Source organism: Juglans regia, chromosome 7 (genome assembly GCF_001411555.2).
Source record: "Juglans regia cultivar Chandler chromosome 7, Walnut 2.0, whole genome shotgun sequence".
In the NCBI taxonomy this organism is placed as follows: domain Eukaryota; kingdom Viridiplantae; phylum Streptophyta; class Magnoliopsida; order Fagales; family Juglandaceae; genus Juglans; species Juglans regia.
This window is the reverse complement of record NC_049907.1, coordinates 968,160-1,109,762: the sequence shown is the minus strand read 5'-3', so window position 1 is coordinate 1,109,762 and position 141,603 is coordinate 968,160. Positions and strand designations below refer to the sequence as shown.

The 141,603-nt window shown below is 36.2% G+C and overlaps 16 protein-coding genes and 2 long non-coding RNA genes across 22 annotated transcripts in view; 7 read left to right on the top strand and 11 right to left on the bottom strand.

The window, feature by feature from the left end:
• The window catches only part of LOC109013884 (metal transporter Nramp3-like), a 3,716-nt gene extending 2,910 nt beyond the window's left edge, over nt 1-806 (top strand). Inside the window, exon 4 of the mRNA XM_018996124.2 lies at nt 260-806. Within this exon, the coding sequence (XP_018851669.2) occupies nt 260-475 (216 nt within the window). The 3' untranslated portion in view covers nt 476-806. The remainder of the gene's footprint in view (nt 1-259) is intronic.
• A 3,093-nt stretch (nt 807-3,899) lies between these two features.
• On the top strand, nt 3,900-16,828 carry LOC109013883 (FRIGIDA-like protein 3). Its single transcript, XM_018996122.2, has 4 exons — nt 3,900-4,100; nt 14,441-15,516; nt 15,740-15,915; nt 16,009-16,828. Exons 2-4 carry the CDS (start codon nt 14,478-14,480, stop codon nt 16,513-16,515), a joined length of 1,722 nt encoding a protein of 573 aa, XP_018851667.1. The 5' UTR covers nt 3,900-4,100; nt 14,441-14,477; the 3' UTR covers nt 16,516-16,828.
• An 834-nt stretch (nt 16,829-17,662) lies between these two features.
• On the top strand, nt 17,663-22,935 carry LOC109013882 (aspartic proteinase-like protein 2). 2 transcript variants are annotated; one of them, XM_018996120.2, is made up of 12 exons: nt 17,663-18,032; nt 18,141-18,261; nt 18,697-19,116; nt 19,215-19,388; nt 19,933-20,015; nt 20,104-20,200; nt 20,366-20,438; nt 20,530-20,736; nt 21,323-21,447; nt 21,590-21,691; nt 21,770-21,867; nt 22,455-22,935. In XM_018996120.2, exons 1-12 carry the CDS (start codon nt 17,791-17,793, stop codon nt 22,624-22,626), a joined length of 1,914 nt encoding a protein of 637 aa, XP_018851665.1. In that variant the 5' UTR covers nt 17,663-17,790; the 3' UTR covers nt 22,627-22,935. The 2 variants fall into 2 exon arrangements, with proteins under 2 accessions (XP_018851665.1, XP_018851666.1); XM_018996121.2 differs by having other exon boundaries at nt 18,697-19,124; nt 19,232-19,388.
• Nucleotides 22,936-24,243: 1,308 nt separating this feature from the next.
• LOC109013880 (U-box domain-containing protein 4-like) lies at nt 24,244-34,418 on the top strand. Of its 2 annotated transcripts, none has more exons than XM_018996115.2 (6): nt 24,244-24,424; nt 26,681-26,877; nt 30,328-30,608; nt 31,637-31,753; nt 31,927-33,987; nt 34,066-34,418. In XM_018996115.2, the coding sequence occupies exons 3-6, from the start codon at nt 30,333-30,335 to the stop codon at nt 34,123-34,125; spliced, it is 2,514 nt and encodes an 837-aa protein (XP_018851660.1). In that variant the 5' UTR covers nt 24,244-24,424; nt 26,681-26,877; nt 30,328-30,332; the 3' UTR covers nt 34,126-34,418. The 2 variants fall into 2 exon arrangements, with proteins under 2 accessions (XP_018851660.1, XP_018851663.1); XM_018996118.2 differs by having other exon boundaries at nt 26,665-26,877.
• Nucleotides 34,419-36,768: 2,350 nt separating this feature from the next.
• LOC109013879 lies at nt 36,769-42,121 on the bottom strand. The gene is made up of 10 exons (XM_018996114.2): nt 41,715-42,121; nt 41,162-41,228; nt 40,739-40,992; nt 39,952-40,558; nt 39,185-39,829; nt 38,205-38,645; nt 37,751-37,945; nt 37,585-37,641; nt 37,204-37,266; nt 36,769-37,130 (listed from the first exon to the last, which is right to left on the bottom strand). Exons 1-10 carry the CDS (start codon nt 41,738-41,740, stop codon nt 37,047-37,049), a joined length of 2,439 nt encoding a protein of 812 aa, XP_018851659.1. The 5' UTR covers nt 41,741-42,121; the 3' UTR covers nt 36,769-37,046.
• A 3,277-nt stretch (nt 42,122-45,398) lies between these two features.
• LOC109013878 (lysine-rich arabinogalactan protein 18-like) lies at nt 45,399-46,978 on the bottom strand. Its single transcript, XM_018996113.2, has 2 exons — nt 46,253-46,978; nt 45,399-45,833 (listed from the first exon to the last, which is right to left on the bottom strand). The coding sequence occupies exons 1-2, from the start codon at nt 46,913-46,915 to the stop codon at nt 45,750-45,752; spliced, it is 747 nt and encodes a 248-aa protein (XP_018851658.1). The 5' UTR covers nt 46,916-46,978; the 3' UTR covers nt 45,399-45,749.
• Nucleotides 46,979-58,978: 12,000 nt separating this feature from the next.
• LOC109013877 lies at nt 58,979-61,138 on the top strand. Its single transcript, XM_018996112.2, has one exon. The coding sequence runs from the start codon at nt 59,224-59,226 to the stop codon at nt 60,961-60,963; it is 1,740 nt and encodes a 579-aa protein (XP_018851657.1). The 5' UTR covers nt 58,979-59,223; the 3' UTR covers nt 60,964-61,138.
• Nucleotides 61,139-62,498: 1,360 nt separating this feature from the next.
• On the bottom strand, nt 62,499-79,658 carry LOC109013876 (suppressor of RPS4-RLD 1). Its single transcript, XM_018996111.2, has 24 exons — nt 79,314-79,658; nt 79,077-79,186; nt 77,482-78,140; nt 77,311-77,355; nt 77,067-77,168; nt 76,902-76,982; nt 76,059-76,125; nt 75,592-75,692; nt 75,374-75,481; nt 73,661-73,731; nt 73,463-73,519; nt 71,959-72,067; nt 71,783-71,863; nt 71,614-71,700; nt 69,730-69,936; nt 68,591-68,925; nt 67,845-67,931; nt 67,675-67,774; nt 65,766-65,857; nt 65,639-65,677; nt 65,410-65,500; nt 63,792-63,889; nt 63,405-63,708; nt 62,499-62,927 (listed from the first exon to the last, which is right to left on the bottom strand). Exons 1-23 carry the CDS (start codon nt 79,433-79,435, stop codon nt 63,423-63,425), a joined length of 3,135 nt encoding a protein of 1,044 aa, XP_018851656.1. The 5' UTR covers nt 79,436-79,658; the 3' UTR covers nt 62,499-62,927; nt 63,405-63,422.
• A 2,851-nt stretch (nt 79,659-82,509) lies between these two features.
• On the bottom strand, nt 82,510-84,660 carry LOC118348933. The gene is made up of 2 exons (XR_004801874.1): nt 84,345-84,660; nt 82,510-83,139 (listed from the first exon to the last, which is right to left on the bottom strand). It is a non-coding gene; the product is annotated as an uncharacterized LOC118348933 (long non-coding RNA).
• Nucleotides 84,661-85,280: 620 nt separating this feature from the next.
• On the bottom strand, nt 85,281-86,682 carry LOC109013875 (probable esterase D14L). The gene is made up of 2 exons (XM_018996109.2): nt 86,231-86,682; nt 85,281-85,974 (listed from the first exon to the last, which is right to left on the bottom strand). Exons 1-2 carry the CDS (start codon nt 86,602-86,604, stop codon nt 85,530-85,532), a joined length of 819 nt encoding a protein of 272 aa, XP_018851654.1. The 5' UTR covers nt 86,605-86,682; the 3' UTR covers nt 85,281-85,529.
• A 10,816-nt stretch (nt 86,683-97,498) lies between these two features.
• LOC109013874 (probable protein phosphatase 2C 63) lies at nt 97,499-101,386 on the bottom strand. The gene is made up of 4 exons (XM_018996108.2): nt 100,941-101,386; nt 100,150-100,523; nt 98,431-98,667; nt 97,499-98,247 (listed from the first exon to the last, which is right to left on the bottom strand). Exons 1-4 carry the CDS (start codon nt 101,197-101,199, stop codon nt 97,969-97,971), a joined length of 1,149 nt encoding a protein of 382 aa, XP_018851653.2. The 5' UTR covers nt 101,200-101,386; the 3' UTR covers nt 97,499-97,968.
• Nucleotides 101,387-105,852: 4,466 nt separating this feature from the next.
• On the bottom strand, nt 105,853-107,230 carry LOC109013873. The gene has a single exon (XM_018996107.2). It carries the CDS (start codon nt 107,114-107,116, stop codon nt 106,076-106,078), a length of 1,041 nt encoding a protein of 346 aa, XP_018851652.2. The 5' UTR covers nt 107,117-107,230; the 3' UTR covers nt 105,853-106,075.
• An 8,493-nt stretch (nt 107,231-115,723) lies between these two features.
• Nucleotides 115,724-116,535, bottom strand: LOC109013892. The gene has a single exon (XM_018996137.2). The coding sequence runs from the start codon at nt 116,257-116,259 to the stop codon at nt 115,993-115,995; it is 267 nt and encodes an 88-aa protein (XP_018851682.1). The 5' UTR covers nt 116,260-116,535; the 3' UTR covers nt 115,724-115,992.
• Nucleotides 116,536-116,926: 391 nt separating this feature from the next.
• Nucleotides 116,927-120,115, bottom strand: LOC108981048 (subtilisin-like protease SBT1.7). Its single transcript, XM_018952119.2, has one exon. It carries the CDS (start codon nt 119,529-119,531, stop codon nt 117,228-117,230), a length of 2,304 nt encoding a protein of 767 aa, XP_018807664.2. The 5' UTR covers nt 119,532-120,115; the 3' UTR covers nt 116,927-117,227.
• Nucleotides 120,116-124,998: 4,883 nt separating this feature from the next.
• Nucleotides 124,999-128,815, top strand: LOC109013872. Its single transcript, XR_001999647.2, has 3 exons — nt 124,999-125,141; nt 125,266-125,432; nt 128,712-128,815. It is a non-coding gene; the product is annotated as an uncharacterized LOC109013872 (long non-coding RNA).
• LOC109013871 (protein CONSERVED IN THE GREEN LINEAGE AND DIATOMS 27, chloroplastic) lies at nt 125,813-131,006 on the bottom strand. The gene is made up of 7 exons (XM_018996105.2): nt 130,602-131,006; nt 130,069-130,221; nt 129,601-129,678; nt 128,822-128,917; nt 127,914-127,949; nt 126,228-126,409; nt 125,813-126,139 (listed from the first exon to the last, which is right to left on the bottom strand). The coding sequence occupies exons 1-7, from the start codon at nt 130,824-130,826 to the stop codon at nt 125,977-125,979; spliced, it is 933 nt and encodes a 310-aa protein (XP_018851650.1). The 5' UTR covers nt 130,827-131,006; the 3' UTR covers nt 125,813-125,976.
• A 4,407-nt stretch (nt 131,007-135,413) lies between these two features.
• LOC108981046 (probable prolyl 4-hydroxylase 9) lies at nt 135,414-139,412 on the top strand. Of its 2 annotated transcripts, none has more exons than XM_018952117.2 (8): nt 135,414-135,821; nt 135,916-136,035; nt 136,192-136,349; nt 137,041-137,143; nt 138,043-138,138; nt 138,272-138,337; nt 138,500-138,619; nt 139,154-139,412. In XM_018952117.2, exons 1-8 carry the CDS (start codon nt 135,684-135,686, stop codon nt 139,238-139,240), a joined length of 888 nt encoding a protein of 295 aa, XP_018807662.1. In that variant the 5' UTR covers nt 135,414-135,683; the 3' UTR covers nt 139,241-139,412. The 2 variants fall into 2 exon arrangements, with proteins under 2 accessions (XP_018807662.1, XP_035547758.1); XM_035691865.1 differs by having other exon boundaries at nt 135,431-135,821; nt 138,043-138,157; nt 138,261-138,337; nt 139,154-139,382.
• Nucleotides 139,413-140,925: 1,513 nt separating this feature from the next.
• The window catches only part of LOC108981051 (molybdate-anion transporter), a 5,642-nt gene continuing 4,964 nt past the window's right edge, over nt 140,926-141,603 (bottom strand). For both annotated transcript variants that reach the window (XM_018952121.2, XM_018952122.2), the window contains exon 9: nt 140,926-141,603. This exon is cut by the window's right edge and continues 6 nt beyond it. In XM_018952121.2, the coding sequence (XP_018807666.2) occupies nt 141,475-141,603 (129 nt within the window). In that variant the 3' untranslated portion in view covers nt 140,926-141,474.

Below are 141,603 nucleotides of genomic sequence, written 5' to 3'. Positions count from 1 at the left end.
TCTGGTGGTAACTCATAACAAAGGGTTCGATTTGGGTTGGAGTTGTTAATGAGATGTCTGTAGGTTTGTTTGATACTGATTTGGTTGTTTTTTGGTAATTTACCTTGCAAGTGAATATGCTAAGAATACTCTCCACTCCTTATTTTTCTTCACTTGCTAGTCATGCTGCTTAGACTTTCTTTTTCTTGTACAGTGATCAGAATTAAGTTAGTAATGGTCTAAGGACTCGCCCGCTCTTAACTCTATCTTTTACTTACAGATGGCGGCATGGCTCGTGGCAGCACTGGTGATAGTGATTAATGGGTATCTTTTGGTTGACTTCTTCAACTCTGAAGTGAACGGGGTGTTGTTTGGCTCTGTTGTGGGTGTGTTTACAGCTGCATATGTTGCATTTATAATTTACCTTGTATCTCGGGGAGTCACCTTTTCAAGTTGGTGCCGCCAACCCAAGAGTGTTACAGAGGCAGAAAATTGAGTAACCAATCTCCATTGCCGGTTTCAATTGCAGGATATTTAAACATACAGTGTTAATAACTGCCAGATTGAGAAAGTGCTGTCAGACTGCATTTGCACAGAAGACTTGTCTGATAAAGCTTGACCCTCAATCTTTAAACATAGATGAGTTGTGTACAAATGTGAAATCAGTGGCATAATATTGTGTATGATAGAATTTGTTTATATATTGAAGAAATCAAGGCCGCAGGAGCCTGCTTTTGAGGCTATGTGGCATTTAGCTGTAGTTGCAACACAATTAACATTGGCTGCTCATTCTTCTTTGGAATAAAACCACCATCTTTGTACTTGGATGCAAATGGTATATATACACTCCGCTAATATTTTCCTAATTCCTTGAACTCATAACCGAAGAATTTAATCAAATTTTGGTGTACCGACATGATTGTCGGAGACCTCCGAAATCCTGTCAAGGTTGCTTCCTCAACTATTTTGCTAAACCCACCTTATCTGTATCATTCAAGAATTTGTAGACATGGTTAGATCCAAACTTTGGATCATTGTCCAAGAGCTCTTAGGATCACACCCATTATTTTTGCACTATGATTTATGCACATGAATGACATTACCATTTTTTTGTATGATTTCAAATTTTCGATGTTATTGGATGCTTGAAAGAGATTTATCCTCGATATAACTTTTCGAGAGATTTAAGTCTAGTTTGGGTATTGAGAATAACTCATTATTATTCATTATTTTATTATTACTTTTTACGAACTTTTTATTACTATTCACTACTATTCTATATTCAATCAGTACTTTTTATTATTATTTACAGAATATCTGAAAATACCTTATTACCAAAGCACAAAAATCATCTCTTTATATCGTGTGAGGAGCATTGCATCTAGGGTATAAAAAAGACTAGAAAAATCGGAAAACCAAACCGGACCGGCCCGAACCAGTCCGATTTTATAATAGATGTAATTATATATAATTATAATTTGTATTATTATATATATTATAAAATAATGCTCCTCACACGGTGTAGAGAGATGATTGTTGTGTTTGAGTAGTGAGGTATTCTCAAATATTCTGTAAATAATAATGAAAAATAATTATTGAATAGTAGTGAATAGTAATAAAAAGTTCATGAAAAATAATAATAAAATAATGAATAGTATTGAGTTATTTTCAGTACCCAAATTAGACCTTATCTCTCGAAAAGTTGTATCAAGGATCAATCTTGTTCAGACATCCCATAACATTGAAAATTTGAAAGAGATTTATCCTCGATACAACTTTTCGAGAGATTTAGGTCTAGTTTAGGTATTGAGAATAACTCATTACTATTCATTATTTTATTATTATTTTTTCATTACTATTCACAGAATATCTGAAAATACCTCACTACTCAAACACAATAAATCTCTCTCTACACCGTGTGAGGAGCATTGCATCTAGGGGTTTAAAAAAAAACTAGAATATCTAATTATATATTATAAATTTTATAATATATATAATTATATACAAATTATAATTATATATATATTATAAAATCGGACTGGTTCGAGCTGGTCCGGTTTGATTTTCCAATTTTTCTAGTTTTTTTACACCTCTAGATGCAATGCTCCTCACACGGTATAGAGAGATGAGTCTTGTTTGGGTAGTGAGGTATTCTCAGATATTTTGTAAATAGTAATAAAAAGTAATGATTGAATATTGAATAATAGTGAATAGTAATAAAAAATTCATGAAAAGTAATAATAAAATAATGAATAGTAATGAGTTATTCTCAGTATCTAAACTAGACCTAAATCTCTCGAAAAATTGTATCGAGGATAAATCTTGTTCAGGCATCCAATAACATTGAAAATTTGAAATCATATAGAAAAATGGTAATGTCATTCATGTGCATAAATCATAGTGCAAAAATAATGGGTTTGATCCTAAGAGCTCTTGGACAATGATCCAAAGTTTGGATCTAACCATGTCTACAAATTCTTGAATGATACAGATGAGGTGGGTTTAGCAAAATAGTTGAGGAGGCAACCTTGACAGGATTTTGGATGTCTGCGACAATCATGTCGGTACACACCAAAATTTGATTAAATTCTTCGGTTATGAGTTCAAGGAATTAGGAAAATATTAGTGGAGTGTATATATATTATACCATATACTATATAATGCCTACCTGATTTTGGTTGCATGTGCCACGTATCATGGTTGAGTCGGAGGACTATGGACTTCTAGGTGGTAATGGTATATACTTTTTGCTATAGTAGAATATTACTTCTCATTGGATCTATTCCTTCCTTTTTTTTTCGCTGCACATTAGACTTTTTTAGTATATGAGTAATTCTGCAAATTACATTCCGATTCGTTTGGTTACACAATTTAGATAACATATTTTATTAAAAATTAAATAAAATATTATTATAATATCATTTTTATTTTAAATTAAAAAAAATTAAATTATTTATTATATTTTATATAAAAATTTAAAAAAATTATAATGATTATATAAAATAAAATCAAAATGAGATAGTTTAGTTTTGTATAACCAAACTAGCCCTTATTCTATTTATAATTTATTGTGTAAAATGAAATATTTTCTATTATCTTTAGGTCATCATTTATATTTTTAAAATAAAGATTTATATGTTGATGTGATCTCTTCATAGTAAGATAAAAATAAGATCATTGTGTAATTTATAAAATGATTCTATGCATTATTATTGTGAATACACTCAATAACCATATTCCGTTTATCTTGTCGATTTGTTTCGTTTATTTTTACAGATGAGATGAGTTGAGATTAAAGTTAAAAATTGAATAAAATATTGTTATAATATTTTTTTTAATATTATTTTTATTTTAAGATTTGAAAAAATTGAATTGTTTATTTTATTTTGTGTAGAAATTTAAAAAAATTATAATAATTAGCTGAGATGAGTTGAGATAAATTATGAAAATAAGTGAGGCCTTAAGCAATAGGCTGTTGAAGTTGCCAAAAAGAATGAATATAATTATTCAGATTAATATAATTTATTTAATTTAATTTAATTAATATAATGAATCATTAAATTAAGAAAAATTATATTCATTATTCTCATATAATGCATTACACATAAATTTTTTATTTTTTCTCTTACGAAATGTGTGATTTATGAATAAAGATTAGATAAAATCAATTAATTATGAAGAATGCAACTAATTTTTTATTTTTTATTTTTAAATATAGTGTGTAATGTATAAAAATAATGAGTAGTAAAACTCTTAAATTAAAGTATAATGGACGCGGGAGATCTTACTGCTTTGCTAGTTTTGGACGCTGGAAGTTGAGACGACGGACAACCGTTTAGACAATAAACAAAAAAGAAAATGAAAAAAAGAAAAGAAAAAAAAAGGCCTACGGCTTGGATTATAGACCACAGTAGGTGTACAAAACGACATAAGAATCGACCCTCGTCACAACAACAGAGCGAGCGTTTTAGGGTTCATGCTGCTGCAGCTAAACTCGACCTCGAAATTGCTTCTATTTCGTAACCTGTGACTCACTGAGTGAGAGTTGAACTCGCTTCGACTTCGAGAGACAGTCTCTGTAACAGCCTCGCATTTGTGTTCTTTTTCTGGCATCTGTACAGGTACGGTATTCTCTTTCTTTCCCTACCTCTCCACCTTCTCTAATTCGATGCTATTTTTTTTTTCTATTTTAATAGTCTGACTTTACCCTATCTGTATTCCGCGCAATTGGTTTAGGGATTTGAAAATTTCATTTCCTCAGTCATAGGTTCCTTCTGTATTTGCTATCTTTTTTGGTGGCGAAGAATGGTGAGCTTCCGAGGGGGAAATTCGTGATTTTGGGTTTTCTCTTGTATACTTCCCTTCGTCTTTTATTCGTTACAAAAACTCATGTCACTTATCCAAAAGAAATCAGAAACTCTGGTATGCAACTGAAGTTTGTAGGAATTGAATTGAGCTACTAGGAAATGTAAAATAAGCAATAATGGAGTGTTTTTTTCCTAATTTTTTTATGGTACTAAAGGAAGAAGTCACTTCATTGAGTGACTAGTCCTTGAGGATACAGTAGCTTTGGAGATCTTCCTTTGTGTACTTGTTGGAAGGCACGAAGCCACTGGCAGACTAGGTTTGGAGATCTTCACTTATGCACAATGCATTCTTGTATTAATTTTAAGATTGAGGGAGAGTAAATCCCGGATACATAATCGTGCTCGTCAGAAATGTGTATTAGGTAATTCAGGCAAACCTAGAATGTCTGAGTTTACAGCTTATCCCAAGCTTGTCCTTTGAGCAATAGGCTGCACTTTAATGGGTAAGATTGAGAGATATTATTATGTGGGTATATTCACATGGGGTATGAGGTGAGGTTGATAGCAATGCCTCACCTAAACTTTGATTTTGAGCAATCGACCACAAAAAAAAGAAGTCATTTGCAATGTTGCCTTATCATTAAAGCTCTCCATTTGTTTGTTATAGTGATGGCTAGATTTATATGCTTGTGATGTCATGACGTGCACACATGCTTATTTTTATTTTATTTCTTCAGCGATCACATGGAAACTAGACCTAAAGATGACTGCAATTGAAATATTTTAAATACAGGGAGAAATTTGGTTTCTGAATATAAAGTGCAAAGGATGCTATTGCTTAGTGGGTGGGGCAATGGAATGTCCTAGAATTTAGGGTAAGATATGCAATTCACCCATTAGTTTGACATGGCTTTGAGGTGGATGACTATAGACATTTTCAACTTAGTTTCTTGAAAACAAATAACAATTAACATCGGTCCTCCACTTACGGAACAAATTCTTTATCTGAAAGCGTTTTCTATAGTCGTTCAGCCCCCTTACATTCCAAGATATGATCGTTGGTTTCATGGTTGACTATAGACAGCCCTTTCCTTGCCTTTATCTCTAAAGGCACTTCCGCCCTTTGAATTATAATTTATAGAGCATGATAATCTCTTCAATTCCCTCTCCTTCTTAGCAGCAGATCTAGCCAAAAGAGGTTGACCAGCCTCTATAGCTATTAAAAGTGCTCTAAATTGTTCCTCAAGTGCTTTATAATTTGTTTTTGTTATGGATGCGTTGAGTAGAATGATTGAAGTGGTGGTAGAAGGAAGGTTCTTGTCGGGTTTTGAGGTGGGAAATGAGGATTGGAATAGCATTAAATTATCTCATCTTCTCTTTGCTGATGATACGTTAATTTTCGTGAACCTAATCAAGAACAACTTCGATCTTTAAGAGCATTGTTGTTATGTTTTGAAGCTATCTCGGGTCTAAGGATTAATCTTAACAAGTCTGAAATTGTTCCAGTGGGTGCAGTAGCCAATTTCAGATTTGGCTAATATTTTGGAGTGTAAGATTTCTTCGCTGCCACTGAAGTATCTTGTTTTTCCGTTGGGTGCCTCTCACAAATTAGTTTTTATATGGGAAGGGGTGATTGAGAAGATCAAGAGAAGGTTGGTTGGAAGGAAAAAGCTATGCTTGTCTAAAGGGGGAACAAATTACTTTGATAAAGAGTACGCTGTCTAATCTTTCCACGTATTTTCTTTCACTTTTCCCTTTGTTAGCAGGGGTTGCAAAAAGAATTGAGAAAATTTGTCGCAATTTCTTATGGGGAGGTATAAGAGAGGAGAAAAAGCTTCATTTGGTTAGTTGGAACAACTTACAAGGTTTGTCAACCAATTTCTTGTGGAGGATTGGGGGTGAGAAATTTGAGGATGTTTAACAAAGTACTTTTTGGAAAATGACTTTGGAGATCATTTAGAGAGAGATGCTTTATGGAAGAATGTTGTTGCTGTAAAATATCAGAGTGGGTGGGGGGATTGGTGTTTTAATGAATTTAGAGGAACGTATGGGGGTGAGTTTATGGAAGTTCATTAGGAAAGGTTGGGGGGAGTTTTCGAAACATTACATTTAAGGTGGGGGAAGGGAAGATGATTCTTTTTTGACATGATATTTGGTGTGGGGAATCAGCTCCCAAATTTGATGATAGAAATGAGAAGAGAAGTGGGATAATAGCGGAAAGAAAAGAAGAGAAACCAGAAGAGTAGAGAGGGAGAAGAAAGCAAAGAGAAAGGGGTTGGAAGGAGGCGGCTGTAACAAGCGCTCAATTCTCAATTCAAAACCTACTATTCCAATGTTTCCTTACAAGTCTTTAAATAGTAGGGTAATACAAAATCTAAATAAAACATCAATAAAATAACAATAATAGAAGATGTTCTTAAATAGTAGGGTAATACAAACCCTAAATAAAATAAATAAAACATTAATAAAATAACAAGATAGATGTCCTCATCAACTCTCCCGGGGTGGAAGAAAACTCGACTCTGTCGAGTTGACAAGTCACACTGTGATATCCCATATGATATGGATAATGATAGGTGGTGTATGAGATCCCACATTGCTTGGGAAGGAGAAGTTCTTGCTCTTTATAAGGTTCCAATGGGGTTCCAATTGTATCATTGACTAATCCTTTTGGAGTATAGGCTATGTGGTTTGAGCTTTCTATTGGGCATTACACACACTAAGGCTGCAATTAATTACCCAACCATAAGCTAAGTGGTCGTGCTTCTTCTGACGACTATAAACACGTGTGAGTGGAGGCTTGAGTCTGTTGTCCCTACCAACTTCTCCGAAACAGGTGGCTGGTGGCCCGGGCAAAGTAAGATCCTGCTGGCTCCGATAAAATTCCAATAAATCTAGATCAAGCTGCTGGAGTGTCTCTCTGGGAAACCATGTACAGTCAGAATCTGGTCGATCTACCCAACGAACAAGGAAACGCTAAACCTCTCCATCATTGGTCAATACAATCTGTTCATCTAGAATAGTATCAATTTTATCTTTGTGTACTGTGACCTGTGATAAATGGTATTGGATTAAGAGTGACAAAAGGTTCAGGGTCAAGGTCCATAGATGGAGGTAGAAAAGGATCACTGGAGGGATTGAAATGGCATTTGTAAGCAACTAAGTCCTCAACATTGAAAGTATAGTAACCGAAATGTGATGGAAGATCAATGATATATGCATTTGGATCAACACGCTTTAAAATTTTAAAAGGACCAGCACTACGTGCCTGCAATTTGGAAGCGGATCTAGGTGGATGTCGTTCCGGTCTAATTCGGATCATAACATAATCCCCAACCATAAATTCAACATGTCATTTATGTAAATTAGCTCGAAGTTTATATGATGCATTACTGGTCTCAAGTTGTTTATTGATCTCAATATGCAAGTCATGAAGATGTTGAACAAATGTCTCAGCCAACACAGACACATTAGCATGTGGAGACATGGGAATAAGGTCTAAAGGCTTCCTAGGCTTGTAGTCATGAACAACTTCAAAGGGACTTATACCTATAGACCGATTCACAAAACTGTTATATGCAATCTGAGCTGTAGGGAGGATCAAATCCCAATTCCTAAGATTTTCCTGGACCAGGCATCTTAATAAGTTGCCAAGACTGCGGTTAACAAGTTCAGTTTGACCATCTGTCTAAGGGTGGTAAGCAGTGGAGAATTTCACTTTAGTGCCAACCATATGCTTTAGGGTTCTCCAAGAATGACTAGTGAAACGAACATCTCTATCTGAAACAATAGTCTTAGGAAGACCATACAACTTGATAATCTCATTAAAGTACAACCTAGCGACCTTAGACGCATTTGAAGTTTTGCTACAAGGGATAAAGTGAGCCATTTTCGAGAAACGGTCTACTACAACAAAAATAGAAACATATCTCTTTGGAGTGTGTGTAAGTCCCAACACAAAATTCATATTGACGTCTTGCCAAGGACAACTAGGGACAGGAAGGGGTGTGTAGAGATCAGTATTTTGTCGCTTTTGTTTGACCAATTGACAAGTGTTACAGGTGCTAACTATCTTAGCCATATCTCTTTTCAAGCTGGGCCAATAGAATTGATGCTCAATCTCTTTTATGGTCAATCTATTCTATGGTCTTGTCACATCCAAAATGTCCGGCCAAGCCTCCGGCATGAATTTCCCAAACTATAAAGTCTCTTACTGAAGTCCGAGGGATGCACGACTTATTGGTTTTAAAAAGATAACCAGCCTCTAGACGAAACCATCAGTGGTATCCGACTGTCTGCTTTGCAAATCAAGAAAAATATCCCTAAAATCAAGATAACACTCATACTCTTCCTTAAGTCTTTAAAAACCTATGACCTTTACATTCATGATAGACAAAAGGGAGATGCGGTGGCGCAAGGCATCAACTGCTTGGTTCTCAACACCTTCCTATGCTTCAAAGCAAAATAATAAGCTTGCAAATATTCAACCCAATGGCCGTGCCTAGAATTCAATCTTTTCTGGGAGTTAAGGTAGCAGAGGGCCTCATGGTTCGAATAAAGAACAAACTCCTGGAGCAACAAATGATGGCGCCAATAGCGCAAAGCTTGCACAACCGCGTACAATTCCTTATCATAAGTAGAGTACTGTTGTTTGACATCATTTAACTTCTCACTGAAATAAGCAATAGGGTGGCATTATTGGCTAAGGACCCCACCTATTCCTACCCCTGAGGCATCACACTTGACCTCAAAAACTTTGGAGAAGTCGGGAAGTCGCATGACAGGAGCTTCCGTCATTCGCTTATTGACTAACTTATAAGCCTTAGCCACTTCTGATGTCCACTGAAATTCACCTCTCTTCATGCACTCCGTGATAGGAGCCATGATTGTGCTAAACCCCTTAATGAAACGACGATAAAAGGTAGTTAGACCATGAAAACTCCTGACGTCATGTATAGTCTTGGGCTCAGGCCAACCAACAATGGCCTGAATCTTTGTGGGGTTAGCAGATACTCCTGTAGAAGGCACAATGAATCTTAGGAAGACAACTCGATTGGTGAAGAAAGAGCATTTTTTCACATTAGCATACAAATTTGTTTCACGAAGGGTGGAACAAACTTGTGTGAGATGATCTAGATATTGTTCCTTAGTGTTATTGTAAACGAGAATGTCATCAAAGTAGATGACGAGGAACTTATCCATGAAAGGCCGAAGAGCTTGTGTCATCACTCTCATAAAAGTACTCGAGGTATTGGTTAGTCTAAAAGGCATGACCAACCACTCATAAAGGCCATCATTCGTCTTGAAGGCAGTTTTCCACTTATCACCTTGGCGAATCCTAATTTGGTGATACCCACTCTTTAAATTAATCTTAGAAAATATTGTGGCACCAATCATCATATCCAACATATCATCAAGTCTAGGGATGAGAAATCGATACTTCACTGTGATCCTATTAATGGCACGACTATCAATGCACATCCTCCAAGAACCATCTTTCTTAGGAGTTAAAAGGGCAGGAACTGTACAAGGACTTAAACTCTCATGGATAAAGCCTTTGTGAAGGAGTTCACCCACTTGCCTCTGGAGCTCAGCATGTTCAGTGGGATTCATTCTATAATGAGGCAAGTTTGGAAGGGACGCTCCTGGGACAAGATCAATGGCATGTTGAATATATCGTAGAGGGGGTAAGTGGCCAGGGAGGTCCTCAGGGAAGACATCCCGAAACTCCTGAAAAAACGACTGAGCCTCATCAAGGGCCACTATTGGAGATTCCAACGGAACCTCTATAACAACCACAACAAACACAACATAATCACCCACGAGTGCACGCTCAGACTCCGTAGAGTTAATGATATTTAGCCCTTTTCGTTCCACAATTTTTTTTGCTTGCTGTGAGCCAACAGGTTTTGAGCGTAAAGGGTTAAGATGAATCTTCTTTCCATTAAACACAAAGAAACATGAATTGGATCGACCATGGATAGTCACATCTAAGTTGAATAACCAAGGCCTACCAAGAATGACATGACCGACATCTATAGGAATGACATCACACCATATGCGATCTTTATATTCTAAGAACTGGATAGGCACCAGACAATGCTCTTTCACAGTTATGGAAGAAGTATAAACCCAAGAGACACTATACGGCTGAGGGTGAGGCACTGGTTGCAACCCAAGATGGGACACAGTAGCCACATAAACCGCATTAATGCAACTCCTACTATCCACAATGATTTTACAACCCTTATCATTGATTTTGATATAAGTATGAAAAATGGCATGACGACGCCAATCATTAGCACCTTTGGGTTGGGTAAGGGTACAACGTACAATACTTAATCGGGGTGTGTCAGGAGCAAGGGGCACATAACCTAGATCCACAGGAAGGGTCTGGATACAACCTAAGAAGGTATCCTCATCATCACCTAAATCATCAAACTCCTCAAGCTTAGGCTCATAAACTTGATCTTCTAACGGTTCATCAACCACACCCTCATGTTCCTCAATGACTAGGGTTCGACTAGGACAATTGGAAGAAATGTGGCCAAAACCCTTACATTTGAAGCGCTTGCACATTTGAAGCACTGCAAGCGGGAGGAAGTCTTGGAAATTTCAGGACCTTTACCTTTATTTTTCCATACGGGGGAAACATTAGATGGTGGAGGCCCTAGGAGAGACTTAGGGAAAAGAGTAGGCGCTGGGGTGATGGGAGGGCGGTAGTCACCACGCCTTCCATACGGAGTCCTCATAATCGACTCATAGTCTCAGACTAAAGAGTAAGCGTGGTTAAGAGTAGTGACACCCTGAAGGACAAGCTTGCGCCTAAGATCATCTTTTAGGCCTTGTCTAAACCTACTCAAAGTCATGGCCTCATCCTTAACTATATGATATCTCATTCAGAATTTATCAAATTGAGTGACATACTCAGTCACTGGCCGATTGCCCTGTGTGAGGGCATTCCATTGGTCCAACAAATTACCCCTGTAAGATTGTGGCAGGTACTTCTCTTGAAGAAGAAGTTTAATTTCTTCCCAACTTCCAATAGGAGGCGCATGATGCCTCTCGAGGAGATCCTCTACACTTTCCTAAAAGAGTTGGTCAGTGCCAGTTAATTTTAGACTAGCAAATTGAATTCTCCGATCCTCAGGGACTTTATACCAAGTAAAGAAACGATCCATATCCCTAACCCATTGAGTAAAAAATCGAGGATCTAGACAACCATCAAAAGTAGGGGCCTCTAGCTTAATGTTTCTAAATAATCGCTCTTCATGGCGAGCAGGAGACTGAGTACCCTGACGGTAATGGTCTCGTTCTTGCTCACGATCATAATCCCTACTCCCACGATCACGTCTAACATGTTGTTGATCACCTCGTTGACGATGATAATGTCTATTTTGGGACGCTTCAGAGTTGTCAGACGAACGAGGGGTTTCCTCAAAATTGTTCAACCTAACAGCTAGGTCCCTATTCTCCTCATGAGTAGCGGCCATCTCAGTTTGGATAGCAGCTAATTGAGTCTGTACATGTTGTTGGTTATTGGCTAGTTGAGCTAATTGTTTGGTGAGGGCATCAAATTGGGAAGGATCCATGGTAAAGGTACTAGAACTAGAGGTGACAAGACGACCACTACGCAATTGCATGCAATGCAACACCAGCTAAATGAAGTGCAATGAAGAAATCAATGAACAATAAGTGCAAACAATGAAAAATCACCTGAACAATTTTTTTTTTTTTTGGGATTAAGTAAATCCAAAATACGGCAAACAAATAATGTTGATATTTAAAATAACAAAGCAATGGTCAAATGCTAATCGAACAAATCCAATCACATAGTAATGTTGATATATATATATATTTTTTGGAAGGGCAATTAATGCAAAGATGAAAAGTAAAGGTTCAGGCTATGGAAGTGAGAATGGGAACACAAGAAATAGGAAGTAAAACAAAATCTAAGTGTTGGATAAATTTGGTCGTAGCAAATATGGGTGTGGCTAAATTCACTACGGTAATAGCAGCGCATAGAAACAATTGATACACTTTTAAAATGAACTGATAGTGTAAAAACCAAAAGAGATAGCAAAACTCCCTTTGCTTGTTGAGAACTATGCACAGTCGGTGAAAGAAGTCACGCAAAAGGAAAAAACTTCTGATGGTGCACCCTTTCTTTCTTTCTTTCTTTCTTTCTTTCTTTCGTTCGTTTTGCCGCACCTTGTCTCTGGGTATTTCTGCATTGGGAGTCGCGTGAGAGGAGAGACCAAAAGAGAGAGAGACGTCTGCTAGAGGGAGAAGAATCAGAGCTGAGATTTTGTGTTTCCGGCATCGTCTGCCTTAGGTTTGGTGGTTTTGGCGAGGTCTGTGTTTTTTATTTTTTGGGCGGTGGGTAGTGGGGCTCGATGCAAGGGAAGAGAACGCCGAGAGAGGGAAACCAGAGGGGGAGAGAAGGCCGAGAGAGAGAAACCAGATTTAGAGGTGGAGGTAGCGTAGCTTACTAGTCAGTGGCGTGTGGCGGCGATGAAAGCAGGGGGCGAAATGGAGTTGGGCTTCGTGGGTTGTCGAAAATGATGAACAAAAACTGGGTACCGAAAATTACTCTACTGTTTGAGAAAACAATAGAATCGGCTTTTGATACCAAATATGATGTAGGATAGAAATGAGAAGAGAAGTGGGATAACAACGGAAAGAAAAGAAGAGAAACCAGAAGATAAGAGAGGGAGAAGAACATAAAGAGCAAGGGGTTGGAAGGAGGCGGCTGTAACAAGCGCTCAATTCTCAATTCAAAACCTATTGTTCCAATGTTTCCTTACAAGTCCTTATATAGTAGGGTAATACAAAACCTAAATAAAACATTAATAAAATAACAATAATAGAAGATGTCCTTAAATAGTAGGGTAATACAAACCCTAAATAAAATAAATAAAACATTAATAAAATAACAATAATAGATGTCCTCATCAAAATCTGATTTCCTCTCTTTTTAGGATTACAAGGGATCAAAATGCTGCTGCGGCACATTATTTCCAACACATGGATAATAATATTATGTGGAATGTTGACTCTATCAAAGAGGTAAATGATTGGGAAGTGAATGATGTTTCTAATTTTTTGGGAAGAATTTATAATTCAAAAGTGATGCAGGGAAAGAGAGGACAATTTACTGTGGGACCATACTGGAAAGCCCAGGTTTTCTGTTAGTTCTTTTTATAAGGTTCTGACTTGTCATTCTGGTTGTGTTTTCCCTTGGAAAACCATTTGGAGAGTGAAGGTTCCTACTAAGGTTGCTCTAGGGAAAGTTTTGACCACGGATAACCTTAGAAAATGTGGTATGTGCATTGCTGATTGGTGTGTCATGTGCAAGAAGGATGGTGAATCTATAAATCATCTCTTTCTTTATTGTGAGGTGGCAAAGTCTTTATGGTATGAGGTTGTGAGTCGGACATGTTTATATTGGGTGATGCCAAAGGAAGTTGTAGATCTTCTTGCATGTTGGAGAGATTTTGAGGAAAGGAAATGTGTAGCTGCCAGATGGAATATGATTCCTTTGTGTTTAATGTGGTGTATTTGGCTGGAAAGGAATGAGAGATGTTTTGAAGACAGAGTGTTCTCTTGGAGAACTTCGGAAATTTTTTCTTTTCTACTTTGTGTTTGTGGGCTAGGATTTTTGTAAGGGATGATGATAATGTACTGAATCTGTTTTAGTCTTTTTCCTGCTTCTAGAGTGCAGTAGGTTTTTCCTTTGTATACACTTCCTGTGTACTTGGGCTGTGCGGCTGTGCCTATTCTTGGTAATAAAATCTCTTTATTAATTATAAAAAAAACAAATTGACATGGCTTTCCCTTTCATTGGAGATTTTGATACTAATCAAATAAAAGGGAAATGCTAGTGCGTGTATGTATGTGTGTTTCTTTTTTTTGTTTTTTTCATGATAAAGCTATGGAATATGGAAGTTCATACAGGATGGGTTTCAGAATCCATATGGTGATTGAGAAGGAATAATAATCTTACCTCACTACTTATGCACGAGGGTTGTAAATTTTCTGTGTGAACTTGTATAGATACAGATATAGTAGGGGTTATATCCACAAGCTCATTAAATTACATTTTGTCTTGTATTGCTAATCTTTCTACTTCTTTTTTAAAATTATTTTTGTAGCATTTTCTTGAAGCTTTGTTGAGCACTTTGCGTGGCCATGGCTGATATAGAGCAAGCTGGGGCAAAAGATACAACATCCTCTCTGATAGATCAGCTTGGCTATGCATTTCTTGAGCTTGAAGCTCACAAAGATGCTTCTAAGGATAAGGTTCGATGGATGGAAGTTGAAGAACACTTCCGCAACCTTGAGACATTGTTGAAGAACAAATTTGAAGAGCTTCAAGCAAAGGAGAAGGAATTTGAGGAGAAAGAAGCTGAAACTCATTCATTGATTGCAGAGAAAGTGGCAGCTGTCAATGCGAAAGAGCAAGCCCTTTTGGACCGTGTGCAGGAGCTAAAAGATGCCGCTGTTACTGCAATTGCGGAGGCACGAGCAAATCACCTGCCAACATCTGTGGAGCCTGTTGATGATGGGGACAGCAAAGACAAGGTAAGCAGTTCTCAGGGTGATATGAATTCCCCTGAGGATGATTCTTCTCTTAAAACCGGTGAAAATGCTGAAGGCGTGGCTGTTGAGGTTAAGCCACGCCCAGAGCTGACACAATTTTGCCGGCAGATGGATGCAAAAGGGCTTCTGAATTATACTATGGAGAATAAAAAATATCTAAATGCCATCCGTGAGGAACTTTCTGTTGCACTAGAAAGTGCAACTGAACCAGCCCGTTTGGTGCTGGATTCACTGGAGGGGTTTTACCCCCCCGATGAGACTACCCTACCAATGGATAAGAGGGATGCTGCCCTTCAGGGCATGCGCAAATCCTGTGTGATGTTTTTGGAAGCCATGACTGCCTTATTGGCAAGGGTTGACCCAGGGGGTGATCACCTTCTGAACCCCGAGTCCAAGCACCAAGCCAAGGCAATCGCTGATGAGTGGAAGCCTAAGTTGGCTAATGCAGGCATAGATGCTGCCAATGGAAATTCATTGGAAGCAGAGGCATTCTTGCAGCTCCTCGCAACTTTTAGGATTGCTTCGGAGTTTGATGAAGAAGAACTCTGCAAGTTTGTTCTTGCAGTTGCTCACCGCAGGCAGGCACCTGAGCTCTGCCGCACTCTTGGGTTAACACATAAAATGCCAGGTTGGTGTTCTTTCAACTAACTGACCTGATGGGGTCTGGAGACTTCTGCCTTGTTTCGATGAGATGTCCCTTGCGCTTTGTTCCTTTAGGTCACGGTAGCTTGTCAAACAATTTGAGAAGCATGTGCGACTTGGCCAGCACTGCTTTGAGGATATTTTTCCATTACTAGAAGAAGTCTTTTGTTATTGGATATTGACTGACCTGTACTTTGCCATTTGTGCAGATGTTATTGAGTTATTGATCAGCAGTGGGAAACAGGTTAATGCGGTACGTTTGATTCATGCCTTTGAGCTTACTAGAAGCTTTCCTCCCGTGCCCCTCCTAAAGACATACTTGAAGGACTTGAGGAGAAACTCACAAGGAAAGGGTGCGAGTTCAGAAGGTGTTGCTGGTGTACAGGTGCGTTTTCGTCATTCAATAGAAACACCAAGTGATGGTTTGGGACTTATTTGTTTGTGGATTGCTTACTGGTGAATTCTTGTTTACTAGCAGATTGACGTAAATGCACAAGAACTTGCAGCACTGAAAGCTGTAATCAGGTGTGTTGAAGAGTTCAAGCTTGAAGCAGACTACCCACTTGATCCGCTTCTGAAAAGGGTTGCTCAACTGGAGAAATCCAAGACGGATAAAAGGAGGGGTGGAGACTTTGGCAAACGTCAACAATCAAAGAAGCCAAGAGGGCATGGAGGATTCCGTGGATTCCGTGCACCTGGTGTTACTGTTGCTGGAGCTGCCACTGCTGGTAGGCAGGGTCCTCCTGCTTTTGTTGACAGGGCAGCATATGCAGTAATTTCCGAGAGGTATCCTCATGCTGGTGTGGCAGCCTATGATTATCAAGCCCCTAGCCAGTCTGCATATGCTCAGCAAGCTCATGATCAAAGACTATACTACTATCCCCAAGATGACAGAGCTACTCCAACCTCGATTAATGCCGCTTCTACTAATTATGGAAGTTATATTGGTGGTGGATTGCAGTCTTCGCATCAGCCATATATGTGATTTGACACATGCAGGTACCGTAGGAGGCAAGTGTAGTAGAGATGCCGGAGCAAGACTAACTCATTTGATAATTTTTGTCCGATGCAAGCATGTTCCATTTTTCTTTTGCCGTTTAGGTCTCAAGGCTTCTCTTGTCAAATGCATTACAACCAAAACAGTACTTTGTGAGATAACCATGCAAGACGTAAGCATGTTGTTTTTGATGGTAAAGTAGAGTCTGCTTGCACTTTCTTTTCATCCCCCCCTCTCCCTCTTTCAAATTATGACTGGAACAGAAAGATGAGACTCAAATGATCCGATTTTGTCCCCCTGCGTTCGTATCTTCCAAGATGATGATTTCGGGATTTCAAACAATGAGAAGTGGTATTTTTTTAATCAACTAATAATAGGCATGTCATTGGCATTTTTCGTTATTTCTTTCTTGGCCAAAAGATATCGTGGACTTGTGTAAACTTCACGATTTCATAGTCAGCAATTGATGCCATCTCATCCTAATTCTTACTTTTTTTTTTTTAAGCTGACGGATACCTACTTTGATTGCGCAAATCCACCAACATTCCTCATAGCTAAAAAAATAATAATTAAAAGGAAAACATCCCAAGATCTCATCTTTTGGTTGGTTTGGATAGTGAGATGAGATATAATAATTTAGATGAGTTGAATAAAATATTATTTTTTAATATTATTATTATTTTAAGATTTAAAAATATTGAATTATTTATTATATTTTATGTGAGAATTTAAAAAAATTGTAATGATAAGATAAGATGAAATGTAATGGTTGCTATATCCAAATAAGCCCTTAATAACTTGGAAGAACAAATGAGAAATTACTACAAAAATCTGATCTCATGTTTCTTGACATGAATTAGAGGTGTAATTACTCAAGTTATTTTTTACTTATTAACATTTCTTCATTCTTGTTATACCATTAAATAATAAAATATTTATTTATTATTTTTTTAAATTATTTGATGTCACATAAAGAAAAAAAAATTATTATAATTAAATAACGAAAAATAAATATTTTTCCAAATTAACTACCTAACAGCATAAAATTAAATAAGTTAAAATAATGAAAGTAAAATAGATCAGGAAAAAAAAAAAAAAAACAACAACAAATATTACGTAATTTTCGGTTCGCCCTGACTTCCCTCCCTCCCGGCCTCATGCTCACACAAGGAGCTACCGTTTTGTTCACTCATCCCCCTGGCATTTCCTTTGCACTCTGGATCTCCATCATTTTCGAAGGAATCGCCCGAGCTGGCTACCCAAATGGCGAGAGCATTCAGCTACCTCCTTATCACCTTCAGCTTCTTTACCGTCGTCTCTCTCGCCCAATCATCTCCCTCTGCGTCACTCCTCCTCCCCCCGCCTCACGCTGGGTCCCTCCCCGCCATGCTCTTACCGCTCTTTCTTTCTCCTCCAAACGCTTCCAGAACCTCCTCCGGTCCCCGTCGCCTCCTCCAGCGATCCAATGCTCGGATGGGACTCTACGATGATCTCCTTCTCCGCGGGTATTTTTCTCCTTCCCATTTTCTTCGTTTTCCCTTTTTTTTTTTTCCCAGTGATCCTTGTGTTCTGTGGTTTTGATTGGTTGGTTTGGACCGAGAATGCGTTTGTAGGTACTACACGACACGGCTTTGGATCGGGACTCCACCTCAGAGATTTGCCCTTATCGTTGATACGGGGAGCACTGTCACCTATGTCCCCTGCTCTAGTTGCCAACAGTGTGGCACGCACCAGGTCTAAGACTTCTCAATCGTGATTTTATTCTCTTATTCTCCTTTTTTATTTGTTTAGACTTGTGGCTGTTTTGGAGCTGATGCAATTCAGATAATTTAGAAAAACAAACGCATTTGAAAACAGAGACAAAATACTTGGGTGTGGGCGTAGATTTGTGTTGAGCGAGACGGAGGATGCAATATGTTTAGTAAATAATTTAATTTATATCCGACTTGTTGGTGGAGAGATTTGATATAATATATTGGGACAAAAAGAAACTATTAGTTTGATCTGGCTATGTTAATATCAATCACTCAAGTTTGTTTCTTATTTATACTCTGCCATTTTCCATCACATTAACTCCCATCATTTGTTACTTTAAGCAATTTGGGTTACATTATCAACTGGAGAACTCATATGTGTACTGGTTTTGAGAGTAATATTTTGTCTCATCAGGATCCAAAGTTCCAGCCAGAATTGTCGAGCACCTACCAGCCTGTGAAATGCAATTTGGATTGCAACTGTGACAATGAGAAGGTGCAATGTGTGTACGAGAGACAATATGCTGAAATGAGTAGTAGCAGCGGTGTTCTTGGTGAGGATGTTGTATCCTTTGGCAGTTTAAGCAATCTTGAGCCGCAGCGTGCTGTTTTCGGCTGTGAGAATGAGGAAACTGGGGATCTTTTTAGTCAACGAGCTGATGGAATCATGGGCTTGGGCCGTGGTGATCTTAGTTTAGTGGACCAGCTTGTTGACAAGGGTGTGGTTAGTGATTCCTTCTCGTTATGCTATGGTGGAATGGATGTTGGTGGGGGTGCCATGGTTCTTGGCGGTATTTCTCCCCCAACAGACATGGTGTTTACCGACTCAGACCCTGTACGAAGGTGCTTTATGTGTATATTTTGTCTTATAAGACATCCTGCATCATTTTTTCCTAACAAATACATTTGATACATCTCATACATTTACTCTAGTTTCGGGATGGCAACAGTCCATACTACAATATCGATTTGAAGAACATACATGTTGCGGGGAAGCCATTGTTGCTAAATCCAAGGGTCTTTGATGGAAAACATGGAACCGTCTTGGATAGTGGTACAACATATGCCTACTTGCCTGAAGAAGTATTTTTAGCATTTAAGGATGCTGTAAGATCTTTGTCTTTAAGCCTCACAGTTACTCTTCTAGATGATCTCTTTTAAAGCACTTTTGCTTGGATTTTAAAGAAGATCTATGACTTATTCTTGTTTGACTCACCGTGATGAGTGGAACAGTGAAAGTAAAAGATTAAAATACCTTGCAGTTCAGTTCTTTCTGAATGAAATTCATAGAGAACTACCTGTACTTATAAAAATAGATTAAAAAGTAAACAAAGCTGTTCATTTTAGGTACCTCCAATTTGGCAAAATTGTGGTTGATTCATTTAGACAAAGGGTACAAAGACTACTCTGAATCTGATTGCAACATACGTCAAACCATGAATTGGTTGGCTGAGCAGGCTTTTTTAAAATTAGTTTTACTTTTTACCCCCTGTTAGTAGTTATTTTGCTGTAGTCATTTTACTTTGTGAGAAAAGTATGTATTTATGTTCGAGATCAAACTGTCCGTGGCTTTCATCTTTTATTTTACATATTAATTTTTGTCTTTCTAAGACCTTTAAATGTTTCTGATCTTGTTTATATGTGCATGTAGATTATGAAGGAACTTCATTCCTTGCAGAAGATTCGTGGTCCTGATCCAAATTATAATGATATATGCTTTTCTGGTGCTGGGAGGTATTGCCTTTAGCATAACTGAAGACTTTGATAACATAAATGAGTTACTTTCTGGTGCCACTGACCTTATATATCATTTTGTATTCAGTGATGTCTTGGAACTATCAAAAACCTTTCCAGCTGTTGACATGGTATTTAGCAACGGGCAAAAGCTGTCACTATCACCTGAAAATTACTTGTTTCGTGTAAGTAATGGACTTGTGTACGTCTTGTTGAAATAATTTCTGACAGAATGAATTCTTTTTAGATCAAGTTTTTAGATCAAGTAATGGACTTGTGTACGCCATTGGTTATTTTTCTATATACTGATTATTCTTTTTTCTGGTTTATGTGACATCAATTTTATGAAGCACTCAAAGGAACATGGTGCATATTGCCTGGGGGTTTTTCAGAATGGAAAGGATCCAACCACACTTTTAGGAGGTATATTATGCTTTAATAAGCTTCTTTTTTTTTTTTTTTTAAAGCCTTGCTAAGGGTTTTTTTTCATTCATTTTATTATCCGTTGTAATAGGTATCGTTGTCCGCAATACTCTTGTTACATATGATCGTGAACATTCAAAGATTGGTTTCTGGAAAACCAATTGTTCAGAGTTATGGGAAAGACTTCACAAATCTGGTGCCCCTCCACCAATGCCTTCAGCTCCAAATGGAAAGAATTCAACGGCAGAAATCCCACCTACATTAGCTCCCACTAAAGCACCACATTATGTGCTTCCAGGTACATTAATCTACAGGCTTTCAAAAGTTCAAGTATCTCTTAATGCTATACTATGCCATCACCTGTATCTTCAGATGGTGGGGTTTGACTTATGTTTTTTTCCTGCTGATATGACACGGATTTCATGTTCAAACAACCACATTGAAGAAATATTATGAGGAAACCATCTAAGATTAGCATTGCTGTACATGGCTTGATTGCTTTACAATCACATTCAGCATCGAGTGGCATAGCTTAACAGGTCCTTTCACTACAATCAAATAATTAAGTTGATGTTTAAGCTAGTAGAAAGTTCATAAAAGAGAGATTGATTGCAAGACTGGAATTTACTGTCTGCGGCAGATGGGGCTTCTAAGACTAAGATTTCTTGAATTCCATGGTAGTTACTATGTTTGCTTTTTGCTACCTGTAATGTTATTTCAAAATAATGTAACTTTTATATCCGAGCCTATGATCTATTTATGCAAGTCACTTTGCCTCCTTTTGACGTAAGTATTATTTTATTTTCATACTTATCAAATATATATTATATATTTGAGCTGCGTTGAGACACTCATTAGATTCTTTTGTTCTCTTTGATGACCAGGGGAACTCCAAATTGGAGAAATAACATTTGATATCATATTCAACGTCAGCTACTCAGATCTTGAGCATCATATTACAGAACTGGCTAAGTTCATAGCTGATGACTTGGAAGTTAATCCCTCTCAGGTTAGACAAATGCCACATTGGAATGAAGAAAAAAGTTTACTTCAATCTAGCTTTGTAATTAATAAATATTTCCGTTTATCAATTGATCTTTCTAAGTGAAAGCTCATCTAGGGTGCCAATAATCTTGAATACATGATGTCAGGTCCATTTATTGAATTTTACTCCCAATGGAAATGATTCCCTCATTAGATGGGCCATCTTTCCAGCAGACTCCAGTAACTACATTTCTAATGCCACAGCTATGGTAAGTTTGCAAATATAAATTGCAACTACTCTCAGTGCAAAAGATTGTGATCATTTTAAAATATTGTGCTTGTCACAGAATATGATTGCCCGATTTGCTGAACATCAAGTGGAGCTTCCTGGGACCTTTGGAAGTTATAAGTTGGTTCGATGGAGCATTGAACCTCTGGCAAAACGGTATATATATTATTCACTTATTGCTCAAGATAGCATTACGTTTTTACTTCTTGGGCTCCTTGGCTCAGCATTTGGATGAAGCTTAATATATGAGTATCGGCAATCTGAGTTAGTCTCTTTAAATTGGTTTTACTTTAACATGGTCACTTATAAAAAAAAACTTTAACATGGTCCCTAAATTCTCAAATATAACCACTTAAGAGTTCCTAAAATCTAAATATGGCCCTTTAAATAAAACTAAATAACTAAAAAACAAATTGTGACGAAAAAGCCAAAGTGATTATTATGTTATTTGAGTCTTGGAGCATGTGAGCACTGCCCCTGTATGAGGAAAAGTAGGGTGAGGTACCTGATTAAGACGAAAGGCCTCCACTCTGCGTGGTCCATGCATGGTGGAGTTTGGGTTTATTTTGCAATTTCAAGGCATATCAACACAGATATTCAGTGCACCCATCTTGCAAACCTTTTTATTTGTTAATGACAGTTACCTATCTTGGGTATATCCTCCCCTGCATACCAAAAGCTTTTCTGAGTTGGCATTATGCAGTCTTCTTTTTATTTATTAATTTTTAGTTTTTTTTATGCAGGACATGGTGGCAGCAAAACTATCCGATTGTACTTATAGCCATTATCGGTACATTACTGATCGGATTATCAGCCTCTGGAATGTGGTTTATTTATAGAAACAGACAACAAAAGCTTACTGCGTACAAGCCTGTCAATGCAGCAGTTCCAGAGCAAGAACTCCAGCCGATATAAACCATTAGGAGCTACATTTGGTGGTGATTTATGCTGAATTACATTGCTGTCAGGATCTTTGACTCACACAATGACTGAATTCTGCAACCATGGCATCTGGACTGACTGAGATTCTTGTTACCCTGGAAATTGTCATTCTTTTGTAATTCCTTGTTCACTAAATCTGGAACTAAATCTGGACAGGGAGGTATATGAACACAGGCATTGGATATGCTTGTAAACGTTTTTAATTGTTGATGCAGTGCTGTAAAATTCGAGCGAAACAAAAGGTTGCTTAATAAAGCAAAATTCCATGTGCTTCTTCTATCATTTTAGTTTCGTGAATCATGATTGCGGTTTACCTTTATGAATCAGATCATAGACTCTGGCTTTTACAGCCATTAAACCCTGTGTATGGTAAGAATGACTCCTTTCTTTCTTTATTCCTTCTATTTCCCTTGTTAAATGAGATAGATGCAGCCAAGTCAAACCCAGAAGACTGTACTTGCTGGGACTATGAAAATAAAAACAAGCACGAAAATTCTGCTGACAGTATAATTGTAAGCAGACCATGATGAATGGTGGCTCCTGAAGAGAGATTCCGAGAACTTCCTCACTTTCCACGTTTTGTTAGCATAGGGAAAGAATCCTTTTGGTTTTGGTCAAAGTGGATTTTCAAACGCATAAAGTCCGAAAGTGTTCGTTAGTGTATGAATTTTCCATTTTGAAATGTCTGAAGCCTGGATAGTTTTATCTCATCTCATCTTATTATTATAATCTTTTTAAATTATTATATAAAAAATAATAAATAAATTCAAAATTTTCAAATCTCAAAATAATAATAATATTAAAAATAATATTCTAATAATATTTTATTCAATTTATCTAAAATAATCTCATCTCACTATCCAAACGAGCCTTTAAAAATCCGGACTTTCTATTCCCTTTTCCAAAAAAAAAAAAAAAATCGTAAAATTAATAGCAATAAGACTTCAGTGTGACAATATGCTTAATTGAAAAAAAATTCCTGATCAAGATTTTGTTTGGGAATATTTAAGAAATTTGCTTAATTTTTAGTGGGTAGAGAATATTTAAGAAATTTGCTTAATTTTTAGTGGGTAGAGATTCTTGCTTATTGATAAAAAAAAAAAAAAAAAATAGTGGGTCGAGATTAATCTTAGAAATTCAAAAGGTACTATTCAATTGCGTTAGAAAGTCATGAAAATATATTATTCATATGAGACAAGACTAGGCTTTTACAATTATATATTTATTTAAAAATATATAAATATATAGTATGTATGTATAGAAAAATAGGTAAAAAAAAAAAAAAACGTATTTATCCAAGTCGTGGAAAGCGTAACGGGTCTAACGACCCCCCGTTCCAATCCCCACCAATAAAAGAAAAAGAAAAAATTGGGTAAACGGCCTCTCTGGCGGCTACCTAATGAAAATGAAAATACCCGAAATACCCAGTCAAATGTCAATCCGCGAGCTTGATTTTTTATTAAATACGTAATGACGAGAATGCCCCACTGCACCCCTAAAATGATGAGATTTATCATCTCATCATCATCATTATTAATATTATTGTATAAAATCATTTTTTTTATTCTTTTTACAAAAAATAAAGTAAGAGTCAGAAAGAAAGAATAAAAAAACCAGCTGAGAATTGGCGAAATCTGTGCTTTCCAGAAGAAAGAGAGAGATAGAAAGAGAAAGAGAGGGATTGAAGGAACGAACGAACGAACGAACGAACTAACAAATACAGCTCTCCTCTTCGGTTCCTCTCAGTTAACGCTATATTCGCTGTATCCAGGTCAGCCATTTTTCCCTTTTCTACCTCCTCGGCTTGATCCGCCTAGGGTTTTTATTTTTCTCGTTTAAATTTACCTGCTTCTGAAACCCTTGGTACCCTGCATTTGGGGCTCCCAATTTTATCAAAACTCTTTTGTTTTCTGTTTGAAGCATGTTTCAAGACTGCTTATGCAAAATTTGAATTTCTTGTGATGTATTGCGAAGGTTTTTGTTCTTCTTTTCCATTTAATTGGTATATTATGTACGCTTGTGTGCATAGCTCGATTTTATCTTCTCAATTGCTGTGATTTATTTTAAATTTTCTGTTGTAGCTAATGCGATCTGTGTTGATATCTGGGCTTTTTAATATTGGGGATTATGTTAATGATCGGTTATACAGTGTAATTAGTTTGATTGGGTCTTCGTATTAGTGTTTGTATCTCCAAGCTTATACTAATTGAGAGGGAAGGGACCAGAGATTTGGTTTTGAAACTGGAAAGTTAAGATGGGTATTCAAATAACTATCTTGGATATGGCTCTATGCCATGTTCATTCTCATTTTTCAGTTGTATTTTTGCATTTGGTAGCACTTTCCTGCTTTGAGGAGACAGATTGTTGCAATTGGGGTTCAAAATGTCAGAAGTAAGCTCTGACCTTGTAGAATAGAACTTTTATTCTTGATAGCTTGGTTTGTGCTTGCTAGAAGCTTGCGGAATTTTACTTATATAAAAAAAAAAAAAAAAAATTTCAAAGTTTTGAGAATTCAATTGGAGTGAGGGCACTCTTGTGAGAGATGGGTTAAAACATGTTAGCCCTCTTATGATGATATCTTTTATCATACCAAGTTTAATAATTTATGAAATTTTTTTTACAAGTACGTCAAATATTATATTCTGGCACTTAAGTTAGGTGAGAGGGCTTTATGTGAACACTTAAGGAATGGTTGATTATGGCTTTATAAAAAATTTAGCAAGAACCCTCATGAATTTTGTGCCATTTCCTTTATTTGTTTTTCAGTTCAAACTATTTAACACGAGTTGAAGTAAATTACTGAAGCATTAGAGTTATGAGGTCTCGCTTAGAGAAGAATATCTTATTGGTGACTAATAATGATAATGGAAATTCACACATCCTATTATAGGGTTCATTAAGTCTATAAACCGTTTTTCTTTTGATAAGTTCAGTAGCTCTATAAGTTGCCTTGCTCTATGGTTCCTAATTAGAAGACACGCAGTACCTTCCTGCAAAAATGGGAGTAAGTAGTTAGGTGAATATTTACAATAGAAATATAGATGAATTACAAGGAATTCCTACTTATTAAAATCAGATAATGATGGTGGACTTGAATTTTAAGATGTTAACATATAGGATACACCAACCAAAATTCATTTTAGATCCCTAGAACTCCTGGGCTTGAGTGCAGACCCAAGACTGCTGGAAGAAAATTCTTAGGTATTGGGATGAGACAGGTACTTTGGGGAAGCAGCAGGATGATTAGGAACTTTTTGTATTGCGTCATTTTCCTCCACTTGCATTTTCCTTTTTTATGATAAGTAATAAGAATTTCATTAAAAAGCACAAAAGGTGGAATCCAACTACACAGAATGTATGGGAGAGAGACACCTATCTATAAAGAGAAAGGGATACAAGAAAATAATCTAAACTGAGCCCATTAAAGTCTATAGAAGCTGTCCAAAGGAGGAGAGTATTGATAAAGAAAGTCTTGAGCTCCTCCATTGTCCGCTCAAGGTCCTTAAAACTTCTATCATTCTCTTTCCTCCAAATACACCATATGAAGCAAGTAGGAACCATTTTCCACACTGTTGCTTTTGTCCTAGCCAGATGCTCCCTTCTCTATTCCCTCATATGTAAATAATTCTTTGAGTGAGGGAGTGTGTAGTTTATGCATCATCAAATAGTTTCCTAGCTCTTGGATTGAGAAACTTTTGACTAATACCCAAATCTAAAAGGAAGAATTTGCCACATTAGCTTTTTGCTAGCTCTTGGAGAAAATATAGCTGTTACCTTACCGTGATAGGTCACTGTTTTTTTTTCATCCACTTCTGTGTTGTATTTTTAGAAGATACAATAGAAAATTGCGAGCACTATATTTTTTATGAAACTGTTTATGTAGTCAGTTTCTTTATTGAGGTGGGTGGTTAATGTTTGCATGTACATATGTATATTCAAAGTTATAAGTTTAGCAATCAGTAAGTTACCTTCTGTTTTTCAGGTTCTAATACTGAGAAGTTTTATTCGAAGTCTTGTTTCTGTACAGGTTTTGCTAGCTGGATAACCTTGCTTCCCAAGATTCTTTATATGGATTTGATCTCTCATTGGTGTGAATGCAATGGTTTCTGTCTATGGTGCTTGAAAGCATAATCTTCATTTTCATGGATTGATATGACTTCCTAAGGATCAGTGGTGTGAGAAAGATTATTTTGGATTTGAAATTACTAGTTTGTGGTGAGAAAGGTAAATTCCTTCCCTTCTTTTTACTATTTGTGGCTATTATTAATTACTCAGATAGGTGGCTGGTAGATCAAGTTTTGTCATTATGTCATGCCTTGTTCTAAAATAACTTTGATAGTGTGTCAGGTTTAAAGGCCTGTTAAGTATTGATCACTCCCTTGGTCTTGGGGTATCACTCCTTTCAAGGTCCAAGGTTCAACACCTCATGGGTGCAAACAATCCTTTGGGGCCACACTCCTTGGTGAAAAGTCAGCGATTTAACCAGTTCCATGTAGAGAAACTTCCATGGGTGCGGTGCACGGGATTGGGGTTTACTCTGCAGGGGTGGGTCTGAATGGCCCTGCCTTGGAGAGGTTCCCCGACATTAAAAGAAAAAAAAAGTACTGATCAAAAAAGGCCCTGTTAAGTGTGTCATGCTATATTTGTAAAGATTCAATTTTTTTTTTTAAATAAGTAAGAAGAAGTTTTATTAGAAACGAATATATAGGCGAAACCCATGTACATAGGAAGTATACAAAAGAAAATACCTAAGTACATTCTAGGAAACAGAAAGTGACATCAGAAATCATGATCAGAAGATTCGTTAATCACTAAAGCAGAAAACCAAAACAGCAAATAGTGCACAAAGAAATTCCAAAGTTGCTCCAAAGTACACTCCTTATCGTTAAAACACCGCTCATTCCTTTCCATCCAAATACATCACATGAGACACAAAGGGACCATTTCCAATCTGCATCCGCTTGAGTGCAACCATGAAGCCCTTTCCAGCATGCTAGAAGATCTACCACTCTCAAAGGCATCACCCAAGCCAAGCCAGTTCGACAAAAAATGCCATCCCATAAAGCCCTTGCCACCTCACAATGCAAGAGTAGATGATCCACGGTTTCCCCATTCTTTTTACACATGTAACACCAATCCATAACAATAACACCCCGCTTCCTCAAATTATCCAATGTCAAGATTTTTCCAAGAGAGGCAGTCCAAGTGAAGAAAGCAACTTTGGAAGGCACGTGAGACCTCCAAATACACTTCCAAGGAAAAAGGAGGACTATTATGAGAAGTCGACAGCTTATAGTACGAATGAACAGAAAACTTTTTACCCCCCTTAGACTTCCACAACATCTTGTCCTCATCATTACCACCAAGCCTCAAAAAGTATAAAAAACTGTAAAAGGCTGAAACTTCGTCAATCTCCCAATCATGCACAGCTCTAGTTAAACAAATATTCCACTGGATTGAGCCATTAGAACGACAAAGCAAATCAGAAACTGCAGCATACCGATCAGATGCCAATCGAATGTAGCATGTCTCCGGAGGCTCATAGAGAGAGAGTATACAAAAGATTCAATTTTGTGTCGAGGTTGAATTATCATATCTTACTCTAGTACTTTTCATTGTTTCTTTAAATGAATCATCTTATGCATAATTTTAAATTTAAGGTTTTTTGGGTGAATGGTAAAAAAACCTGAACCCCATGTATCCCTTGTGAATCCATTCACTGGGTGAGCCATCACTTAAAGTTCAAGGAGTGTTGATAGTTTAGATCTTTCACGAAATTCCAAAACATGTTTCACTTTTGGCACAAATTTTCACTTTTTTCTTTTGTCAAAGCATGTGAAAGATTCAAATTTTCCCTGATTTATGTCAAAACTGCCCACAGCCAGATTGTCATTAATCAAGATCTGTTTTTCATCCAAGCTCATTTCAAGTGCTAAAAAGTAATCCTCTCATATCTCAACCTCAATAATGCATACACACAATGAGCTTTTAAATATTTACTCAAAAGTTTTTGTACAATTACAGACAAAAAAATCTCCACATACAGCCATTGAACTTTTGCAATTATGGCCATCGTCGTCAAGAATAGAGCAATAGAGAGTGCACTTGAATATTGGAATCCCCAAGAGCCTAAGAAAATTAGACAAACTTCTTTCGTAGCTTTCAAGATAGCAAGAAAATGGAATGGCAGCGGGGCAAGGCAGGGTTTTGCCCGGGAGATTTCTGCACTTGACATGGAATAGATTGTTGGGGTGTGATTCAGTGGATTTGAGTGTTTTAAAAATCTAATGAGATGCCGATCTGTCAGTTTCTTATTAGAGGGTGTAAAACAGTGGTTAACTCCCTGTCTGGATGGAATGCTCTCTGGTTTTTACCATGGATGATATGAAATTTGAAAGTCTATCATTTCCTGTTTCTTTATACTTTTGCTCATGATTTATAGTCTGTGGTGTCCGTCCGAATAGAAGATGCTCATGATTTATGTACAAAGCAGTCGCTGAATTATCAGCTTTGTTGGGCCGTAAGTTGTAGGTAGGGCTGCCTGGTGGCATAGAGATCAGTCCTTTCATGTCTTATGTGGTGATTTGGTTGGAAAGAGAACGTGAGGGCCTTGGATGGTGTGAATAATCCATGGGGGAATATAAAGTGTTTTTTTTTTTCTTTATCTGATGGGATCTTGGTCCACTTTTGTTTTGTCCCTTTGATGTCTTTCTTCGATTGTATAGATGTTCTTAACTTTAGATCTTTCACTTTTTTTTCATTTGTATACTTTCATTACAATTCGTTTATGACCCTTTTGATTTTTTTTAGAAATCTTATTACTGATAAAAAAAAAAAAAAAAGGAAGTTCCAATCAAAATAGCCTATAAGAATTATTATTTTAGTGCTTTTGGCCTTTAGACCAAATGGCATCCTCTCCCATAATAAACAAGGGGTGAATGGTTTTATTCCCATATAGGTGATGAGTTGGATATGCTAAAAGTTTACAATATGTACCATTCATATTGTGCCCGTTTGAGGGGATCCATTCACTTGTATTCAACAATTATTTGGTGTACTTAGACATAAACATCCCCTCCCAAAAAAATAATAATAATAATAATAATAAAAACAAACAAAAGCTTGCACCACTTCACACATAGAAATGCAGATATCCATTGATAACTCTTTTTCTTCAATCAGATGCCTAAAAAGCTGGCATAAGGCTAGCATAATGACTTAGAAGAATTCATGCTCTAAATAAATGAATCAACTAGTGCTACCTCGTTCCCAGCCCAGTGTCTTTTATTTCATTTTAGTGCATTAGAATTATACTTGAAGCTTGAGTTCTATAACCACATGCCTCAAGATCAAAGGCAATAGAGCATGCCTCATATTGTCATTTTTTTTCATTTTGTGCTCTACACATTAACTAAACTAGGAGCTTTTGTTTCAAATTGAGCAGAACTATTCTCTCTCTGTTTTGGCATGTCATGCTGACAGGTGAAGGTGAAAATCTATTGTTGGTTGGATGAAATATATGTACTGTGTACCAGTCAATTACTTTTATTTTCAATACCTCGAGAACTAGCTGTATATTTTTTGAATGGCGTTGTTGGGGTGTACAAATTTTACAAAAATTATGTGAAGCAACTGCTATTGTTTTGACTATTTCTGATTCTGTTATTGATGCAGGTGTGATGGAGATATCACTGTTAAAAGTCTTTCTTAATAACATCTCCTCATTTTTCCGTTTATCATCTTGTGACAATTTAAACTCTGAGCCAGTTCTGAAGTATTACCAAAAGGCTGAAGAGATATTGAAGTTGTTGAAGCCGGTACTTGATGTGATTGTTGATTCTGAAATAGCTTCTGATGAAGTGCTCATCAAGGCATTTGAAGAACTAAGTCGATCTGTTGAAGAATCGAGAGAGCTTTTTGAGAACTGGCAATCATTATCAAGCAAAGTTTATTTTGTAAGTTATTTTCCACTTCTAATGAAAGTTTATTTTGTAGTTTGTAAATTAGATATCATAGTGTCTTAATCACTAATTTAAAATAAAACAAAACTGACCATTGTATGGCTTATCCTATTCATATGATTTTTAGGCAATATTCTGGTTATTTTACACTCATTAGTATTTAATAAAAGGGTAGATGGAAATTCCGGCCTGGAACCCATGTAAGTTTTGTCCTTTAATTAATCATTTTCACTCTCTCTTTCTCTCCCTTTGTCGGTCCTGTTTTGTATGTTCTATAAAAGCACTGGGTGTTGGGATTTGATGATCTTAGCAGAGGGTGTAGTAAATGAGTTGGATAAAGTGAACTGATCGCTCAGAAAAGTTTCAGAAGTTCGTGGTAGTAATGGTGGTAAAGGTTGTACATGATAGTGGTGTGGCATTAACAAATTGCTGGAGGTAGCTACACTGGCAGAAGTAATGAGAGCAGTACTGCTATAGGCATTTTTGTTTGTGGTAATGATGCTGACGACAATAGTGATGGTGGTGAGAGTTGTGAAGTTGATTTGGCAGTGGTGGATGTTGTGTTGCCGCTAGTGTGCATATATGTGCAACAAAGAGAGGAAACAAGGAATGTAGCACGCATGCATGTATTCTTTTAGTTTATTAAACTTTGTCTATTAATCTTCCATTTCTTGAGGCCTCGTTAGCCGGATCTTCTGATGTATCTTTCTCTTAAGAGTGATTTTTGGGGATTGTAAAGGAATTTTACTTAACTTACTTGTTGGAAAAAAAAAGACTTTTACTTTACTGGAAAGGTTCTTTCGCAAGAGGGCAATATTTGAAATGGTGGGCATCTAGCTTCATACTTAATTCCACAGTATGATTAAACATCAGAGAAATAAAAATAGAAGGATCCATAAAATGTGCACTTATGATCTGTTTATGTTGGCATTGACTGCTTCACACAAAGTTATAATATAGATTTTTTGGGTGCTTTGGGGAAACAAAGTTTCTAACCATCTTTTCCTTTGCATGATGTCTAGATTCTGCAAATTGAACCGTTGATATCAAAGATTCGGACTTCTGGTCTCGACATTTTCCAGCTTCTGAAGGCTTCACTTGAACATCTCCCTGATGAATTGAGTTCAGCATCTCTTGAGGTAGCATATGAGGGGAAAAGAGACTTACATTTTACCTGCTTTTCATTCTGTTACAGATTAGAGCATATCCCTCTCTTTGTCTGGGTGACCCACTAGGTTACATTTCTAGAATCGGGAAGATGCATGAATTAAATTCTTTTATGATGTCTAATACTCATTATGTTTAATTGCAGCACTGTATTCAGAAAATTAAGCACAAGGGATATGAACAAACATCATCTGTCATTAAAGAAGCTATAAGAGATCAAGCGGAGGGTGTTGGACCTAGCTCAGAGATCCTGGTGAAAATTGCCGAGAGCCTGAGCTTGAGGTCAAACCAGGAGATTCTCATTGAGGCTGTAGCCCTTGAAAAATTGAAGGAAAATGCTGAACAAGCCGAAAAGACAGGGGAAGCTGAATATATTGATCAGATTATCAGTGTTGTTACTCGCATGCATGATCGCCTTATTATGATAAAGCAATCCCAGAGCTGTAGCCCGGTACAGATACCTGCTGATTTCTGCTGTCCTCTCTCCCTTGAGCTGATGACCGATCCTGTCATTGTGTCTTCAGGGCAAACCTATGAGCGGGCTTTCATAAAAAAATGGATTGATCTTGGTCTCACAGTCTGTCCTAAGACGCGGCAGACTCTTGCTCACCCCAATCTAATACCTAATTACACTGTAAAGGCACTAATTGCAAACTGGTGCGAGTCAAACAATGTGAAGCTGCCTGATCCCCTGAAATCTATGAGCTTAAACTCACCATTGTCCCTTCTCGGGAACACAGAGTCTGGTGCAACCAGGGAGTCACCTGTCTTTCCTCATTCCAGGGGCAACCAACCAATATCACTTGAGTCAAGTCCATCTATGGATTCTCCCAGTAAAAACTTGATCTCGTCCGGTGGAGGCCATCGAGAGGGAACTTCTCCTTTGCATCCTCGATCTTCATCAGAGGGTTCCTTCACTGGTGTAGTCGGGAATGGGCAGGATATGGAAATTGCAAGAATATCACTTACAAGTTCTGAAGACAGGTCTGCTAACTCAGACGAAAGGACTATGGATTCAGTTTGCCAACCCACTACTTCGTTATCTGGAGAACAATTTTCTAATTCTATTGGGACTGAGCAGTCATCTCAGAGCCATAATAGAACTGCCTCTGCCTCCAGCGTGCTTTCTGGTGCAAATTTTTCTCAAAGAACATCAGGAGATGTGGATGAGGCTTCACATATATCTGCCAATCTCACTGGCTATAGCAGTGATGCATCAGGAGAGATGAAACCAGAGCCACAAGCTGCCACCTTGACCTTAACACATAGAGAACCTGAGTTCCCTTCTAGATTGGAGACCAGGTCTCGAAGCCAAACAATCTGGCGTCGACCATCAGAGAGGTTTGGTCCAAGATTGTTATCCTCTCCTGTTTCTGAAACAAGAGCTGATCTTTCTGGCATTGAAACCCAAGTGCGGAAGCTGGTTGATGACTTGAAGAGCACTTCGCTTGATACTCAAAGAGAGGCAACTGCTGGGCTCCGGTTACTTGCCAAGCACAACATGGATAATCGGATTGTAATTGCTAGCTGTGGGGCCATTAGTATGTTGGTCGACTTGCTGTGCTCAACAGACACCAAGATTCAGGAAAATGCAGTTACAGCACTTCTTAACTTATCAATCAATGATAACAACAAAACTGCGATTGCTAATGCTAATGCAATTGAACCTCTGATTTATGTTCTTGAGAGAGGGAGTCCTGAGGCACGGGAGAACTCAGCTGCCACTCTATTTAGCCTGTCGGTGATTGAGGATAACAAGGTCAGGATTGGACGGTCTGGCGCAATCGCTCCTCTGGTTGATTTATTAGGGAACGGAACTCCTAGAGGGAAGAAAGATGCAGCGACAGCTTTGTTTAATTTGTCAATATTTCATGAAAACAAGGCCCGAATTGTGCAAGCTGGTGCTGTAAAGTACCTTGTGGAGTTGATGGATCCAGCGGCTGGAATGGTTGACAAGGCAGTAGCTGTTTTGGCAAATCTTGCAACAATTCCTGAGGGACGAACTGCGATTGGTCAGGAGGGCGGGATCCCTGTCCTGGTAGAGGTTGTTGAGTTGGGTTCTGCTAGAGGGAAGGAGAATGCAGCTGCTGCTCTTTTACATCTTTGTACAACTAGTAGTAGATTTCACAGTATGGTGCTCCAAGAAGGAGCTGTCCCACCACTGGTGGCATTGTCACAGTCAGGCACCCCTAGGGCCAAAGAAAAGGTATACAGCTGCTGATGATGTTGCTATTTCTTCCTTGCATATATAGACTAATTTAACTGAGTGTTTGGTTACTTGCAGGCACAAGCGCTTCTTAGCCACTTTAGAAACCACAGACATGGTAATGCCGGGAGGGGCTGATTTTGGAAGCACAGCCTTTGGTTTCGTGCTAAGGTTTTAAGTCAAGTTGTAAGGATAGTGTGTAAATCTGACGATGCAAATAATGCATATGAAGGTGTTGTTGCTTGGATTTTACTTGATTGTAGAGGGAAAGAAACAAAGAAAAAAAAAAAAAGGATTTATGAAGGATTTGATTGAGTCCTCATGTGAAGTACATCAACTTATGAATGTGGGAAGAAAATTTCGTACATGCGAGAGTCTATTTTCAGTGACGATTAATGGGCAATGACACACAACTTATCGGTTTTATTTAATTGTTATAGTGACCTCATTTGCATTGCATTTTTGCATGTTTGTTAGCTTTCTTTAGTGTTTGATCATCATATCGGTTTTTGGATCTCAAGAAAAGAAAGCGTTGAAATTACCTTCTTTTTTTAAATTTATATCTTAGATCTCAGGAGGACATGGCCCATGGGTGCTAATTACAATGAAAGCTACAAATTAAGGCTGAAAATAAGAAATGATATTTCCGTATACCAATTGCAAGCTGCGCGGCAACCAGCAATCATAATCTAATAATATATATATATATATATATATATTTTTTTTTTCTTTCTTTAGAGAAAAAGACGGAACCCAATTTTAAAGAAGAGCATATAATCTAATAATACTTCCCCTTTATTTGCAACTTATTCTTGCTTGCAATACTCTTGTAGGTGCTTAACGCGAATGTGAATCACTCGGGAATCCTATGGTTAGCATTTTTTTCTTTTGTAAGTGCAGCATCTTACTTTGGTAGTGCAGAATTCTCTCAGAGCAGGAAAGGTACTTACATGACGTCGATCAAAATTACCAGGTATTATATAAATGATGAAGCAACTGATTGGCAAATGTAACATATGATGGCATCATCTTCATCAACATCATAAGAGGCATTTACGGCTCGCCCCCTTGGAGTTGCGTTTTCACTTTCAATTCATTTGATTATGTTTGGTGGTTGTTACCGTACGTTCCTGAAGGAACACAGCGGCACTTCAAGCATCGGTCTTCTTTCTTTTTTTGTTTTAAGAAAATAAAAGGATAATATGTACAAGACGATAGAAAATGAGAGAATGAGGAAACTTCCCATTGCTGCTAATACAATGTTTGAAAATAAAAAGTGTTAATGCCTAAAAACGGCACAATAGGTCGGAATGAGAGAAAGAGTCATTCTCAGTCCATTATGACTGTCTGGGCCTTGATCGGTGTCATGTGGAGCTCCCAGCAGTGGTCTAGTGCGGCTATATAGTGTTCATGCGTACATTCATGGCAGTGGGCAGTAAAAATTACAGAGAAAATAAATAAAGAGAAACACATATTTACATATTTTAACACTAGGCCTACGTCAAGGGGGTTTGGGGAGGAGATAGTCTACTATAACCTACTTGTTTTACAGTCTCTCATGGTCTCTCATCCTCGCTATACAATGGAGATTAGAGCCTTATTTTTTGGTGGAGCACTCGTCGCTAGAGTCCGTCTCGTCAGGTTGAAGGAGCTAAAGGAAAAGTCGAAGTCCCCTTAGTCTTATGGCAAAAGCTCCCTTTATCCTCTGCTCCCCCTTGCTTTATGTCAAATCTTTCTCTTTTACGTCTCCTCTCAACTTTTCCTCTTGACACCCTATCATTTCTCAGCCTTTGTCCCCTCATTCTCTCTTCTTCCTCTCTCATTCTATTGTCTTCTAGTGGGGACCCTTTGATGGATTCAGCTCTTTATCTGGGCTAGGATATTTTATCCCCTCCAAAAAGCATAAGATTTGGATTTTGATTCAATAAAATGGCATCTACTCATCTCCATTGATCTTGTAATCAACGGTGGTCTTTTACAATCCACAAGTCTTTAACTTTTTTTTTAACCATATTTCAAGGAGAAATTTGAGGGCAATTCAACCAAAAATTTAAGGTTTGTTAAGGTTACCATGTCAATGGGACGAGGAATGTAAATTGAAAGAAATTGATGATTTGTGATACCAAATATGATCTCATAACTATCCAAGGTATCGCTTAAACCCAGTTGGAAACACGAGTTCTAATTTGACCCCTCTCTACTAAAATCCAATCTTTTGCACCTATTTTCTTTTATCTTAACAATCATATATTGACGATGGTGTAAATTGCAACTTGTATCTTAATTTGGGAGAAAAATGACAAATGATCAAAGGTCATAATGCTTTGAAGGAATAAAATATAATTTTTATTTTTTTAATACCTTGTTTAATGTTGGTTTGTAGCATTTGACATTACCAGCTTCCTAGCAGTTCCAGGGAAGACAAGCTCTGTACTCGGTTGCTTCTTACCCATATGCACTCGAGAGTATTTTTAACTCATCGTTCCCTTTCCAGGTTGGCAAAAGAAGATTCTTTTAAACAAGAAACAAAAGCTACGAATATTTATTGGGACACAGAATTCAGATGTCTCTGGAGCATACAGCTTATCTATATAATATCACCCACTTTTGCTTTTGTTTGTTCGTCCGCACGTGGTTGCACGTGAGAGAGGGGGGGGACCTTTCATGCCCCTTGCATTTGCATTCTCAGAAAAAAAAAAAAAAAAAGAGGAAAAACTGTATCTAGATCTTGAAGTAAAAAAATATGGACTGATTTCTTTTCCAGTATGGTCTGTATAAAACTTGGAGAAAACCGTCAAACTTCATCAAATTTTTCATTTTCTAGCGTGAAACTTATGACTGAAACACGAGTTTAATGAGATTTACAACACTGAATTCAGCCGCCAAGTATGCTGGCTAGAGTAACAAGAACATACAAAAGCTCACAAGGAAGCACGGCCACATGACCAACAATTTTAGAGAAGCAGACTTCTTTCAAGTATATTTAACCCAAAACTCACAAGCATATAGGCATATGCACCTGCATTATGTACAAATACCGTGTGAGAAAGGTTGATACATCATCCTTCAAAACCGTAGGAAGGACCACAACGTTGTTTGGAAGAAGATTCTTCAGCACAGTGACTGGAAGCAAGCAAGTTGACCTGCAAAAATTCTCACTGGTTTAGCCAATCCAATTGGACTTTGACAACATTAACAACAGGAACATGGATTTACCTTTATGATCTCCCATTTTGAGCTCGTTCGCCTAGAGGCTGCTAAGACACTCATGTGAAATTCCTGTTTATGGGAAACACAAGGAAAGGAAACATGTTACGGATTTATTCAAACTGTTTATTCAGATTAAAGATGTAACTAAACTTAATGAAGCTCAAGATAAACTATTTTTATCTTCATTTTGTGGGAACCCGTAAGCCATATTAGTATGGAAATCAAGAAGAGGGAGCAAGTCAAGATGATATCATGAGGATCCGATTAACAACTATAAAATACATTTGAGAACTAAATCTGGTACTTTGAATATGCTAATGAAAACAACTGTTCGTAGAACACATTAAGTAGAGAAGTTATTATGTGTCATACTTGCAAAAGACTTACCCTAAACGGATCGCCCCTCAAGGACTGCACAAACATAGATTTTCCTGAGTCGTTATCCTGCAAAGGAAGAAGAAGCACCAGGTAGGTTCAACTCTTCAGACACAAAAGAGAGTTGACACAAAAGAGAGTTATGAAGCAGTTGTGAAGATTGAAGTTTCCAATGTACCTCTAAATGGACATCCCTGAGTCGTCTTCCAGTTTGAGCACAGCATATGCGGACAACATGTTCATCACAACTCCCACTGATAATATAGTCCCGTCCATTTATGTAATAGGAACGTGTATAATTATGAGCACTTCCGCTTGAAGCAATCTCAAAATTTATGCATAGCCTCCCGTCAGCTGCCAGAATTTGTTTAACCTGGCATCATTAAACAGTTTTTCATCATTGTCAATCCAAAAGAAACAACATAAATTGGTTATTGTGGAGGCAAGAAGACAGCCTAAATGCCAAAATAGCAGACCTTAAACTACAAGATGCTGCTAGGCAGAGGGTTGAGAACATCCTTACTCTCTAATGTCTTTATTAGTGAAACTAAAGAAGCACAACTAAACTTACCCACTAAATTTCTTATTATACAATACCAGAATAAAGCATATACCATCCAAGAAAGATGTACCTCATTGTCAACAGCCGAAACAAGCAAATAGAGGTCATCAGGAGAAAAGCAAAGCATCACATTTCCTCTAGAGCTTGAAGCTGTATAGCAAGGCCGCACTGGGTTCTGTCTCAAATCCCACATCTTGACATCACGGTCAAATGATGAAGTAGCAAATAGAAAGGGGGAATGGTGTGCAAACTTAACCACATTAATTGGTTCTCGATGCATGTCAGTGAACAATTGCAAACGTTTTCCACTGCATATATCATATAGAGCAACATTTTTTGTGTACCCGCTGGCAAGAAACTGATCATCCGTCGAGTTGACATGAAGGGAAGTCAATTGCTCAAAATCATCAAAAGTTACTGTAGCAGAACGGCAACAGGTATCTGTAACTTTTGGTGGCATATGATTGATGTCAAACAACCTCAAGGAACCATTGTCAGAACCGGCAACAAGCTGGTTGTTCATACAAGTGAAAAAGAAATCAGCAAAAAAAGACATGCTTTAAGTGACTGAAAAAAGTATCCACAGCCCTTGTACTCAAGTGTTTGTTATACTTCAATTATGCATATATGAGCAAGACCAATCACGTACAATGGTAGGCCATGGATTAACATCTGATTAGTCCCATTTCACAATCTTCCAGGAGTGAGATACCATTTGCTATTTGGATGCATTGACCTAGTACATATGTAAAACTCTACCAAGGTTCCATTAACAATAAACCATAGACAGCACGGTGCTTTTTAATATCTCAGTATCTCGAGTTAGCTCATCAAGTTAGCTCATAAAACTATAAACATCTTTTTGGCACATTCTATGAAAAATCTAGAGCAGAATTACCATGCATTCTTACGCATTAATATCTAATATCTACAAGACATTGTAAATTCCATGAAAAATAAATTATATTCGACAAGCAAGATGCTGGGTCTATAATATCACTAGTTCATGGTATGATTGAGGGCATTTGTTGTTGTGATAAAATCACATACCTTGGATGGATGCTTCTTGAGCCAACACAACCCCAATACGCTGCTCATTGCTCCAGTGGATGGGATATAACTAACAAGTTTTCCACTTTCATGGTTGATAACAACCACTTCGCCATCCAGAGTTCCAAAAGCCATAAGACTGGAGTTGGATGGATTATACTCAAACTGCCTTGGACGAAGCCTCTTGCTTTCTTCTTTAAGTATGTGGCTAAAGTTAGACACTGAATGTAACAGCGGCCAAGCAGAAGACCCAAGTTTGGCAGCACTAAGGGACCTCAAGAAAAAATGTTGACCGTTTCTGTAAGGATATAGAAGTTTTGGCCTGAAAGGTTTTTGGAAGTAAATGCCACTCGTTCTCATTTCACGATTATCCAAAACATGAACAACACTTTCCTTGTGTCGCCGTCTATAAGGTAACTGCTCATAGTATTTTGAAGAGATACTCTTGGCCAATTCCCTGTCCACCTTTCTGATAGGGACATTATCTAAAACTTCTAAATGAGGCAATGAAGAAATGATGTAGTCTCTATAATTTTTCTCAAAGCATATGGGGGACGGATGATGAGAATCATAGGTGGTTGTCATAGTGCCATTTGTCAGGTGCTGCTTTTGAAAACTCCTAGCAAACTCACCGTTGTCTTGAATCTACAATTTGCCAAGAGAAACCTGTTACATATGCTAATAAATTCATGAAGAATGAATATGTTTGTATACGTTTTCTTTCCTAATATTAATTATATCAATTAAAAAATATAGTCGTTTCTCACCTCACTCTCCACTTTGGCCTGTCCATTCAAATCAGGAAGGGTAGCAGATACTTCTAACAAACACATTTCTTTCAGGTAACTTGAAAGTTTTACTTCACTTTTCTCTGAAAAATTATCAGCCATGCTGTGGATCTCACAATTTATTTTTGAATCATCAAGACAGAGTAGGTCTCTGCCTGATTCTTTTGTGCACAAAACATGACATGCAGCATCTCCAGTATCAGTAGACGGTACCTCACTGTAATGACCCATATTCAAGGGAGTTCTCTCAGGAATATGAATCCTAGCTTTATCACCAGACAATGCAGGACATGGTCCAGTGTCCTTGCAACATAAACAATTTTGAAACCGTAGTTCCACCAAAGAAGGAAGTTTTGACAGGGCAGCAGCAGTTGTCCAGAGATTAGCAATTCTCGTTTCACACATTGAGAGGCGCATCAGATATGGCATGCAAGAAAAACAGTCCTTCTGTAAACCAGAGAGGGAAGTACAAAAATCCAGATTAAGGGTGTGTAACCGCATAAATACCCCAACCATGTCAAGTTTTTCGATATGGAGAGACCTCAAATTCAAGACTTCACAGGCCAAGCCATACTGGCAGACATCCCTGGAGAAGAGAGTAAATTGTTAAATAAGTTAAAAGACTTCACTTCAATATGTACAACCCCATCTATCTTTCAATGGATGGGGAGCTGCATTACCATAACTATTAAGCTTTCAAAGAGGGATTGGGGGATAAAATATGTACAGAATACAACTCAATTAGTGGAATATTATTGAAACAGACCATAAAACGTCCTTCCCCAATGATATATCCAGGAAATCGACGATACGGAGCTTTTGATCTATCACATTCATCAAAGCTGTAACGTTCTCTTTACTCAAGACACAATGTGATTCATGAAGTATGTCAACTGCATCAATCTCAGAGAAGTCGGTTGCCATAAAGGCATCAATCAGTGAGGATATATCAGCATCTTTTAGCTGATCTAATGAAATCACTATGCTACATTTTGCGTGGTTGGAGTTTTGGATCTTGGCCTGAATGACAATGAAACAAAAGGTTATTGATATGGTATACTGTGCTGCTGCAAGCTAAGAAATGGTTGCGCGCGCGTTATGTATAAAAGCAGAAGATTAAGATAAGAAAACCATGAATATTTACATTATGAATGACAATTTAAAGTAAGGAGTTTTATTTGGAGAGGACCTTAGAAAACCAGGACAACACTGCAGAGTTGGGCAGCACCTCATGCCTCTTGCAAGAATCAAGATACCTAGCGCCAAAAAAGAGAATAGGTAGTTAATAAAGCATTCAGATAATAAACAGCATCTGAGTGTAAAAAACTTATACGAACAAAATAGAGCATCAAGTCAACATTATCTAGCCACTAAATTCGGGTGAAAAGCTCTCATAGTATTTCATTGAATTTGCTCTCTGATATTTACTTCTCTGGAAAGTGGCCATGTATTCATTACACGAACTTTGGGTAATCTTCAAATTCATGGGAGGCTGAGAATTCTAAAAGAAAATATGCTCTGCCGTTAATTCAGGACAATAAATTGCAACCATATATCTTTTCGAAATGAAATAAAATACATATACTTTTTCTCCATGTGAATTGATATCGGTACCTTTAGATCCTTATGCTAAGGCGGACATCAATTGACTTAATTAACAGAGCTAAGGGAAAACAGAAGTTGTAAAATAGAACTAGACAGGGAACACAGAAAAAGGAATTCTCAGAGAGAGAGAGAGAGACCGAGCTTCGAAGCTGAAGATACCCATGGAAATGGATTGTTCTCTTCTTTCTCCAGTTGTAGGTCTTCCCTCTAGCAGCACAAATGGAGGAGCTACGGGGGCATAAACAAAGGAATTTGGGAAAGTAGGAAATATCTATGGAGATGTATGAGGTGGTGGGGGAATGATCCGTACTGCGTCGTAGACAGAAGGTATAAGCGGAGTGTCTTCTCAGAACCACATGTCAATTGCCATTTTCTACTCCAACCGTGCATTTACTTTTGTCAGTCAGCGATCTGCGCATTTGGCTCTGTGTCCAGCTCCTGGACAACGAAACTTTCGTACGTTGTTTCCATGTGAATACAATGTTGAAAAGACCATACAGACGACAAGGATGAAACCATACATCGAAGATTAACATGGTCCCCGATTCCTGGATAAGGATGAAAGATTCTGTCTATGGGAAACACTTGAATCATTATTCCCTTTTTTTCTTTTTCTTTTTTTTTGGGTTGCGCAGACTTGAATCATTATATTTTTTTAAGCAACCATTTCATTACTAAACAAAGTAAGATACATTGAAAAAGGAGCTTTAGTCCTAAAAATATATGAGTTTTGTTATTAAATTTCTACCACATTCTATATTTTATATATTTTTTTTAATTTTTTAATTTTAATTTTTTTTTAGTTAATTTTTTTAAAATTATTTATTCATTATTTATATAATAAATATTTGATAAAAGAAAAAAATAATAATAATTAAAAAAATATAAAATATAGAATATTAAGAGATTGTAAAGATTTTTTAAAAAAATATACCCTCTTGCAATTTGTATTGCATCTAGAAAACTAAAAATAAATAAATAAGCTATTAATATCAATAAATTGACCTCGATCACCTACTTCAAAATTTGAAGAGAGTCGTTTTAAATGATAGTTTTTTTTTTTTTAATCATTTATTGGATAGACTGTTGTGACACGGGGTTGAAGACCCGTGACAAATGAAATAGCATAGCGTTGCCAATAGTGTTGTAAAAAATGTTCTTCATTTGAGAAAGTAAGTATCATTGATAGTATTGGTGGTCTGAATTAACGGTGGCCAAAAGCACTCATTGCAGTTGTTTGTCCTAGAGCCTAGTGAGTTGCAACTTGCAACCACATGCCGATTAGAGGTTAGGGTGGGGTCAGATTTGAAATATTAGGTTGCTTTTAGATGTTTTGATTAGTTTAGTTGAATTGTAAATATTAATATTTTATGAGTCACATTGACATGAATTTAATTTTTTTAAATTGAGATGGATTTTAAATAATAAAAAATTTCATATACACTATGGAGTAGTAAATAGGTGATAAGAGGTAGTAAACCGATTATTATCTTTAACTATTTAGATTGAAATGTATGAAGTATGTTAAGATGTGTTTAACTTTTTTATGATAAATTGAAAAAAATAATAGGTCTTACCAATGATTAGTTTGAGATGAGTTGAGTTTGGTTCGACAATCAAACATAGCCTATTGTTTGGATGTCAAGATCACCTCAGCTCATCCCAGGGGCGGCTCAATACAAATTGAGGCCTAAGGCGAATTTAAGTGAGTTATTCGTAATTATAATACAATAAAATATAAATTATTATATGAAATATTTTTAAACTTTACAATAAAATGAGATTTTATTTAAAATTTTTAAATACAGTTTTTGTGAATATATATTTACAACAACTTAAAATGAAGTCTCAATGCAAATTTTGTGTCTCAATTTAATAAGATCTTAAAAAAATTATTTAAAATATAAATAATTCATTGTATTACTTATATAAAAAAAAATTAATTGTATTAAATGTTAAATTTAGTTTTATGAGACATTGCACACATTGAAAACTATAAAAATTATTTAAAATTTTATTTAACGAAATGGTTTTTATTTTTATTTTTAAATTAAAAAAAATACATTTATATTTTGGGGGCCTTACATAGAGTGGGGCCTTAGGCAATGGCCTCAATGGCCTTACCATTGAGCCAGCCCGCCCTGCTCATCTCAAACTAATAATTGATAGGACCCACTAGGGCCACTATCTTTTCAACTTCTCATAAAAGTTAAATCAATTTCAACTAATTTCATATTTTCAAACGCATATCTCAATCTATTTATTTTCAAACACATCTCAATGAAAATTATAAAATATTACTATTTGCATATTAGTTCCATCTAAGTATCTGAACGCGAATCTGGCAGTGCTGTGCGTGTTGTTGTTAGAATCGCTGGTCCATGTGAGTATTAAAATTTGGTAGCAATGGCTAGAGAGTGGCATGGGGGCTGATCAGAGTCATGTGTTTGATCACCAAAAGATAATAAATTGAGCACGAACCAAGCTAGAGGACAGAATAAGCCAAAAAATTAACTTCAATAAGAAGAAAGAAAAAATATCAACAACTTCTTATTAAGATGGGGAGGGGAAGAGAAAAACAAATGAAAATAAAATAAAATTTAGGGCATAGGTGATTCGTTCTAAGAAAAAGTGTGTTAAAAGATTTCAAGTAGAGAGAAATCAGAAAATAGTAGACTACTAATAAAAAAATTTACACAACTTCTTACTATTCACACAACCTCCACACACCACAGTTTTTTTAATTTTTTTTTCTTTTATCAAATATTTAATATATAAATAATGAATAGAAAAATTAAATTAGTTTAAAAAGAATAAACTCAAATTTTTTTAAAAAAATATCAAAAAATTTAAAATTTTTAAAAAATATGATGTGTAAAGATTGGAGAGGTTGTGTAACATTGCTCCTAACTAATTGACCTGAATCATTAACATATTAGTGAATAAGTAATCCTCTTTAAAATTATAATTTTTATTCTTAAATAATTACAATAAATTAATTATGAGTACCCTACGATCAAACTCCACCGGAGGATTTGATAATAGAGCTATCAATTTTTATTACGATTATATTATTTACTTGTGGGAAAAGTTAAAAGAGCAAAAGGAAGACATTTTCCTTTGCTTGAAATCAAAGCATGTTCTTTCTTTTTACCCCCCGTAAAAGAAATGCAGCTGAACATAAACTCGTAGCTTTTGGCTTCTCTACGCTATTATTCCCTTGCTTCAAAATCCTCGTCTCGACTTTTTGAAAGGTGAAAAAGGCTTGAAAGTGAGCCAGCCAGCCATGTATGTTTCATATTCACTGCCTGCCTGATAAGACTACATATTGTTCATCCGTGACCAATTTATTGGTACTTTGATCCCAAGAGGCATCTCTTTTTTTAACTTTGGTTTTGGACTGTATAGGCTGTGAAAACCACCCATACTTTCTTTCCAATTGAGGAATAATTAGGTGCTTTCTAAGACGTGAAATGCTAACTTACAAGGCACGTAAAGATTATAAAGGCTTTGTCTTTGAGATGGAATATTTAGCCAACTTTACCCATCTCATGCATGAGGTAAGTCTAGACTAGACTGTCATGAGAAATCAAGATTTTAAAAAAATAAATTTATAAATTAATATAATTTTGTATAATATGTTAGACTTATTTTATAATAAAAATTAATTTTATAATTTAATATATCATATCAAATCACGTCACTTTTAAATTTATTTATGTGAAATCTTTTTACAACTTAATTTTTCTTATTCTATTAATGTGAGGGTAGTAATGTAAGAAATTCAGACAAAAAGCAAAAGAAAACAAGAGAAAATAATATAAAGGAAGTTTGCTAGTAATACTAATACAACAGTAAATGAAGCAGTCAATAGAAAACTAGAAAGTTTTCCCCACACTCGGCCGAAAGAATAAAAGAAGTAGACGTGGGTAAATCCCAACTGTCCAAAAGCAAACCGACAGAATTTTCCAAAGCCAATAAGACTTGCTTTTAATCACATAACCTGTTTAACACTCACATGATTGTTAAACATATAATATAATTAAAAAAAATAATGTATCCTTGAATACTCCATTTAAATTATTCATCTAACGGTCGGAGAACTCTGTCCTCGAAATAATGTAGCACCGAACACATAATAATAAAATAAATATACATAAATCTTTCTCTCTCTAATGGATCAATCCGAGGAAAGCCAATCCCAATGCCAAGCCAGCAATTACCTTCTGCACGGACCTGATCGTAACTGCTCCGCTCTGCATTTTGATTCCACAAAGATTCAAACAGTAATTAATTTAGTTGATCAGTAATTAATTTTATGTGGCTAGTTGCGTGTTTTTTTTTTAATAAATTTACAATTTTCAGACAACGACAACAATAAAAGCTGTATGACAGTCTGACAACGTCATTTCTTGTTTGACTGTGTTCTGCAACTAGAAATTTCACTCTAACTAATGAAAATCTACGGTGCTTAGTCGCGCGTGGGGAACACATTGTACTCTGTTTCAGTACACGGTCCGGTCCCTACTGGCTACTGGCTACTGAGCAAAGTAAAAATATAAAACATAGATACAATGACTCCGAATGAGCATCTTAAAAATTAGATCCCAGATCTGAGCGCACATTGAACCGCGGTGCAAGTTAGAATCAAGGATAAATGCGTGATAACACGTACCTCATCGGCGGCCACGGAGGGACCGGGTGAGAAAGCGTCCAGGCTCGGTCCGGGGGCTTCTGCCGGCGGCGCAGGAGGACTTAGCAATGCTGGCGCTGGGGCTGGCGCGTGGTGTTTCTTAGTTTTCGTTTTGGTCTTCTTCTTGCTGGGAGCAGGAGCCGGAACCTCAGCAGTTGGTGCAGAAACAGGAGCCGGAGGAGCGCTGGAGGGAACAATTTCTGGTGCAGGTGATGGAGGAGATTTCGCCGGAGCAGGTGACGGATGAGAGCTGACTGGAACAGGAGCTGGTGGGGAGCTCACTGGAGTGACAGCTGGAGGCGACGACGTTGGAGTCGTAGCCGCTGGGGCAGGCGCTACCGGTTTTTTCGACGGAGCAGGCGCCTCCGGCTTCTTCGATGGTGCAGGCGCCGCGGGCTTCTTCGATGGAGCAACAGCTGGTGGTACTGAAGCCGATGTTGGAGACGAAACCGGAGCCGGAGACTTTGGTTTGGAAGGTGCTTTGGCTGGAGATTGTGGTTTAGACGGAGCTGCGGCAGGTGAAGTCGGTGTAGTAGCAGTTGGCGGAGCTTTCGACGGCGCAGAAGCTGGAGATTCGGCTCCGGCGCTGCAGGCAATGACGCAGATGAATGCAAATGCAAATGCGAGAAAGCATTTTCGATCCATTGCTTCAGAGAGAGTCAGAGACAGAGAGACAGAGAGACAGAGACTTGAAGACGGTAATAGAAGGGTAGGGTTTATATATAGGCCCACTCAAGGAAACGGGGACTGGTGTTGTTGGATCTGGGCCGTTCGAGGAAATGGGGTCCAGAAGAAGTGGGCCCGAAAGTAACCGTTGGATCAACGTACAAAGAGAATAAAGTAGGATCGGGTTAGGGGGGCCCACATGGCACAATCGAACAAAGGTGACAGTGTAAATGTGGCGCTTGAAACAGTCTGGAGTGGGACCCATCTTCGCTTCAGCAATTCCCTGCTTTGATTATGCGTAGTAGTAGTTGGTACAGCTGGATTGTTGAGGTGGGGGCAGTGCCAGCCTTTACGATCCCTAGAGGACTAGACAGAAAGAGAAACCAACGAGACCTGGCCACGTGAAATGTTGCGGTGATATATATATATATATATATATATATATAACGAATGAAAAAATCTACACAATTACACTATATTTTTTTTAATTTTATTATTTTTTAATTAAATATTAAATATATAAATAATAAATAAAAGAATTGAATTAATTTTAAAAGAATAAATTTAAAAAAATTATTAAAAATTTTAAAAAATATAGTGTGTAGAGATTGTAAAGATTGTAGAGTATTACTCATAATGAATATAATAAAATTATGAGGGGTGGTTTTACTCGCTCTCGCTAGTTATTTTATTTTATTTTTTTATATAAATATTTTTAATATTTGTTTTTAAAAATTTATAATATTATAAAAATAATATTTTTTTAATTATTAAGTAAAAAAAAATTAAAAATAAATAAAAGTGACCAGCGGAGCAATAGCTTTTTCCAATTATGAGAAACTTTGTTTTATATTTGAGCACTGCTATTCCTACAGAAGTTTTCCACCGAAAACTTCTACCGAAAGGCAAAAGTTATTTTTTTTTGTTTTTTTTTCAATCATTTTTTTAAACACTTTAAATATTTTTAAAAAATATAAAAAAATCATAAATTCATTTAAAAACATTCTTTAATCACTAAGTAAAAATAAAAAAATAAAAAAAAATAAAATACAATTTCGGTAAAAGTTTTCGGTGGAAAACTTCTGTAGAAATAGCATTTTCCTTTATATTTTCTTTATGATATCTCTCGTGACTGTGTGTTTGCATTGTCTTTTGACCCATTTGGCTGCCCTCTGTAAACTGTCCATCATCGAAGTGAAGTACTTTGCCTGCCCTTTTTTATTTTTGGGTCTTATAACGGTCCGTATTTAGAAGTTTCTGCCAATGGCAACGGGCATCCATCATGCACGCGGTTCCTGTCCATGGGAAATGAGAATAGGTCCAGCAGAAGTCCCCACTCTTCTGTCCCCACTCACCGTGCATGAGTCTAGGCTATGTAAGTATGAAAAATTCTTTTTTGCCGTCATTATCCATTACTTCAGATTATGAAAATCACTTTCATATCTTAAAAAAAAAATACCTCCACACTTAATGAAAAAATTATAGATGTGAAGTATGAGAATGAATAATAACTGATGCATAATAAATCCTAAGTATTTATATAGAAACTTTATGAAAAAAGATAATTAATGTTCATGAGTTGTATCTCACTTTTTTGTCTACAGTTTTGATCGCGTTATATAATATCTTGGGTATAAAAAAAATTAGAAAATGGAAAAGTTTTCTTATAATTCTTTTTATCATCATCCTCTCAACATCGAAAATAATACACATACATGAACTAGTTTACAATTTTTAATACAACTCTATTTTAAAATATGGATATTTTGTAAAATAACTTGTAAATATAATGAAATTATTACCTTCTTATAATTTGTTAGCTAGCAGATTGCTAACGTGGCAGGGTGGTTTCACGCTTTGCTAGGGTTTCATTGAGTCGCGTTTTGGACAATCTGGTCTATGGCTTCAGCAGTTGCCAGAGTTTTCCCTTACGATAGCCTTCTATTACCAGCAGGATTTGTGATGGGTTTGAATGGGTCTGAGGCGGTGATTGCTATTGGTGGTGACGGAGGTGGAGCAGAGGGCTAAGGGGCTAAGGGTGAGAATCAGGGATTGGGAGGGGATCGTTGCTCCTTTCTGGATGCGCTAAATCGACCTTTGCCTGCAGCTAAATTTCAGATTCCTCCAAGATAGCCAGAGTTGATTGATGGGGTGTTGGGTTTTGTATTTTCTAAGGTGGAGATGGAGCGGGTTGCCTAGGATTTGAAGTTCGCTTTGATCTTTAAATTCAACTCGGGAGGGTGGTGGCGGGATGTCAATTTAGATTGTTTAACTGGTTTGTGGATTTTGATGTTAGAAAAGAGCCTTCCATTGCTCCTTAATGGATTTTTCTTTCGGGGTTGCCATTGCACCTCTACAGGTTGGACTGTTTACAGTCTCTAGCATCTCGGTTTGGAAGGTTTCTCGGAACCAATAAAGCTACATTGTACCGAACTAGAGCTACAGGGACAAGACTTTGTGTGGAGATTGATCTGCTAGATGAACCTGTTTCAGGATTTTCAATAATTGTTGGTAATAAAGAGCCTAGATGGCAAGAGGTGGTGTATGAGAAGAGAGGTTTTATTGTACAAAGTGTTTTAGGCAAGGACATACTGTAGTGGTGTGTCATGTTGGAAAGCAGGAAAAAACCCAAGCTAATAGGAAGAATGATCCGAAGGGTCATAAGAAAGATGGGGAGGAAAAAGTGTGGAAGGAAGTTGGGAGAAAAAAGAATGTTCAGGTTGTGGAGGAGAAGATTGTTGGAAGTGGGAAAAAAGTTGTTGTTGAAATGCAAGTTTAAAAGCCTGTTAATGTAATTGTAGAGGAAAGTACTAGTGGGTTGAAAGAATTAGTGCATGTGGAAGAGGAGAATGTTGTTGATAATGTTGTGGTTGAGGAAGGGGAAATTACTAATGATGGCCATACAGTGGAGAAGTATGAAGCAGTGGAGAAGGTGGTTGCTGAGTCGATTTTGAAGATTATTAGTGAAGAGGGTCAGTCTGGCTGAGAGGTGGAAGTCATGGTTGAAGGCATTATTCATAGGAATCGTTTTGAAATGCTTTCAGAAGGGGAATGTGAAGATATCTCAGTATCTCAGAAGGATTACAATTCTGCTCCTGGAACAAGCATGGATAAAGAGATTAAAACAAGTTGTAAAAAAAAATCAGTGGTAAGGAAGTCTCGAAGGGTTAAGACCCAACCTTAAAAACCAAATTTATGATTGATAAGATCATAGTGTGGAATATTCGTGGTGTTGGAACATCACGGAGGAGATTGAGGAAGTTAGTAAGGAAGTTTGACATGTGTATATTAGTGATTTCAGAACCGTTTCAAGCTGTTGACAGATTGCAAAGCTGGGCATATACTTTAAACTTTTCTATGACCTGCTCGAATATGGATGAATGAGGCAAAATATGGGTTTGTTGGAAGGAAAAGATTGATTTTGAATTGGTTAGTACCTCTAATCAATCAATTACAGGTGTTTTTTCAGGAGGTGATAAGTCGTTTTTGGCAACTTTTGTTTATGCAAAATGTAACCATATAGATCGACGAGCTTTATGGAAACATTTGGGGGGAGTCTCTAGTGTGGGCTTGCCTTGGGTGGTGCTAGGGATTTCAATATTATTCGATCGAATGAGGAGAGGAAGGGTGGTAGGCCGAGATCTATTTTGGCTATGGAGGATTTTAACTTTGTATTGATAGGTGTGGACTTCTGGATTTAAGGATGGAAGGGAGACAACTTTCTTGGTATAATGGTCAACTTGGTATGGCTAGAAGCTGGGCCAAACTTGATAGGGTGCTCGTGAACAATCTTTTTTTGGCTCATTTTGGGAAAGCCTCTGCTCAATTTTTAGAGAGGCAAATTTCGGATTATTCTCTTATTTTGTTAAAGTTTTTTTTTTCTCTCCTGATTTTAGGCTTTATGGACCTTTCTCTATTTCGGTTTCAGAACATGTGGATCTCTCATGAAGATTTCTTGAATGTGGTGACAAGCTCTTGGAGAGAATCAGTTGTATCAAATTTTGGTTTGTCCAAATTAGCCGAGAAATTGAAAAGATTGAAGATTGCGCTTCGGGCTTGGAATAAAGAAAAGTTTGGGCTGATGGATGTTGTTATTCAAGAGTTGGAAGAAAGATTAGAGGTCCTTGAGAGATCCTTGCAATCGAATTATAATGAAAAGGATGAGGCGGATTTATTGGCAACAAAGGCTGAACTAGAGGTCTGGTTGAAACGAGAGGATATGCGCATAGCTCAACAAGCAAAGAAAAAGGGGTGGGTGGAGGGTGATCAAAATTCTAGATTTTTCTATGCGATTATTGCACAGAGAAGAAGTAATTCTAGTTTCAGAGAAATGAGGCTTCCGGATGGGAGTTTTTTGGATTCTCCAAAAAGAGTTCATGAAAAGGCTGTGAAGTATTTTGAGTCGTTTCTGATGCAAGAAAATTTAGTTTAACTACTGGATTTGAAACAGTTGTTTCCTCAAGGTATTTTTGATGATGATGCACAAAACCTGAAGCTTGAACCAACGAAGGGAGAAGTCAAATTGGCTCTCTCTTCGGTTCTGATTCTAGCCCGTGGCTTGATGGTTTTGGATCTGCTTTTTATTTGGCATGTTGGAATATAGTGAAGATGGATGTTATGGAGGCGGTGAAGGAGATTTTCAGAGGGTGTGAGCTTCCTCGGTATTATACAGCTTCTTACTTGGTGCTTATTCCTAAGGTGAAGAATCCACAGTGTTTTGATAAGTTCAAACCGATCAGTCTTTGCAATGTCATCTATAAGGTTTTCTTTAAACTTTTAGTTTATAAATTATCTTCGTTGCTTGTTAAGATAATTTCTTCTGAGCAAGGGCATTTGTTAAAGGTCGAAGTATATTGGCTAATATTTCTCTTACTCAAGAGATGAATGAAGTTGTTACATAGGAAGGCTGGGGGGAGTATCTTGTTGAAAATTGATATGAGTAAGGCATATGACCGAGTGGATTGGAGGTTTTTGGATCATGTTTTATGTACTCTAGAGGTACTGGATTTTTTTCAAAAATTGGTGAATAATTGTGTTTGTTCGCCTTGGTTCTTAGTGATGATGAATGGAACTTATAGAGGTTTCTTTAAATCTAAAAGGGGTCTTTGGCAGGGAGATCCTCTTTCTCCATATTTATTTATTCTTATGGAGGAGATATTGTCGAGGGTGCTAAATAAGATTATGAAGGAGGGGAGTATTTTGCCTTTCTCACACCCCTTAAATGCTCTGAGAGTTTCTCACCTTCTTTATGCAGATGATCTAGTTATTTTTGCTAATAGAGATAGGAGGTCAATAAGAGGTTTGATGCGTGTTTTGAAACAATATGAATGTTGGTCGGAGCAATGTATGAATCTGGATAAAACGGTAATTTTTCTCTCTAAAAAGGTTTCTCATAATCGATCTAGGGAGATTTTGGAGGAAACAAGACTTTTAGAAGGAAGTTTTCCATTTTCTTATTTGGGTGCTCCGATAGTAGATGGTCGCTTGAGAGCTATACATTTTGAACCTCTGGTGGAGCGGGTAAGGAAGAAAATCTCTGGCTGGAAAAGTAAATTGCTTTCGCAGGGTGGAAGGCTTATTTTGTTAAGGCATGTGCTCTCGAGCATGCCTATTCACCTTCTTTCAATTTTGCAGGTGCCGAAAACTGTGATCTTGGAAGAAATTATGCTTGCCTGTAGAGGAAGGAGGTATTGGGGTGTGAAAGTTGAGCGAGGTGCAAAGATCCTTATTCATGAAATTTGGCTGGCAAATTTTGTATCAAAACTCGTTGTGGGCTAACTTTTTCAGAGCCAAATATATCAAGAACAAGCACATTTCCTTATGTATTAGTGATGGTGCTGGTTCGATGTTTTGGAAAAAGATTATGGCGACTTTTTCAGATTTGTTGAACAATTCTCTCTGGAAAATTAGAGAGGGGCATGTGTCATTTAGGTATGATAGTTTCATGGGTTTTGGTCCTCTTTGTGATGAAATGATGGTTAGAGAGGAAGAGAGACAACCACTATTCGAGAATTTGTTGTTAATAATGTTTGGGATGTGGATAGATTTTGTATCAAAACTCGTTGTGGACTAACTTTTTCAGAGCCAAATATATCAAGAACAAGCACCTTTCCTTATGTATTAGTGATGGTGCTGGTTCGATATTCTGGAAAAAAGATTATGGCGACTTTGTCAGATTTGTTGAACAATTCTTTCTGGAAAATTAGAGAGGGGTGGGTGTCATTATGGTATGATAATTTCATGGGTTTTGGTTCTCTTTGTGATAAAATGATGGTTAGAGAGGAAAAGAAGGCAACAACTATTCAGGAATTTGTTGTTAATAATGTTTGGGATGTGGATAGATTTTGTATCAAAATTCGTTGTGGGCTAACTTTTTCAGAGCCAAATATATCAAGAACAAGCACATTTCCTTATGTATTAGTAATGGTGTTGGTTCGATGTTTTGGAAAAAGATTGTCAGATTTGTTGAACAATTCTTTCTGGAAAGTTAGAGAGGGTCGGGTGTCATTATGGTATGATAATTTCATGGGTTTTGGTCATTTTTGTGATGAAATGATGGTTAGAGGGGAAGAGAAGACAACCACTATTCGGGAGTTTGTTGTTAATAATGTTTGGGATGTGGATAGACCCTAAACGTTATTGGGTACAAAAAAAACCTGAGGTGATGGAAAAAGTAAGGAATCTGAGAGAGGAAAAAGACATTTTAGTATGGAAACCTGAAAAAAAAATGGGTGTTTTTCATCCAAATCTGCATAGGAATATATCATAATTAGAATGCTGGAATTTCCTTGGGCCAAGTGGAAATGGAATAAATGGTTACCAAAGAAAATATCAATTTGTATGTGGAAAGCGACTTTTAATTGCCTTAGTGGATGATCCAAGTACGGAAATTGGGGATCCCGATTGTGTCGCTTTGTGATTGCTGTGTAGAGGGTAAGGGAGAGGATTTGGATCATATCTTGTGTATGAGAGATTTCGCACAAGTATGGAGAAAGTATTTAGTTGAACTCAAGATGCCATTTCGAGAAAACCAAGATTGGAGGGAGCGGACTCAACTATGGTTTAATAGAGCAAGAAGGAGTTCTCAAAGTAGCTTGTTGTTGGGTCTAATTCCTAGCTTAGTGGTTTGGAGATTGTGGAGGCGCCGATGTGTAGCAAGGATGGAAGGGAAATAGGAAAATATTATGGAAGTCTGGACTTCGATTAAACACTAGGTGAGGGTCATTGCAAAAGGTTTTGAATGAAGGAATATGGAGAATGGTGACTTACAGGTATTGCAGAATCTGGGGATTCGAATTTCTATGAAGAATTCTGGCTGTTTGCAGGTTGTTCAGTGGTTAAGGCCATCCTCAGGTAGATTGAAATTAAATTTAGATGGTAGCTGCCTTGGTAATCTTGGTATGGGGGAAGGTTTTTTTTTTTTGGGGTTAAGGTTTTGCGTGATCATGAGGGAAAGTTAATTTTTGCTTTCTCAAAATTTTTTGGATCGGTTGCTAACAATGAAGCTGAGTTACGTGCTGTTGTATAATGAATAAGAAACTGTCAGCAGTTGGGATTTTTTTGCATTGATATAGAATGCGATTATTTAATTGTAGTTTCTAGGTTGGTAGGTAAATATTGTACAGTTTGGTATCTTTGAGATTTTTGGGATCTTTTATTATCTCTTTTGGAGGACTTTGATTTTTCTATATCTCATTTGTATAGAGAATGTAATAAGGTAGCAGATGAGCTTGCTAGAGGTGGTGCTATGAGTGAGGAGTATTTCATTTTTGAGGTTGCTCAGTTACCAGTCAAGGGACTACACAGGTTGGATAGAATGGGTAAAGCTTATGTTTGACAAAGGAAGTTATGTTGATGTTTTGGCTTGCTGAGTAGATAGGTAGTATGGTTGGGAGTTGTTTGGTTGGTTTATTAAGTTGGGTTTTTTATAACCACGGTTTTCCTCTGCCACAAGTGAGATTATTAATAAAGTGCTAGAGGTGCCGCCCTCCTTTTGGCAAAAAAAAAAAAAAATGTAAATATAAACATTGTTTTAAAGATATTCTCGATTTAAAACATAGTTATATAAAAAAATTATTAAAAGAGCTATACGTGTATCTCGCACATGTATAAAAAAATCTATGAGTACATTTATGTTCTAAAACACAAAGAGTAATGCTAGAGAGAAGCCATTATAGCAGTGCACACTTTGCACTCACTGCGTGGCTTCTTCTAATTGATTATTCCCAACACTCACTTAGAGAGATGTGTGGTTTATATGATGCCACATCATGTGTGTAAAATGGATGCACTCAATAGTGACTTCTATCTATATTTATTCAAACACAAATAATGCATGTTATCTCAAAGGCTGGCATATGAGTATATACAATTTTTCCTTTCCAATCCGTCTCAATTAAATTTTTAAGTACTTAGTATCAAACTATATTGTGGTGAACTTGAAGAGAGAAATATAAGTGAATGTTGCAAATTATATAAATAGTCACTTTTCTACAACAAGATCCTAGTTATATATACTAGAAATATTCCTCGTATATATATATATATATATATATATATACAGTTCCAATTTGAACCGGTCAGGCTGTTGTTGTGGCCTTAACAGACACCAATAGCATTTTGCCACGTCACATATTCCACATAAACCAAAAGAGGTGCATCACATTGGAATATGAATTATGCAGGATCAAAACCGGTAAGCCCCAGTCGTTCCTCGACCTCAACCTCATCACCTCACTCTTTTCTTGCCGCCGTCGCCCACCGCTGCTCCGTCACCCTCCAGTAATTTTGCCATCGCCCACCATCTCCAACGCCCACCACAAACTCTTCTAGTATTCCAAACCCAAACGAACCAAAGACTACAACAGTCGAAAGGCACTGATCCCTTTCTCATTGCAATCAAACCTGACCTTGACGACAACATTTTTTCTATTGCATAATTCTCTCCCTCTTTGATCTTTTCTCTCCCAACTCGGGAGAAAAATCTTAGTAGTATCAAATGGGGGATCAGATTACGAGAGTATAGGAGTTCTAGAAAAAAGCAGAAAAGAAGCTCAATGGCTGGGGTTTGTTCTGTTCCAAATATGAAGACGTCATCGATCTCTTCGATAAATCTGCCAATTCCTTCAAGCTCGTCAAATCCTGTACAATTTTACCTAATATATCATACAATAATCTTTTCTTCCTCTTTTCCTTTGCTTGTTTACGGGTAAAGAATCGGGGAAAAAATAATAGGAATTGAAAGTTTTGATCTTTGTGACAAATTGGTCGTATTTCAAGTTTACTCTATTAACGCATTAATTTTTTTTGTTGGTGATAGTAATGAACCAATTTTGGACATTAATCATTGATATTCCTTTATTTTTGGAAAAAATTTGATTTTCTGTGCTAGAATCAGGAGAGGAGGCTAGGAGCAATGGAAGCAACGATGAAGAGAGTGGCGGAGAGGGGAGCAGAGAGGGGATGGAGAGGGGATGAGGGATGGGTCAACGTGCGTGATCTCCTGCAGTGGGGGCACGTGGTAGCTAAGGTGCGAAGCCTACGTGGCACTCACCCATTTGAGGGCTATTATTTGAAGATCAACAGCCTGACCGGCAGAAGATTAACTCATATATATATATATATATAGTGAGGAGTATAGATGTTACAAGAAATTAAGCTAGAGGTACAAAAACCCACTTAATCTGTATTAATAACAGAATGCACACTTATTAACGATATGTACACTTGCAAAAATATACAGAAAACAATAAACAAAAGAGTGCTGCCGTGCGCGTGTAGTACTGCTCCTAACATTTTCCAAAAAAGAAAACCATGGCCTATGATCAGAATTTAAATTAACAAGAATCTATTTATGTGTGTCTAAAACTTGGCAAACCAGCTGCATCCATTCTAAACTCTCCCAATGCCATTTTTGGAAGCTGAAAAAGCATAATATATATAACTGAGATACCTAAAGCTCCCAATCTTTCTAAGCAATTGCCAACACAATTCTATCCTCGAAAAACACGCGCGCTCTAAAGAAAATGGCCCAACTTGTTGAAATGTAAGGATATTATCCCATATTCCCTGGAGGGGCTAGCAAATTCTGGAACCAGTGAACAATGATTGCTGAATCTGGCTAAAAAATCACATGCATCAACAAAACCCAGTTGGAAGCAGTAAATTAGCCCTTACTTAAAGATGATAATTCAGCATATATATCTGTTGACCCTATGCCCAAATGAAGAGAGAAACCAAAGATAAAACCACCATTAGCTGCTCTAATTGGTACGCTCCCACAACCTGAAAACCCCGGATTACCAAAAGCTGATCGATCCATCAATATTGATCAAGTTAAATTTGAGAGTGGCATTACCAGGCCGCGGCCGGCCTCCAGCAAATTGGGAAGGTTCTCTTGGTTTTGACAAGAGTGGATTTCAAACATAGAGATCTCAGTAGTGAAACTTTAAAAATTTGTATAGGTTTGATGAATCCATTTAAGTACTCCTTTATCCATCTAGTAGTTTTATTGATGACAGTAGTAATCACTGGCTTTTCAGCATCATTAAAATAATGATAATTTCCAGCTGAACATAACTCTCATAAGTTAAACATAGGAGTAATGGAATTTCAAGAATGGAAATTAACTTGATCACCTTTCTTCTAGTAGCCAATCTCCAATTGACCAGTCTCATGTATATCTTTCAACTGAAAATGCAGTAAAGCTGAAAACCCAAACAGGTCAGCAAAACGCTTCCATACAGCTGAATTAAGCTAATTCTCCTGCAACAAACAAGTGATTGATAGATATATTCGACCCTTGGAGACATTACATATATAGAAATGTATATCGTTGTTAGTTCTTGCGCTCGGAATGTTTAGGAATAAAGTAAACGTGAGAATTTTATATTTCTGAAATATTTGAGTTTCTTAGTCATTCTTAAAGGTAAGTTTAGTTACAATATTCTCAAATACAGTTTTTAATCATGCTGAGTTGACAAAGTCCGAGATCATATAATATATGCCTAAAAATCTATGTAGCGCACGCGAAACTCCAAAGTAGTAAAGATCACATGCAACTTAGTTTTGATAGGTACAGATGGCTCTAGATATGAACTAAACAGCCATAGATCCTGATTCATGCTGAGCCTTTAGCAGTAGTGGCAAAAGGCATTAACTAATGCTAGCTATAGTATAAATATATTTAAACCAAGTTAGCACACTAAAAATAAGATTGGAAACATGCTTTTGTTGTAGATGTGGTAGCCGCAGATCCTTGAGACCCACAAAATTGTACTTGGCTGTATATAGATCTAGTGGGTTTCTTTCGATTTTTGAGCTGGAAACTGAATAACATTTCATTAATCGAGCTGAGAACTAGCTAGTGTGTACTTGTCAAGTTCTAAAGTGATTATTCTGGGACACATGATTAATGGCGCCATTGATACGCTTGTTATGGAGGGGGACCAGAGCCTGGTTAACTTGATTTTTAAGGAAGCGAGATGGGGTACATCATGACTTGCTTGTATCAACTGCAACCCCATTGTTTCATTGGCAAAAGAAAAGTTTGATAGCTGTACCTCTGAATCTTTCATTTGAAATTAACTGGTCCTTATGTATTTTCCTATATATTATATAGTCCCGAAATGGAATTGTGGTCCATCACCCACCCATTTATAGTCAGGACTATGGGGACTGAGCTGATGATTAGTGATTACTTTGTTTGTTGCGCAACCAAAGCACAGCATGCATGCCATGGCATAATGACATGGCGGGTGTGCTTTTCTCATTTTGTTGCAGAAGAATAGGAAACTAAGTAGTTTTGAGAGCCACCCTGTGCAATGTGATTTGGGGCCGAGAGGAACATTTTCATTCTTGTCAGTTCAGTGACTCAAGTTGATGGAAGTACTCGTGTTAATGATCCTCCCCATCATATATATGTAGATAGCTTTGAAGTAAGGATGCTTAAAGTGGGTGTTGAGACTCATCATGTGTTTTTGACTCTCATTAAACTTAAAAAGATAGATGTTTGAGGCAATGATGTGGCCAAGCTATTGGACATTCTAGTAATTTCATTTATATGGATGGTGGCCACGCACGTAGAATATAGACGATACAGCTCTCTCTCTCTCTCTCTCCACACACACACATATATATGCTTAACTTTTTTTCTTTTATAATCCAGTCGTGCTCAACTAGATGCAACTGCACCACAAGAAATCGAGCAAAGTGATCGATCGTCTTTCTTGCCCACTATCCATCCATATATACCAACCCCGAAGACTCCGACCTTCTTGCTCTTAGCCATGGAGTCCCTTTGCCCACATAAGACAACAGCCAAGAATACCAACCATTTCGCCCAGCCAACATGCACCAACCTTCTTTGTTTCTTCTGTACCTTGATCAATGAGCCAGACCCATCACTTAGAAGAGTGAAAATCTCCAAATTCTTTGAAGAAATGCCTCTCAGAGAAAACCCAGAACATATTCTCTCTCTAAGTGGACTCTGGAACATCGCCATGATACAAGCCGATGACCCAGAATTCCCGTCTCTTGGCATCTTTGAGTGCATGGCAAAACTAATCCGCAAAGGCATCAACGACCGAGACTGGCTTCTCAAGGACCAGAACATCTATATCCCCTACTATGCAGCGCATATCATCGGCTCCTATACCATGAAAAACGACCAGTTTGCGGAAAATGCAATTAACTCAGGCGTGATATTTCCATTAATGGAGCTTTTGCGAGGTAAGATTACTTGGGTCGAGAAAAGAGTGGCGGTTCGAGCACTTGGACACCTGGCCAGCCATGAGAGAACTTTTGAAGCCATTGCTGCGCATGATGTGGAGATCGCGGAATTAACCATGAGGATAGCCTCCACATGCCTCGACGAGGTCTACGATAAGTTCGTTGGCGTGAGAGACTCAAAGAGGTTGAAGTACCACAGTGACCTGCTGACTAGAGGGCTTGGAGGGTTGGAGCTTGAAAACAGAAAGGCAGAAGAATGGGCTAGCCAGCTTCAATGCTGGTCTCTTTTTCTCCTCAACTGCTTTGCATGCAAAGAAAGATGTCTCAGTTTAATCTGCAAGAAAGAATTCTTGAAGGATTTGCGTGGAATGTGGGGAGGTTTTGCAATTCAGGCCTCGCCTGGAGGAATAGGACTCATTAGAACTCTTTGTCAGACAAAAACTGGAAGAAGAAGTGTAGCAGATTTGAAAGAAGTCACAGAGAGTCTTTGCAGCGTTTCAAGATCCTCGGATGACTGTCAGTACACGGCCATTGATTGTCTCTTGCTGATTCTTAAAGACCCAGATACAAGATATAACGTTATTGATATTGCAGCTCCAATTCTTGCCGATCTTGTCGAACTTGGAGATACTGGAGGAAGACCAAAGCTAGGAGACACAATCACTCAGGCACTCTTACAAGACTATCATAAGATCAAGTATGGTAATTTAAAGTTGAAGAGCAAAAGAGCTGAGAAAGCATTAGGAGAAATATGGAACTTGAAGGTTGAAAGGAAAAAGGAAGAGAAGCTGATGTCCAAACAAGAAATTAGGGAGAGAAAGCTCTTGGTAGGAAAGCTTAAAAGGGATGGAAATGTAGGGTTTTGGTCAGGGGACATTGCAAAGGCTAAGATGCAGTACTCAGAGGCTTTGAATTTGTGTCCAATAAGGATGAGAAAAGAGAGAGTTGTTCTCTATAGCAACAGAGCTCAATGCTTCTTACTACTGAGGAACACAGACGCAGCCATAAGTGACGCAACTCGAGCTCTGTGTCTATCCAGTGCGGTGACTCCTCACTGTAAGAGCCTGTGGAGGAGATCGCAGGCTTACGACATGAAAGGATTGGCTAAAGAGAGCTTGATGGACTGCTTAGCGTTTGTCAGTGACTACTTGAACTTGAAGTCTGGGAAGTACTCCTCCAAGCGTGCAAAGATCCCAGACTATGCGGCACGTGTGATCAACAAGCAGATGAATGCCACGTGGATTTTTGTACCTTCAAAGTTAAAAAAGGCGTCAGAAACAAGAAGTAGAAGAGTTTGAGGAGTACTTCCATCAAGCTGACCAGGTTATGTGACGAAGAAGAAGATGAAACTCAGGCCAGAGACGGAAGATCAAAGAAGAGAGGCCTCGGTAAGTGATCTTTTAGATAATCTCCGGAATAGGTTGAAAATTGAATGAAAGAACTGACGGGTGAAATATAGTTTTTACCCTTCAAATATTTATTTTTACTTTGATATATACTTGCATGGTTTCTCAAACTATAATATAATATCATCGCTTGCTCCAATTAGCTAGCTGGACGAATAATATGAATTTCATTTAATTCTGATCATTAAGATGATTCATATTGCAACTTTTGAGTTAGTGATTTTTATACTCGAAAATTACCCAAAGCTTGAAGATGTAAAAACCCATGCTCATTTAAAAATAGATAAATTAATTATGCTCACACCCTTGCTCATTTTATTGCTAATTGATCGGTGAAAGAAAATATGATTGGCTCTCCATGATCCTTCGGTTAAATTGAATCGTAGATTGAAAAGTGGGTCAAAATCTACAATAAAATGAATAGTCTTATTTCTTTATTGTAAAATTCATAATAAAATTATAAAGGAGTTTAGTAGAAAAGTCGTAAGAGACAAGTAATGGAAAATCATTAATCACTATAAGATGAAAAAAAATCTGTTTTTCCTCTCTAGCTATTGAATTACTAATTATAAATGGTAGCAAACCTTTCATCTTCAAAGCTCTTTTTCTTTTTTAATATTAAGGCCAATAAATCAAGTAGATCAATTAAAAGTTGTTAATCTTGGCTATTAAAAGTTGAAAAACTTGGGGCCGTGCGATCTCTAATCAAGTGGATTTCCAATTAGGTAAACAAGTTGTAGAAGTGCTACCAGTACTAGCCTACCACGGTCGAGCTGTCTGAAATTTTAGACAATTACATGGTTACGTGAACAGTGGCATTCTTGATCCAGCAATATAATATATATATATATATATATATATATATAATATATGACTACGCTCATCGTTTTCCTTTGGATTCTTCAGATCATTACGATTAAAAACCATTAATCTATAAAGAGTATAAAACCTACAAGACTCCGCCAAATCCACGGGATAATCTTGCTTTAGACCCAAATTAGATTTGATGGATGTCGCAATCCCACCTAACACACTAAATTGTGCTTTTACGCAAGCCATAGAACATAAATATAAAGGAATAATGAAAAATCTGATAGGAAAATAATATATATATATATATATATAAATATAAATATATATATTTTTTTTTAAAAGATAAGTGTGGTTCGACCAGGCAGCATCACTATAGGGTCGCCGCCTAACTGTACATGGGCTGGATTGTTGACGATAAGTGGAACCCTCCAAAAACTATGTATTGTTTGGACACCACATTACAGCTCAGCTCGTGAACAGGCTTTCGAGATAATTCAGTGGGAGTCTTTATAGTAAAACTAAAAATAAATCAAATAATTGACACACACACACACACAATCTTGAATACGAGAGTACGTAGTAATATCCCTTAAATAAAAAACTCCCACCATAAATGGAAACAATTAATGATCCATCTCCTGGATTGCATACATCTTATAAAAGGCTAGTGTACATACATATAATACATATGCGTGCGCGTGCAGTATATATATTTTGCCAAGTAAATTCCATTGTCTGTCTTATAACCGTTTTATGTGGGTAGTGAAATATTTTTAACACAATATTATATAGTTATCCCTGTTGAACTGAATCATGCAAGGCAAATTTATTTCCATCTATAAATATTGGAAGAGGGGGGAGGGGGATAGCACATTAATGTACAACATGAAATTTTTACCGATCCTACGAGCCGGTGTGAATTTGGAGATATCTCGCCTCAGATTTACCCAGGTCTTCCTCCACGGGGTCAAGATAGCACTGCCATCTGTGCCAGAAAACACTACTCTGCCTAAAGTAAATAGCCGTTTCCTCGTAAAGTTTTGCTGCATCAAAAACCCAGGCCAAGTTTGCAAAGTAAGAATATGGTCCATTCATATAAAATAACAATAAGAATTACACCCCACAAAGATGAGATCACTACATTGTATTTTTACTTTAGCAAGTCGCTAAAAAATGAGGAGCAGTTATATATGGTCAATGACATGTCAAATAAGTTTATTTCTTACCAAACTACACGAAAGAGGAGATTCAATTACTTCAAAATATTCCTTCATTACCGTAAATATTAATTGTGGCATTTAGCTGCAGGGGTGCAGGGAAACTTTTAATATGATTTTCCTCATCATTTATTCAATAGTTTCAACCTTCTGGATCAAGCCATTTTACGTTCTCTTAAAAACATTGTAACTTACTAGGAAACTGGATTTTAAAATGTTGTGGAAGTGCGACAAAGACATAGAGGTCCATTTAATGCCCCATGCCACATTTATGAGGCATAATGATGTAGTAAGTTAACTCACCTCTTCGAGACCGATAGTTCAATCATCATAGGAGCTTAAAGCAGCAATAACTGATCCCGTTGTTTGAAAAGTTGACGTCACATCTGGGTCTTTCCAGGATGTTGTTACTTTGAGAGACGGATACAACCAACTTTTCACAGAGTCCACAAAGGAGTTTGGATCAGAGTTTAGAATGGCTTCCCAATCCACTTGTAAACCTTGAGGTATCTTTCCAGTAAACTCCATGTTAGCAGCAAGAAGTAGTCCAAGCATCACCACAAACCCAACAACAGCAGAACCCCTTGATAGTGGCATAAAGTTGTACCTGAAAAAACAATGCTAGTTTATACGGACCTATGGTTTGTCTGAATTACAAAAGCACTTCTGTGCACTGAATTCCCATCTTACCAGTAATATGTCATCCTTAAGATTGCATCTCTCACATTTCCAAGCACGTTCAAATCAGTGGAACCATAATTCTCGCCACAATAAGCATTGCATATAGCCTGCCAATCCATAGTCGGCACATGCAAATGTTACAATCATCCAGTATAGTGGAAAAATAAATTAAAGTCTCCAAACCACCAATGGATGCAGAGCAAGCAACCATGAAGATGCAAAATTTACAGTGGAATTTACAAAAAAAAAAAAAAAAGAAACGAAAATATAGACTCCAATACCATATGCATGAGGAGGATCAAAGGAGAAGTCATCTATAGTTACCCCTCTATAGTGGTCTAGTTGCATCCAACAGCCTCACCATGAAAGAAAATATAGGTCTAGAATAATCTTGCTAGGCAGCTTAAGGCCAGGCAAGGTGTTGGGATCTTTGTCACTAAAGGCTCTAAGTCACCTAGGGTTAAGTGCAAAGTGCAATTACGTGCAAAGCATAGCTTAGCCCAGGTTTAAGTGCAAAGTACACCTTGGAGAAATGAGAACTAAATGCAGTAAAAAAGAAACTAAATAAGATTGCAACTTGTCAGTATGCAACAATACAAACAAATTAGATTAACATACCCAACATCAATTTCAACAATTCAAGCTCTTAGCTTCACCATATATATTCAGGACCAAATTGTTTTGATAAATTAGAAACCAGCGGAGTTACAAATTTCCAAGTCAAACCTAATAACAAAGCAAAAAGCTGAAGTGCAGAATTAAGGATATCCAATTATGAAACAGTCCTTGCATTTGCTTATGGATCTTATTTCAAATATCTATCATCTAAAAGTTGAGGAGCAACATAATGCTAACATTATTGCATACCAAGGTATTACGGTAAGATTGAATTTTTTTTTTGGTAAGTGGTAAGATTGAATTTTATAAACAGCTCCAAGACCAATGTAATTTATGAGACGACCAATGTAATTTATGAGACTTTGAATATTACGAGCTTAGCAAGAATGCATGCTTTTGTACTTCGGCTGTGGTTCATAGAAGGTGTTTTCCCTAAGGCACTCAACATGCAATGTGAGTGTTGCTGCATTTCAGGCTTAAGGCATGCCTACACAAACATGTGCTTGGCATTGCCTGGGATACACCACATTGAGCACGCCTAGCCACCCTTGCAGTAAGTTCTTTACTACTTGGTTATGATTTATGAACACATATTGTAGGTTTACTTGTGCCATTGGTGTCTTTTTCAGATAAGGAACTCCATAAGCATGTCTAAGCCTGAGAAAGACAGTGTCTAAAGAATAAAAAACCAAAAAAGAAAAAAAAAACTGAAGTCATCTACTAAAATTGAAGTGTTAATACATCTTTGCCTACACAGATTAAGCAACACCTAGTCACCTACTTAATTGTTTCAGTAGTGTACTCAGCATTGCACATGAAGCACAAGTAGTTCTGAGAGTTACAATATAATAACACAAGAAGAAGTATGAAATCCCCGGGAACAAGCAGTTGCTCAGCATGAAATCACCAGGAAAAATCAACACAATTAGAAGTTTGAGACCTAGGTTTCCAGTCACAACACAAACACACGGTTTTGATACATGGATATGCGAAATCTAGAGTGACATACTTCCCATGCCGCTTTCATTTCTGCATCAAATTCATCCCATCTAGAAGGTGTACAGGGTGTTCTGATTGCAAAGTCAAATCCTTGTTCTCCTCTAGAAACATTAATTGATGTTAGAAACTAAAAGAACGTTATTACCTATTATGGGAAAATGAAGGAAAAAAAGAATGCAAGTGAAAAGGAAACAAGGAAAATAAGTAAAGGCAAGCAACAATAGTGAAATGTAATATACGTTTTTACTAGGGTAATCCTTGTCCCTTCAAGCCGCTTCCTGAAACAAGTATAAATCATCAAAAACTAGAAATTAAAAGAAAGCATGAATGCCAAGGATATAAAATTTATTTACTGCGAATGATTACCCCTCAAAGGCAGTACTGTTACACCAAGTAGCCAACCAGAAGTCCTCACCCACAATTCTGTAAAGATCGGAGCAGGATCTCACATGGATAATCTGCATATGTGTGTTTTAGCTCCTCTATTGAGATTTCAACAAATAAAAGCAGATATCTGAATAATGTTATCACGCAGAATTATATCCTACTGCATTTAGTCTGTATTGGATATTTATTACCACTAGGTCAAGATGCCTATGGATTATATGGATTTTGTCAGTTACGAGGTCTTCAAAATATAATTGAAGTTGATGGTTAAAAAGTCCAACACTCTACCGCGATATAAACCCAAAACCAGATATGGTAGTAAATAAGGATTGGGGAGGTCTTCTCGTCATATAAAAGGCGCACAGCTCTAAATGAGGCTCATACTACAGAGCAAGCAAAGAAAACGTAAAAGCAAGAATTAGCTAGGCTGTTTTACAATAAGGAGCACATTAACGCTCCTTGCTGAAAATTCAAGAAAAGCCTTCATGAGAAACATTCACTCAAGCACCCAACCTATACAAGGTGTTGGGCTAAAAGCCGGCCTTACCCAACAAGCATCTAACTACAAAAGAAGGTCAATGAGGGATAATAAGTACGGTTGCTTGTTTCCACTCAACAAGCACCTACCTACAAAAGAAATTCAATGAGGGATACTAAAATTGCTCTCAGTGAGAGCCTCTCACTCACACCATCTACGAGAACGTGGGGTCATCTTTCTTTCTGGCCGGCATATGATTCACCGCAGAACAGCAACAAAACATGAGTATCAACGGTAGAATGCTTGACCCAAAAATAGTCTAAAGATGATGACTTGGGGTACAGTTTTAGAACAAGGTCTATATTGACCTCTAAACACCAATGATTTATCACATTAACTATCAAATAAAATCTTAGATTATTCACAACACAAATAATACATAGCAGACAAAAAGCAGAGCAGTCTTTTTTTTCTGATAAGTAGATAAAAAGCAGAGCAACTTGATTGAAGAAAGAGATCGAATTACCAAACCTTTCTAATAGTGTAACATAAGAAAATATCTAACAGAGTGGAAAACGCAAGAGCAAGACAAAATTTTATATCCCACATAACAGTGCAGAGTAATCAGTCAGAGAAGATCAAAGAATTGAGAGTGCCATTTGGAAATGGAGGAAAATGTCGGATCTATCTCATAAACTTGATAGAAATAAAGCTTCTAGTAAGTCAACATAGAGTTCGTTTCAAGTTTCAAAGAGGACTGAAACACCCACAGGGTTTTTTTTACGGGATGTGAATAGTGTATGAACGGTAAAAAACTTTGCCCACTGTGCAGCAATCCCATAAAAAAAACCCAGTGCCCCACTCATTTTCTGATTTCAATATTCATGGCTCTTTTCTCACCACTGTGATAACTAATAAGAAACAATTAATAGCTCTTTTTTCACAGGATTTACCTTCTTAACAGGTGTAACACATTTTAGAATTTCCAAAAATGTTAACTTTCTAAAAAGGGAGCATCCCAAACATAACTCGGTTAAAGGGTATTTAAAGAAGTCATAACTTTTTTTTTTTTTTTTTCAATTTCATTGGTGAGATCTGGGCTTAGATACCTCTATCATCTAGGCCACTGCTATCATCATCTTATTGATAAGAATAATAGCATAACAAGGAGAATATCCTTGGATTACAATTAAAATGTCCACAACACGAGACATAACCTTATGGTATGCAATTGGTAATTAAACAATAACAAAACATGTGAATGGGGATAGAAAAGTGTATAATCTCACTTACAATCTCTGTTAAGAAGGAACTTAGTGAAATTTGAAATAATAGAGTAAAGCCCTTGTGGCAGTGAGGAAAAGCAGAGAAGACAAAACTAGATTCAAAATGACTACTAAAAGAACTCACATCTTCCAATTTCCCATCTTTGGATAGATCAATAACCTCATCCGCCTTGTTGTACACATACGATTTATCCATTATGACGGTCTTTGCAACATCTAATGTTCTGCGGCATCAACAAATAATGAGGATTGTAAACACTTCTATATGAGAAACAGGCCATAATAGGCTTTTACCTTTCATAATTTGGGAAGTAGCGAACAACTTTTGCCTGTCCGAGAATCAATGGTGTGTGAGAGCCAAATCCAGAATTGAACTCTTCACTGAGTTGCAGAGAATTACAAAACCAAAAAAAACCACCACAAGAAAAAAATGAGTTCATTTTTTATTATTCATCCAAAAACTAACATTTTAAAGAAAGATTATAACTTGTATCAAAACAATAGCAATCAAACTCTGGGGGATGATGAGCAATAGTTATGATGTTTTTTGTGGGGAACTAAAGAACAGAAGTTGTTTGAATTATATACACAATATTTACACAAAAAATCTATGAAATCCAAATAATGAACATTGATTGATAAAGTTAAGAAATGCACCTATGCCTGGACATTTTTCAATCCAACCTGAACAAAAACTATTGCAGGTCAAGGAAAATCAGTTAAGTTTCATCTGTAATTTGTCTTATAATGCTCATTTTCCATAAACTAGTTAATATTCATTTGTCTCATAATTTAGCTTCCAAGTTAACTCATTTGACATAACTACTTAATCTTGTAATCAAACGATAAAAGGTTTGAACATGCAAAAGATAATGAACAGAATAACACAAATCCATAGAGAAATAATAAAACTTAGAAACAGAAAGACAACCAATTGAGCCCAAATAAGGCATTCTACTTTACTTGCATGACGAAGAAATACCTAAATGCATTACTTGCATGAAGATGAAATAGCTTAATTACCCAAAAAAGAGGAATACCTTAATTTGTTAATCCACACAACTGGGTCACAAGGTTCAGAAACCTGTCTCCATTTGACAGCCAATGAATAGACATCTACCCATGACATAACAGAGCGGCCCCATGATCTATCTTCTGCAATCCCGTATGAAGTTGATGTCTCCGAGGAACTGCTCGTACTAACACCAGCACCACCTCTATTGTGGCTAGGGGTGTTAATTCTTTCCCTTCTCCGGGCTCTCTTACCATGCTTTGATGTACTTTTATTGGAATGTTTCCATTCCATTTGCAATGAACGCCAAGCTTTGGAAACCTTCTGTGCAATTTCAATAGCAGCCAATCCTGCCATGCGATGCTGGTACATAATAAAATATGAACATTAATAGTGCATTCAACACAAATGGAAAAATTAATTATAGCATACATATTGGATGACCAGTCAGAATTTTAAAGGGAAAGTCAGGAAAAAATGCTTCAAGCTACACAAATGCAGAGTTTATATCTAGAGTTGACACAGTACAGTTGATTGATAAAGTTAAAACTATATCAAACTACGGTATAAGACAATGCTAAAAATTTTATCTTGTGCAGAATGAAGTCCACTTTAATAGGTCTACATCAATGAAGAAAGTGAAAAATATCATTACATTCGTCCATGACGATGACAATGTGAGCTCCATATTTAAACAACTTGGTTTGAATTAAAAAGCTAAGCCAAAATCTGAGAACGTTATGCTTCATGCATATGCCTCATTTTATCTCCCAAATTTATAGTTTAGCTGGTAATTGTTATATAAAACTAGGTATAGTTATAGGCTGCATAATTCTGACTCAAGGAACCAAATAAAAGATTATGTAGATGTAAGGCTGTATCATTGCTTTGCTTTCATTTCACAGTATCGGATATGTGAAAGAGTCCGAGAGGCCATTAACAGTGGATGAGCATCAGCTTCAACTGAGTATAGGCATTTAGGACACTTCGAAAAAAATAGTTTCAATAAAAAAAATGTCATTTTCAGCAAGACAATGTATACGGGGTGACAATAACCCTTTTAATTATTGGATCAAAAGATCACCAAATTAGTAGAAAAATAGAAAGAACCATTAAGAAGCCCAACTAATGACGATCAACTTCGAACTTATTATTGATTTAAATCACCTGACGCCTGTTTGGTAAGAAACCGGGACAATCATATTGGATTTTGCTGCCAATAGTATCAGCAACCTGTAGGAGAGCAGTCTTCTGTTTTGTAACAGAAAAATCTTGCTTTCTAAGCTTACCCTTCTTCAATGACTCACGTAAGGGAGGTTGCCTGAAAACCTTTTCACATACATTCTTGGGGTGCAATCTTTTGCACCAATACTCCTGATAAAAAATACCATTTAGAAAAATGATAAAAGCAAACTTGGAATAAATTTCAAGATAAACCAGAAAGTATGCAACAGGAAGCAATTTTTTAACAGGTAAACCAGAAGTACGAAACTATTCTTCAATACATTTTGTAAAGTTTGCACTGTAATCCAACCTTCAACATATAAACATAACAGAATCACACCTCAACGAACATTTGCATATTACAATGTTTAAGTGCATGCTGAAGCTTTGGAAAAGCAGTAAAATTCAATTGGTAAATTGCTACATCTTTTCAATATCTTAAGAAGGCACTTATCAGGTTTTGCTGGCTCCAACCTCGGATGCAAAACCATAACATGCTCATAGAGCTTTTGAAATATATGAAATCTAGTAATAGAGAACTATACAAAACTAAGTCACTGTCAAAAGGCTATGTTTCAAATTTCAGGGCATCTACATTTTGCTGTCTGGAAACCATGCATGCAAATGGGAATGGCTGTATTCATCACAATGATGTACTTACCCACCAAGCCAAGCAAAGCTACACAGGTCATTGAAAGCTACCTCTGTGCTGGCAAAGCTTAAACAGTGACAAAAGGAAGTCTTATAAAAATCTAATAAATATATGATAATAAGCCACAGAAGCTCTTAGGCCCCATTTGGATTGCAAGATGGTCTCATCTCATCTCAACATCCACACCACAAACACAAACACAAACACTTCAATTTTAAATCTTCAACTTTTTCATCTAATCATTACAACTTTCCCAAACCAAACAAAACACAAGGAAAAATTCAATCTTTTCAAATCCCAAAACAAAAATTATATTAAAAAATTATATTCTAACAATATTTTAACTTTATAATATTTTTATTCAACTTTTTCTCTCTCCTTTCCCAAAATCCCATAAAACATCTTAACTCAAACTATTTCACTACTATTTACAAATTTCTCATCTCATCTCAACATCCAAACGAGGTCTTAAGCTTCCCGAAGCAAGTGTTAGGAAAATTTTGCCTCCACTGATCCAATCCCCCGCAACATGTTCCCATAAAATGGAATACAAGTTTTGAAACCAAAAATAAACCAGGGCTTTTGTCATGACCTCAAAAATATAACTTCTCCTATTATCTTTAATGGAACCCTATTTGATTAACATTGCATTAAATTTATTCAAGGCCTTTAGAGCTTTTCATCACTTAACACCTATAAGACCTCTTTCCCAGAATTTGTTTCACAGCAAACATCATAGGACTTGATTCTGAACTATGACTTAGTTACTTCAATTTGCTCGAAATAGAAGAACAAAGCACAGCTTCCCCTTGTCATTGCTATTATACTTTCATTTCACTGCTCTCACACTTCAGATTCATACTCAAAGCTGTTTATAAGTAAGCAATATGCACCTTAGTTCTTACCAACTGCTCGCACAATCTACTTTTTTCAGATATAACAGAGTCGCCAAAATGCCCTAGCACACCTGGGCAATGATTCTACTTTGGTGTACATGACATACATAACACTTTAAGAGGTTATTACTACTTCAAACAACAAATACGTCAACAAATTAAAAATTATAAAGTTGAGAAGGCGGCATTGCAGTAAAGTGATCTAAAGCAAGTAGTGACAGACCCACAGAAATGAAAAGCATCATCAGAGAGTAGTATAATTTAAAAAATATACATTACCTTAAAAAGTGGTTCAATATCTCCATCATTGTCAAACTGGCAAAAATCGCTGTTGATTTTAGAGGCTGTGTACAAAGCAATCTCTTTCTGCAAAAGAACAAGTGTGATACATTTTACAAATCATCAGAAAAACCAGGGTTGGCAATGAATACGTACACACAAAACAAACCTGATAAAAGGCCAGGCATTGAAGCACAAATTTCTCCATTGAGTCTAATTCCAAATCAAGAGCAGCATCATAGTCTTTGACCTATGAGCATCATCTCAAAACTTAGCATTCTAAAGCAAAACAACAAGAAACAAGCAACTCCAGATTAAAACAAAATATAAAAAACTCTTTGATACCGCCTCTCTATATTCTCCAACTGCATGATGACAGGATGCTCGTAAATACAGACTCTCTATGTTATCATTTTCAATGCTTAAAGCAGTTGACAAATCTTTGATTGCCTTCCTGCAATATTAAATTCAGGCATTTAACCACCAAAAGAAAGAAGGTGCAACTTCCAATGAAGAAATAAACATTGAAAAAATATAAAGTAAAACTAAAAAGTAGAATCTAACGTTGACCAATCAGTTCTACTTTGAAGCATAAGTAGCAGTCTATTATTATAAGATTGGTTAGGAAATTCAGAAGCACATTGGAAACTTTTTCATCATTAGATTCAATGTAGTCTGGAAATGGTTATCCCATTGCACTTATTATGGCCACAGAAGTTGATATGGTAGCTAAAAGGGATGGTATCAACCTTGCTGACATTCTAGCCCCTAAAGGCCACCTTAAGTGGGTTGTTACATTTCTGATTAGTTATTACATTTTTATTCTCTCCTCTGCAACATTTTTTTCTGCTTATGTTCACAGGTTCTCTTATTATTTCATTCCATAAATGAATTAACATAACTTGGACGGAAAAACCCCTTTCGTTTATGAGCATTAATGCAATTGCAAGAAGGTATAAGTTGTGCCAATGAACCTATATTAAAGAGCACCATAATTTATGAAAAAAGGGCCCCAACAAAGTTTAAAACAATAAAAAAGGAGCTTTGGGGAGATGGGGGCCTTTTTTACAAGTAATCAGAAATATTATTAAATAATGCAAAATGCATAGCCTAAATCATAGAGCTTATACAAAAGAAACACCTAATTAGGAACTGGAGGGGATGGGATGGCCTTTAACGTGGTGAGATATGACCCTCGACTCTTGAAAGAGCTGAAAACGGGAAAGAGCTTATACAAAAGAAACACCCTTGACCCTTGGCCTTTATATGTAAAAGAAATTTTATTAATAAAGTTGAGAATAGGCAAAGCCCAAGTACACAGGATGTATACAAGAAGAGACACTTAGTCAAGCACTAGAAATAGATACAAGAAAATCTTGAATGCTCAATGTGTTCAAATTCCATACTTTTGTTGGGATTGATTCTGATAGCATTTGTAGAAGCCAAAGAAAAACCCAAACCACATTTTGACTTATACTCCAGAAGGACTAGTCAAGATTACCATTAAAGCTTATTGCCATTATTATAAAACACAACTTCTCATTCCTAGGTAATGTGAGATCACATTGACACCCCCTATACTCAATTCAGAGTATTAGAAGAAATTATTCCAAAATCAGACACTCCGCTGATTAAATCTTAAAACTCAATCAGAATAGCAATCACAAAGAGCCTTGGAAAGGGATTAATCCCCATGATTCACCATTACCTACTGCCACACATGCTCAATGCTTTCTTCCAGTATCAATGATCATCCATAATATCATAAGAACTCTCTCAAGAGTTAATAATAATACCAAATAGATAATGAAAACTTGCAATAGTCATGTAACACTTGGATGGAACATACCTGTGCTCTCCCATACCATGGAGCAATATCCCACGCAAATGATAGGCTCTTGCAAACCTATTCAAGAAAGTATTAAGATTATAGAGTATCATTACAATATAAGCCCCAGTAGTGAGCATCCCATTATAATCAGGTGTCAGAAATTTGGCATTAGATATTGACAACATAGATGACATGTTACAGGTAAACAACGCTCACCTGCCATCAATTTCTAGAACTTGCTGAAGGCATTCCAAAGCCTTTTTTGGGTTTGCTAGATCTTGATAGAGCTGCAACAAATCACAAATCCACAACAGTAAACTTGTTAGCAGCTATTCAGAGCTACTTGATGACTTTGAGGGATGTAACAGACTATATGAGAAACACCAAAGATGCAACCAGGGATACATTAGCGCTTAATAAGATGATCTAGGCACAATGTTAGTTGAATAAGAACACGTGCGTCCACATGTGAGGTGGACAGACACCAAAGGAACAGGGATTTTAGCTCCATATCAGACAAAAAGGCATAGTTTCCCAAGTTGTTTAATTATTTAAACGACCCAATCCCATTCTATCCTTCCAAAAAGTCCTGTACAGTTCCAGGCAAACCTAACAAACTTAATAAGACGAGTCTAAGATACCATAGCTCCCTAGCTACTAAACAATGTAAGCTGGTGATTCACCGACTGCCCATCTCATCTGTATATGCAGAGCATCAGTTACAAAAAAGTCACCAGTCTCTGAAGATATCGAAAAGCAAAACCATACTCCACGATGCAGTCTAATCATCAGTGAACCAGAAAAGGTGCAGCATGAAGCTATTGCCTCTACAACAAAATCTTACAATGCCAGAGTCCTCGCCTGAAGGATGTCCTATTATCAAGAAAAACACTTGGATATCTTAAATAGAGATTCTGTCTTAGGGACCACATAGCTTAGGAGGATTAACTTAAGCCATTATCTTATTTCTTGTTTTTTTTTTCTCCACAACAATCATGTTCCTTGGATCCTTGACACAAACTAAAGCATACAATCCAGAAGTTTTCTCAGTTGCTAAGCATAGTTCTGCTTCTTCTATAAGGAAGACTTGTTTCTCATGTGATCACTAATGCTACATGATCGCATTCCATTGACGATCATCTATTTCAAAATTTAGCACTATTCAACGGCAAACTCCACATTTGATAATTTTGACAGGTGAAGATTTACTGACACAGGAATACTAGTTGATTCAAGTCCAAGTCCAAGTCCAGGCTTCACTGGTTTCTTTTTCCAAAAGACCTTAAGGAGATATTATAGCATGTGCTTCTATGCTTCAGAAACTTCTTCGTGCACTTTCAGGTGAAGACCATGATATTATCTTCTTCTTTTTATTGGCACCGGGTGTCCGAACAAACTCCTGACCAATCGCGGGGGTGCATGGGCCCTTGGCAAGGAGTTTTCCGCAAATGCATCTCAGGAAATTCAAGGGGAAGTTCCACCCCTAGAAACTGTTTGCACCCAAGAAGTTTCGAACCCTTCGACCTCGAGGGAGCATACCACCAAGACCAAGGCCTTTACCACTTGCATGTGGCTTTTTATGAATTAAATTTGTACCCCTTAGATATTCTAGATATTGTTCATAAAAAGAAATATTTTTTTATAAGTACTTGTCAGAAATACTTATTTAAAGTATAAAGTGGAGACATCATGGCGCAGGATCAAACCAAGTGATACACCTCACAATGAAGGGTGCAATCAAAGGGAATAATTAGATTACAGAGAGAAATTTGCAGTCTTTATAAGCTCCATGACTGGATGCTTTTACTTGTAAATGTTGCAACTGGACATGGGCATAGACATTACTTTGACGTGAAGCATGTCTTTCTTGGTGGCTAAATAGATATCTTAAATCTCTCCGGGTAAAACATAGTAGTAGCTTGTGGATACCTGGGTGAGATGAGCCCATGCCTCAAGAAAGTTCTGATCCAGTTGAATTGATTTCATATGTGCCTCCTCGGCCTTTGTATATTCACCAATTGAAGATAATGCCAAACCCTATGAAAGTCAATATTTCCTTAGTTAACAGTTAAAAAAAAGGTGAAATTCCTAAAAGGCATTAGCATCTGCTGAACAACAATGGCAAGAATAACATTTTGAGGACTCACCAAATATGTGAGTGCAGATGCATTATCCTTGTCAAGATTCACACACGTAGATAGGTCTTCCACAGCAGCATAGAAATTCTTAAACTTAAAACTAACGATTCCTGCAATTGAAAAGTTGTATGCCACAGAACTCTTACAACCTGGTTTTTTATATAACTTACTCTACCGGCATTCCATACATACATAATGCATTTACAGATATATAAATATAAAGGCGGTTGCGCTGATGTCTCAGCATACTACAATGAGACATTTACTTTATAAGTTTATGAAAAACAACTACCATATTAATCGTTAAATGTCTGGACATTAATATTTGGCCACTCATACTATCAAGCTCGATGGACATCTGTCTTTGAAAACTCAACCGTGAGTAACTATCAGAAGATGCAGCCAAGAGACAGCATTAAGTGCTTTCAATATAGTCTCTGGCATACAATGGAAAGAGCTAGGTACAAGCAAGTTACCCCTTTCATGTAATATATCTGCTGAGTTTGGTTCAAACTCTAATGCATTTGTCAAGTCGTCAATAGCCTGGCATCAAGAGGAAATTAAATAGTGTATAAGACTAAGTACTCTGAACATGCAACAGCAACCCATAAAAAATTCAAATATATATTTTAATATAAACAAATAAACTGTTCTGTTACAAAAGAATAACTTTGGTATTGCACACCTCCTAATAGTTTTCTATGGCATTATTTTCGCCCAAAAATTGTTAAGCTTTAGGCCTGGTTTGGATAGAGAGATGCTTCCATCTCAGCTCATCTCAATATCTAAACACCACAAACACAAACGCTTTTCAATTTCAAATCTTCAACTTTTTTATCTAATCATTACCTAATTATTACAACTTTCCCAAACTTCTAAACAAACACAAAAAATAATTCAGCTTTTTCAAATCCTTAAACAAAAATAATACTAAAAAATTACATTCTAACAATATTTTTACTTTATAATATTTTTATTCAACTTTTTCTCTCTCATTTCCCAAAACATTTTAACTTTAGCCATTTCTAACTCATATTATCTCAACTCAAATATCTCACTACTATTTACAAACCATCTCATCTCAACTCACTATCCAAATCAGGCCTTAATATGATAAAATTAATATGCTATGCATAGATAGAACCCAAGCCTATATCTATAGATAGGTAAGTTACATCTAGGAAACTTTAACTAGCATGATTTATCACATGAAAATTCTTAAAATAAAGATCAGCAAATATTGAAAAAGACAGCAGAAAAAGACAATCAATCAGTTACAAAGACGATGAGATTTAACATATAGGATGAACCACTCTCACCTCAACAGATTCACCTAATGCAGCTCGAGCTTGCCCTCTCCGTTTCCAGGCCTCACCAGCAGATGGATTTGATTGTATAGCCTAAGATAAAAACCGTAAAAATTACTCAGATATAAATGCCATAACATGTTTACTACAACAGTCAGATTTGAAATATTCAAGTACCTTTGTAAAATCAGCAATGGCAGCTTCCAGTTCTCGTTGGAATGCGTGCGCTGTTCCTCTTCCTATTAGTGCCTCAGGATAAGTAGGATCCTCTTTTAGTATCTGTGCATATAATATTAGCAAATGGCAGTTTTTATAAAACTTGATAATTAGTCCTATCATACCCACCCCCACACCCCTAAGCCCCCCAAAAAGATATATCCCAATACAATCATCACGTTGACTCAGTCAGTCGAAGTTTTACCTGATCAAAAATTGAAATAGCTTGAGCATATTTCCCTTCATTAACCTGAAAAAAATATAATATTCAACAGAAGACATGCTTTAAAATGCTTACAATACAGTACAAACAATACTTTCAATGATATTAAGAAACTAAAATCGTTACCAACTGATGGTGATAAAATAAAAATACCTGTGCTATACCCCTCGACAGTCGAAAATCTACACTTATTGATTTGGTCTTTGAAATCCTAGCAACACAGAACTTTTTATTTCTCTTGGCATCCTCAGTTATTTCATTAGGAATGTCCGATTTAAAACTCAACTTGCGGCGAGTATCAGTTGTATTGCTTGAGCTGTTGCAAACCATAGATAATTTACTGCATGGCTCAGATGTATCACTTAAGTCACTACATGAATCAGATTCATAGCTCAATTTATCAACAATATCATGATTCCCATTCATTTCGCTCTCAGAATTAGTATTCTCCTGTGCTTTATCACAAAGGCCATTGCATGAATCAATGTTATCCCTAGACTCAATGTGGATTTCGGATTTATCCTTTGATGTACTGAAAAATTTAGATTCATCGCTCAAATTATCTGATTTCTTATTAGTCTCAATTGATTGACCATTAGTATGAGGTCCTGATCCTGATAGAGACATAGATGACCTTGACTCCATCACATTGTTTTCATGTGTACTACTTATGTCTTGTTTTGCAATCCTCAGAAGCTCTTCCAGTTCTAACAATTGTTTCAGATCTGCAGACTGACGCATAGCTTGTTCATAGCCTTTCTCCCAAACCAAAAGAGCATCCTCTCTCCTTCCCAAGGCAGAAAATGCACGACCTAGAATAAAAAACACTAGACTCAGTCCACAAGAAAAGACATGAATCCCAAATGTGAGACTACTGCATTTTATACTTTTTGGTGCAAATGAAAAAGACATTTCAAGAGTCCGTAACAAGAAACATTTTCAACTTTCAACTTGCTTATTATGGTAAATCCTTTTTTAGTAGCATGGATCATAGATGTAAACTCACCTGAATTTTTATTAGGCAAAAGGACTTGTAAGAAGACACATTTCTGATTTAAGAAGCAGGCTACAAACATTATTTGCAACAATAGGCAAATTCATCATCATGTTAATGTTTTATCTTTTTCAAACCAAGACCAATCAATATGCGAACAGATTTGGACCTCTCCTAAAATAGTTTCCAGTGCAAAATGAAATTCCTAGGATACATACATGCATACATACATATATATATATAAGTAATTCAAGAAATATAAATGTTGGATGGGATTCAATTGATTTTAGTAATAAACGAAAATAGATAGGATTTATTATGTATCACAATTCATCGATACATCGAAGGCTTTTTTGTAAATATATTGATAAGATAGATTGGCACCCAAACCGTATCAACGATTGTGATCCTCATTGTTTACATAATTCGTGTTAATGAGGTGCCATTCTTTGGTTTCAAAACTCACAACGTGTCTAAAAAAAAAAGATATATTAAACCCAAACATTTCTCATCCAAGCACCGCATCAATTATCCACGGTCACTATGAAACTGATCCCAAATGCAAATACTTAAGTCATTAGCAATGTTCTTAACTACGTACCACGATGAATAAAATGAAAAAAAATTAGCTAAAACGTCACATATTGAAAATCTTCATTAGGGTAAAACTTGAGGTCTAACCGACAATAATTAATTGCAACCATCTAAAACGAGCGAAATCAGAGTGTCATCTGAGAATTGAGCGAAAAATGACCTTTGAGGATGTGAGCTTGAAGAAGCGTAGGGTCGAGCTGAAGCGCCTTGTCGCAGTCCTTAATCACGTGCTTGTGTAGCTCCAATTGGCTGTAACAGAAGGCTCTATTGCTGAAATACCAACATGCAGAGTTCAAAATCAAAATCACTCACCGAATTCTTTATCAAAAGGAAATCAATTAGAGTAAAATGAAGATCGGTTGGGGCTCGGAATATAGACAAGTGCGGTTGCACGGACCAGATGTCTTGGATGGCGCAAGACTGGGAGAGGAGCGAGTCGAGGATTCGAATGGCTTTCGACCAGTCCCGGGAGCTGCAGAGCTTGGCGAGCTCGACTCGCTCGGAGATAGCTAAGGCCATGAGTTGACACGGACGAGTTGAGTTGCGCGGATCGGAAGGAAGCACAAATGTGTTGGGGTTCCTTTCTTCCTTTCAACGGTTTCAAGTCCGAGCAGGGGTGAATTTACTTAAAGAGGCGGAGAGGGGCAAAACTGGGAAATGTGGTGAAGAAAGGGAAATTGTGAGAGAGGCGGTGGATGTGGCTGTACGTGGGCGTTGCACGTGTGATCAAGCTTGAACTTTGATTGGTTATACACTTCGATTAATCCGGTTAGGTCCTCTTATTTTCATACCGTGTTCCACGAAGGCCCAAGCGTTAGCTGTCCCGGACGGTCCTAACTGACAGCGCGAGATAGCTTTTACACATGGTCGTTACTTCGATGTACTTTTTGTACTAAAAGTACCGATCTTGCCAGTTATGCCTGCTACATTTTTTAAAAAAAAATAAAAATTATATATATTAATCAAAATAAAAATACAAACAGCGCAAGAGCGATCCAAGTTATCCAATTATCATTATAATTCAGTCGAACATTAAATTGTAAAAAAAAATACACATAAAAAACGATTATAATTAGATGAGCAGTGCAAGTTCAAAATTATGAATAATATTATATATAATCGTAAGGTGCGTAAGTATTGTACAGTCACTTTAAAAAAGAATAGAATCTATTATTAAAAAATTAATTTCTTTTCATGTAGGTCTTATATTTATTTATTTTTTTCAAAGTGATTGTACGGCACTTACTTACTCACAACTGCAACTTTCATTTCTCCGAAATTATTTAAAATTTTAGAACACGGGTTGTTATGATTGGTGCTCTATAATTAGATGATCTCAAACTACAAGCAATATAAAGTTACTCGGCTATTTTAAATATGAGAATTGCTACCGCTATAAACAGATTTTATAAAAGTAAATTTCTAAGTTTTTTTTTTATGGAAATAGACTTCATTTCATTAAATGAAACTGAAATTACGGCTATGACTTATCAATACAAGAAAAAACCTAGATTATAAGTCAAACTACGCATCTGCTCTGAGGCACCCTCACACATAAATTTCTTTATCACGGACATTTTCTTAACTTTTATAAACTCTTTCTTAACAGAGAAGAGCGCCATGTAAAAACATAACTAGATGACCCCTCTTTCAAAAAAAGAGAAGTACTATCTTCATCCTCCTAAAGAGGAAGATTACTATCTCTCTGACTCCTCCCAAAGGAGGAACGAGACTCTGCTGTTATGGACACTAAGTCCAATATCCTATTTCTTATTATTTTTACCTAAAAAACAAACAGTAGAACTGCAAAATACATAGAAGAACCGAAAAAACCAGATCTACAAACAAAACAAAAATTGGACAAAAAAAAACACAGGAGAAGGGGTTGTAGTGGCGCGTAAAGGACACGTGCCACTCTAGGAGGAAGACTGACGGTAGATCTAGAAAATCCCGAAGTCACAGACCCCAAAAACGCCGTGCGTGGCTTCAGCAAAGAGCTCTCGCAGTTATGCATGAGAGCCATGTGCCAACCTTCAACCCACGCGTGTGGGCTACGCGCCATTCTGTTTGGCAACGCATTCGGTGCTTTTGCAGATCGACGGTTGGGGTACACCATGGTGGGGCGCTTGTAATCTTTTGGTCGCCATAAAGTCCCAGATCAATGATTATCCCTTATTCGGCCTAAAAAAACACAAAACAAATACAACACCGGAAGAAAAGTGGACAGAGATGAAGGGATGGGAGGAAGAGCCGAAACTCCCACGCCTTCTAGCCGGATTCCCTTTTTTGGAGAGTTTAGAGGGAAGGGAGAGAGTTTTAGAGAAAGAGAAGAACCCCGCATGCATCATTTCTAAGTTGATGTGACTTTACATAATAAGTTAGATTTTTTTTTATACATAACATATGGCATTTACTAACTGATCAATGTCAAATATACAAACATATATCTAGTACCAAGATAAACATAAAAATATAAAGCATCACCCTTAAATATTACTCATCAGCATCTAAGAACACCTTATTCAAAATCACAGCAAGGCATGTATGCCACTAGATTTCCTGAATATGGGCAATCTCAAAGTCACTAAAATAAGTAAGAAGACCCTGGATTTCCTTAATAAGAGGTCCCCATGCAGAAAATGAAAATGCCCTGGACTTAACAACTTCAATTATATTCAACGAATCCCCTTCCAAGATGAGACCAGAAATACTTGAATAGAATATCATTTATAACCCTCTCAATGCCGCCAAGGCTTCAATATCATCCCCATAAAAAGCACTCAATTCCTTCACACTCAAAGCAAATAATATCATCCCATTATGATCACGCAAAACAACACCAATCTCAGCAATGCTTGTACTCCTAAACAAAGCCCCATCAAAATTTAACTTCACTAATCCATGTGACGGGGGCTGCCATGAAAGAACTTTCTCCTTTCTAACAATTAAATGGGAGTTATTAATAGCATTAAAGCTGGACACATATTCAATACAATGACCAATTACATCCAAAAGTGAGCTATTTGTATCCTCAAATAATCTAGGATTTCTTTATTTCCAAATTTCTCAAGAGACAATGAGAACATATCCAACTCCATCAATTCCCACAATAACACATCATACTGAATTTCTCTCCACAAAGACTGAACTACATTAGGACATTTAGTAATCCATACCTGAGTAATATTAGGACAACAACATAAAGCCTGATTAACATCTTCAATTTGCAATTGGCAATTTGGACAAATATCAGTGGACACAACTCCATTTTTCAACAAATTAAATCTAGTAGGTAGGCCATTAATTCAAGCTCTCCAAGTAAAGGTATTCACCTTATCAGGAAGCTTCAAGTTCCACCATCTTCTCCAAAAGTTAGACTTATACTGAGAATGCAAAGTGCTTGGCCTACTTCTATTATTGAACATCCCCATAGCAAAATGATAACCAGATTGTACAGAATATTATCCACTTTTATTACCATCCCACACAAATTTGTCAACAACCCAAAAGTGAAGAGGAATCTGAAAAAATTGCTTAGCCACATAGGATGGAAAAATGCTACGTATCAAATCTGCATTCCAACTTCTTGAAGATTGATTCATCAAAGCATTCATAATAGCATTTGCTAGGAGTATTTGAGAACAGACATCAACAAAAGGTGCTAAGCAAGTGTCAACCCATCTATCTTGCCAAAGATGAATAGAATCACCACTTCTTACCCTCCATATACAGCCTTTTGAGACGATGCCCTTTGTAGCAATGATACTCCATCATACATATGAAGCATTGCAACCAATATTTGACTGTATAAATGATGTACATGAGAAATATTTAGCCTTAAACACCTTATAAAATAATGAATCAGGATTTGTGATAAACCTCCATCCCTGTTTAACAAGCAAAAATAAATTAAACATTTTCCAAATTATGAAAATCCAAAGCATCATTCAATTTTGAATCACACAAATTAGTCCAACTAACCCAATGTATCTTACATTCAAATCGACGTTGTCCCCACCAAAACCGTGCAAACATAGATTCCAACTCTTTACACAATAACTTTGGGAGTTTAAAACAGCTCATGATGTATGTCGGTAGAACTTGAGCAACAGCTTTGATTAAGATTTCCCTTCTAGTTTGTGAGAGGAGTTTCTATTTCCAACTCTGTAATTTATGCCACACCTTTGACTTCAATTCTTGGAAAGTTAGAGACCTGTCACTCCCTACAAAAGAAGGTAATCGCAAATATCTATCATGATGGTGAATAAGATCCACATTCCGCAGTGCTTTAGTAGCATTCGCATCATCCTCTCCCACATTTCTACTAAGAAATAACTGGGCTTTATCAAAATCTAACTACTTTCCCGAAGCATCCCCATAAATCTATAACAATTTTCTCATAATAGAATTTTCATCCGTAGTTGTCTGACAAAACACTATCGTTTGTAAAAAATAGGTGGCTAATTGACGACATAATACGTTAGATTTATTTTACAATAAAAGTAAATCTATAATCTAATGTACAATATCAAGTCACGTCAATTTGTAAATTTACTTTTGTCAGTTTGTATAATCTTTTTGTTGCTAAAATATTTCTCTTTAGACATTAGGCATGCCATTTATCCATCTTATTTATTTTTCTATAAATTGAACATACATTTGACGCATTCATGATAAGACTAATGTTGTAGGTGAAAAGTATAGATGTTGGCATATTACACCATATTGATTTCTCCTCTGTTCGTTTACAAAAAATAAAAAAGTGTATTGGAATTTTCCTAAAGATCATTCAGGATCAAGATTTATATTTATCTAAAGCTCAAGAAAATAACAAAATAATAAATAAAAACAATGTGCATAAAAACCAATATTGTTTAGTCTGTTCACTTTTAGCGGTGAAATGAGATGCTTCCTGCAAGCAAAGGAGATGTGATAACAAAAGAATATAAATGTATGAAAAACTCTACTTGCAACCGGTTAGGGAACCCCCACATAACCAGTTGCATAAAAAAATTTATTTTTTGTACTTCTCTCATTTCGTTCCGCCTCCCTCTCGCTCTCCCTTTCTCAATTTTCTTTACTTTCAAACACACACACACTCTCTCTCTCTCTCTCTCGATTTCTTTCCTTCCACTGTTACCGCTGCCAGCCTCAAGCCATGGCAGGCCAAGAACCAAAATCGTCCGTCTCAAGATCTAGAGGCAAAGACTATAGGAGCAAGAATTGGAGAGCAGAAAACTAGAGTCCTTACATAAGCAACATGATCCACTCAAGGTTTTAAGTGGGACATCTTCTTGTTTTGATCTACGATTTGGTGAGGAATTAAAACCCAAATGAAAAAATCTCAAATGAACTTCCAGTCAAAATCAACTTTGGTTTGTAAAAATCTTTTTTTACACATGGAGATAGAGCGAAACAACAAAGTTACCTCTCATTTGTATTGGATTTGAGTGTAAATTTTGGTTCTTTAGGCTAAACTTCACTGGCATCTATGACCCAGATCATGAGACTGTCCCCTGACTTTTTGTGAATGCTTCTCTCCATCGTGTGCAAAAAAAAAAAAAAAAAAGGAAAAAGATGAAGAAAGGAGAAAAAATGTTAGGAGCTTGATGGAGGATTTAAGCTTGAGGATGAAGATGAGAAAAGAACCTGCAAACGAGAGTCCCTGTTGGTTTGGGTTTTGATTTTTTTTTTTTAATATAAGCCGTTTATCTTGCAGTTTCCCACCGCGGTTGTACGTAGTAAAAATGTGAATGTATTCATCAGCCACACACTGTGACGGTTTCTTGGACATTTAGTTCCTAGTTCCTACCTTTCCCTTTGTGTCGGTGAGGACGGTTTTTTGGGCCACTTAAAGGGCAACTGGTCCTTAGTCTTCCTGGACTCTTGGCCCATTGACCCAACCATTATTATTGTCTATAGAGAAATTTTATTTGTAGTTTCTACTTAAAAATTATATATACAGATCTTTTATTAAATGAGAAAAAATATTATTTTAAAAATAATAATTTTATAATTTTAAAAAATTTTAAAAATAAAATTATCTAATCTTATATTACAATCTTCATTTAAAGATTATATCCAATATTACACTTGTACCTAATACTTATAATTTGCTTAGCTGTGCAGAACGGTTATAACTCCTATAAAGGATTCCTTTATGTTGTCTTTAGTTAGACCGTCCAGTTTTATTACTTCGTAATTTGCATCATAAAACACATTTTGTACAGGTATCATAACTCAGCCAACGAGAATTCTTTCTTTCATTTTCCCCCCTGCAATCTCTCTCTAACTGGAAACTCTAAACTATAAATAAGAAAATAATTTATATAAGTTCCTGCAACTTTCGGGTAAATTCTTTAAAAAGAATCAAACACACCCAAATGGCTTTCATTATGAACTGCATGATAGAATGGAAAACAAAAGGAACGTAAAGTACGCGGAAATCTCGGGAGATAGACATAGGAGACCAGTGTTGAATCACGTGAAAGCCACGATAGTAGTTGAACCTTCAACCCCACCAGCCCAGACACGTTGAATCGCAGCCCATTTTCGTGCGATTGAAATTTTAACGCAAACCAATAACAAAATTAAGCAAACACAATAAATTACATCATACATTAATATCGAGACCAATATGCCTGAGAAGTACTGGAATTACGACATCTGGAGAGCTCAATTGGGGAAGATGACCGTCCGATGGCATGACTTCCACGATTGATCCACCGCCGAGGTTCTGATGCAAGTATTCCGACACCACCACCGGCACTGCCAAGTCCTTCATGCTCTGTAGTATGTGACAAGGCACAGTGATCAGGCCTAGCATTTGTCTCATGTCGCTTTGGAATATGATCTGCGCCACGCTCAGGGCTATGTCTGGTCTCATGTTGAACAGGGTCCGGCTGAATTCTTGGACCGCCACCGACTCCATGTCCCCGCCCACGGCGAGTGGCGCGAACCCTGAACACCATGCCTTGTAGTTTGACCCCATCGCTTCAAATAGCTGGTCTAGATCCTCCTGCTCGAACCCTCCATAGTAATCCACATCATTCAAGTACCTGAGAAACATTAAAAAAATGTAATCAAAGAAGCAAAGTTGCATACAAATAACATAATTAATAATTCACTGAAATCTGTGTGATTGAGATGGTCAAACCCGTTACTTAATTTGGAAAAAAAAAGACCACTTCTAAAATATTCTGATTAGGGTAATTAATTACTACAAAAAACTTTCCGTGTTTAATTATCATCTTTAAATTAGTAGACAACGGCTATTTCTGTAGGTAAGTACCGATCGACTTCCATGCTACGAACCTCGGGGAGGCGCCGACCATGATCATCTTAGAGAAGAGATCGGGGCGAGAGATGGAGGCGATAGCACCGATCATGGCCGAGACAGAATGGCCAACAAAGATGCAGGAATCGATCTGTAGTTCTTCTAGAATGGCAAGCAAGTCATAGGCATAGCCCTCGAGGGTGGAGTAGCGTTGGAAATCGAAGTAGTCAGGGTTGGTGGTACCGGCGCCCATGTTATCGTACAAAATGACCCGATTGTTAATGTCTTCAAGGAGGTGAGGAATAAGGTGTTTCCACACAGACTGGTCGGTGCCGAAGCCATGGGCAAGCACTATGTTTCGCTCGCCCAACCCCAACTTCTTCACGTTGTGAGCTGCTTCAACGATTCCCATTCTCTTATTCTTTCCTTTAATTGTCCTTTGGTGTGAAAGCTAGCGCAGACTTTATTATTATTTCCAGTCTGGTTTTGTTCTTAGTGATCAGTCCCCAGCACCACATATTTCACGATAAGAACAGTGGAAGAACGTTTTACCGGGTACAGCGAGTGCACACATTTCTCCCTGTGATCATTCATCTGATCTGATCGGATGGTTATTGTTTGCTGATTTATGGAATAATTCGGATATGGGTATTTTTGAGGTACCATATATATATGTGATTAATGCAATATATATATATATATGGGGGCTCCCATTAATGCCACTTTAAACTGCATCCATGCCTGTCTGTGCCTGTTAACGTCACGAAGGAAAGAATTCCCTGCCGCAAGCTGGGCATGCAACTACATCTAAGCGACGACGCCAAAGTGGACCAAGAAATTAGATATATCTAGCAAATAGATTAGGAGACATAACTATGAACAAAAGTCAATTCGAAAAGACTTTTAATTAATTTTGTAATTATTTCTCGTGCATGCATGTATGCCTACATACATATATACATATATACATATATACATAACGCAAGGTAGCGTGCGCCCATCCATCCACACCACTGCTATAGTTTAGGGTCTCTCGAGTCTTTGAGAGAAATATGACCAACGTTACATTTGGATCACCACGGTGACGTATACACATTAGTAGTAGTTAAACCTCAACAGCTGCGAGACAAGAAGTCAAATTTCCATCCAGAGGAAAATGAACACGTAAAGACGATCGTGAAGAACGTATGAAATGAAACCACAAAACATAAACATTCTGCGCCGGAAAAAGAGAAATTACAATACGAAATACGTACACACATGACACACTCAAACAACACATGCATCGAGCGCCAACATCGTGACGAATATGCCTGAGAATCATCGGAATTACGATCTCCGGTCAACTCATGATCAGGAATATCATGACCTTTAGTTTGCTTTCATAATTTTTCAGTTCCTTAAATATATACGCCAGTGTACACGATATTGATGGGACCTAACCAGCAGGTCAATTTTATTTGTGTTTTTTTTTTTTTCTAAATAGTTATAATATCATTGTCGTATATTTGTAGCCGTACTTCATCTAATTTGTTGTCTTTAATGATGGAGATTCTGGGCTTTTTGTCACTAAATGATACCTTCTGAAAAGAGTAGTACTTGTGATCAGATTCCAAACCCGATCAATGGACATGGAGGGATCTTTTATTTATTTATTTCTTCTTCAAGGACACAGAAGGAGCTCACTTGTGATCAAAGATCGGGTTGGGTCGGAACATGTTTTTGGGGTCAGCCCGGATGAACAGTCCTATATCAAACCATATGAAAATTAAAAAGTTAGTAAGCTGAGTCATGTGATAGTAAAATAAATAAATAATAACTAAAACAAAAGGGTAGGGTAAGTGTTTAAAGAGAAAAAAAGGGTTATTGGAATGACTTTGTAAGCATGCAACTAATGATAAATTGCAGCAATGCTATGCTTTAGTATGGGGAACCAAGATCACTTAGTCCCTTATGCAACAAAAGGGCGGGCAGGGTACCTACCGTATAGTCCCTGTTAGACACACGGAATTTGTGAATTCTCATCTCATTATGATACTGTGTAAAGGTTCCCTTTATATACAGCTGTGAGGGAATAAAGTTTGTTACATGGGAAAGGATCCAGTGTAATACATAAGAAACAGAAAAATACTAAAGTGTCCCTGGAGTATGTACAACAGAATGATCTAGTTTAATACGCCCCCGCGAGTCCATGGGGGTTTCACCAACATTGAGACTCGAACGAAAAACAGAAAATTTTTCAGAGACTAAAGGTTTTGTAAAGATGTCAGCAATTTGATCATTTGAGCTACAGAAAGCTACTTTCAATGTCTTGGCAGCAACTCTGTCCCGCACGAAGTGATAGTCAATATCCATGTGTTTAGTGCGGGAGTGAAAAACTGGATTGGCAGAGAGGTAAGTGGCACCAATGTTGTCGCACCATAAGATTGGAGACTTGGAAAGAGTGATACCCAGCTCCCGAAGCATGGTTTGAAGCCAGATAAGTTCAGCTGCCGTGTGAGAGAGGGCCTTGTATTCAGCTTCAGTGCTGGATCTTGCAACTGTTTTCTGCTTTTTGGAGCTCCATGAAATGAGGTGACTACCAAGATATAGACAAAATCCACTAGTAGAACGTCTATCATCTGGGCAGCCACCCCAGTCAGCATCACAGTATGCTTGAAGTGTGAGAGAAGAGGAGTACTTGAAAAATAATCCATGATTAATAGTACCCTTGAGATACCTAAGTATCCTCTTAACAGCAGACCAATGTGGGAGTTTGGGCGAGTGCATGAACTGACATACTTTGTTGACAGCAAAGGATATGTCAGGTCTGGTGTAGGACAAGTATTGGAGACCTCCAACAATACTCCTGAATAGTGTACAATCATCAAAGGCAGGCGCATCAAGCTGAGAGAGCTTGAGAGAGGCTGCCATCGGAGAGGAAATGGACTTGGCTTGCAGCATATTACTGCGGGCAAGTAAGTCTTTGATGTACTTTCGTTGGGACAATATAATGCCAGAGTCACAATAATCAACTTCAAGTCCCAAAAAGTAAGATAAGGGACCAAGATCCTTAACAGGGAAAGTCATGCTTAGATCACAAATAAGTACATCAATGGCATGTGAATGTGATGAGGTGATAACCATGTCGTCCACATAAATCAGAAGAAATATATGGAGATCACCACGATGTAAAATAAACAGAGAGGGATCGGATTGAGATGCAATAAAACCATAATCATTTAGCCAAGATGTTAATTTAGCAAACCAGGCCCTCGGTGCCTGTTTAAGGCCATAAATAGCCTTGTGCAATTTGCACACATGATTAGGAAGTTTGGGATCAATAAAACCTTGCGGTTGCTGCATATATACAGTTTCAGACAGCTCTCCGTGTAAGAAAGCATTCTGAATATCCAGTTGGCGCAGGGGCCAACGACTGATAACAGCAATTGAAAGCACTAACCGAATGGTGGATGGTTTTACAACCGGACTAAATGTTTCATTATAGTCCAAACCAGGTTGTTGGTGGAAGCCCTTAGCTACCAACCGAGCTTTTCTTCGCTCAAAAGTACCATCCGAATGAAATTTAGTACGATACACCCAACGGCAACCAACAATATTAAGAGAGGGATTAGAAGGTACCAAGCTCCAAGTATGATTTCGAAGAAGAGCATCATTCTCAGTAGCCATAGCCGCGCGCCACTCAGGGAACTTCGATGCGACCGAGTAGCTTGTAGGTTCATCTGGAGCAGGACCTGTAATGAGAAAACAATGCCGTGTAGGATATGGTATCGTGCCATCGGTGGAGATGCGAGGTCGCGAGGAGTTCGTGTGACTTCGGGTAATAACAGGGGATCTGGGGTTTTGTAGAATGGATGGTTGGGAGGAAGTTGAAGAGGGCGGCGGAAGAACTGGGAACTCTCGAGAAGATTGATAGTTAGGAGAAAAGGAATTAGGGTTAGGATGAATTTGAGATGGGCCGGGTAATTGAGGTGGAGCAGACGTACTTGGTAGAGAAGATGAGATAGACGGGCTCGAGAGAGGAAGAGTGGCAGAAGGGCTTGGGCCTGGCCCGAGAATAGAGGAGGTAAATAACGGAAGAGGGACAGTGGGCTGGGAGGATGAGGTGGATTTAGACTGAGACTGTGGGCCACGAAAAGGGAAAGAAGCCTCATTAAAAATAACATCTCTAGATATATAAAGCCTGCTGGATTTTAAATCAAGACATTTATATCCCTTGTGAACTGGACTATAACCCAGAAAAATGCAAGAAGTGGAGCGAGGGAGAAGTTTATGTTTGTTGTAAGGCCTCAAATTAGGCCAACATTCACAACCAAATACCTTAAGAAATTTGTAATCGGGCTCACGATGATGGACTAAAAAATGAGGAGACTTATTTTTAAGAGACCTTGTGGGAAGAAGATTAATGAGATACACTGCTGTTTCAAAGGCTTCAGGCCAAAATTTTGTAGGAAGAGATGAGTGAGCAAGAAGGGCAAGGCCAGTTTCGACGATATGTCGATGTTTTCGCTCAACAATACCATTTTGTTGGTGTGTATGTGGGCAAGAAAATCTATGAGTAATACCAAATTTTCGACATAGTGGAGTGAGGGAAGTAAATTCACCTCCTCCATCCGTTTGAAGTGTAATTAATTTGGTATTAAATAGACGTTCAACTAAAGGAAGAAATTGAGAAAAAATTGATAGCACATCAGACTTTAATTTTAAAGGATAAAGCCATGAGTATCGAGTAAAATGGTCAACGAAAGATACATAATATTTGAAGCCTAGTCTAGAGAGTACAGGACTTGGGCCCCAGACATCAGCACTCACTAACTCTAAGGGCCTGGTGTGCACAACCCGACTAGAGGAAAACGCTAACTGATGACTCTTGGCTATACGACATTCGGAGCAGATGAAGGGAACATCACTTGGAGAAAATTTCAGACAGCTGGTGTGCAATATTCGAGAGACAATGGCGAGGGATGGATGACCCAATCATTGATGCCATTGCGGGAGAGGAATACATTCGCCAGTATGAGTGGAAAGTTGTGAAGACGAAGACGCTGAGGAGGGAAACACGTACAACCCATTACGCGTTGGCCCTGTGAAGAGGGTTCTCTTGGTCCGATTGTCCTTGATACAAAAATGAGAAGAGTGGAATTCAAAGAAACAATTATTGTCAGTGCAAAACTGAAGAACAGAGATGAGATTTTTAGTAATATGAGGTACATGAAGAAGATTGTGTAACTGAAAAGAAACAGAGTTAGTAAGAAGAGAGGATTCACCGAGATGCTGGATAGGGAGGCACGAACCATCTCCAACACGTATTGCCTCATTACCTTGGTATTGCTCAGACGAGATGCTCAAGTTACTCAGATCGTTTGTGATATGATGAGTGGCGGCAGAGTCTGGATACCAAGAAGAATCAGAAAAGGAGGTGGGAGCGGTGTAGTTGGCGGAAAAATGAGAATTGGGTGTATTATATGAGGAGGAAAAGCTTTGAGGTGGTTCGGCTTGATAGGAATGATCAAACCGAAATCTGCATTGTAAAGCAATATGGCCATTTTTATTACAAACTTGGCACATAGGGCGAGGGGTAGTAGGTGTTTGCTGAAATGTCCCAGAGGACCCAGGTGGATGGCGACCACCACGACGACCACGCCCTCTGCCTTGTCTCCCACCACGCACAAAGGATCGTCCACGTTGGTCACGGCCTCCACTGACTGTATAATTTATGGAGGGTTCAAAAGTGGTTTTAGAGGTGTGGGTCATTCGGCTTTCATGGATAAGGAGGATTTGATATAGCTCATGGGAGGAGATGGGTTCAAAACGAGTGGTAATTGAAGTGACAAATGGCTCATAAGCAGGACCTAAACCATTAAGAACATAGGATACAAACTCCTTATCAGGGAGTGGATTTCCAATGGATGATAATGTATCTGCTAGTGACCTAACTTTGCCATAGTAATCTGTGATGGATTGGTCTCCTCGTGAGAGATTAGTGAGCTGGAACTTGACCTGAAACTCCTTGGCTTGGGAATGAGAGGTAAACATGGAGGTAAGATTAAGCCATAGTTGTCTAGAGGTGGTAGAAGATAATACATGACCAATGACAGAATTTGACAGTGAAGAAAATAGAATACTAAGAACAAGCTGATCAGTCTTGTTCCATGTATGATAGTCAGGATTTGGTTTGGTAGGTGCATCTGAACCTGAGTCAAGGTATCGGGAAGGACATGGGAGAGAGCCATCAACATAGCAATAGAGATCTTGTCCTCTAAGGTATGCAGTGATCTGAACCTTCCAAATCAGAAAATTATCATCTGTAAGTTTAGTTGTAACAACATGAGAAATAGAGGAGAGAATGGAGGAATGAGATTGAGACGAGGAGGAATTAGGCGTGGCCATGGATCAATAAAGAGACTGCTAGTCAGGCAGCTCTGATACCATGTTAGACACACGGAATTTGTGAATTCTCATCTCATTATGATACTGTGTAAAGGTTCCCTTTATATACAGCTGTGAGGGAATAAAGTTTGTTACATGGGAAAGGATCCAGTGTAATACATAAGAAACAGAAAAATACTAAAGTGTCCCTGGAGTATGTACAACAGAATGATCTAGTTTAATAGTCCCGGCCTCACTTGTCATGATCTTTTCCAAATTGAACTCTGACATGATCATTGATTCGGGACAATTGTATCGATATAGTAGAACTGGTCCGAGTCGAGATCTCAAATCTCCTCGATCGGTACTGCACCTAGCTCCTTCACGCATCAATATGAACACTTGCAATCTCATTAATATCAATTCAATTGATCCCATGCATGCACGCACGTTGAAAATCACGATGCATGTGATACAAATTAGTCAAACCTAATAATTACATGATCGATTCACAGAATTATGCGAAATCATCGCAATCATAAAACATATCAGAAAGACACAGCTCTATTAATCTTCATGTACTACTTCATGTGTTATATATATACTTCTATATATATATATATATAGTCTGTAAATAATTAGAGAATGAATCAAATTGACAAACGATCTTCCTTCCCTTCTCATCCCCTTCAACAAAAATATTCTAGTTTTTTCTTAGATCAAAATCAAAGTCCCAGGACACTGAAACACCAAAATAAATTTAAAAATATATATATAATGAGAGGATCGGGAGTACTAGCTTATATATAGGTATAAGCAATAATATTATCGACAAGTACTACTTTTGACTGATCCGAAAGTATTTTGTGCATTTCTTTGTAATTTTAAATCATGATAGCTAGACACGCATATTAATTATTTAGGCGTACATGCCTATTTAATTTTACTTTTTTTTGGGTACATGCCTATTTAATTAGTACCGAATTAGGTTGATCATTTGTCAAACACTATAGCTAGCTAGTTTGTCTTGCATGTGTAGTCGCAATATTCTTGTACATGTCATGACAGAATAAGACAACCAATGATCAGATCAGCGGGGATTAATCACTTGTTGGAATGTGGCCAATTTTATTTTAGTTAAGCTTCTAACAAATTAATCAAGCTTTTTTTCAGAATTAAGATAAATATTAAAGAATGTAAAGTAAGAGAGAGATATGCTGATAAAAAGAGTCCTATAAAATGCATTATTAATATCCACATAAAATAATTTAAATAGCATTAGTTTTTTAATATATTGCATAAAATAACTATGTATTTCTTTTAAAACTTAATTAACATGTTATGGAATAATTCTAGAAAGATTAATGACAGCTAGGGGACACCCCATTTACCATCCATGCAGAAATTTTAAATAAATTAATACTTTTTAAAATTTTAAACAAATCAAAATTCAAATCAAAAGCTAGAATCAAAATAAGATTTTTAAAAATATTATTTTACTATATAGTTATATGCAAATATCAATTTAGGTCTAGTTTGTTTTTACCTCTTTTCTCAATTTATCTTATTTCATCTCATATAATCTAATCATTATAATTTTTTTAAATTTCTATACAAAATAAAATAAATAATTTAATTTTTTTAAATCTTAAAATAAAAATATATTATAAAAATATTTTTATTTAATTTTTAATTCTAATTTCAACTCAATTCATTTCTCTCATTTTATCTTATCTGATATTCAAAAACAAACTAGAAGTTATGATCATGAAGTCAAAGACACTGCACACGCATCTCCACGAGGCAACGAGTGGGGTTTTTAAACTCTTTTATTTTTTTTAAAAAAAAAAAGAAAAAGGAAAAAAAAAATTGGGGTCAGTAATGTGTGCTCTTTTTCCTCCCCTTGGGCCCTTGGCTGCATGCCTTTGTTGATTCAGAAGGACCCAATTCATGTAACGTACTGCGCGCGAAGATGTGTCTCTGGAGGGGCACACATCTCATCTCAGTTAAAAAACTCCTATCAAAGCCAAGAACAAAAAAATCAATAAATAATAGTCCCAAAGTCCAAGCTGGGGGCCATCTTCATATATATATATATATATATATATATATATATATATATATATATAAACTCAATATTCAATGTAATTACTTAGTCCGTATCATATGATCGGTATCTTATTCATTATAAAAAGTCAATAAATAATTCCCAAACTGACTAATCTATAATTGTTATAAAGTCATGGTCCTTTATAGATTGGACCATGATCAACGTCTAGCTGGTTCGCAAAATGAATTAACGAACAAGAAAAGTGTTGGACAGACTTTTTTTTTTTTTTTTTTGAAAATCAGTTGAGTACTCACAAATGACACATCAGCATATATATTAATTCTAGTATCCTCTATATATAATAATCTAATCAATATCTTTGAATCTCAATAATCATTCATTTTAGATAATATCGATATTACCATTTTTCGAATGATTGATATTGATGTAATTCTTCACATATTATTAAATTTAAAAACAATGCTTCAGAATTTTAAAAAATAGCTAGCTCGAGATAAATTCGCCTAAAAATCCAAAAGATGTATAAATTATTGCAAATATACTACTACGTCTTTTGTATCTCAAGATAAATCAAAGTAGATTGGTGTTGTATGTATAAAGAAGAACAAGTTTGTAAATCTAGACCACATTTTACTTCATTGTGAGATGGCCAGTTCCTGATCATGCTATGACTTATTTGGATGAGTTCATGTGTCGTTAATTCAAGTTATGTCTCGAAAATTAATTAGTAGACCTATTTGCTAATTTGCTTGATTTATCTTGCAAATATGCTTTACTTATGGTGGGTGCATTTGGAGTAAAAAGAATGATAATTTAGAGAATCATGAAAGCATAATAGAGATCGCCAAGACTTTCACAATAGAGAGTTAAAACTTTCTTTTGCAATATTCTTTTAATGGGGTGTATTTTCACATTTTTCTCTCTCTTTTTAATTATTATTTCTAACTATAATCTTAGGGCTGCAAATGAACTAAGTTGAGTTGAATTCAAATAAGAATACTCGAGCTCGATTATCATGTTTATTTGTTCGAACTCAACTCGTTAACTATTAATGTTGTTTGAATTCGGCTCGATTGACTAAAATTAAACAAACGACTCAAACTCGAGTAGCTCAAGCTCGAACTCATTTTTTTTTTTAAATTCTAGTTCTTATCTTTTGATTAATATAAAAAATTTAAATTTTACAAAAGATTTTAACTATTTAACTATTCAACCAAATAGTTTTGACTAAGAAAATCTTATGATATAACTTTTTATAAAACAAATTAATAATAATACACAATATAAATGTATTAAACTAAACTTTTTAATTCATAGATAACATAATAAATTAAAAGTTCTAGTTGTGTAACATGTAACATATTATTATTATATAAGTTATGAATATATTATAGCTTAAATTGTTAAATATGATATTTATTAGTGTATTACAAGCATTTGATATAAGTATATAACTATAAATAATAAGTAATAGTTATAACTTACAATAAGTACTATCACTTATTTAGCATAACTAATTGTTATAACTTCGTAGCTATAACTATGAGGTGACAATTTCTATTAATGAATAATTTTCTTTTATAATAATTGCTCTATTAGACACATGTGTATATTTAAATTGTATCCAAGACGGATTAATATCTTCCAAATATTTTGAAAAAATAAAAGAAATATTATCCCAAACCAATGGAACAAAATTAAATATAAATTATAAATTATCTAATGCACATATATGTAATAATGGAATTTGCTTTAAAACAACATTTATTTTAGTAAAAAACATTAATATTAAAGTAATACTAGGAAATCCATTTATTGCTTTAGTTTACTCTTTCTTTGTAACGTAAGAAAAAATTTCTACAAAAATACTTGGGCAAGAAATTTAATTTAAATTATTATTTCTTCCTGTTTCAAAAGAAATAAATTTCCTAAAATAAGTTTCATTAATCAAAGAAACTAGTTTTCTAACAAAAAAAAGATTAAAAGAAAAGAAAAGCAGATAGATTTCTTAAAACAAGAATTAAAATACAAAAGAATTGAAGAACAATTAAAAGATCTATTGTTAGTCCAAAAAATTAATAATTTTAAAAATATAGTCGAAAAAGAAGTATGTTCCAACTTGTCTAATGCAAATGAAGTATATATTTTATATTATTGTTATGATATCTATTGTTTTTATAGAATATTATTTTGCTCGTAGTGTTGGTTCTCGTGATCTTTATGATATTTATTAGTGTATTACAAGCATTTGATATAAGTATATAATTATAACGTACAAGTACTTCATATTCATATACTACACTATAAAAACATTATATGCAACTATAAATAATAAGTAATAGTTATAACTTACAATATGTATTATTATTTATTTAGCATAATGAAAACTATATTATGTATAGGGTTAATGATATTATTCCCTAATTAAAAAGAGATACTATCAACTTATGTTATGATGTGCATTATGTATACAAATTATAGTTAATCAATTATAGTTAATTTGATAATTGTTTCAAGTAAATGTGTATTCACTCATTCATTTATTATTATATCAATAGACTATAATCTATTTAACAATTAGAAAAGTGATATATAACATTAATGTATATTAAATAATACATGATTATCTTAAAAACACTTTGGGAACATAATAAATATATTAAATAAGGTAAACTTATATTAATAATATATAATCAAGTACATAAAATATAACTAATATGTAATAAATATAATACATACATATACAACACATATTACGGGCTTCAAAATGAACTCAAATGAGTCAAGTCGAGCTTATGCAAGCTTTGGTCATGAACCTAAACCGAATCGAGCCGATTTGATACGAGTTTTTGCTCATTTAATATTCGAGCCAATATTAGTTTATGCACATCCCATTTATTAAATGAGCTGAATTCGAACCAAGTATATATGAGTTCATAAGCTGCTTTGTTCATTTGCAGCCCTAAACTAAATCTTCCTCTTGTACATTTCCTGTATATACATATACAAGCATAACAAAGATACTCAATCCAAAAGCCTAAACTAATATTTCCAATAAGCATAATATTGAAGGGAAAAAGAAATTAAGAACAAACTAATTCACAAAAACTGTTCCCAGAACTAAAGGTATGCAAAACGAGGCCGCCTAAACCCAAGCTGGGAAGTCAGCAGCAGCTTCAATATGTAAAACCCTCATTCGCTATATTATGTACAAACCCCCCTCCTGTGATATTGATTCTCAAACCCTGTCCTGTCTTCCAGCCAGACGTACCTTTTCCTATAGTAACTTGTAACTTTTGAGTACAGATTACCAGATATTGTTATTTATGGTTCCGTTTAGGAGACAGCATGAAGTGAGACCTCTGCCTCATCCGCATCTGTATTTAGGGAGAAGATATCTACAGGGGCACTAGTGCAGTCGACGAGGCAGTGATCCTTGTATCCACCGTTTACAGAAGAACCTCGTGAATGATCCAGATACATGATTATGACAGTAATATCATCGTGAAAATGACGCCTTACCCCCCTTTCAATTCTTTTTATGTCTTCATATCTCATCTCTCTTTTCCTTGCAGCTTCCTGAATGGCAGCTCTCACCAATCGCTTTGCTATTCCCTGCAGCAAAGTTTTCAAACCTTTTCATTTCTTTCCATATTGCATAACAAGTTAGACATACAATCCAAAAATTCAGTGCTGAAACAGTAAAAGGCCTTTAGAAAAAACAGTAAAAGCATAAGCATGCATCTACAGTTGCAAAGAAATAAAGAGAGCAACAACAACAATTTGGTGGGCTCTTACAACTCTCGGATTTTTTAAGACAATTTCAACAGCTGCTTCATCACTTAAATGTTCCCAGAGACCATCCGTTGCAAATATCAAAAACATGTCATCTGGGTTTAATTTCCGAATCACTATTGAGGGTTCCGCTGTCATTACAGGTCTTTTTAAAGGAATGAGTGGACCAAAGTGATGAAAAAGAGGACCTCTGTTGAACTCAGGTTTCTTCAGATATACATCTCCAATTGATCTTGAGACCTACAAAGAGAAAGCATGAATTTAACGACTTTCCAGCAAACCAAGCCTCTTGGACCACAACACAAATTCATTGCCAAGAGATAAGGCATTAGCTATCAAGAAGAACAAATCCACTTCCCAACAGATATGAGCAATTTTTTTAATCTATAAATATCAAGTACGGCGGCAGGTAATTAAAGTTTAACAGAGTGGTGTCATTGTTAATCCAATGGAGTATGGTTGCATCATGCCCAGAAAAGTAATGCTTTAGCTCTCAATTGTTTATGCAAGTCAAGAGTATCTTCACAAGGATTACATAGAGACAAACATTTCACATGATAATGACCAATTCAGATCACAATGTTTTTTGGGTCATCATGTACATCCCATGAGTTGTGGCTTTAACTTATCATGCTTGATCTTAGCTGTCTGGTGGAAAGGACAAAAAGCCAACATGTGAAAATATAAGGATATCAATGAAAAAGGAGAGAATATTGCACCCACAACATAAAGTTTCACTAGCAACGATAAAACAAGATGGGGGGACCTGTAGATTTCATCCAAGCAAGATTGGACAGAATTATACTTCACATGATATACCTAATTCGAGCAAGATCAGAATTTTAGAGGATAGATACCCTACAGGTTTGCCAATGTTGCCATTGATCTCAAACAACAAATTCAGCATTCTTCTTTAGTGGTCTAAAAAGATATTAATGAGTAATGATTAAATGTGACAACGGGTGCAAGGTGTTACACCAGGAGGAAACTATAGGTTGAAGGGCATCTCCTCTTTGAATAACTCGTCGCGTCACAATTACCAAGTGCATAATCTGTTTATATACTCATGTAAGAGTCCAACGGTAATTTTATCCCACTAAAACCATAACCATAATACCATCTAGAATCAACAAAGACTGAAATCCTTTAAATCTGCATTATTCTCCCACTTGCGACTGCTAGTATCACCCAGCTTCATATTACTCTTTAATGGGAATTAGAGAAAACCGAACCAATTTATAGTAAATGGTTCAAAGTAAGCCAATAATTCAAAGCCAAGGAACTTGTCATTTAAACTGCCAAAAATGCAAATCTCCAGTTGAGCACTCCAACAGAACGCAAAGTGCATCAAGGACTCTACTAAACATTAAACAACCATCATATCAAATGTAGCAACATAACGGTCCAAGTAGTTGTATTGTAAATTTTGAAACAAAATTCAATATAAATCATATCATATCACCACTGCAGTATAATAGCACAATTTGAACGATATAAGATATCACTCATCTTAATTCAAGTGAACTTTCAAATTTATCTATGCATATTAGTAAACAATACTAGAGCCACATGTAGATCATATCAACCTCCGGGAAACAGCCATAAGATACCCCTTTGCTTACATATTGAATTCACTCAAAATTTAAACACAACCATCAAAGCTTACATCAATCACAACTCACCATAGAGATACGACAAAGAAAGAAACAAAGTCATTCTTACCTGAATAATGCCCTTGATTCGCCAAACTCCTCGGGAATACACCACAATGTGTGAATCATCAGGGTGAAGCGCCTTGACTTCTTTCCTCACCTCCTCCACTCCTACATTATGATCAGTAGATAACCGCTCTGCCACCACCGGACTGTTAACCATTCCTGAGCCTCTGCGACCCAGAACAGCCCTCGAGTCCCCAAGATTAGCCACATATAAAACATCATTCGAAATTGCCCCAACGAGACAACATGAACCCACTGAAGCAATCTGCGGTTGAGCCGGCCAAGATCGCTTCACCAGGTGTAAGAATTCCTGTTCTGTGGCATCAAATGCCTTCTTGATAACGTCCTCTGACAATCCACCCTCTTCTGTTGCAAATTCTGAGGGGGGGAAGAAAATAAAAAGATAAACAACTAATTTTTTAAACTAAATAAGAAGCTCATTTATATTGGAAAATTGTGACTCAAAAATGATTGTGTGATCAATTAACCTCTGTTTGGTTGCTGAGAAATAAGAACTGAGCCCAAGAAAGAAATTAAAATTCTAGTAAAAATATTCTTTTTCTGATGGATTGAATCCTGAGAGAATGGAAGCCAGCTAAAGTCAGTCACCTCATCTGAGCAAAATTATAAATTATAATGGTAGTGGTTCTTTAGTCACAGATAATCGCAAACTGAAGAATCAAAATTTGGATTTCCATTTTTTTTCTAATATTTCCACAGCAAGCCAACGGGCAGTTACTTCACAACAGAAATCGAAACATCATAATGAAAACAGAGAAATTAAGATGAACATACTGTGAAGGAAAGGGAAAAGGTGGTGGGTGATGAAGCGAGAAGCTTCGGGGCCGCCATGGCCGTCGTAGACACCGACGTAGGTAGCGGAAGGAGAGGTGAAAACTTGTCCCTGGTCTTCGAGAAACGAGTTGGCTTGCACCACGGCGAAGGAGTAGTCCCCTAATGCGTGGGGCTTCAAGTCCGTGTGCCACAGAAGCCCATCCCTATCCCTTCCTCCACCAAAGCACCTCCCCAATGGTCCCCTGCACAGCTCCAACATCTCTCTAGAATCGGTCTCTGCGTGAGAAAATGAGTTTGGTACTGTCTCCGATCCTTGTCAAATGTGTTGGAAAAGACGTGGGGTTTGGTGGCTAACGAGCTTTGAACAAAGAGAGAGGTTAAAGAAAGGAAACGTGGGAATGGCGCGTTAGAGAGAGAGAGAGAGAGAGAGAGAGAGAGGGAAATTCATTGAAGACCAAAGACCATGCTTAATTAAGGCCCATTATTTTTAGGGATGAATTGAAATAATTTTAAATAAATTAAATAAAATATTATTTTTAATATTATTATTATTTAAAAATTTTAAATTATTTATTATATTTTATATAAAAAATTAAAAAAATTATAATAATGAAATAAGATAAATTGAGGTGAATTTTAAATTTAAATTGATTTGTTAATTTAAATAATGAGAAAATTTTAGATGAATTAAATAAAATATTATTAAAATATTATTTTTTAAAATTATTATTATTTAAAAAATTAAATTATTTATTATATTTTATATAAAAATTTTAAAAAAATTATAATGCATTTATTCGTAAACGACCTTGGTTTGGTTTAAGGGTGTTTATTGTTTGTAATAATGGAGACTGGGGACACTGTCTCCGTGTGCGTGTAAGAGCAGTTTTATTAGGTGGCCTTGACGTGTTGGATATACAGTGTACAGAAACTAAAAACTTATCCCAGCCTTGTCGGATGGGACAGATAAGTACTATTCCTTTACCTTGACTTTCCCAATTTCAATTATTCTCCGTCGCTCGGAAAAAACTTAAATAATAGAGTAAACGTGGCACATTTTTTTTTTAAACAAAATTTAATAATAAATTTTAGTCTTTTAAAAAAAAAATATCAGGCACAACTTATAATTAAAAAAATCTACTCAACATCTTACTATTCACACAACCTCTACACTCCACATTATTTTTAATTTTTATTATTTTTTTTTATTAAATATTTATTATATGAATAATGAATAAAAAATTTGAAATAATTTAAAAAGAATAAACTCAAAAAAAAATTTTAAAAAAATATTAAAAATTTAAAAAATTTAAAAAAATGTGGAGTGTGGAGTGTGGAGTGTGGTGGAGGTTGTGTAGCAAAGCTCCTTATAATTATATCTATTATTATTCTAAATGATATTCAGCCTAAAGCGAAATTTGCAAAAATTCTTTGAGAACCTCCTTCTTTCATTTTTTATTTATTTATTTTCTTTGTCGTTTTCTTTTTTATTTTTGTTTAATTTTTTAAAAAAATAAAGATTTTATTATTTAAAATAACACTTATTCATGTAATATAACAAAAATAAAAATAATTTGAAAACCGAAAAAAAAATATTTGTTTTTGACATAATGAATCCATCGTATTATAATTCATACATACCGACATTAGATAATGACACTCACTAATTAACCTAACCAAAGTGAGTGGTTTCATATTCTATCAACAATGTGTTTGTGGCATATTCTTAAAGGGTTTAAAAATGTCAACTTAAAACTTATATTGATGTTGATGGGTTAATGCATGTCTTCGCTTGCACCCCTACTCCGATTATTATATCTACAAAATGGGAAGTAAACAATTTTCATCTCCGTTGCTTTTGGATAATGAATGAATGAACGACTGATTCAAGAGCAAGTAAAGTCCTTAGAGCACTAGTATTGGACTCATCAAATGAGTCCAATCTTCAAAATTTAATGATTTTGATTTTAAAATCCTGGCATTGGATTCACCATATTCTCAAATGTCAAGCTTTTAGCTAAAGTACATTCATCTTCATCTTCAAATTTGAAGACTCAATATTCACACTCTATAACCATTATTTTATTTATTTAAATTATTGTTTCCTAATTTTGAGTCACAATATATTTAAGTTAGGAAATAATAATTTAAATATTAAATTAAATTATTAATTAACATAAAGTTAATGTAATTGTCAAATATAAAAAAAATAAATTAAAAATATTATTATTAACGAAATAATATTATATTATTATTTTGATGAATCTAATGGTTAATCCAATGTGAGGTTATAGATAGAGAGGTTTTAGATTTATGAAAAATATGTACTTTTCATCAAATTTTGAAGATAAAAATGATGAATCCAATGCTAATGCTCTTAGAGGTTATGGGATTCACCCAATTATCATTACCAAAAGGGATTCTCAGGACGGTTTGACAACATAATTATTTTTAAATATTTTCATATATATTTTTTTTAAATATCATTCAAATATAAAATATTTTTAATTTCAAATATTCAATTTTTTCAAACTTCTAAATAAAAATATAAAAAACAATATTACTTTTTCAAATTTCAAAATAAAAATTATATTAAAAAAATTATATTTAAATAAGATTTTAAACTTTAAATTTTTTTTTTTTTTTTTAAAAAAAATTTAATAAAATATCTCAACTCAATCTATTTCATTACTATACACAAATATTTTCAGATATTCTAAATACTACCCTGGATCGTGTCTTTGTTTTGAAAGCTAGCACCCCGACCCAGTCCTGATTTTCTAGATGCTTAAAAAAACTTTCTTTGGTATTTGCTTGCCCGTGTATCACAAGCTAAGAACGTAACTTATCCATTGATTGACATGTATGTACAAACCGTCTAGATTCCTATGCTTTCTCTTTAGTATTTTGGATAGTGGAGAATATTTCACAACTTATTATTATTTTTTATCTATTATTTATTATTATTTAATATTTTTTTATTTTTTTATTTTTTTTTACTAATATTTACAAAATATCTGAAATACCACCCAAACGCAATACTTTGTGTAATTGAGAAGGATCTATGCCGCAATGTTGGATTTTACGTCCCCATCTATTTGTCTAAAATTCGTCTGGTCGAAAGAGATGGAGTCTACCTCGATCTTTTTCTTTGGAGACATATAATATCAATCTTAAATTTGCCCCTTGTATTATTGTCGGCAAACGAGTAAATGCATGTGAATTCTAGAGTTTTCAGTCAAATAAAGCCCAAATCAACACGCACTTAGAAATTGAAGGTTGGAAAAATAGGCATCGATCCCCGGCCCGCTTGAACCGGATTAGAATTTGATTGGGCATCCTTTAGCAACTTTGACATTCTTGACTATCAGGATTTGGAAATTTAGAGACCTCTGGACCAAAAAACATGGGAGATTTAAGTGCTATATCTAACGTTGAATGTACGTTTGGTTACTAAACTTATCATTATAATATAATTCATCTCAATTTATTATTATAATTTTTTTAATTTTTAATTTTTAATATAAATATAATAAATAATTTAATTTTTTTAAATTTTAAAATAATAATAATATTAAAAAATAATATTCTAACAATATTTTATTATCTCAACTCAGTTTAACGTTGAATCGCAACCTAAGTTTTTTTTTTTTTCTCATTTTATATAGAAGAATGGTTTTCAGTCTCAACTATATACAGCGTACAAACATTAGCCGTATTCTTTGAACTCTCAACTTGTAAAGAATGAGGTGAAGATAGAAATGGGTCGTTGAGCTTGTAATATCTAAAATTATTTGTACAATAATTTAGAAAAAAGAACAAAGAGAAATGACTTTCAAGTCTAAACAATTGGTGACTTTGAACATACGGGCCAGAATAAAGGGGTCCATGGGCTTAATTAGATCCGGCTCAGCAACCAAAATACGGCGTCGTTCTCTCTCCCTCTCTCTCTCGTTGAAAATATGAGCCTTTATTGCAAGCAATTCTACAGTGGAAAGGACATATCTCTCACCCTTTCCTTCGAATAAGGCACATATTCCAATGCACCATGCAATAGATAAATCATTAAAGAAGACTTGGAAAATGGAAAGAATAATTGTCCAATAGATATTCGTTTCAAACCCTTCCAGCAATTTATTTTTATCTTTTTAAGCTGCTTTTCCTTTTTCAGTTAGGCTGCGGTTTGGATTTTAAATTGAATTGAATTGAAATAACAATTAAAAATTAAAAATTAAATAAAAAATTATTTATTATTATTATTATTATTTTAAAATTTAAAAAATTTATTATATTTTATATTAAAATTTAAAAAAATTATAATAATTAAATAAAATAAATTGAAATAGATTGTGTTTGGATGTTGAAGTGAGTTGAGTTGAAATGATAAAATATTGTTAGAATATTATTTTTTAATATTATTATTATTTTAAAATTTAAAAAAATTAAATTGTTTATTATATTTTATATTAAAATTTAAAAAAATTATAAAGATGAGCCCGTATCGAAACTCAACTGGTTTCAACGACCTTTTACCTTTTTTTCAGAACCCCTTTCATTCATTACCTTTTTCCACTATTCTCTTTTCTTCGCTGTTACTCTCGTGTGCCCTTGTGGCCTTGTGATAGATCATGAGATGGCATTTCCATATTTCACACACACCACTCAACCATAAAAGCATCAATTTTCACACTTTAATCATGACAAGCACCACCACCAACACCGTCACCTCTGCTGAGGTACCGAGTCATTTCCACCCATCACGTTTTAAATCTCAATCATTTTATTTGTTGTAGCTAGTCTCATCAAAGAGTAATATTATCATCTTATTTATGCTAAAAAGAAATATTATAATCTTATCATCTTATATTTACGTGACGTTATTTCGTTTTTTTGTATATAATAATTCTGAAAATTGATCAACAATACCATATATATATATATATATATTATAACCATGGAGATAAAAGTGAATATATAGAAGCTGGCTCTAGAAAGAGTTCTTGATAAAAGAGCCCCACTGCAATATCATAATCTAATTAACTAAAGGATAAGCCAAAACGAAAAGACAATGAAACTTAAGGGAGTACACAGGCATGCGATGTGATGCATATTGTTAACGAGTCTGATCCTCAAAGTCAAGGAGCCAGAAGCCCTGCATGCGAAAGCTCCTTTATCCATTCAAATGTTCGATGACTCGACATGGCTTGCTTTCCCTGCTGCTTTTGTTCTTGCAATTGCTTCCTCCTCAGCTTCAACCCCACCAGATTTTCTTTCTTGGTTTGCGTTGCGACATTTGCATTACTCTTCATGATGACAACGTTTGACGAAACTGCCTCTGTACACTTACAACTACTCAACAGTCGTCCGATTCTTTTCTCCAAGAATCCTGCAGGCCTCCTCTGCTCTACCATGTCGGAATCATAACAGCTCTTTTCGGAAGTGACCCTACTATTTCTACTACTGCTAACACTTTTGTTGACACTGCTGCTTCTACGAACTTTAAGGTCTAGCATTTCAATCTCAGGAGTAGGAACCAAACCCAGCCGTAAATAGTCCCGTGAGGATGAGTTCCGGCTCCGACTATCGAGACTTCCTTGTCGAGTATTGGAAAGTCTGGCCTGGGGTTTGGGACTTGGGCATGAAAGAAGATGGTTTTGGACTCTCGTTTGCTTGGAAGTTCGCTCGATGGTATAGGTCGAGCCGGTAGTGCAGCTGCCTGATGAGTTGTGAGAACTTCTAGTACTGCTGCTTCTGCTGCTATTGTTGCTATTGAACCCTGACCCAGTACCCATTGAACCATGGTCCGGGGACTCGGACCTTGATATGCACTGGGTACTGATCTTCTGGCTGCTTTCATGCGGGAAAAGGGTTAACCCAGTGTCTGAGCTGACCGAGACGCGTAGTGGAAGGATTCGGCCTTGAAAGAAAACCTCGTCGGCCGCACACATTACTGATTCTTTCAAAGTTGAGCCTCCCTTTGCGCCGAAATCGAACTCTAATTCCTGGGTTTCAGCGGCCGAAGCATCTTCTTTTCTTGATTGGCCATCGTCTTCTTTGGTAAAATAGCTAATGACCGGGAGATCACAGAAAGACAAATCTTCATCTTCTTCTGCTAACTGATCTTGCTCTGAGTCAGAGTGTTCAGGCCATGTTTGTGTGCCGCAGTATATTTCCATCTTCAGTGGTAGAAGTCAGGAGATCACGTTTTCTTTTTAAGAACTGTTTCGACTCTGATCTTGTGGAGATAACAGAAAAGAGAGAATAAGATCTATCGAGAGAGGAAGGTATTTAAAGGTGAAATAAAAAGAGCATCGGAGAATGGGATAAGATGAATTATGAAATGAGATAAGATCACCATCAAATAATTCGTAAATAGTACTTAAATCATTTTCAGAGATTTAAAAAATAATAATAAAATATTATAAAATTAAAATATTATTATATACTTTTTATTTTAAAATAAAAAAATCAAATTATTTTTTATATTTTATTCAAAAATTTTAAAAAAATTGTAATTAAATAAAAGTTTTAAATATTTTAAATTAAATAATATTTATATTTACTTTTAAATATGAGATGGATCCTTTATCCCAAACAATACCTAAAACTAGACGTTTTTAAAAAATCTTCGTTCGGATATAAGAATTATTTTATCTTATCTCATTATTATAATTTTTTAAAATTTATATAAAATATAATAAATAATTTAATTTTTTCAAATCTTAAAATAATAATAATATTAAAAAATAATATCATAACAATATTTTATTTAATTCTTAATTTTTATCTCAATTCATTCTATCTCATCTCAAGTCACTATCTAGACGCACCTAAAGGCTAAACGTGTGTTACATGTAAGTGCTATATCAGTCTTTTTTTTTTTTTTTTTTTTTTTTAAAAAACATAAAGAATTAATATCCCAAAATTCTCTCAAAACTCTCTTTCACCCCAACCTACCTTTCTAATTGCAATCCAATCCGCCTCTATACTCACAAATTTCATGACATACTGCCATCCAAGAACTCCACTTTGATAAAAGTATGCCCTACAAATGAATCATTTCCAATACAAATTTCCAAGTCCCAACACTAACCCAGCAACCAAAAATCGTCAGTTTTCTTTTTTCTTGCCAAGCACACTGCAGCCGGCTGTACATTGTGTCTTTTCCTTGCATGGAAGCGGAAAGGACCTGATCATTGGTCGTATTTTCTGACCCAAAAAAAAAAACAGTTATAAATTATTTATTATTTATTAGTAGCTTATTTGTCTAGAAAAAAAAAAATACAAGATTAAAAAAAGACAACAAATAAAGATTTAAAAAAATATAAATTTCAGTAAAGTATGAGCATTGATATGCATTTATATTGAATTATCTATTTACTCTCTATATAATAATAAAATATTATTAATTTTTTATTTAAAAAAATTGAAATAAAATGAAAGGAAAATAAGTACACTATCAGAATAAAAATGACATGAAAAAAAGACGTCAATTTATGTACACCGCGGGGCTATTAAAGGTTTTTTGATAAAATATGATCTTTCATTAAATTCCACAAGATAGCTACACGTTAAATAGTCAAGGGTCTTAAAGACCTTTTGGTAAAATAGAATCTTTCACTAAATTCTACAAGAGGATTACACGTCAAATGATCAAGAATTTTAAGAATCTTTTAGTAAAACATGACTTAACGGACTTAATAGAAAAATAATAAAAATTAATGAAAATATAATAAAAATTACTATTCACAATTAGATAGCTCCAATTAGATAGCTTCTTATTCTAATAGAGTAGATATATATATATATATATTTTTTCTGGGACTTAAAAAAAAAAAAAAAAAAGATTCCATTAATACCAAAAATACGCCTTGCTCAAGTGGGGCAGGCAGCGATCACTACTCTGTATAAAAAGTTTGGATAGTGCTACCATCCCACTTGAGTTTGTCGACTTGGTGTGTTCCTAATATAAATTATACTCTTTTTTTTTTTTTACTTTTGTTTAAAATATTAATATATTAATAATCATTTTTTTAATTATTATATAAAAAAATTAAAAAATAAAATAAACTATATAAGCGATCAAATTAAAGTAGCAAACTCAAGACCATATTATCATTTTCAATAAAAGTTTTGGTTGAAATTTGAATAGTTACCGAAGGAAACCAATGGATCAGAGAGGAAAGTAGAAAATGATGGATGAGCCAATATAACAGTCGTGCGTAGCCAGCTTTACGTACGTTAATGGTAAGAAAAGTATATAAAGGGGAGGGTTAAAAGAAACAGAAAAATATATAAAGGGGAGGGTTAAAAGAAACAGTAATGTATATACAGTCGTAACGTCGTGCAGTCATTTTAAAAAAGAGTAGAGTTCACTTATAAAATATTAATTTATTTTTATGTGGGTCTTATATTTATTTATTTTTTTAAAAAAAATTATACAGTACTTGTATATTTACGACTGCAAGTATCATTTCTCTAAAAGAAAAACACGTATCCGGTTAGAATTTGTATGATTCTCTTTGTCCTTTCAGCTTCAATATTCTCGCACAAATAATTTTAGATATTACAAGTTCAATGAACCGTATCATCAATCGTGACCTGATCTTTGTTTACAAGTTGAGACGATTGCATGCAGTTATGATCATTTTTCTTTTTGAAATTATTTTTCATGCATGATTAGCTATCTAGCTAGGTAGGTAGGTTGGGTAGGTTAGATTTTACAGCAGAGATGGATGGCTTGGTTTGCTTTGGTGATGTTTGCGGTGTACAAACGAGTGCACATGAAGATTAAATGTTTTGTCATGGACGACTTGTGATTGACTGAATGTGATTCAATAGTTCAAGGGGTCCCCTCTCTAATTAGTCTTTTCCAAACAATGATTTGGCTTTGATTTATAAGCAAGACGCGCGTAGATTTCACATGATGCATGCGGCCAAATTAAATTTATTTTACCCCTGAAACGAAACGAGTTACAAATTAAGAAGCCTACTATATATATATATATATATACAAGCCTGTAAAAGGATGATATATATCTTTATGAAAATCTAGCATGCATTGGTGAATTGAAATAAGGGAATGCTTATATAAGGTGAATTCAGTTTTCCATTTTGATATATTTTTAATTTTATAAAATATAGGCTTTTAGATTAAAAAAATATGCTTTTCAAAACTATGTACTTATTCATAAAAAATTAATAATAAATAAGCTTTTGTTAAAATAAAAAAAAAAAAACTCGGATATAACCTAGAACTTGAATTTCTAGGTTCCAAAAATCCATGTTCATCTGGATTTCGACCCGGATCATAATCAGACTAACCCTGGCCGGGTATACTCGAGTATCTGGTCTGAAATTCAGATGAGTAGTCATACCCATTAAGTAATGAAATCCCATATTGATTGTGATCTCGATATATTTTCCTAATATTAACCAACTATCAAATGACTATTGCAGTAGGAATGGTGTCTCTAGCTAAAGGCTCTATTGTCCAAGTCTGAAACTTTTTATGGTTCCTCAATTGCTTGGATTGCTATTCGAGAATTCCCTTCAATTGTAAGCTTTTTGATAAGATGTTATTTTGCTTCTTTTATAATTATACCTATATACAAAGTTGCATGAGCTTCACGTTATTTTGGATTTTGACATCTTATAGAACTGGTTACAACAATTTTCAATGAACCCTCTTTTGATCTGTAGATTGTCGTTGCTATACTACATGTGTCTCTTATAGCCACATCAAATGTTAATAAGAAATGGTCTTTTGGCGTAGGCTTCCAATTCTCAAAGTTAAACATTTGTTTATTTTCCCAAGCATTATGATGTTTTTTTTGTATAAATTGAGATCTTACACAACTTCTTGGACATAGGCTGAGTGAATCATGAACAATTTGATTTCTCAAATACCAAATATTATCCATAGCAAGAATGGCAAACAATTGAAATTGAGAGCTTTCATCAATAGGAAGGTTTGAGAAATTTATTAGGTACATTGAGGAGAGGGCAATATTAGGCATACAAAAGTCATTTTTTTCAATAATATATATATATATATATATATTTATATCATCCTCTTAGTTAATATTGTTGTGAAATGTTATGCAAAATACACACACTAACAATAAAAAATAAAGTAAAAGCAACACAATTAAAAATACAATACACAATATACGTGATTCAGCAAATTGTCTACTCTACAGAGCTGCATAAATCTTATTAACTAGAAGACATTACAATCACTCAATCTCAACTCACACTCTCTAGGATTTTTTACTCTCTCACACAATATACGCTCACTAGACAATTGTTTTCTCTTCAAATATGTTTGAGGCGGTCCAACACAAGTCTAATTTGATATATTTATAATGAGTGGCGTTGAAAACCCTAACTTGACAAACACTGTGTACTTAGCTTGAACGAAGTGTCGAGCGAACATTAGGGTTTGTGTCTCACTAGAGCGGAGTGTCGAGCGGAACTCGAGCGAACTCTCAAATTTGATCTTTGCTCGAGCGGTATGTTAAGCGATGTCGAGCGAACTTTGGCTCAAGCCAACTTTCAGCAAACACTTTTTTAACTCCAAAACTAGTCTCCATATATACCTCAACAAATATTACATGCGTAACATTACTTTATACATAAGAGGAAACATGTATGGTGGGTTAAGAAATTGACTTAACGAGTAATTAAATATGGCTATTTAATTTAAAAATACATAATTTTATACTTAGTTTTCATGAAAACGGATGTTTTAAGATTGAGATTTGAGGTATGTTTGGAGATTGAGATGATATAAAAAAAATTTATAAATGGTAGTGAAATAGTTTGTGAATAGTAGTGATATTGCTTGAGTTAAAATGTTTTATTGGATTTTGAAAAATAAAAGAGAAAAAATTTAATAAAAATATTATAAAGTTAAAATATTGTTAGAATATGATTTTTTTAATATGATTTTTATTTTGAGATTTGAACATTTTGAATGATTTTTTGTATTTTATTTAGAAGTTTAAAAAAGTTGTAATGATTAGATGAAATAGAACTCAATAGCTTCAATTTTTCTTTTTAAAAAGAGAAAAATAGAGAATTGCCCGTTTAAATATATATACGTATATATATTTATATATCTTCTAAATGGGATAAAGCTGATCTGACTTTAACCTAATCTCTTAAATCTCTTTATGCAATTTGCAAAAAAAGGAAATATATATAGATGACTAACCTCAATCTCTTTTATCTCTTCCAAGCTCCGTGGTACCTGCAAGCTCATCCGGTCCCAAAAAATAATAATTTGAGAATATTACATTTAATGCTAATTAGGAATTGATTATCGATCAGTGCTACCCCACGATCGATGTATCATATATCTTCCTACCAAATGGATTGGAAGAACGTCGTTTCGACGCATGCAATGGTAACAGGAATCACTAGTCGGAACTGCTCAATCCATGCAATCATCAAGCACTTTTGTCTCGTCTTGACATACCTGGCGAGTATTATATTGTAAAACAGTAATTCTAGGGACAACCGGCATGCGTCCCCGCCGCGACACCAGTATGCCATGTCATCCATTAAATAAATAAAAAAAAGAAAAGGAGGGAAATCGAATGAAAAGAGCTGTGCTTTGGTTGGATGTTGTAGAGCGAAACCAGATAGGGAAGGGAGATCTGAGCATTGCGTCTTTCATCACCGTCGTTCTTCAGACATTATTTAGATTTCGTTTTAAAATTTTTAATGGATCTGGTATTGTTATAAGTTTATTTATGCACAAGCAAAACGTCTTTGAACCAGTTGAAGTTTTCTGAAGCCTGGGTATATATATGGAGCCTAAATTCCGCACACGGCAAAACCAACCACAAAAATCTTCATCTTTTGCTTCATCGTCGTCAGCCATCTATGGACGCAGAGGAGGTCATGAAGCTCTTTGATTTGTGCTGGTTCGGGGTCGAGATTTTTTAGAAACAACCAAATCAACAGGATTCATCCAGTTTTCATCAGGAAATCCCAGAAAATCAAATTCAGGGGAAAAAAAAAAGCTAGAGCTTTTGCGCATCCCCACTCTCCATAAAAGGTCCATGAGTGATCAATTGAGCTCCAAAGCAAGCTTCGACGATGGCTCTCTGTCTCCAGATTCGGTCCTCCTCACTTCAAAGCTCCAAACCATCCTTTCAAAAAAAGAAGTCACGGAACCAGAGGAAATCATACCCGCAGATTCGAAATATCATCCAAGAAAAAGGTCATAAGTAGTGGTAGAAGGAAGAGGGTTTATGGATCTGGGTTTTTTTTTCTCAGAAGAAGATAGGACTTCGAGCTTGGCATCACTAATTCCGGGGTTGCAAAAATTCAGAAAGAAAGATGGGGAAGAAGAGCCTGTTGATGAAACTGTAACTTCAAGGTCTTATCTTTCGGAAGCTTGGGAGGTTTTGGATAGGAGAAACGCAGAGAACCCATTGATGAATTGGAAAATTTTTGCATTAACAAACGAGATTGACATGAAAAGAAGAAAAAGGGGCTTCGAAGGGGGGTGATGACGAAGAGAAACCAGTGGATTCGTGGGTGTGGCTCTGTGGCTTCGTGGATAGGACGAAGAGAAGAGACCTATCGTGGGTTCGGCAGTGTTTGTGAGATAGAATGATGAATGTGTCGAAGACGAAGAGAGGTTTGGGGACGGAGAAGAAGAAGATGGAGAAAATAAAAAGAGAAAATGTGGGACGAAAGAGGATGGAGACCAGAGGAGACCCTTCCACTGTAGTGAAACGAAACGTTGCCGTTTTTATTTTGCCACATCGGACACGATGCCGCAGCGGGGATGCGGGGCGGTTGTCTATAGAATTATTGATTGTAAAATGATGTAATTTTTATAAAGTATTTTATTAAATTATCCTTCATTTTAAAACATAGTTGTACAACGTGCTTGACGTGCGTTTATCATTTTCTATATATAAACTAAAACCCGTTTTAGGAATATAGATTATCATATGGAAATTTAATTTGAGAGCCATTTTATTAACTCTGCAAAGCTTTTAAGTACTTAGCGAACCATCTCATTTTGGTCGACCAAGAAAATTACAAGCTATGATGTAATTATGTAAGCATTAATTCTTTTTTTTTTTTAATAAATTCACCTGATCTTGCTCCGGATTTGTTTGATTTTAAATAGAGATGGCAATATGTGACACTACTTGTAAACTTAACGCGAACACAATACGAAATTGACATGTTTGAGTTTGATATAAATAGGTTCAGGTCAAAACGGATTGACCTGTTAAGACATAATTAATAAACGGGTCAATCACCGTCAATCCGCTTAACCAGAAATTAACCTACAATAACCCGTTTATATTTTATTTCAAAATTATAATTTTATTATTATTGAGTTATAATATTGATGTTTATCAACATGGTTATATTTTGATTGTTGAGATTGTAATTCTGGACCTGTATTCATATTTGTTATTATAGGGTTTATAATATTGATTTTATTATAGATTTGAAAAATATTGATATTTTTTGTTAGTAAGTAGTCTTATTGTTTTTTCAGATATTGTGAGTCATGACTACTAATAAATATAAATTTTAACTAAAATTATGTTAATCAAATCAAATGAGTTATGCGCATTAGTTTAACTCATTTATATGAATCAGGTTGAAATGAGTTGTGTCGTGTTAACCTATTTCGAATTAATTATTAAACTGATCAAAACGAGTAAACCTGTTATTTAAATAGGACGAATTATGATTTAAAATTTTGACACATTTAGTTTAATGTGTTAGGATCGGGTTGATTCATATAATTAAATGTCTATGACTTGACACGATACGAACACGACCCACGAACACTGAATTGCCACCCCCTAATTTTAAAGAGTCCTTAGGTACAAATTTTTAAATAATCATCCATTAATCTATTGACTGACCAAAAATACTAAAATTTAATTCTGAAATCACACTATAAAAATTACTTTGCTGCGCCCCATTTTGGTACCAAGAGAAGCAGCAGGTAACTAAATAATTTTTTTTTTTTTCCAAAAAGATATAGATTTTTTCTTCAATTCTTTTTACGAATAAAATGCTACTCTGGCAGGTGGTGGCCGACCACGAGGATGGGATTCGAGTCATTCGACCCACCACTGTGGAAGGGGAGAGACACGACCGCGGCCCACCCATTACAGTTTAATTTTAGTTATTTTATTTGTTTTTAGAGAAATTTTATAAAAATAAATTTATAAAATAATATAATTTGATATGATAAATTAGATTAAGAATTTCTTTTATAATAAAGTAAGTCTCGTTTGATTATACAAGAGATAAAAATTAAATAAAATATTATTAAAATATAATTTTTATTTTAAAATTTAAAAAAAATTAAAAAACTAATTATATTTAATAAAAATTTAAAAAAATAATAATGATTATATGAAATAAAAAAATTAATTTTTTTTAATAAATTATTTTCATGATGCGACAAAAATAAAGTTTCTTTATATAATTATTATTTGCTCTATCTAGATCGCCCATTTGTGGAATGGACAGAAGACAACCAAATTTGTGATTGATGTTTACAAATAGGGCAATACCAATACATGGGTGCATTACCCACAAACCACCCTCTGTTTTGACCTACATCGACGTGAACATTAAAATGACAAAAAACTAGAGGTTGAAACTAGAAGAAAAATCCATAAAATGAAAGAGAATGCTCCTTTGGTAAACAAAATGGCTGTTCATGGCGCAGGAAAACTCCTAAACAAAATGCGCGTCTTTTAAATGCAAAATGGAGCCACTGAAGAGAGACTGAAAATTTCCACTAGTATAAATATTATGGCTATGTGGGTAAACAAGAAAATGTTAGACGTTACAAGTTTTTTTGTTTTGTTTTCGTAACCAAAAGCTTTTGTCACATCGAAACAAGTCGCCCCATGACAAACTCTGTTTTTAAGGATCGCCACTACTACACTTCAATTACAAGCATTATTTTCTAAAAGTAAACAAACGTTTTCTTTTCCAAACAACTTCCACGTCACTCTTATACCCGCATTTCACAAATATATTTAAGTTAGGGGCGGTTCATGGCAGGAGTGGCAGCAGCGTCAGGCGCCGGGGAGGAGACAGTGGTGCCACCAGAGAGAGTGGGGGCATCGGTGGAGCCAGCGCCACGACCGGGCTTCGGCTGGATATGGCCTTCCGTACCATAGCCTTGACGCTTGTAATCTTCCAGGTCATTGTACTTCACGTAGGGGCTTTCCTCCCATGGAAGCCCTTCTAACTTACCCTTCTCTTCATTCTCTAGTTTTCTCTCCCTCTGCTCCTGCTGCTTCTCCATTATCCCTTTTCTTTCTTCTCGATCTGTTTCGATTTGTGAACCTCCGCTAGCTATGTCTATTCAATAAATGGTTGGCTTTGATTAGTTCTTCGTGCGTGGTTTCTTATACTGTTCCTAACTTCTCCACGTTTGACATAACGTGTCAGTTCATTATCAATTACGTACTCCACGTGGCTCCCCCCGGGGGACATGCATGAACCGATCAAGATTCGGCAATTAAGCCTCCAGATAACCAAACGTAGAAAAGGTCGTCCCGATGTGGATAAGATCATTTGGAAACAGGTTGCTCTCCACTCCACAGTCATGGCTTAATGGGCCTAAAGGGAAATGAAAAAGAAAAACAGAGGAAGATCTTTTCCAGGGTCAAAGACAATACTTAGAATGACAAAAGGAATCCTCGGACCTCTTATCCCGATCAATCGATTTTTTGGCCCAATACTGTAGGGAGAGGCTGAGCGCGCGGCTGAGCCTTGATGGCCTCTTTCAAGCCCCCCACGCAGGAAAAATCTCTTACAGAAAGCTTGCACGCGGCCTTTTGGTCTCTTCACAAAATAGGCATGCTCGTTTTTCTGAAATTTAGCATTTGAGTTTCCGATGAACATCACAAGGAAAAATTAAGAACGACCATCACAAAATATATACTAGCTGTAGACATTGCGATATAGGATATAGAAAGCCGATCTCCAACAATTCAATAGGCATGCATAAATATCCTCATCAAGAACATACTGTACACCAAGAAAGAAATCATCCTCCATTTCATGGGTTTTCCCCATGTTAAATTTTCTCTCTCAGAGAACAACACCAAACACCTAATCCAGCTTCCATTGTAATTAGCTGATAAACAATGGTATTAAAAGCATTTTAATAAAAACATATAAATAAGGAAATCAAATTATCACACCCCACTTTTAGTGTGCGATAAATTCAGGCCACCTTCTCCCATCCCTTTTTCATACTCCAAATTATTAACCATTAATACTCCAGGTGATCGCTATAGGACTTGCCACCGTGTGCTTCCCGTCCGTCCACTCTAGACGACCGAAGCTATCCATAATCGACGACGAACCCGTGGCAGTGAATGTCACAGCATAGGCTTTCTTCTCGTTGGTTTCACTGAAATTCAACGAGTCTGGCTCCACGCTGATCTTAACTGAGGGGTTTTCCGAAGTTGCAGACACTTTATACGTCCCCGGCGAGCCCACATTCGTAAGAGTTCGCGTGTGCTTGACCACGCTCGACCGGCCACTGCTAAAAACCACACTAAAAGAAGGGTAATTAAGATCGTTCAAACTATATTTCTTACTGGTGTCGCATGTGAATTTCCTCCTCGCTAGACTGTTGATCTGTGACTCGGTGTAATTCAAGGCACAGACGAAGTTTAGGTAATCCTCCGCCGCCAAATCGTAGACGAGTCCTGGATTGAGAGCTGCTATCGGATTCACGTGGCCGGCACCGTAATCGTACGGTGTGGCCGGTTTTCCGGTGGCAACGTCGAGTAAGCTCTCGCCTTTCTTGTAGGCCGTGTACGCCGTGGTCATGAGGGCTGACCGAATAGCCGCGGGGCTCCAGTCCAGGTGAGCCGCCTTGACAAGCGCCGCGAGTCCACTCACGTGTGGGCAAGACATTGATGTGCCTGAAATAATGTTGAACGCCACACGTCTGGTATCAATGGACAAACCAGTAGGGCCCACGCCTCCGGACCATCCTGCTAAGATGTTGACACCCGGTGCGATGATGTCCGGCTTCAGTATCTCCGGCGTGATCGAATTTGGCCCCCTCGAACTAAATGCTGCGATCACCGGAGAAGGCTGAACCCCAATCTTGGTTCCTTCAAACAGAATCGTCACCGTTGGTTTAGGATCCGAAAAGAGGTAATTTTTTATTGCGTTGCCGGACCTCTCACCCACCGAAGTCGCCGGCAAAAGATGAGCATCGGCGACCAATTCTTCGCCGTTCGCGGCAGTGTTGGCCAAGACCATGCCGGCGCCACCGGCTTCTTTCACCACAGCTCCTTTCTGAACTCTGGCGTTCACGCCTCGGTCACATAACACGATCTTGCCCGCGACTTTTTCGGGTGCCAACGTACCCATCATGCACAAGTTACCGCTGGTAGAGTTGCTCGCGTTACCAGCGTATATAAACGGTGTTAAAGTCTCGGGCAAAGAGTTTCCACGGTAGAGCGAAACGCCGGAATAATTTTTGCCGTTACCGAGGCTGACATATGCCGGGAAATCGCGATCCAGTGTTCCAGCTCCTACGGTTGTGATCCACGGCGCCAGGTTGGATAGACTGGATGGAGTGGGACCCGCGTTTCCGGCAGAGCAAGAGACAAGGATTCCCTTCTCCATTGCCGAAAAAGCTCCGATTGCGACACTGTCTTTGAAATAATCCGGCATTCCCCCACCGAGCGACATGGAGAGGACGTTCACATTGTCGTCAATGGCCTTGTCCATGGCGGCTAAGATATCGGAGCTAAAACAGCCTCCAACCCAGCAGACCTTGTATGCAGCGACTCTCGCATGCGTGGCCATCCCTCTCGCTGTCCCTGGCGCGTAACCGAATAGGCTTGCTTCTCCCACTAACGACCCGGCTGCCGTGGTTGAAGTATGAGTGCCATGGCCGTCGTCGTCTCTGGGAGATTTGGACTCCTTGCTTTCATCGATAGGACCTAATGCTGCCTCGTAGCCTTTAGAGAAGTACCTCGCGCCGATTAATTTTCGATTGCAGTTCGAGGAGGTGAAATTGGTACCCGTTTCGCACGCGCCTTTCCAGCTGCTTGGTACGGGGCCGAGCCCGCTGTCGTCGAAGCTCTTGCTCTCAGGCCAAACACCGGTGTCTAAGACTCCGATAACGACCTCACTCGCTAAGTTGGCTTCAGGGCTCATACTTTCGCTTTTCTCGAGCCCAAGGAACTCAGGGGTCCGAGTCGTGTGAAGCTCGTATGTCAACTCAGGCAACACGGACAGAATTCCAGGTTGGCTTCCGAGCAAAAGGGCTTCCTCGGCCGTCAGTCTTGTGGAGAAGCCGTGTATTACATTGTCGTAGGTGTATATCATCTCGGCTGTGTCGGACACCGATTTGAGTGACGAGTCGTACCAGTGCGAGTGGTGCTCGAAACTCGCCGGCATTTCGGATTTGGCCATGTGAACGATGTATGTCGATCTCTGATGTGCATCGGTACTCTTCTCTACAGCTACCGCGAAAGCGTGGCATAAACCCAGAAGTGCAACAATCACCAGAGTGGTGATTTTCTTAAACGTCGTCTTCATCTTCCTTAGTTACGTTCCTGATCGATCCCACAGAGAGAGATCAGATAGCGATCAGGTTAGCGAGAAGCTTTAGAAACTCTTACGTTTTAACGTAAAAAGCGTGAACAGCTACGAAAGGTGTGCTGGAAATCATGCATGGGTGAGAGAGAGTGTGTAGGGACGGTGGATGTTTGTCTGATTCTGTGAATGATTACGTTAAAAGACAAAAAAGGGAGGAAGGAGTTGAAACTGCTGAGCAAAGGAAGCTGGAGTCTTTAGCTTTCATAACGTGTATTCCAGCGTTCATTCAATATCTCACAGTTTCTATTGTCTTCTTCTGGGTAATAAGCTATCTGCTGCTAGCTGGGGTGCAATTTTTTACTTTTGCAGATGAAAGAGCACCGAGCACCAACCCCCAAATGCTTTATTCAGAATAGCAAGACCAAAGGCCAAGAACATCGTCCCTGCATTTACTCCCTTTTATTAAATCTCACACTTTATACCACATACTGTGTTGGGCCCATAAAACACAAGTTGTCCAAAGTATTCACACCGCAAGAAATGACGAGTTTTCAGAACAAATAAGGATAGGGTGGCTGGTTTTGCTTCATCTTTTCCTGCACACTCATAAATTTATAAATTATTGGCAAGGAATTTAGTTGAATTATGCGTTTTCCGATCATCTACCCGTAGCATCAACATTTAAATCATCGACGTTACACATTGCTCAATCTTCATTCCCCTACTTCTCAGAGCCATACCCCATACCTATATCAATTATTTACAGATTGCTACGTTACTACATATTATAAAACAATTTTGAATTAGAATAGACAATTTAAAATATAACTCTCAATCTTTAAAATGAAAGTTGGGAGTTCGAAATTTCCTCTTTAAATAAATAAATATTTCTTATACTAATTAATTTGATAGTTTTCGCATATTTGTTTGTTTGGTATATAATTAAATAGAATTATAGTTTATATTTTTCTCCTGCTGACAACAAAAAACAAAACAATATTGTCAACTCATGTGTGGAGTTTCAATGAATATTGAAGTTTACGCGTTTTGGTTCACGGGTTTCTATCTCCTAGTAATTAAACTTCCGTCTTAGTTGGTGAGTGATAATGTAATATAGGTGGGTTTTATGATTTTTTCCGCCAGCCTAACCATTATTTTCCCTTCCCCAAAAAGTGGCCAGAAAAAATCCCACGGGACTTCAGGGAGAATTCCAATGTTAACCACTCAAGACGCTGGAAAATTATGTCCCAGTGGCCAGTGGGCCAGGCAATCACGGACGGCAAAGATATCAGATTACTAATGCTAATAAGCATTAGATTTTAGATTATCCGAGACAGATTAGTCTCTTTCAGAGTTCAGAGCCTGCAGCAAGCCAAATACAGCTCACACTCATTTGGGTTCATCCCAAAAGACAAAAAACCAAACTTACTTAGAAAAGAGCTTTCCCCGTGTGAGAAAGCTATCTACTAGCTATTGCTAGTACATTGGACTGTTTGCATTTCCTTCTTCTTCCTGTTCTTGTGATCAGAATTATTATTGAAGTCTGTTTTTCATTCTTGTCTGCATGATGAGGTACTTGTGTTACTCAATAGTCTTCGTAGGTTCTTATTTAACATAAAAGGGTCGACCACTTTTGTCATTTGCCATATAGAACTACAGATTCCCCCCAGAATATCAGTATGATGCACGAGTCCTGAAAATAGGGCTAAGATAGGAATGGTCAAGACTCGAGTGTGGATGACATTGAAGCTCAGTTTGTATTAGAAACTCAAGTCAATTCAATTTATTTTATCTTATCATTATAATTTTTTTAAATTTTTACATAAAATATAATAAATAATTTAAATTTTTTAAATTTTAAAACAATAATAATATTAAAAAATAATATTTTATTAATTCATCTAAAATATCTCTGAATACAAACGAGATTTGACTACATTGACCCTTATGAAAAGGAGTTCAACAATTATTGACTGTTCAACAATTATAGAGTGAGAATTTAGTCCCGTTTTAGATGTTAAATTAAGTTGAGATGAATTAAATTCTTTATAAATAATAATGAGTAGAGATGATGGAGTGAATTTTATAGAGCTTACCTAAGATGAGTTTAAATGTGTTTAGATATATTTACGAGAAATTGAAAAAGGTTATGCGTCCCGCATATAAAGATGTGTTGAGTTGAAAAAAATTATAAATTTTACATGTAAAGAAGTTTTGAGTTGAGATATAGACTGAACTGAATTGATCTCAATTCCTTCCAAGTTTCAAACAGGACTCGAGTGCGTGGTTTGTAAGTTGAGATGAAATAAAAAATTTATGAATAATAGTAAAATAATTTTAGTTAAGATATTTTGAATTCTGGTAGATATAATTACTTTTGCATACTCCTTACGCACTCTATTGATATGATTGGTAAAAATAATTATTTTATATTAAAAAGAATGATGCAATCAATAACATTAATAGAGTAAACAAAAAGTATGTAAAAGTGATTAAATATAGAGTTTTTGATTTTATATTGTTTATTTTTTTTATTTGCAAGAACAACCATGTACTTTTACAGTTGTCTCCTGTTGGTTGGACAGACGATCTATGCTAGACTCTGGTTCCAACCTACTACATGTGCATATTAATGTTCGTGTCTTCCATTTCCTTCCTACTTCCTACCAGCTTTCAATGTAGCAGAAATTTAACAAAGGACTTCATTAGTCATTCGCTTTTTCCTTGGAAAATAATTGTGACAGTTTGGAAGCTAAAAGAAACTTGCGCCGATTCCTTGCGAGGAAAAATGAATGATCATAATTTGCATATTTTTAATTCTATTTGAAATTTTATAACATTCATTCAAGAATCCTAAGATATTAAGTACGTGTTCTATATTTCTTAGTACTGTAAGCTGAAAGGTGATCGTTATCCATTCAGCTCTGCTTTCTTCCCAACTAGCTTAACCACAACATACAAACTTTCTCGCCTGTCTCTAGACGTAGGGTGTTGCTCATGATGTCTTTTTTAGTATTTAAGTTGGGCTTTTCTTGCGGGTCATGTTGATCTCCAACTCTGTTGAATCAGACAAATTGCCGCAAGTTCGCAACGGAGAGCATGCACTATAGATAGGGACTGCTAATTTTTTAGCTCCTCAGTTTCTTAATTTTTTTTTTTTTGCTAATAATTTAGTTCCATACCTAAGATGCGGGCGTGTTAAAGATTCCTACAATCATTCAAAATATTTAGATCCAAAATTGAAAGAACCCAAAAAGTATAATAAGGATATATAAAGAGGAGGAATTAGGACCTACATAGTGGTCCCGACCTCATGTTCATTGAAAATAAAAGAGCATGATTGACATGTCTTGAAACCCATTTGGAGAACTTCTAATCTAATATCTAAATATGTAACAAATTAAACGTTGCTTTGGTTTCACTCCTACTTTCATGACATAAAAGATGCGACTCTTGCGATCAATCCAACCATATTTAGACTAAGGCCACCTTTGGTTACCCAATATAGGTGAGATGTTTTTATCTCATCTGTATCGTATTTGTATAGTAGTTTTTTTTATAAACACACTATATTTCATCTCTAAATTTTAAAAATATCCACTTAAATGAACAATGAATACTGATAGAAAATAGTGCAAAATTTATATGAACAGTGCACTTTTCGACTCTCTAATCAACAGTGGGACCCATATATTTTTCAAGTTCTAAAATTTAAAAACTATCTCATCTCATCTTATTATCAAAACATATATTTTTTTTACAAATTATTTCATCTCATCTTAATTCAAAATTTTCACTACTATTTAAAATATTTCATATCATCTTATCTTATTTGAACTGCGTAACTAAACGAGACCTAAAGTTTGAAACCGCTATAAAAGTATAATATGGAAATATAAAGAGGAGAAATTAGAATCTACGAAGCGGTCCCCGATCTCAAGTTGGCTAAAATTGAAAGAACATGATGTCATGGAATTCATTACTTCTAATCTACTATCTTTGGATGTGGATGCAGCAAATCAAAAGTTGTTTTCGTTTCACTCTTGGTTTTACAGATTCTTTCTTCCAGCAGAAACCTCAACCACACAATTCATGAATCATAACTGACATAGCACTGACTTTAGAGTGTAATTTGGGACCCTGCATTACCCAATCATTGAAGCATTTTTCCTGGTTGAAATCATTTCTATGTAGGTGGTTTCATGATCAACTGTTTATTCTGTAAGGCATACAATTGCTCATCATGCTGTTGACATGTATAGATCGGGACCATGAACACTTTTGTTTGCCATTTCTACCTACCTGTGTGGCTAGGAGTTAGAAAAGGACGATTGAAAATAAGGAAGCAAAACTGCGAACAACTGTCCTATATATTTATGTGAATGCCCTTTAGTCCACTTGTTAAACAACTTAAAGCATTATTGTCACGCGAGATGTCTTCCAATTACATTTATAGGTGCATATTCTAATGTATGCAATTCAATACAAGAGGACGATGAATAAAGTTTGCATATTATTTGAGGATGAGAAGTTTTTGCCGTTTATAAAGAGTTTTAATTGTAATCTTAATTATGTCATATTTCATAGCTCTAATTGTTTGCAATTTTTTACGAATAATTTATTTCCGTCTTTTAAGACGGAGTCCTATTTGTAGGACATAGGTGAAGATCAAGAAATTGATTGCAAAAATCCGCTCTTCTTATTTTTTATCTACCACTTTGTACTGTTGTTATTATTCTGGGATGTTTGTTAGAAAACCCCACCCCCTCCTCTTTGATTATCTTTTCTAATGAAATATCTTACTTGCTTAGAGAAGGAGAAGAAGAAAAATAAAAATAAAAAAACCTGCATCCAAGGTTTGCACTGAATGCTTTTCCATTTGGACGGTTGCTACGTCACAAAAATTTCTACCAAAAATTTCTACCGAACAATTCAACTCTTTTGTTTTTTTTTTTTGTTAACTTTTTCTGTCACCATTTTTTTTAAAGTATTTAGATATTTTTTAAAAATAAAAAAAGTCAAATATTCATTTAAAAATATTTACTTAATAATTAAGTAAAATAAAAATAAAAAATAAAAAAAATTTCGTTACAAGATTTCTATCGAAATCTTATGTGAGAATAGTGTTTTCCTTTCCATTTTACTCATCACTCCCAGCATTCAGCAACTGTGATCTAAATTACTAAACGGAACATTCATCCCCCTTGAATTAAATGGAATTCCCAACGCCATTGTTTTGGGCCGAACTCAAATAGAAGTTTTCAGGGTAGGTTTAGGATGGCATATTCGGGCCTTTTTCGAACTTGAGTCCAATACTACTTCTTCATCTTTCTTTTGGGCTTTTCCCCTTTGAGCAAGTAGTGCTTCATGAAACACGTATAGGGGATTGAAGAATCACCAACCCAACCATTTCAAGGCCAATGTCTCATTTCTCCAATTTTTCCATAAACTAAAAGAAAAAAAAAAAAAGGCTTCGAAATGGCTTTTCTAGCCGGTCTCTTGCGGCACCGATAGTCTGATTCAGCTCGGACTGAGTTCGTCGGGGTGAATGCATTCGATTCCGCTGCTTCTCAGTGGTTTGTGCACCGTTCGAATATGTTGATCATCAATGTATGAGTATCTTTGTGAATGATTTTTAGCTGAATTTCAATTCTGTGAGATAGAATAAAATCATCCAATTGTTTAGCTTCTTAGTTTATGGATGAGTTTTGTTTAATACGGTGTACCTTGCTAGTGATTAGGCTGGCCTTGTGGGCGAACTTGAATTCAAACTTGACGTTGAATGAGTGATTAGTGTGTGCTTCGGCACTTGAAAGGAATGAGTTGGAAGAGCTACGGTTATCACCTCAGAATGCTTCGGAGTTAATTCCGGGTGGACTAAATGCTTTTGACTTGAAACTGGTAAAATCTAACCTTCTCAAATGTGGTATTTTGGATAATGATTTGTGCAAATTCACTGGAAAACAGAATCTAACATACCGATCTTATTTCCTGATTCAAACAACCGATATAGTTTAATGAATTTCTTGTTGGAATATCTTTTCTCCCTCGCACCATGTTTATATAGTAAGTTCAGCATGAGTTGTTTTTTTTTTTTTTTTTGTGTTACGCGATTAACTAATAAGGATACTTCACAGAAGGCATCTACTCCAAAGGAAACTTTTCATCTTGCCATATCTTAGCAAGTCAACACTCATCAACCACTAACTTTTCTATGGCTGAGATTTTGCCTCTAAACTTGTTTGGATTTGATTTCGACTCTGATAGGATAACAAGCTGTGTATAGTTTATAAATTTTGAAGTGTTTTTTATTCTTTAAACTATGTAAATGATTTCCTTAAAATAATGGCATAAATTTTTAAACATGCGTCTATTCAATGGAAATTGCAAGACACAATGATAATATGGAACTTAATATGTTGTCTAGTGCCTCCCCTTTCCCCCATTATTTAACTAAATCCTCCCATTTGCAGTACTGTCCACCTGCTAATGCACGATAAAACCTATCTCTGCAGTAGACCGGTCTTCCATCTGCAGCCTCAGCTGCTGCTGCTGCTAAATCATCCTCAGCCATCACCTCGATGGGCAATTTAAGCAGCTCCTCTTTTCTACAAGGTTTAAAAGAAATTGTTCAAGGACAAAGTAGAAGCATATTAGGTGCTCTTTTAATGGCACAGTTGGAATGTATATTTATACCTTAAATTGAACTTTGTGCTGATCTTTGAAGATAGAATGTCTGATGGGTTTTCTTTTGTGCCAAAGGTGGTTTGAAAGAAATCCTCCACTGGTGTAGCAAAGATGAAAATAAAAACTGCTGTAACAAGTAACACCCCTGTTCCAACTAGTGTCTGTTTTAGCTTCTTGATAACTGGCTTCACCTAGAGACATAAATATTCCATATGAATTTCATCTTCCAGTGAAAAATATCATAAACTGCAGTGCACAATGGAGCAATGTCTAGCATATATACATTTGTGTCCTTGCTTAAGCTCTGTGTGTGTGTGTTGCATTTGACTGCAGGCAGTCCAGTTTAACATTATTACTTCACTTTCCCAGGATCATTGCATTTGAAAGGAGAATTGTGAGTTTATTTTGAAACTTCTTATGGGGAGGCATAGGTGAGGAAAAGAAGTATCATTTGGTTAGTTGGAAGAAGGTTTGTCAACCGTTTGATCGCGGCGGTTTGGGGATTAAAGATTTAAGGGTTTTTAATAGAGCTTTACTTGGGTAATGGCTTTGGAGATATCAATTGGAGAGCAAAGCTCAATGGAAAAATGTGATAGATGTGAAATATGGAAGTTTGTGGGGAGGTTGGTGTTCTAAAGCATCTAGTGGAGCTTACGGGGTTAGTTTGTGGAAATTTATTAGAAAAGGTTGGGATTCCTTCTCCAATAATTTCAGATTGAAGATGGTAGATGGAAAGAGGATACTCTTTTGGCATGATCTGTGGTGTGGGAATACTGTTCTTAAGCTGGAATTTCCTGCCCTTTTCAGAATTGCAAGGGATCAAAATGCAGCTGTCTGTGATTTGTATTGCAGTAGTAATAATAAGGTTGAATGGAATGTTATTTTTAATAGGGATGTTAATGATTGGGAAGTGGATGAAGTTAAGGCTCTGCTGGTTAAACTTTACAGCTCAAAACTGGTCGAAGATAGAGAGGATTGTATGGTGTGGATTCCTGCTGGAAATGCTAAGTTTTCAGTTTCATCTTATTACAGAATTTTGTCAAGCCATAGTAGTTGTGTATTCCCTTGGAAAAGTATTTGGAAAGTGAAAGTTCCTTCTAAGGTTGCTTTTTTCCGTTGGGTGGCTTCTTTGGGCAAAGTATTGACTACTGAAAACCTTAGAAGGAGAGGTTTGTTTATTGCGGATTGGTGTGTTTTGTGCAAAAGGGATGGAGAATCTGTAAATCACCTATTCGTTCACTGCAAAGTGACAAGATTCTTGTGGAACGAGGTTTTGAGTTGGACAGGATTACATTGGGTTATGCCCAGGGAAGTGGTGGATTTATTGGTAGGGTGGAAGGGTGTGAAGGGCTGTAAGAAGGCGATGAGTGTTTGGAAAATGATTCCTCCTTGTCTTATGTGGTGCATTTGGCTCGAAAGAAATGGGAGATGCTTCGAAGATAGAGAATGTTCTTTGGGAGATCTTAGGGTTTTTTTCTTGAGTACTTTGAGTTCTTGGGCTAAAACTTTTGTAATGGCAGATAATTTTCTGCATCTGTTTTAGCTTTATGGTGGTAGTTTTCTTTTTTGTTTCTGGAAGTTGTAGGTATTTCCTTTGTATACGTCCTGTGTACTTGGGTTTATGCCTATTTCTTTGAATAAAATTTATTACTTATAAAAAAAACAAGAAATAGATTCATCTATATTGTTTAATACCTTGTAAGATCCCAACAATCTATCCCGGGCCAGGATCTGCAACATAAGACAAGAGAAGCTATTAATTTCCAATTGCTAATTGGAACATGCATGATTTCTACACTGGCTGTCTTTATAGTCTGTTGAGCTAATGCAAATGAATCTTGCCTCAGTCATTTCATCTCGTCATCAACCAGAATTCTCAATCAACAGATCTCTATTGAATGACTATAATTGAGTCTTAAAATTGGCTGAAATTCTTACTGGTTTGTCCGGTTTTAGGACAAAACACTTGATTTATACCACCCATTTTAATACATCCCATATTTTTCGGCAGCCTTTGGATTGTACCAAGCAAAGTGTGGTGGTAAAATGGGAAGTTCTAGTGCATGTAATGCCAATATACGTACTTATCTGGGTTTGCATGCATAAAAGAATTTTTTTTATTCCAATATTAGATAGCTGTATACAATTTTTATTAAAGATGCACTTCTCTTTTACATGGCCCTATACAGTTTGTCTATGTATGAAACAAATGATCCATGGACGCTTCTGTGGTTCCAACATTATTAAGTGATGGTAATACATATTCAAAAGAGCAAAACCTGTCAAATTTCTCAACGTACTATATGATTATGAGGCTCTTCTTTAAATCTTGTCTAGTAGTAAATCTCTCTACCCCCTTTTAAGTTGAATACTCACAAGTTTTTTCAGTCAAAGTACTCTTAAGAGGTTAACTAATTCATTCTTTATTATTTCACTGGCATTTTCTAGTTGCTGTCTGTAATTAATATTCAGTAGCAGAAACTGATGTTGCAGATACCCCAAATCAAGGAACAGAAAGGTGTTCATGTCATTTTTGCATTGCTAATGATGCCCCTGGTCTCCTCACAAGAAAGAAAGAAAGAAGAATGCACAAAGATGCTAACCTCAGGCGGCTTTACCCACATTTGCCCATCATACCATCCACTCTCTTCATAAGGTATCACTGCCGATAGAAGTCTATCACCAACATAACTCCATCCCTGCAATATCATTATGCAAAATTGTTTATTAGTTCTATGGATACTGGTGAAGAAATAGGGGTTTTATATTTAAACCTGATAGCTATTTAAAAGTTATGCATGCTCTGGTTGTGCAGGCCTATATTGCCTTAAGATCTTTCTAATTTTGTAGTTCAGAAGCTCTACCTCTTGTTTGGTGATTGGGATTAGCTTGTTGGTGTGGTTGAACTAATGTGCAAGTTTTTCTGTTTGAATCCATGTTCTCTCCCATAAAGTATTTTTGCCTCCATGTTGTCATAGTTAGAAGAATTCAATATTATTCATAAGAATTATAGTACTGTTGAATCTGTCAATATGTGAATCTAACTTAAATATCTTGAAAGGTGGTGCTTTTGTTTCCTTGGCTGTGCCCATAAATCTCCGAGCTATTTGCAAAAAAATAAATATGTTTACCCTGCACATTTGACTGGTAAGTGAATGATAAATAGTTGAAATAGTGATCTCGAAGACTTTCTAGAGCTATTCTTGATTGTAGTCGGAGGGCAACAGACCATTCTAATGTTTTTGAATCTATTATTTCCTACATGGCCTTTGTAGTCATTCTCTCCAGAAATTATCCCGTTAGTGCTTGCTGTCGAAGTTACATAACATACATGCACTATAGAAATGAAACTACTTTAATGTGAAGAAGAAGAAGAAGATACCAAGTAAATTCTTAAGACAATTAATGACACAAGAAAAAGAGTTCCTGTTCCAGCAGCTAGCACAAATCTTAGAGGTTCCTGCAAAGGTTCGAACATGGAAATTAGTGAATATATATTCACAAAAAGATCTTTCAAGCATTGAAACATCTCTTGCTGGTTTGCATGAGTCTGTTCTGATTGAGCCTATGGTCTCTGTGCAATTTTGCAAAGATCAGGTGTTGTCCTAAATATAGCAGCAGTGAAATTATATTACTAGTAGGCTCTGTGCTATTTTGCAAAGATGAAGTATTATTCTAAATATAATCAGCTCATGAATTTTAAGACGGTGTTCTTATAAATGTGATGGTTCATTTGCAGTCTCGGTCTGCTCTTATTCAGAAAATATTTATCCAAAATTTATTCACAAAATTGCCCAAAAAAAGTTGATGCTTTTGTACACAAAAGTGGCCATTTTTAGTTTGATCTTACCCTTGAAGGATTAAAGCTTGCAGCTGCAATTGGCACTCCCAGAGATGTGAAAGCTACTAACCAGAGGCCTCCAAGACGAAGGAAAAAGGGCCCGGGATCAAGTTCACCCCATGAATATAGGATTCCATCTTTTAGAGAGGAGTACTCATTCACCTGTAACATAAGCAAATAACTGAGTGTGAATTGATTGTGATACAACGCACGATATGCCTGAATCTCTTGTATGAGTCCTCTCGACCCATGACATGCTTCACCCGCTATCATGCTTTCCTAATTATCCTCTTTCATCCCTTTATTTAAATATCAGTGTCGTGAAAATTTTAAAAAGTGATGCGTTTCGCAGAAAGTTAATATTACAGGTTTGCATGACATTTAAGGGGGGGATCATGTATGCCCTTTAAGTTAAAGGCTTTAACCCATCATTTAGTGGTTTTATTTTTCTATTATGCAGGGGCAGAAATAAGTTACTGTAACATCTATTGCTGTGTTTGTGATAACAAGTGCTGAAGTACATGATTACAGTATAAACATACCGGCCTTTGCTCGAAAGGAACCTCAATTTCCAGTCCGGGATTCCAGTTCTGACTTGGGAATCCACTTGTTCCCCCATTTTTTTCATCTTTCAAGGCCTTGACGGAAGTCCCTTGACAACGTCTCCAAGCCCTGTGATACTGAATGATCCATGAACCATAGCTGCTTCCAAGCTTGACTTGGCTTGAACTGGGAATCAGAGAGCAATACACGTTTACCCTGAGCATTTGTTTCCAGAATCGGAGCTACTATGATAGTTGCAGCAGCAGAGGTAATATGCTGAATTTGTTTCCCTTTTCAGTTATTGGTTAGATTTGGAGGAAGAGAAGTGAAAGAAGAAGGATCTTATGCTCTGTAGTTAGAGGGCTAGTACTGTATCCTTTTAGGAACCATATATTATTTACGTGGAGGCAAACGATGGATACAAATTCACATAATGGTTTCGTTGCTTCCTTTGGGACCACTATTTTTGCCACTTTGAGAGGGGACAGTCACCAATCAGGGACCGCCATTTCATCGTTGTCTTACTTAAATTGATTTGGTTACACAAAACTAAATTATCTCATATCATATAATTATTATAAATTTTTCAAACTCTCTCACAAAATATTATAAATAATTTAACTTTTTGAAATTTTAAAATAAAAATAATATTAAAAAATCATATTTTATTTAATTTTTAATAAAATATTTCATTTCATTTGAATTATGTAACCATTAATGTCGTAGTGTTCAAATTTTCTGTCCACGTGCTTTGTTTCATACCATTCACTTGGTGAGCTTTGGGAGTTAGATTATCCAGATGTTCTGGTCCTTGTTGAAAAACAGGGACAGGGTGAAGCAGAATTGCTTTCTCAACGTGGCAGCTTTTATCTTCCACGCAATTTCGAGTGTATTCCTGATGTTTGCACGGGCTTTACTGAGCAAGACCAGTGGATATTAATTAATTAATTATTTATTTATTTTTTCTCCAGAGCCGTTCAAATTGTCTAGTGATTTTGTACCAACCAATAAATTGTCTAAATAATTAGAGGTCAAAATTCATCATAAGAAGTTGGAAAAAACCAGTCATTTAACAGAAACTTCATGTTTACCATTGTAACAGAAACGAGTCATTTTACCATTGTAATTAGTCCTTAAACCCGTTTCAGTTCTTTTACTCTTATTATCCATTTTACCCGTGATCCGAAAATTTATATATTAAATAAAGATGCAGATTTAATTCTAAACTAATGGGAGAATGGAAATTTTACGGTCTAATACCCAAAGTGCTCATCAAAGTTATGCATATCAAATAAAGATGCAGTTTTCTTACACGTCTTATAATGTTGTCATATCACGTTAGAGCATTAGTTATGGCCTCAACAAATTTTAGCTAAAATTTGATTAAAAAATTCACTTTTATAAATTTAGCTAGCTATTTTTCATCATCATCAAATAACAGGCTCAACAAATCTTTAACTATTCTAATAAAATATTGATTTTAAACTTTTCATTTATTTTAGTTATAATTGTAATTTAAATATTTATTCGTTATTAAAAAACTACCTATTAATTTTCTAACATTCATATTATTCCAATGGCTATATTTCTTCAACGGATATATTTTTTTAACTTATATTTCTCCAACGGATATATTTCTCCAACAACTATATTTCTTCAACGGCTATATTATTCCACTATAAAACATAACATTTCTTCAATAATTTTATTCACTTCAACTCAAGTGAATATTTTAGTCTAAAAAAATTATTTGGCTAGCTCCTTTGGCTCAACAAATTTGGCTAGTGATTTAACTTGAAGTTAAAATCACTGTTGATTTGTTGAGCCAATTGTAGCACATTTTCTTGCACTTTAGCTATTTTTTGGCTATAATTTAACTTTGTTGAGCCCATAACTGGTGCTCTTAGTCCCGTCTGTTAACATAGGTAGAAACAACACACCACAGGCCAAATAAAAAATCGGGTTTATTTGCCAGGTTACACTTTTTCCCAAAATTCATGAGGTTAGACCCCCTCCCTCCCCGTTCTGCTCTCTCACTCTTTCAGCTTCAAACTTCTCTCATTTCGATGAACATGAGATTCTCTCTCTCTTTTTCCTTCTTTGTTCTCTCTCCCTCCGACGAAGCCCAACCACCTGCACCATGAGACTCTCAGTGAAATCTCCATACATGGCTTTGAGTAAAGGAATTCCCATGACGAGTGTGTTGGGCAAAGTAGCCACAGGGAAGAAAGTGATGAGCCAATCCAAGCTGCCATTGAAGAAGATAGCCCACAATGAGATCAAGACAAGGACCACAACCTTAGAGAGAGTGTAGGCTAGTATGAACATGGTGTCCATTTGTTAGGTATTGTTCAGAGATATGAAGTGGAAGGACAGCACCGAAACCCTCAAAGACGGCCATGAACTGGTTGATCCCTGAGCACTGCTTGTGAGTGAATATCTTCCACTGAGTGAATATATTCCACCATTTCACTGAGCTATATGCTACTAACAATATTGTGAAATATATAGGAACCATTGCACACATGACCTTGTAGAAATTAATCCCAATTATCATCTCCCCAACTCTCTGATCTCTCAGTTTTTCTAATTTGAATATTGTTTTGTTCCTATGGAGAGGAGAATAAAATAAAATATATAAGAATAATTATTCTCATCAGTCACTATTCATTACCCTACATCCTACGAAAAACACCCTACACTCTATGAAAAAAATGTCATGTATAAAATGTGGAAGTGAATAGTAGCTGATGTATAGCAAAACCTAATAAATAAACATGTCAGGAGGGTGTGCGGTGTAGAAGGAACAGTGGGCTACATGCATCCTAGAGCACACTATATTTTTTTGAAAATAAACCTACATTAATATACCAAATACAATACAAATATTCTGTCTAGATATTACACAAAAGGTGGATCTTTGCCACTATGAAAAACAAGAAAGCATGGGGGAACAACAATAAGGGGTATGCTTCCAATAATATTATTGGAGGCTACCCATTGCGCAAATTCATGTGCGCATTGATTCTGAGATCGATGTATCTTAATTGCCTCCCAAGAGATAAATTTATTCAGTAATATTCTGGTATCCCTGGTGATTCCTTCTTCAATCCAATCTTGATTGTTCTTGGAATCGTTCAAAGCTGCTATTATTCTTTGAGAGTCTCCTTCCAATCTTGTTTTCTCCAACTATTTGCTATGGGCTTCTTTGACTCCAATGTATGCATCCAATGCTTCACTTTGTTGTGGATTGTAGCTAGTTGAGTGTGCTGATACAAAAAACACTATGTCTTTGTTGTTCCATCCTATTTCCATTGATGTGCTGTCATTTGTTCTCACTGTTACATTAAAATTTATAGAAACAGAATCGCAAGGGGGGGACCCAAGTATTACCCTATTTCTGATTTTTCCAATCCCAGGCCCTACGATGCTCATGATATGATTTTTTAACTTGCTCTAGGAACTGCTGAATAGACTTCTTATCAGAGTTGTGAATCACTTAATTCCTGTAAAACCAAACATTGTCCATAGCAACCATTGCAAATAATTGAAAACTATGAATGTCTTCCTCATCAATGTGGAAATATTCAACATGATTGAAAATACCTAAGATCTAAGTATTAATGTCCAGGAGCCCAATGGAGGTAGAGTTGAAAGGCCAAAGTGATTGTCCCCACATGAATCTAGAGAATGGACACTCAAGGAAGAGATGAGACAGATTTTCTTCACTTGAGTTACAGAGGGGACATTCAAGGAGTTCGTCCTGGGGAGAAAGAGAGACAAATTTTCAGGAAGCCTCTAGTAGGGAGGATATTATTGAAAACTTTCCATAAAAGAAGTTTCAATCTATCCTAAATCTTAAACTTCCAAATTTTTTTCCCAACGAAAAGGGTAATGTTGCTGATAAATTGTTAACAATAGCAGCATAGACAAATTTAACAAAGAAATTCTCCAAATAATGATGCTTCCAAATGGGTCTATCTTTAATAGTATGAAAGTGAAGTTGAGCTAAGGGGATCTTCTCAATTTTCTCGACCATGTTTTGATAAAAAAAGCACTAAGCAGAAGAGAGTTTCATCTTCTTGATTTCTCAAGAGTCAATTCCGTAACAGTCATGTGGAGGTTCTTGTCAATAATTGTTGTGGAGGGAACGGGGATTGGCGGAGAGAGAGCAAAAATCCACGGGTCAGACCAAACTTTTATATCCACTCCATTGTTAATTTAAAAACATAGACCAGAGACAATGAATTCTTTTTGTTTGAGAAGAGACTTTCAAAAGATAGAGTCTGTTGGCTTTGCTTAGTGCTAAGTTGGAACTTATGTTTCAAGTACTTCTCCTTCAGCATCGATTTCCACATAGAGTTATCATTATTGAGAAAATGCCAACCTAATTTGCACGATAAAGTCTTATTAAAATCAGTTGAAATTGTGGGCTAGAGCACACTATATTTATTTTAATATATATATATATATATTGAATCCGTTTATATCAATAATATTTGTTGAGACAAAACAGTACAATCCCGTTATTACCATAGTGGTGTACAGACACGGGCTGTCGAGACCGATACAGTACAGTCAATCCAGCAAACGTCATATTATTTTTAAATGATATATATAATCTTTTTTATAATTTTTTAAACAATCCTATTTTAAATAAAAAATATTTTATCAAATAATTTAAAAATAATATCGTTTTATAATAATATTCTCAATTTAAAACATAATTTTATAAAAAAAATAGTAAAAGGAATTGTAGATATTAATATTTTTTTCGACAATAAAAAAAGGAAGCACAAAGCTGGTCAATCATCCCGTTGAAGAAAGTTCCCGCCGTGTCTTACGGTTTCCAATGTTCCACGAAGAAAACGCCGTGCTCGACTGCTTTCTTTGTTTCCCTTTTTCACATGTCTTTCAAATAGACCACCGCCCCAATCCCAACGAAATAAAGGAAACGGAACGGACTCTTTTCAAAGATCAAAAGAGGGAACAGCAGAGTTTTTTCGGTTTTTTTATTTCATTTTGTTAACGATTCTTGGGGCTGATATACATACTACGGTTACTACCTATATATATTTATAATGAAAGGCAAAAGCGGGAAAGGATATTGGAATTGGTGCTTTGCGAAGACGAAGAAGCTAGGGTTACCGGCTGTCTTCCTCCTCTGCTCATTCTTCTTCCTCTCCGGCTTCTTCGCCTCCACCCTCCTTTCTCTTCAGGTAGCTTTGTTCTGATTCTCTCCTATTTTTTGTTCTTTTCTTTTATTTTTTTGTATTCAGTGGAAAGTATTTCACCTTTTCAATTCTTCCGCAGGATACTTCTACTGCTACGACGAGATCGACGCTGCAAGAATCGGTCAACGAGGGAATCGAATACAATTCGTTGACTCCTGGAGAGACCGGAGACAATTCTGTTACTTCAATTCCCTTTCAGGTGCTCAGTTTTGCTCTTTAAGCGATTCCTTTCTTTTTCGTTGTTCGGCTAATTGTGCAAACATGTTGTATTCTTTTCTTTTCCTCATCCCCCCCCCCCCCTGTTTTTTTTTTCAATTGTGAATTTCATCTGTGGATTACAATTTACTTCCCATAGATCTTGAGCTGGAAACCGCGGGCACTATATTTTCCTAGTTTTGCTACACCAGAGCAATGCCAGGGAGTCATAGACATGGCGGAGCCAATTCTTGGACCGTCCACTGTGGCTTTACGACCAGGGGAAACAGAGGAAGACTCAAAGGGAATTAGAACAAGGTTCCTCCACTCTCTCCTTTTATGTGTGGTCGTGTGAGGTATTATAATTAGATTAGGCATTTGAAGATGAAAATCAACATTAATTAGTATGTATCATAAGGTGATTGAGATGTAAAATAATTAAACTCCTTGAATTTGAAACTCTCGTCCTTCAACTCAATTAGCTTGATCAATTCTCAATTGGTTATACATTATGTTATTAAGCAGAATATGCATGCAAACATTTTACCACATGATGTATGTTGGAATTGATGATTGATGAGTGGAATTGATTCTTGATTACTAACTAGTATCTGATGATATCTTCCCGGGATAATTAACTTTGCATGTAAATAGGCTGCAAATGTGACAATAAAAAGTTAAGATCGTATATGTTCTAACCCTTGCTTTCCCTTTACCGTATTAGATGATGTGTTTATTTTCCTTCTTCTTGTAATAATAAAGAAAATTATTATTGTTCTTGTTGTTGCTGTTGTTGTCATCACCATTGTTGTTTTTGTTCTTGTAGTTGTTACTCACATCTGCTGGTTTCTTATGTACTTAAAACAGATTTCCTCCTGTGCATTATTTGTGGAGTTTATTGCATGTGAGGATTGATAGTCATGATTGTAGGAGTTTTTATCAATTTTAAGGACATATTGATTATGTTGACGAGATAATCTATTCTTAGTTTATGCTTCATGTGAAACAGTTCTGGCGTGTTTATTAGTGCTGCCCAAGACAAAAATGGTATTTTGGATATCATTGAGGAAAAAATTGCGAAGGTGACAATGCTTCCTAGGGTCCATGGAGAGGTAATATTTATCATCATCTTCATATAAACAATTTCTCTCTCTCTGTCACACACACATTTATATCCAAAAGACTTTATGAGTATGAAGACAACTTCTCGTCTATGTTAATCTTAAGTACAATGTTAAAGATTAGATAGTTTTTTGCCACCTGGGGAGGTGGTTGATGGGCAATGTAGTGGATGAACGCCTACGCCTAGTTCTCATCAATAAAGTTCTTATTTTCTGATAAAAAAAAATGCAGTGGATGAACACCAGCTGTTAATACCTGGATACTTGCCTTCTGCATCTCCTTCCAATCAACCTGTTTTCTTGGTTCTGTTCCCTTTCCTTCCTTTTCTTTATGATTTTCTTTCAGGAAGAAAATTTCTTGTTGTTCATCTGCATTTGGTGGTAAATTTAGTTCAGTGGCAAATTTAGTTGCAGCTATCACTGATGCAACTGCATTGCTCACACATATATCTCATGTCTTACCTTTGAGTCTTCTATCTGAGCCTTCTGAATAAATTGATCTGCAGAAAAAACGCTGATTTACAGCTCATTACATGAATTTTCTGCCTCAATGATAGGGATGTCTTAATGGTTTTTCTCTTAAACCACCCCCCCCCCTTCTCTCTCTAGTAGAAATGAATCGCACAATATTTTGGTGTACAAATTTGAATTGGTTCGGGAATAAGAATGGCATATCACTACCCTCTACATTCTTATGTTCTGGTCCACACAAGCTATCAATACGTTGTTACAAATCACCAGTGCTAAAATACCTTCAATGCTTTTGCTGGATTTTAATGCCTAGACAATTATTTATTTGATTACATGCTTTTCGTTTTCTTCGTTGAAGTAGTTCCACTTTCATTTCAGGAAAAATTCTAAAATTGTCTGAGGATATCGCCATGTTTCAGGCATTCAATATCTTGCGCTATGAGATTGGGCAATTGTATAATTCGCATTATGACGTGTTCGATCCTGCCGAGTATGGCCCGCAAAAGAGCCAAAGGGTACAAGCAAAAAGCTTAGGTGTTTCTTTGGTTATTATTTGTTTCTTATTCATAGAACTACAGAAACGTGAATTTGGATAGAACATGCACAGGCTGTAAAGAGTTGTAACATGTCTCTTTAGCCTTCATGCAGATTGCTTCCTTCCTCTTGTATTTATCCAATGTTGAAGAAGGAGGGGAAACCATGTTTCCATTTGAGGTAAGATCAAACTTCTGTTTCTCTTCGTACTTTTGGATAGAATTTTTATCTTTTTGTTTGATCACTTATTAAAAATGCATCTAGGTGATCATCTAATGCCTGCCTTTAGTTCTCTTATTCCTTGTTTTGGGGATTCAAATATGCTTATGCTCTGATCTGCAGAATGGCTTTAACATGGATGAAAGCTATGATTTCAAAGACTGTATAGGTTTGAAAGTGAAACCACGCAAAGGGGATGGGCTTCTTTTCTATTCAATGACCCCGAATCTTACAATCGATGCGGTTAGTAACAATATTATCATTATCATCATCTCAATCTTTCTCAATTGATGCAGTTAGTAACAATATTATCATTATCATCGTCTCAATCGAGGATAAAATTACCCGTTATAAAAAAGATCAACAAACATCAACTGGATTTGAATACAAAACCTCATTCTGCCAAAATGTGGGTAGGCATTCGGCAAGCATACTAAAGCAAAGCCTGGAATGGTTACCTTTAGCCATTTGCCTGAATTAATGTTAGCAGGAATCGATGGTGACCATAATTTTGTATGTTTATAGATCAAATTGGCTGAATTAAGAAGAGCATAGGGACCCAATGGATATGAAGAATCTGTTTATATTTTTCATTACTAGTGAACAGTGTGTTTGGCTGAATTAAGAGCACAGGAACCAAATGGATAATAGTCCTAAGCTTTGAGGAGTCTTTTATATTTTCCCATTACTAGTGCCTTAGCACCCTGTTTGCAAGTGCATGAATTGCAACCATTCCTCGGATTCTTCTGGTAATCATTATTGGATTGCTTTTGGCAGACGTCACTTCATGGCAGCTGCCCTGTAATTAAAGGTGTAAAATGGGTGGCCACAAAGTGGATCAGGGATCAAGAACAAGATGATTAAATATTTGTACCTGCAATCGGCGTGTAATTCAAAATTTTTGTTTTGATCGATAATCGCTATCCATGTTGTAATATATATTATGAGAAAATGATAAAAACACCTACTACTTTACTATTTATTGTGGTCTTTGAAAAGTTAACAATAGAACTATTATTTCTTTACAATTTTTTTATAACTCAGTTTCATAACATTTTACTTCGTTAAAAATAAATTTCAAAGAGTAGTAAATCAATAATTTTTTCTTAGAAATTCTCGCATTAGTATTTTAATTTCTAATGTTGCGTCAAGCAAGTTGTCCCTTAGAATTTAGTTATATACACTCGTCTTTCTTTTTTAGCGAATGCTAGCTACCCTTGTACGTATTTATGAACAGTTGGTTTTTTTTTGGGGAATATATAAATAGTTAGATATAGTTTAACTATAAATAGTTAGGGTTGAGTTTTTTAGATAAAAAATTTCGAGTCCCGTTTTAAAACTGACGTGTATGTATTGTATACACATTTATTTAAAGAAAAATTTTATTGAGCAGCCTTTTTTTTTTTTTTTTTCGAGTTTGGGAAGAGAGTTTCGAACTTCAGACTTCCTTTTTGGAGATTGAAAAATTCTGTCAATTAGGTCACAGGCCTCTAACTTATTCAGCAATTTTACACCATACCTGTTTTTATTTTTTATTTTTTCTCTCAACAGGTGTGTAAAGTTAATGAATAGAATAACTCTTATCTAAGTATGACGTTTGAAGTATCGGTAGGCCCTGCTTTTACCGTGGCAGAAACGCGATGTTAACAATTAACACACCATGCCCCACCTCCTGAAAAAAGGCCATTACAAGCCCGATATTATGGAGAAAGGGCCCAAGATAAGTTGAACCTACTTTGGGCTCAGTTAGGCCCGAGATTTTAAGATCTCGAATTAGCTAGTTGGTCGAGGTCAAGCACTATAAAAATGCTTTTAACCAAAGGCTCGAAAATCAGAATCTGAGGTCGAAATTGGGTAAGAAGTACTTCAATAAATCAGGTGATTGAACAAATTGAATCAGATGATTCATGACAATTTTGAATCTGTTATTTTAATGTTGATCAAATATATTAAAATTAACACAATTCAAGCATATAATATCATGTATAAAAGAGTACCAAATATAAATTTATTAACTAGTTTCAATGAAAATATGATAGAATCTTAGTATCAATAAACATGTCATTTACGTATTTAACATCAATTGTCAACAATTTTTTTTTTTTGTCTTGTATACAAAGAAGATAAAGACCGTTAAGTATACAAAGAAGATAAAGACCGTTAACTAATAGGCACAATCACAAATTTAATACAAAATATTTATTCAGCTTCTTTTTCTCTCTCTTTTTTGTTAAACTAAAAAAATAAAGTATATGTTTTATCTTTCAATTTTTCTGCAATTCTTATTGAATACAGTGATAAAAATTTAACATAAGTTTCGTTCTATCATATTTTGGTAAAAAATAAAAAGAATAAATAAAATCAATTTAATTTCTAACTGATTCAATTTAATTCACCTAAATCGAACCCTTTTTTTGGAGGCGTGATTTTAACAGCCTCACGGTGCATCGGGTAACTGCAACTACCAAAATACCATCACACATTAATCATTATGACTAACCAGCTCCAAAAAAGAAAAATCTAAGCATATTTTAACTTCTAGATCTAACTGAATTTAGGATATTCTTAAATTCTTCAAGCTGTCCTTTACAAAATTTTCGGCAGTAGACAAGACAACGTAGATGTATCCGCGACCAAGCAATCATCTACTACAATACGCGCCAAATATGTGTGTGTGTGTGTATATATATATATATTTTTTTTTAACCTTTTCAAATCAATCATAACCCGAATGGCGGCGCTGTGTAGTCCCACAACATACCTGACATAACGATCAACGTGTAAATCTTATGTTTCCTATTCTAACTCACCATTTACTATACCGGCATTGCCTCAAAAAATGAAACCAATATCCTTCATGCTCCAACTAGGTGCCTGTCGACATCCGGGGGAATCTTTTAAGAGTTGAATCTCGATTTGGTTTTTCCTTTTTTCCCCCACTTCTTCAGGGTATACCCTCGATGCATCTGCACAGTCCTGTCTGTACCCACAAAATCTCATTTTCTTCTTGCTTCTTGTTCTCATCATTTAGTGACCAATGAAGGCAAACCAGAAACCAACAACCATGAGGACATGAAACAAATTTAATGGGTTTGAAATCACAATTTGTGCCAGTTTTGATATGGTTGCTTCCCCAATCGCTTCAATACATGCATACCAAAAGCTGCTGTGAGTAGACACATCGCAGCAAATGCCATTATTGCTGCATTCCCAATGTTCCGATAGTA

Coding starts and splice junctions, on each gene's coding strand:
- LOC109013883 (XM_018996122.2), top strand. CDS start 14,478: ATGGCTGATATAGAGCAAGCTGGGGCAAAAGATACAACATCCTCTCTG. Junction 15,517..15,739: donor GTTAACACATAAAATGCCAG/GTTGGTGTTCTT, acceptor CCATTTGTGCAG/ATGTTATTGAGTTATTGATC. Junction 15,916..16,008: donor AAGGTGTTGCTGGTGTACAG/GTGCGTTTTCGT, acceptor GTTTACTAGCAG/ATTGACGTAAATGCACAAGA.
- LOC109013882 (XM_018996120.2), top strand. CDS start 17,791: ATGGCGAGAGCATTCAGCTACCTCCTTATCACCTTCAGCTTCTTTACC. Junction 18,033..18,140: donor GATGATCTCCTTCTCCGCGG/GTATTTTTCTCC, acceptor ATGCGTTTGTAG/GTACTACACGACACGGCTTT. Junction 21,448..21,589: donor TGGAAGTTAATCCCTCTCAG/GTTAGACAAATG, acceptor ACATGATGTCAG/GTCCATTTATTGAATTTTAC.
- LOC109013880 (XM_018996115.2), top strand. CDS start 30,333: ATGGAGATATCACTGTTAAAAGTCTTTCTTAATAACATCTCCTCATTT. Junction 30,609..31,636: donor TATCAAGCAAAGTTTATTTT/GTAAGTTATTTT, acceptor CATGATGTCTAG/ATTCTGCAAATTGAACCGTT. Junction 33,988..34,065: donor CCCCTAGGGCCAAAGAAAAG/GTATACAGCTGC, acceptor GGTTACTTGCAG/GCACAAGCGCTTCTTAGCCA.
- LOC109013879 (XM_018996114.2), bottom strand. CDS start 41,740: ATGGGTATCTTCAGCTTCGAAGCTCG. Junction 41,229..41,714: donor ATCTTCAGCTTCGAAGCTCG/GTCTCTCTCTCT, acceptor TTTTGGCGCTAG/GTATCTTGATTCTTGCAAGA. Junction 37,131..37,203: donor CAAAATGGGAGATCATAAAG/GTAAATCCATGT, acceptor GAATTTTTGCAG/GTCAACTTGCTTGCTTCCAG.
- LOC109013878 (XM_018996113.2), bottom strand. CDS start 46,915: ATGGATCGAAAATGCTTTCTCGCATTTGCATTTGCATTCATCTGCGTC. Junction 45,834..46,252: donor CCTCCGTGGCCGCCGATGAG/GTACGTGTTATC, acceptor ATCAAAATGCAG/AGCGGAGCAGTTACGATCAG.
- LOC109013877 (XM_018996112.2), top strand. CDS start 59,224: ATGGAGTCCCTTTGCCCACATAAGACAACAGCCAAGAATACCAACCAT.
- LOC109013876 (XM_018996111.2), bottom strand. CDS start 79,435: ATGGCCTTAGCTATCTCCGAGCGAGTCGAGCTCGCCAAGCTCTGCAGC. Junction 75,693..76,058: donor AGATATATTACATGAAAGGG/GTAACTTGCTTG, acceptor TTTCAATTGCAG/GAATCGTTAGTTTTAAGTTT. Junction 68,926..69,729: donor TCTTACCAAACAGGCGTCAG/GTGATTTAAATC, acceptor ATTATGTACCAG/CATCGCATGGCAGGATTGGC.
- LOC109013875 (XM_018996109.2), bottom strand. CDS start 86,604: ATGGGAATCGTTGAAGCAGCTCACAACGTGAAGAAGTTGGGGTTGGGC. Junction 85,975..86,230: donor ATGGTCGGCGCCTCCCCGAG/GTTCGTAGCATG, acceptor AATGTTTCTCAG/GTACTTGAATGATGTGGATT.
- LOC109013874 (XM_018996108.2), bottom strand. CDS start 101,199: ATGTTGGAGCTGTGCAGGGGACCATTGGGGAGGTGCTTTGGTGGAGGA. Junction 100,524..100,940: donor CCTTTTCCCTTTCCTTCACA/GTATGTTCATCT, acceptor TCCCCCCCTCAG/AATTTGCAACAGAAGAGGGT. Junction 98,668..100,149: donor GAATCAAGGGCATTATTCAG/GTAAGAATGACT, acceptor TTCTCTTTGTAG/GTCTCAAGATCAATTGGAGA.
- LOC109013873 (XM_018996107.2), bottom strand. CDS start 107,116: ATGGAAATATACTGCGGCACACAAACATGGCCTGAACACTCTGACTCA.
- LOC109013892 (XM_018996137.2), bottom strand. CDS start 116,259: ATGGAGAAGCAGCAGGAGCAGAGGGAGAGAAAACTAGAGAATGAAGAG.
- LOC108981048 (XM_018952119.2), bottom strand. CDS start 119,531: ATGAAGACGACGTTTAAGAAAATCACCACTCTGGTGATTGTTGCACTT.
- LOC109013871 (XM_018996105.2), bottom strand. CDS start 130,826: ATGCTCAGGGTAAACGTGTATTGCTCTCTGATTCCCAGTTCAAGCCAA. Junction 129,679..130,068: donor CAAGCTTTAATCCTTCAAGG/GTAAGATCAAAC, acceptor GAACCTTTGCAG/GAACCTCTAAGATTTGTGCT. Junction 127,950..128,821: donor TGTGGGTAAAGCCGCCTGAG/GTTAGCATCTTT, acceptor CTTATGTTGCAG/ATCCTGGCCCGGGATAGATT.
- LOC108981046 (XM_035691865.1), top strand. CDS start 135,684: ATGAAAGGCAAAAGCGGGAAAGGATATTGGAATTGGTGCTTTGCGAAG. Junction 135,822..135,915: donor CCACCCTCCTTTCTCTTCAG/GTAGCTTTGTTC, acceptor ATTCTTCCGCAG/GATACTTCTACTGCTACGAC. Junction 138,620..139,153: donor CGAATCTTACAATCGATGCG/GTTAGTAACAAT, acceptor TGCTTTTGGCAG/ACGTCACTTCATGGCAGCTG.